This window comes from Podarcis muralis, chromosome 6 (assembly GCF_964188315.1).
Source record: "Podarcis muralis chromosome 6, rPodMur119.hap1.1, whole genome shotgun sequence".
NCBI classification, from domain to species: domain Eukaryota; kingdom Metazoa; phylum Chordata; class Lepidosauria; order Squamata; family Lacertidae; genus Podarcis; species Podarcis muralis.
The window spans coordinates 3,157,318-3,300,609 of NC_135660.1; the positions used below are offsets into that span (position 1 = coordinate 3,157,318).

At 47.6% G+C, this 143,292-nt stretch overlaps 1 protein-coding gene and 3 long non-coding RNA genes across 9 annotated transcripts in view; 1 reads left to right on the forward strand and 3 right to left on the reverse strand.

The window, feature by feature from the left end:
- Positions 1 to 16,731: 16,731 nt before the first annotated feature.
- On the reverse strand, positions 16,732 to 17,805 carry LOC144328111 (uncharacterized). Its single transcript, XR_013393348.1, has 2 exons — positions 17,700 to 17,805; positions 16,732 to 17,301 (listed from the first exon to the last, which is right to left on the reverse strand). It is a non-coding gene; the product is annotated as an uncharacterized LOC144328111 (long non-coding RNA).
- A 1,879-nt stretch (positions 17,806 to 19,684) lies between these two features.
- On the reverse strand, positions 19,685 to 30,701 carry LOC144327918 (uncharacterized). The gene is made up of 2 exons (XR_013393087.1): positions 23,114 to 30,701; positions 19,685 to 20,826 (listed from the first exon to the last, which is right to left on the reverse strand). It is a non-coding gene; the product is annotated as an uncharacterized LOC144327918 (long non-coding RNA).
- Positions 30,702 to 30,785: 84 nt separating this feature from the next.
- BCL6 (BCL6 transcription repressor) lies at positions 30,786 to 61,974 on the forward strand. Of its 6 annotated transcripts, none has more exons than XM_077929609.1 (11): positions 30,869 to 30,883; positions 46,788 to 46,900; positions 48,114 to 48,152; positions 49,667 to 49,839; positions 50,619 to 50,840; positions 51,737 to 52,732; positions 53,763 to 53,944; positions 55,750 to 55,917; positions 57,735 to 57,889; positions 59,206 to 59,343; positions 60,402 to 61,974. In XM_077929609.1, exons 4-11 carry the CDS (start codon positions 49,679 to 49,681, stop codon positions 60,543 to 60,545), a joined length of 2,166 nt encoding a protein of 721 aa, XP_077785735.1. In that variant the 5' UTR covers positions 30,869 to 30,883; positions 46,788 to 46,900; positions 48,114 to 48,152; positions 49,667 to 49,678; the 3' UTR covers positions 60,546 to 61,974. The 6 variants fall into 6 exon arrangements, with proteins under 6 accessions (XP_028587688.2, XP_028587693.2, XP_028587691.2 ...); XM_077929608.1 differs by lacking the exon at positions 30,869 to 30,883 and adding an exon at positions 42,323 to 45,681; XM_028731855.2 differs by lacking the exon at positions 46,788 to 46,900 and having other exon boundaries at positions 30,786 to 30,883.
- Positions 61,975 to 138,737: 76,763 nt separating this feature from the next.
- LOC144327919 (uncharacterized) overlaps positions 138,738 to 143,292 on the reverse strand; it is a 4,944-nt gene continuing 389 nt past the window's right edge. Inside the window, exons 1-2 of the long non-coding RNA XR_013393088.1 lie at positions 143,064 to 143,292; positions 138,738 to 142,495 (exon numbers count right to left, since the gene is read on the reverse strand). The exon at positions 143,064 to 143,292 is cut by the window's right edge and continues 389 nt beyond it. This is a non-coding gene — a long non-coding RNA (uncharacterized LOC144327919). The remainder of the gene's footprint in view (positions 142,496 to 143,063) is intronic.

Sequence of the window (143,292 nt, forward strand, 5' to 3'; positions counted from 1 at the left end):
ACTACTATCTCCCTTCCTTTTGCATGCTTGGCCATCTGTTCCAGGAAGGCATCATCTATGTCCTCCGTTTGGCTTGGGGATCTATAGTAAACTCCCACAATGAGGTCACTGTTATTCTTCTCTCCCTTAATTTTGACCCAAATGCTCTCACTTTGGCTTTGAGGTTCTAAATCTTGGATCTCTTCACAGGTATACACATCCCTGACATATAACGCCACTCCTCCTCCTTTCTTGTCTGGTCTGTTTCTTTGAAATAGATTGTATCCCTCCATTATTACATTCCAATCGTGGGATTTATCCCACCAGGTTTCAGTGATTCCTATTATGTCATATTTAGTTTGCTGTACCAGGAGCTCGAGCTCATCTTGTTTATTTCCCATGCTTTGCGCATTAGTGTACAGACATTGAAGTCCATTAATCATTCCCCCGTGTCTCTTATTTAAGGATTTTCTCCTCCCACCACTAGGTCTGCATGCTCTTTGCTCCATTCGGTCTGTGACATTTGGATGATCATCTTCATCAATTGATAGACTCCTACCTTCAGGAGCACTGTCTCCTGAAGAGTCGGACACGACTAAATGACTAAACAACAACAAGCACTTAACTTCCCTTGATCTGGACACTAGACTTCTGTTGCAGCAGCCTGGAATTGCATTAGCCTTTTTTGCAGCTGCATCACACGGTGGACTCATGTGAGACCCATAGCGCCTCTTGACATGTCATAGCGATTCCTACCTTTAAACTGCTGGGAGTTCCTGAGTCTGTCTAAGCTCCAGGGAAACTGTAAGTGCTCCTATTAATAAGTGAATCAACATAGATTGCAAAAGACATGGAGACAATTCCTTGAGTGACTGCAGGGTTCCTGTTAGCACGTTGCCAAAGGCATCACTGTTGTTGATTCCAAGATTTTGCATATTAGCAGTAAGGATCCAATGGCTGTAAAAGAAACATCTCTCCCTCTCTCTCTGCCATTACCTTGTCCACAGCAGATCCACCGTATTCTAAATCAAATATTTGCAATCAAATACATTAAAAACAGATGCATTAATAATGTCACTGCCTTCTGCAACAGCTACCCGTTTCCCTTCTGGCACCAAACTGCGGTGCAAACAATTAATAGCAGCCCAATAAAAAGCTTATCTATCGCTTCTGTGAGAGCCGGCTGATGAGCTATCTGTTTTGATCCTAGAAAGCAAACTGTCGCCTTTATCTCATCCAAGGGTGAAGTGTGTCAGTCCAATCCAGGGAATCTCTATAGCCTTTCATTGCTGTTGGGGTTTGAGTGCTGAGTGAGTGCAGCTGAAATGAATGGCAGAGCTGCATCGCCACAAGGTCCCACCCCCACAAGATCATAAGAAGAGTGTGCGGGACCAGGTCAGTGGGTTTTATAAAGCCCAGAATCCTGGCCTCACAGTGGCCAACCAGATACCCCTGTGGGAAACCAGCAAGCAGGATTCGAACACAAGATCAGCTCTCCCCTTCTGTGGTTTCCAGCAACTGGTAAAAAGGTAAAGAGACCCCTGACCATTAAGTCCAGTCGCAGACAACTCTGGGGTTGCAGTGCTCATCTCGCTTTACTGGCCGAGGGAGCCAGTGTTTGTCCGCAGGCAGTTTTTCCGGGTCATGTGGCCAGCATGACGAAGCCGCTTCTGGTGAACCAGAGCAGTGCACAGAAACACCGTTTACCTTCCCGCCGGAGCGGTATCTATTTATCTACAGTGGTACCTCGGGTTACATACACTTCAGGTTACAAACGCTTCAGGTTACAGACTCCACTAACCCAGAAATATTGTGTCAGGTTAAGAACTTTGCTTCAGGATGAGAACAGAAATTGTGCTCCGGCGGCAAGGCGGCAGCGGGAGGCCCCATTAGCTAAAGTGGTGCTTCAGGTTAAGAATAGTTTCAGGTTAAGAACGGACCACCAGAATGAATTAAGTACCTAACCCAAGGTACCACTGTACTTGCATTTTGATGTGCTTTCGAACTGCTAGGTTGGCAGGAGCAGGGACCGAGCAACGGGAGCTCACCCCGTCGTGGGGATTCGAACCGCCGTCCTTCTGATGAGCAAGTCCTAGTCTCTGGTTTAGACCGCAGCGCCACCCACGCCCCTTCAGCAACTGGTATTCAGAAGCATTTCTGCCTTCAACTGTGGAGGTGGAACAGAGCCCTTATGGCTAGGAGCCATCAGTAGCCCTCTCCTTCTCCATGAATAATTTTATTTATTTATTTATTTATTTATTTATTTATACATACATACATACCCCACCCATCTGGCTGGGTTTCTCCAGCCACTCTGGGCAGCTTCCAACGGAATATTAAAATACAATAACCTATAAAACATTAAAAGCTTCCCTAAACAGGGCTGCCTTCAGCAGAATTTGTCCAGTCCTCTTTTGAATCAGTCTAGCTTGGTGGCCATCGTTGCCTCCTGTGTCAGGGAGTTCCACAGTTGAACTCTGCGCCGTGTGAAGAAGCGCTTTCTTTGATCTGCCCTGAATTTCTTTCTTTCTTTTCATCTGTCCTAAGTGCTGGCCTTGGCTGACGGGAGTTGTAGCGCAGAAGATCTTGAAGGCACCCAGTTGGCAAAGGCTGCCGTAGCCACTTTCCAGTTCCCATAGGTGCCTTGAAGAGAGGAAATGTCTGTTGAACCGGTTTAGGCCTGTATCATGAGATATGCCCTCGGTGTGCTATAATCTTCAAAGCAGATCTAATTCTCTCTTTTCCCACTCTCTTCAGTGCCAGGAAACCCATCTGGGAGCAATGTGGCACACATGCACAGAACATGACTTGATACCCCAAGCGCATGTGGTGATTTGACAAACCTGTTTGTGCCTCAGAGCCCCACAGCCCTTTGGATCGGGGCCCGTGTCTATATCCACTGCTCCATCTGACTGAGATAAGAGTCGCAGAGCAGCTCCCGTTGAGAAAACAGTGCTAAAATAATTGAATTATGGCAACAGCACAACAGTAGCTTATCTTCCAGGAGAAAGAAGTGGGTGGATTTTAGGCCCCATCTGCACCTTACCTTAAAAGCACTTTTGCTTGGCGGGGCCCCGGGCCCTGCAGTTCCCCTCAGAAACAAACACACAGGCACGAGTATGTTGGGTTAATGGGATAAATTAGGCCACAACTTTATTGGTTACAGATGTGAGAGGTTTGGCTTAGGTGTTTAGGTGAAGCCAGACTATATCCTGACTCTCCTGTCCGTCTGCAAGAAGTCTCTCGAGGGTCAATCACTGATAAGGGGAGCCCTATGATATACAGTGGACCCTCTGGATATGAATTAAATTCGTTCCAAGGGTCCGTGCGCACCCAAAAATCCGTATCCAGAGGCGCCGCTTCTGCACGCACACGCGATGCAATAAAGCGCTTTTGCGCATACGCGAGCAGCAAAACCTGGAAAAGTGCTTCTGGGTTTACCGCTTTTGCGCCCAAAGTTGACATTACTCGAGAGTAACATAACCCGAGGGTCTAGGTAAAGGTAAAGGGACCCCTGACCATTAGGTCCAGTCGTGGCCAACTCTGGCGTTGCGGCGCTCATCTCGCTTTATTGGCCGAGGGAGCTGGCATACAGCTTCCAGGTCATGTGGCCAGCATGACTAAGCCGCTTCTGGCGAACCAGAGCAGCGCACGCAAACGGCGTTTACCTTCCCGCCAGAGTGGTACCTATTTATCTACTTGCACTTTGACGTGCTTTTGAACTGCTAGGTTGGCAGGAGCAGGGACCGAGCAACGGGAGCTCACCCCGTCGTGGGGATTCGAGCCACCGACCTTCCGATCGGCAAGTCCTAGGCTCTGTGGTTTAACCCACAGCGCCACCCGTGCCAACCGAGGGTCTACTGTACATCAAATCGGAGCACCCCCAGGGTCCCCAATGGGGTCGTGCCATGGCCCAAGCCCACGCCCAGACTTCAGACAGGAACCACGCCCCTGGATCCCTTTAACAGGACGCCCTTAATGAGGAGGGGCAGGCGGAGGCAACAATCTCCCCTCCCATCAACAAGGCTTACCCAATGCCTAACCTTACAAAGTTTTGATGATTGCTACAAGGTGGGTGAAAACCAAATGGCTGGTGCCAGTTTGCCAAGTGGGAAAATTCCTACCTGGCCCCCACAACCAGGTGACTGGTGTTAGTCTGTAGTAAGCAAGTAAGCAAGTAAATTTTTATTTATACCCGCCCTCCCCAGCCAAGACTGGACTCAGGGTGGCTAACATCAAATATCAAATACAGTGGAACCTTGGGTTGCGAACATGATCCGTGCAGGAGGCACGTTCACAACCCACAGCGTCGTGATTCGGCGCTACTGCGCATGTGCAAAGCGTGATTTTAGTGCTTCTCCGCATGTGCGAGCCCCGAAACCCGGACGTAACCCGTTCTGGTACTTCCGGGTTTGGAGCGGTGCGCAACCCAAAAACGCGTAACCTGAAGGATCTGTAACCCGAGGTACCACTGTACATTAAAACACAATTAAGCAATTGGTTAAAATACAGCTTTAAAAATTAGGGGGGAAATTTGCAAGGCCAAAGTCAAGCAGTGCATGAAATGGGGGGGGGGCTGGGAGATCCGGCAAGTGGAAGCTGCCTCCCAGCCACGCTGCGGTTTAAATAGCAAGGGGCCACGCTCCCTGGCTAACCCGATTGGCCCCGGGTGGGGTGGGGGGCGTGACGCCACCGGGAGCATTCCTCCGGCCACTCCCGAGTCACTGTGAGGTCCCGGATGTCCGCTGGCAATGCTGCGCCCCCGGGGAAGGGGAGCAGTCTTATACCACTGCACTCGCAGCCATGGCTTCCCTCTAATAATCCTGGAAACTGCCGTTTGATAAAGGACACTGCTAAGATTTGTTTAGGAGACCCCTGTTTGCCTCACCCAGAAACCATCGAGAGCCCTCTCCAGGAATCTGTCTAATCCTCTTTTAAAGACATCTAAGGTGGCCGCGCGGGTGGTGCTGTGGGTTAAACCACTGAGCCTAGGCCTTGCCGATCAGAAGGTAGGCGGTTCGAATCTCCGCGACGGGGTGAGCTCCCGTTGCTCGGTCCCTGCTCCTGCCAACCTAGTAGTTTGAAAGCACCTCAAAGTGCAAGTAGATAAATAGGTACCGCTCCGGCGGGAAGGTAAACGGCATTTCCGTGCGCTGCTCTGGTTCGCCAGAAGCGGCTTAGTCATGCTGGCCACATGACTCGGAACCTGTATGCTGGCTCCTTTGGCCAGTAAAGTGAGATGAACACCGCAACCCCAGAGTCGGCCACGACTGGACCTAATGGTCAGGGGTCCCTTTACCTTTTAAGGTGGCAGCCATCACTGTCTCCTGAGGCAGGGAGTTCCATAGGTTAACTCTGCGCTGTGTGAAAACGGACTTTACTTTGTCCATCCAGACTCTCCTGTCAGTGGGGGGGTCCCTAGAAAGGGCGGGCCTGTCCGTTTATGGAATATTAACCACAGAACTGCAGAAATGGTGACCATGGCCATCTGCCGTGGATTCCTGAGCTGAGATTCCTGTATTATAGGAGATTGGACTAGATGACTCTTGGGGTTCCCTTCCAATTCTAGGATTGCCTTTAGAGTTTTCAGAAATGATTTACCTGTTTTGAGAGTTTGTTATCTTTTGCATTTTTTCCTGTTCTGTCTTCTTGTGGACCTCTTCGGTCGTTTCTTGCTGTGCTTTATAAATATGCAAAATAATAAATAAATACTTTTAGAACGATGAGGGCGGGAGGAACGCTTAATTTTGCATTTCAAACCTTTGCAAGCGACAAGCTGACGCGTTCCTGGAAAGGCATGTTTGTATGCGCACCTTGCGTGTGGGTGGGGTCGCGCATATGACTGCATATCAATATATTCAAAATCAGTAGGGCACACTTGGGCACAGCTCTGCCTGCCTTTCCTCCCAATGCCGACAGGAGACCTATTTTCGTCCTGCCGCCTGCTTACTCAGCGTAAAAAGCAAAATAAAGACTTTGCTCAGCAAGGAGTTAAAAATTGATTTGGAGGAAGGTGGGTCAGTGAGGGAGATTAATTGCCCTTGATTGGCTTAACACCTCCTAATTGGCAGGCCTGTTGCTTCCTCATTAAGTCAGATTGTGCACGGGATACACAGCAGAGAATAGCAATGACTACTTAGTGGTGTGATAAGGCATGCTAATCTGTATTTGTGCGCTTGCTGAGTGATATTTAAGAGAAAAGAGCTGCATGGAGCTGTTAGCTGTGAGGTGCAGACAGAAGGACAGGCAAAGGAATAGAAAGACAGATGGATTCAGAGAGCCCTGTTTGTCTACAGCAGGCATGTCCAGAGTCCGTTTCAGGGGCCTAGTCCGGTTTAATCTGGTCCCCTTGGCAGTATATGTCCTGGGGTAAAACTCTAAAAAAAGCTCAACAACTTTGAACTCCCTCCCGCATCCTCACTTCATCAAATCTGGCCCTCTTTGGGGGAAAAATTGGGCACTGTGCCTGGGATTTTACTGCTGGGATGTCCTGCAAATCCATTTATCCCCTTTCCTTTGCCAGCACCTAATAAGTGACAAGCTGGTGGCGCTGTGGTCTAAACCACAGAGCCTAGGGCTTGCCAATCAGAAGGTTGGCAGTTCGAATCCCCGCGACAGGGTGAGCTCCCGTTGCTCAGTCCCTGCTCCTGCCAACCTAGCAGTTCGAAAGCACGTCAAAGTGCAAGTAGATAAATAGGTACACGCCGGCTCCCTCGGCCAGTAAAGCGAGATGAGCACCGCAACCCCAGAGTCGGCCATGAATGGACCTAATGGTCAGGGGTCCCTATAACTTTAATAAATGACAAATTGTGCAACGCAGCATACTTTTTGCAAGCGTGGTATTCAAAATCATGCCAGTACGCAAGGCTAACTACTTGCAACCCCACCCCCACCCCATTGCTCATTTCCATTTTCAAAAACAGATGTCTTGTAGAAAAGAAATGGAAAAGCACAAAAGTTGAAACCGCTAAATTTATTTTAAATTGCAAAAACAAGTGATGCAATGATATTTGATTGTTTTTTCTTAAATGCAAAAGGAAATGTTTTAGCACACAGGTCATTTTGAATAATCTTGTGGATTGCGATTTTGTAATGCAAGTTTCTCAAAAGTGTCAATTCGAAATCCTTTTCCTTTGCAAATTTTATCACCAGTTCCTTCGGGTCAAGTGCCGGGTGTGTTCAATTGATATAGTTACAGACCCACTGCAGTCGTTAAGAGCCGTCAACAGGCTCATCACAGCTATCTGCCAATCACCCATTCCCACCACCCTTCTGAGTAATACCCCTCCCCACCTTCTCACTATATAGAAGGATCTGGCAACTTCTGTTTCAGTGTATCTGAAGAAGTGTGCATGCACACGAAAGCTCATACCAAGAACTAACTTAGTTGGTCTTTAAGGTGCTACTGGAAGGAATTTTTTTGTTTCAATTGATATAGTTGAACTGGTCTCTTTGGAAACTGGTCTCTTTGGAAACTTGTGCACATGTAAATTTTTATTAGTTTGAGCTGTGAGAAACCACATCCATCACTTGCCACTGACCCTGGAAACAGTGGTGCCAACTCTATGGGGCCCGTGGCCTTAGCACTCACAAAGGTTTGATGGGTAAAGGATTGGTTTTCTGTAGAAATGCTGCACAAGACTGGAAAGGCCATTGCAGATGTGTGTGAGAGAATAGGCAGACATGGGTGAGGCAGGCGACTCCTGAAGCTGGGAAGTGACCATATAATCTGCACAGGTAGCGTCGCATAATGGTTAGAGCAGGGGTCAGCAAACTTTTTCCGCCGTGGGCCGGTCTACTGTCCCTCAGACCTTGGGGGGCGGACTATATTTGGGGGGGGATGAATGAATTCCTATGCCCCACAAATACCCCAGAGATGCAGTTTAAATAAAAGGACAATTCTACTCATGTAAAAACACGCTGATTCCCAGACCGTCCGTGGGCTGGATTGAGAAGGCGATTGGGCCGCATCCGGCCTCCGGGCCTTAGGTTGCCCACCCCTGGTCTTGCCCCTTTCACTCTTTTTGCCACTCCTAATAATAATAATAATAATAATAGTAATAATAATAATAATAAATTTATTATTTATACCCCGCCCATCTGGCTGGGTTTTTCCAGCCACTCTGGACAGCTTCCAACACAATATTAAAATACAATAACCTATTAAACATTTAAAACTTCCCTAAACAGAGCTCCCTTCAGATGTCTTCTAAAAATCTGGTAGTTGTTTTTCTCTTTGACATCTGGTGGGAGGGTGTTCCACAGGGTGGGTGCCACTACTGAGAAGGCCCTCTGCCTGGTCCCTTGTAACTTGGCTTCTCGCAGGGAGGGAACCGCCAGAAGGCCCTCGGCGCTGGACCTCAGTGTCTGGGCAGAACAATGGGGGTGGAGATGCTCCTTCAGGTATACTGGACCGAGCTCATTGGGTCAAGCTTGTTTTCTCCCATCCTGGAAGCAGGGGTGTTCCGAGGTGGGAGCAGGGGGGCGGTTCCGCCCCGGGTGCCATTCCAAAGGGGGGGGAACACAAAATGCCAACCCCCAATCGGCGGCATTCCTGGGGCATGCCACGCTCCCGTGGGACGAGCGCCACCCCAGGTACCGGAGCAGTTTGCTTCGCCTCTGTCTGGAAGGTAGGACTCAAACCAATGGATTCAAGTTGCAGGAAAGGAGATTCTGACTAAACTTCACAAAGAACTTTCTGATGGTAAGAGCTTTTTGACAGAGGAAGGGTCTCCCTCGGGAGGTTGTGGACTCTCCTTCTTTGGAGGTTTTTAAGCAGAGGTTGACAGCAGCCACGAAATTAAAAGATGCCTGCTTCTTGGGAGAAGGGCAATGACAGGCCTAGACAGCATCTTGAGAAGTAGAGACGTCACCTTGACAACAAAGGTCCGTATAGTTAAAGCCATGGTTTTCCCAGTAGTGATGTATGGAATTGAGAGCTGGACCATAAAGAAGGCTGATCGCCGAAGAATTGATGCTTTTGAATTCTGGTGCTGGAGAAGACTCTTGAGAGTCCCATGGACTGCAAGAAGATCCAACCTCTCCATTCTGAAGGAAATCAGCCCTGAGTGCTCACTGGAAGGACAGATCGTGAAGCTGAGGCTCCAGTACTTTGGCCACCTCATGAGAAGAGAAGACTCCCTGGAGAAGACACTGATGCTGGGAAAGATGGAGGGCACAAGGAGAAGGGGACGACAGAGGACGAGATGGTTGGATAGTGTTTTTGAGGTTACCAGCATGAGTTTGACCAAACTGCGGGAGGTAGTGGAGGACAGAGGTGCCTGGCGTGCTCTGGTCCATGGGGTCACAAAGAGTCGGACACGACTAAACGACTAAACAACAACAACAACAAAGCAGAGTTCGGAGGGCCACCTGTCTTGGATGCTTGAGCTGATATTCCTGCATTGCAGGGGGTTGGACTACATGACCCTTGGATAAGTTCAAATAATAATAATAATAATAATAATAATAATAATAATAATATTTCTACCCCGCCCATCTGGCTGAGTCTCCCCAGCCACTCTGGGCGGCTCCCAATCGAGTGTTAAAAACAATACAGCATCAAATATTAAAAACTTCCCTAAACAGGGCTGCCTTCAGATGTCTTTTAAAAATAAGAGAGCTGCTTATTTCCTTCACTTCTGAAGGGAGGGCGTTCCACAGGGCGGGTGCCACTACCAAGAAGGCCCTCTGTCTGGTTCCCTGTAACCTCACTTCTCACAATGAGGGAACTGCCAGAAGGCCCTCGGCACTGGACCTCAGTGTCCAGGCTGAATGATGGGGGTGGAGACATTCCTTCAGGTATACAGGACCGAGGCCGTTTAGGGCTTTAAAGGTCAGCACCAACACTCTGAATTGTGCTCGGAAACGTACTGGGAGCCAATGTAGGTCTTTCAAGACCGGTGTTATGTGGTCCCGGCAGCCACTCCCAGTCACCAGTCTAGCTGCCGCATTCTGGGTTAGTTGTAGTTTCCGGGTCACCTTCAAAGGTAGCCCCACGTAGAGCGCATTGCAGTAGTCCAAGCGGGAAATAACCAGAGCATGCACCACTCTGGCGAGATATTCTACGATCGATGACCTTGGGCCATTCACTGACTCTCATCCGAACCTACTTCACAGCATTCTTGTAGGGATGAAATGAGGAGGAGAAGAAGAAACCTGCATGGCACCGTGAGCTCCTCAGAAAAAAAAATGGTGGGACTGAAATGCAAACAAACAAATGGTGCCCCCAGATTTCCAACAGCAATCACACTCAGTTCCCTCGGCATAACTTCTGTGAGCGTTGAAAACAAATTTCACGTGACTTCAGAAACCGTGGTGGGTGGTGGATCCGAACCTGCTTGTGTTTTGAATACTTTCCACATTTCAGTTGTTGCCTTCTTCTTTTTTTAAAGGCTTTGGATACTATGTAAATATGACATTAAATTAAACCCAAACACCCTGATCATATGCCTGACTGTTCCCTTCTGCCTTTCCTTTTCTTTTTCCACGTCTGATTTCTTGCCGAAATGGAAATTTCATTTTAATAGTTTGCCATTCGCTTGTTTGCCATCCAAAGCGGCAATGTTTTTCTTTGCCGCTCCGTGCAATTTTTTTTTTTTTACTTTTTTATTGATGCTATTTCATGATGCCTTGTGGCTTTTATTGTGGTTTATTGCTCCGTGCACCCGAGGCTGGTGGTGGTGGGAATTGCAGTTGTCTCAGGGAAGGAGTCTGCGGAAGACCTCTGTCCGTCCGCAATCGCCCACCACCCATCCTTGGAGGCCCCCCTTTTAAAAAACCCTCTTATCTGCCCTTCGACTTTGAGCACACTTTGTCCAGAGGGAGAGCAGGGGCACCTTGACAGAGCAGCTCACCCTGTCTAAAGGTTCTTGCCTGGGATAAACAAGGGAACTTTGCAGGAATGGAAAACTACAACGTCTCTCTACTCCCCAAAGCACGTTGCAGGCCTGGCTCAGAGCGGAGTGTGGAGCAGCCTGCCTTGTGCAGGCAGGTGTGTGTGTGTGTGTGTCTTCGTACGGAGGGCGTGTTGCACGAAAACAAGGCAGGCCAGTCTGGTTTGACTGCTCCCCTCCCTTGGGCTGGGAGGAAAAGATCCAGACATGCAACCAAAACACTCCACAGTCAAACAAATAGGAATGGCTAATGAGCAAAAGTCATGCCAGACCCTTTCTTTCGTTTTGACAAGGAGGAGAAATCGTCTCTTTCTCTCCCTGCACCACCCCAATGCTGCGCATTCTTCCTGCTGCTTTCTTTTCTTGCAACCGTGCAATGGCGACTCAAAAGCTCTCAGGCGGGCCGAAGAAGCAGCCTCTGGTTTCTGAGGAGTCGCAGCGAGACCTTGACTTGTGGCGAGGAAAAGCAGAACTTCTCCCTGGCACAGCCAGAACATCTGCGGCTCGCTGGGCAGAGAGTGTTAGACATCTACACACACACACACACACACACACACACACACACACACACCCCAGCTCCCTTCCTCTCCCCTCCTTTAACTTATTAAACTAAATAACGCGAGCTGGCATTTCAAAGAGTCAAATAAAATTCATGAGGACCGGCTGCCAGCTTCTCCGGGGGACGCTTCGGGGAGCAGATGTTGAGATTTCCAAACTTTGCCCCTCTGCACATCCTCTCCCCCCTCTGCTTCCAAATGTGCCCAGGAGACAGTCTGCGAGATTTATAAGCACCAGTTTCATTGGCCTGCTTTTTTTGTTCCTCGGAGAGGGTGTGTCGCAGAAAGTCACACCATTTGGATCGGATTAATTAATCTGGAACAGCTCCTCTTTTGCCCCCATTTCTGTGGTCGCAGCAGCCTTGTGGTTTCGAAAACATCCCAATCCGAGGGAGAAAATAAGAAGAGCCCGCTAGATCACGGAACGGCGTGGTTGGGATGCCAAGGGTCATCTAGTCCAACCCCCCCTGCAATGCAGGAATGGCAGCCAAAGAATCCCTGGCCGATGGCCATCGAACCTCGGTTTTAAAACAGGGAAGGAGACTCCACCACCTCCCAAGGGAGTCTGTTCCTTGGATCAGGCCCATGGCCCATCTACTCCGGCATCCTGGTCTCACAGTGGCTGACCACATACCTGTGGGAAACCTGCAAGCAGGATTTGAACACACGAGTAATTCTCCCCTCCTGTGGTTTCATAAAATCATAGAATTGTAGACTTGGAAGGGAGCCAAGGCGTGCAATGCAGGAATCTCAGTATGACTGATAGTATTATTATCCACCCCAATCGTTCAGCCCAGACACTGAGGTCCAGCACCGAGGGCCTTCTGGCGGTTCCCTCCCTGCGAGAAGTGAGGGTACAGGGAACTAGGAAGAGGGCCTTCTTGGTGGTGGCACCCGCTCTGTGGAATCTGTTTCATAACCCAACCAAAATTAAATGGCCAGAGAGCTGCACGTTCTCTCGAGTCAGTGGCTCGCTCATTCCAGTGGGATTATTGCATTTAAGAACTCTATCTAGGCCACAACACCTGGGCGTTGATGGGGAAAGGTCTGTGCCCACAACTAAGACACCACAAATATGCTTCATGGTCACCAGAAGGGCAGAAATGCCCAGAAGGGGGTGGATTGGGGTGCAACTCGCATGGAGCGCATGAGAACCATGTCAATATAATGGAGACATTATGGCTATGAAGTAGAGTTGGCTTTGAAAGAAAGAAACTATGCCGCACATGAGTAAACTGTGGAGCTCTTTCCCACAAGAGGCAATTATGGCCGCCATCCTAGATGGCTTTATGAGAGGATTAGACAGATTCATGGAGGAGGAGAGGGCAATTCAAAGTGTTGGTGTTGACCTTGAACGCCCTAAATAGTCTCAGCCCAGTATACCTGAAGGAGCGTCTCCTCCCCCATCGTTCAGTCCGGACACTGAGGTCCAGCGCCAAGGGTCTTCTGGCGGTTCCCTCCCTACGAGAAGCCAGGCTACAGGGAACCAGGCACAGGGCCTTCTCGGTGGTGGTGCCCTCCCTGTGGAACGCCCTCCCCTCAGATGTCCAGGAAATAAACAGCTACCTGACTTTTAGAAGACATCTGAAGGCATCCCTGTTTAGGGAAGTTTTTAATGCTTGATGTTTTATCATGTTTTTAATATTCTGTTGGGAGCCACCCAGAGTGGCTGGGGGAACCCAGCCAGGTGGGCGGGGTATAAATAATAAATTGTTGTTGTTGTTTTGTTGTTGTTGTTGTTGTTATCTGCATTGATGTAGATAACATACAATTGAGAGGAGGGGTCTACTTTACATATGGCTTAAAATGGAGGGGTATGCTTTAGCTGAAAATTGCAGGGGACTGGACTAGATGACTCTTGGGGTCCCTATGATTCTAGGATCTGTGAGAAAGCATACCCTCCAATTTTTCTCCAGTTAAAATAGGGGCATCCTATTCCATCATGATAACAATTTTATTATTTATACCCCGCCCATCTGACTGGTTTGCCCCAGCCACTCTGGGCAGCTTCCAACTTATACAGAGAAACATAATAAAACATTAAACATTAAAAAAAACACCACCCCTTCCCTGTACAGGGCTGCCTTCAGGTGTCTTCTCAAGATTGCTTAGTTCCTTGTCTCCTTAGCTCAGGGGTCCCCTAACTCCATATACTCCAAAATTTCTCCGGTGAAAATAGGGACGTCCGAAGGAAATGTGGGACATTCCAGGGTCAAATTGGAAACCAGGACGGCTTCTGCAAATCCGGGACTGTCCCTGGAAAACAGGGACACTTGGAGGGTGTGAGAAAGAGCCCTAAATCCAGGGCTGTCAACCAGTTACAAGATTTGTCAGCTGGCTGATCATTTGCCAGTGAAGTGATGGATCAATTAATTAATCTGTTAAATCAAAATGAACGTGCAGGTTAGCCAAATTCCATGCAGGTTACCTTGCAATACGAAGCAGTAAATGGATGCTTCACGCTCTGTTTACGTCCTTGATCAAGTAAGAAACCAGAATCAAAAGAAGCTCAATGGGCTAAATTAAAAAAATTAAATAAACTGTTGTGGGTGATTTTACTTGGGTGCATTGATGATTGTTCTTCCTTCGCTGACTTTTCTTCACCGGAAAGCCACAGTTTGGTTTACAGCATAGAAACATAATTACAAATGTAAAATAGATAACGCAATATTCATAAAATGTAATTTAAAAAGTTACTTGGATAAAACTAATAATCATGTCACAGAAATATTGATTTCTATCTCTATCAAAAGTTCTAAGTGGTTTACAAAAAATACATATAAAACTTGCATTAAGTTTACTGATAAAAGCTAGATGTTAAAAACGAGTTAGGCTTAATTTTTAGGGGGGGGGATCTGCAGTTTTAAAATATACATTACAAAATAAAATTTATAATATAAAATTATATATTAAATTCTAGGTCAAACTTACATATTAGGTAGAAATAATGAAAAGGTTTTGGTCGGCTCCAAAACCAGTACTGCCTCCGATATTTTTTATTTTGCCTTCAAGCTTATGAGCAGCTTTAAGAGCCTGTATAAAACTTTAAAGGCTGCAGAGATATTCTGTAAAAATATACATAAATAACTCTGTTCTCAGCCCTGCCATTTAAAATGACCCTCTCCTCTTGTTGATCTTCTAGAGTTTTAGCTGATTAGATACTGATCAAACTGATTGAGGCTTGCAAGCTTAGCTAATGTTTATTATTATTATTATTATTAAATAATAAAAAGCATGCTAGATCAGACCAACAGCCCATTAAATGCAGTATCTTGTCTTCTGCAAAGTCCAGAAGCCGTGCATAAAACCAGCAGCCAGCTCTCTCCCTTGTGATCACCAGTAACTGGAATTCAGAGGCACAGGGGTCTTACTCAAAGTAGACCCACCGAAATGAACAGAGGTGACTAACTGAGGTCCATTAATTCCTAGGCAGAAGAGAACACAGTCGAATACAGCCCATAATACCCCAAATGGTGGAGGTGGTACACAGCCCCCATGCCTTCCTCATCCACGAATTTGTCTAATGACCTAATCTGCTTTTAATAGCACAATTAAGTGGGACGTTTACCTCCTCGAGGTCTCTGGGAATTATTAAATGGCAAGACCTAAGGGAGTGGCTGGCACCCCAGTCGCCACAGCAAGAACGGTGGTTGTAAAAACCGGAGATATCGTCGCACAGTGAACATTAAATTCAGGGCCTGAAATAGTGCTAAATTGAGCCTTTTGACAAGTTTTCCTAATGAACCCAGGACCCACGATTTTCTCCCTACCATGGTGTCATCTGCGGTATGTAATCGATATTGTTGCAATTAGTTGAGTACGTGGAATTAATAACATGCAAATAAATAAGCAGAAGGAGAAATCACTGCTCCAGACACTGAACTGTATCAGACGATGTTTCTAATACCAGTTACTGGAAATAAAAGTGTGCTCGGATCGTGCCGGATTTACGTATAAGCTAAACAAGCTATAGCTCAGGGCCCCACTCTCTTGGGGGCCCCCCAAAAAATTAAAGGGGAAAAAACCTGGATGCACATTTCCAAAATATAAGATAAAAATAAAATAAAATAAAAGCTACATACAGCAACCGTGTTTTGTGTTGTGTAGGCTCCTATGATGTACATCATGGGCCCTGACTGCTAGCCTGCTCCCTCAAATATCCCTGATTTGCTCATTTCTATATACAGCGGTACCTTGGTTCTCAAACATAATCTGTTCCGGAAGTCCGTTCCAAAACCAAAGCGTTCCGAAACCAAGGCGCGCTTTCCCATAGAAGGTAATGCAAATCGGGTTAATCCGTTCCAGACTTGTAAAAACAACCCCTAAAACAGCAATCGAACATGCATTTTGCTATCTAACGGGACCACGGATCCATAAAATGAAAGCAGTGATCAGTGTACTATACTATAAAATAATAATAATAATAATAATAATAATAATAATAATAATAATAATAATTTATTTATTTATTTATACCCCGCCCATCTGGTTGGGCTTCCCCAGCCACTCTGGGCGACTTCCAACAGAATATTAAAATACAGTAATGCATCAAACATTAAAAGCTTCCCTAAACAGATGTCTTCTAATAAATAAATAATAAATAAAACAGTATTGTAGATGATAAAAATGAAAATGATTTTTTTTTCTTGCCTGCATTGATGGTAGTCAATGTTTGGATGGGGGGCATTTATCCATATCAAGGGCCCCATTACCTTCAGTAGCTTAGGGCCTCCTCAAACCTAAATCTGGCCCTGCTTCAGGCAGCAGAAGCTATCAAGGTGGCACACCCACGGGTGCCCTGTCTGATCGCCACCTCCGCCAGCGTTGGAGAAGCACCACTGCCAGTGGCACTGATTCGGGGGACGATCACGGCCCATTTGGAGCAAGATCTGCTTGGCCACTGTGAGGACACGGTGCATGTTTAGATGGGCAGTGGACCCGATCCGGAAATGATCTTTTCCTGTGCTGAGCCGAGGCTGGCGTAAGTCCCCCCCCCCAAAGGGGGCATGAAAGGGGCAGGACTAGAGATGGCAACAGAAGTCGGATCCTAAGCCCATTCAGGAGAGTCACGGAGCAGAGCACGATTTAAAAGTTTTTATTTTCTGTCTGCCAGGCTTAGTAGCCCCATCGGTGACTGGGGTTTGGATCCGGTGTAAATTTACGCCGGCTTAATTTACGGCACTTTGCTCTGTGCCCCTTTCTTGTGCATAGGGATTGCTCGCTTACAATCAGTGGGCTTACTCTGAGTAGGGCTGACACTGCATACAGCCTGAAATCACAAATAAATATGCCACCGAGTATTAAAAGTTAAATTCCAGTTTATAGCATCAGTAAGATTAGGACAGAGCTACTATCTAAATCCTGTATTTATTTAAAAAATGAATATTACTTATTTTTACTTTTCATTTAATACAATACATACATTTTTTTTTTTATTCTGAACCCTCAAAGAGGTAAAAAGAATTACGATGGAATTTGATATGCATTTAGGCCCTCAAAACTATTACGATAGCTGTCCGGCAATCGGTTTAGGGGATTTTCATTGCCGAGGTGAAAAACCGGGTTCAAGAAGATGTCCCGGGAGATTGCTGCCTGCAGTTTATGTGGTTAGGCAGAACGGTGACTGTTGAGATAAATGTGCCTCGAGAGATGCTCTCTATTTAGGAAAGCCCAGATTTTGCATTCAGGTCCATGCTCTTAAAATCTCAGTCGTTAACATCTGGCAAAACACTCTCTGCAGCCGAGGAAATACTTAGCCCTACCGCCTTGCAGAGAACTCCCCCCGACCCGAAAGGACCCTATAGCAAATACAAAGTCACTGCTGTCTTGTTTTTATTGATAATTGTATTCAGCTAAGATGCCTCCATCATCTGCAACAGAAGAAGGGAGCTGAAATATCACCATGGTTTGCTTAGGGAAATATCAAATATAATTGAAGCATTCTGTTTTAGTGGTATGGGTCAAGTTTAAGAATGCAGTGATTGGAAATGGGAATCTGTCGTATCCTGAATCAAATCCATCGATCCATCTTAGTCCAGAACTGTCTGCTTTGAGTGACAGTGTTTCTCCAGCGGGACTTTCCCAAATTTGCAACCTGATTTTTGTATGTGTCTGTTGTCTGTGTGCGGACGTGTGCATTGCTATTATAAACCTTGCAGACTTGGGACACATAAATGCTATCTATAAATAATAACCAGACATATCACAGCCATCCATAGTCTTCTTTTAAGCCAGCACCTCTAAAGGGTCTCCAAAGTTGTGGACTTACTCGAGAGTAAGGCTCTTTAAGCTCAGCGTCACTTCCCTCACCCCACAAAATCAGAAAAGAACCAGGAAGCACATTTTCTCTTTAGTTAACTATTTGCCTCTGGAATGAAAATAGTAAAAATTGTCTAGTAGCACCTTATAGACCAAATAAGTTTGTTCTGGGTATAAGCTTTAATGTGCATGCACACTTCTTCAGATACACTGAAACAGTGTATATAGTGTATATAGTGGGAGGGTGGGGTTTTAGGAGCTGGGTGATTGACTCAGTGGGTATGGTCAACCTGTTGATGACTGTTAACGACTGCAATTAGTCCTACAGGAAAAAGCAAGGAATAGTATGCAGATGATTAGCATATGTAATGAGTCAGGAATCCCATATCTCTATTCAGACCAGATCTCTCCATAGTTTTCCATAGTTAGTGATAAGTTGTAATTCAGCAACTTCTCTTTCAAGTCTGTTTCTGAAATTCTTTTGTAATAAGACAGCTGCTTTAAGATCTTATACTGAATGTCCTGGGAGACTGAAGTGTTCTCCTACTGGTTTCTCTGTCATGATTCCTGATGTCAGATTTATGTCCATTAATCCTTTGGCGTAGGGTTTGGCCTGTTTGTCCAATATAGAGCCGAAGGGCACTGCTGGCTTTTGATGGCATACGCAATGTTAGAAGGCGAGCAATTATTTGCCTCTGTTGCGAGAGGCAGTGTGGTGTAGTGGTTGGATTTGTCGGACTAAGGGCTGGGAGAGACCAGGGTTCAAATCCCCACTCAGCCATGAAGCTCGCTGGGTGTCACCGTGGGCGCCAGTCTCCACCTTGCAGCCTGTCCTATCTTGTCAGTCTGTTGTGGGGATTAAATGAGAAGGGGAACAAGGCACGTATTTCCACCTTGAGCTCCTTGGGGGGGGGGGGGAAAGAGGCTATAAATGCAATAAATACATGAAATAATAAATGAATAAGTCTCTGAGAATCATGAAACGGCAAGGAAATTCCTTCCTGTGCACAACTGGCCTCTGTGCCAGTTATTGCAGGAAAGAAAGAAAGAAAGAAAGAAAGAAAGAAAGAAAGAAAGAAAGAAAGAAAGAAAAGAAGGAAGTAAATAAATCAAATTGGAAATGTATGTCACCACACACTGGATAAGAAAATTTGGGATGGGATGAGTCAAGGGTGTATTTCAAAAGAGGACTTGCTTAATCGGTTATCAATTGATTACGCATTTTAGGAGGGGAGGGGAAAATCCCTGCTGGCTCCAATAATTTGAATGTGAAGATACCCTTAATGATCAGAGAGGTAATGGGATTTGGTTCTCCGGCTCAATTGATACATAGTGATTAACTGTGGCACAGAATTCAAAGCGGTACGATCAAAGTTTTATTCAGCTATAATATATGGTACTTACATCATTATCTGTCTCGAAATAATGTCCAGCAAAATAGGACATTGTGCGGGGGAGAAGCATTATGGGATCAGAGTTGTGCAAGAACTTCACGAAGGAATTTCCCTTAGAGAAAAACCATTGTGGGATGCTTTGCAAATTTGCATTTCGCACCCCATGAATTGGATAAAATATACAGAGAGCGCTTTAATAAACCCTGGTGGTACAACTGTTTGTTTGCAGTTTTTCTACACATCTGTAAAACGGACCACAATCTTATTGAGTTTAGAAATTAGCATGTTTATTCCAAAGTCCCACTGAGTTCGATAGGACTTACTCTCAGATCGGTGTGAGTAGGATTGCAGTTGAAAGGAAAATAAAATTAACGAGACTGTGCGTTTTCTCGTCAGATCTATTGGCTGGGTTATTTAGATTTATTAGGCAGAGCACAACTCCTTTACTGATTCCCCAAGCTTCAGGCAGCGACCAAGATAATCGTTGCAAAGAATTGGTGTTGCAGTACATCTCCATCTGTCAAAGTGTGGCACGTCACGCAAATGTCAAAACTTAGCAGAAATAATTTAACTCAGAGAAAGAGGACAAGAGAAGATACAGTTTTGTCAATATATCTCATGTTTATTCATTGAGCTCTGGAAAACTAACCATGGTATTTTGATATTTCCAACACATTTCTGTTATAATTTCTAAATGCTGCGTTTTCCACTTTAATATTCCGGATTTATTTTCTTTTATTGATTTATGAACAAAGGGCAAACATAACAAAAAAGAAGAAGAAAAACAAAAAATCAGACATTTAAACCACAAAGCGTCACAGTCTGAAAGGGCACAAAGGTACAGGGAAGCTCCAAAGAAATAATAATATATTAACTCGTGCAAAGATTCCCTTCGCAAATAATAAAGATTTATAAAATAAAAGCATTCTCCACTGGTGTGAGTCCCATCATTATTGAGAATAAAGGTTCTATCTCGTCTTAAATGAGCCAGACCTTTGCATATGCTGGTAGTACATCAGTATTTGTATATGGAATAAAACCATGCCATCAAGTTCTTTAGATACTTTCAGTTTCTGAGATATCTTTTCCAGGAGGGCAATTTGCCAAACCTTTGAATACCAGCGGTCCAAATGGTTAAGCTGAAATGTATTCCTACATTTGGCAAAACAACCAGAGAGGGGAAAATGAAAGAGGGGGAAATGAGGCAGTGATGGAATATTCACCCTGGTGATATACCGTATTTTTCCGTGTATAAGACTATGTGGTTTTTTTTACTCTAAAATAATGCTCAAAATCTGGGCTCGTCTTATACACGGATAGTATCTCCCCCCCCCCCCACACACATTTTCTTAAACCGTATCCCCCAAAATAGGGGGCGTCTTATACATGGGGGCGTCTTATAGACGGGAAAATACGGCACTTAAAGCACAGAGCATTCTGGCCTCTAATAGCAGAAATTTATTTATATAAATCTGCCTACATCCTCCCAGATCATAATACTCCACGTGGAACTTCACTCAGGCTTGATCATTACGAAAGTTCACTTGGAGAGATCTGTGCTTTTCCTTCATAGGAATAACCGAAGGGTCATCCTGGGTCAGGCCATTTGCCCACCGAATCCAGCATCTTCTGCCCAAGCAGATTCTCCGCCAGCAGGGTGGGGCGCCTCAGAATGCCCCCTCCCCAATATTTGTGCTTGAGCGTTTGGCTTTCGGAGGTATACTGCCTCTGCAAATGGAAGTCCTTTTTTTATTAAAAAAAAAGCCGTCACGCCTAATAAACAAAAGCTTTTAAGGGATTGTCGCCACGAAGCAGCCACAATTAGCTACCACACCTCTGAGGTAGCAAAGGGTTTTCTGGTCTAAAAAGCCTAACTTCCAGGAATTCTCAAACCACGCCTCTCGTTGCAGAAAGGCGTTTGTGACACCTGCATGTTCTTAGGGGAAGAAAACGATGGGGTCTGTTCAGTGCCGGATTTATGTAGAAGCTAAACAAGCTCTAGTTTATGGCCCCACTCTCTTGGGACCCCCCAAAAAATTTAAACGAAGAAAAAAAAACCCTGGATGTACATTTCCAAAATATAAAAGACGAATAAAATAAAACCTACATACAGCAACAGTGTTTTGTGTTGTGTGGGCTCCTGTGAGGTCCATAAATTACCATATAGCATTCATCCAACACAAAAAACAGTGGCAATTTGTTGTTGACAAAGGACAGCTGGACATAGAAAGGGCCCCATTACCTTCAGTAGCTTAGGGCCTCATCAAACCTAAATCTGGCCCCGGGTCTGCTCATAGGAAGGGTTCTGTTTGGAGATGCAAAGTTCTACATGTATTAAGTCCTAAATTCAGCACCCAGGTTGTCCCCTGCAGTGATCCTAAGGTCTGTCCCCTGCCCAAGGGCTATAGGATCTGTGATGGGGAACATTTGAATCCCTCCAAGAAGCTCTGAAGGGGTACAGATCTTCTCCATACCAGCTTTAGACACTCAGCACCAGGTTAAGCAATGATGGATGTATCTAAATCAGCCAGTCCACTCGTTTAAATGATCTAAAACACTGGTTACCAAATTGGGTGGTACCACTCATGGGGGGGGGGAGTTACCTAGGTGATGTTAAGAGGCAAGGGGGGGGCGGTCCCGGAGGTATAAATGACTATCAGAAAAGTTGGATCATCAATTTTGTTGAATTAAACAAATTAGTTTTAATTGGATTTTGGATAACCGTGCAATTAATTGTTGCTGTTTTTGAATTGTATTGCTTAGTGAGTTGTGCAAACTGCTGTTCTTAATAATGCCTTTTATAGCGTTGGGTAAGGGGCACAGGGAGATGAGCTTATGGGAACAAGGGGCCTGGAAAAGTTTGGGCTGCATCATACGAAGGAACACATTATGACGCTTTTGCAAAAGTTCAGCTTTAGGGCATCACCCAGCTCAAAACACTTCTGCCGTCACTGGTATTATAGACTAGTAATGCTGTTTTGGAGATCAATTGGAGGCTTGCTCTCAGCTAATTATTTAAGTGCATCTGTAGTCCGGGCAAGGAGCAGAAAAGCAAACCCTAGCAGCTTGGTTACATGCATTGCTGATGCTATAAAACCAGAAGACACATAATATTAAAAAAATTAAAATCATACGACCATGTGATGTTTATGTACATTAAGCAAGCAAGCAGGCAGTTAAAAACTGAACATCAGGGAGATAAGATCTTGGGACACCTCGTGCAGTCTGCTGTGAATTATACCGACGCTTGGGAACAAACAAATAAGAAAGGTAGTAGCAAGAGAAAATTATATGTCAGACCTGGAAATAGCACAGGGGCTGTACAGAAAGCCGCCACCCAGCCCCAAACTTTTTAAAAAGAAGAAGAGGAGGAGGAGGAAAAAGAAGAAGGCTAGATCGATTGCAAAATAAGGCTGAAGTGCTCACTAACTGGTCAAATAGCAGGCAACAGGGCCCTCTCTAATGTGCAAACAATCCACATTTTGGCTAGGATGCTCAAGAGGCAGCCAGTACAAATCTGGCAGTGCAATAGTTACGTTGTTTTGACATATCGAGGGATGAAGGGGGATAACAAGGGTGGATGCCCTTGTTTGCATTTTGTGGGCTCATGAGAAGAAGTAAAAGAGGAAACGTTCAATTTTTTTAAAAAAAGACACCATTCAAATGTAGCCCATAATATTCACCAGTGCAAGGGCAAAGGCAGATGGGTTTTATATCCACCAGATAATATGCATGGAATATGCCCACTCTGTTCTTAATCTGGGTTAATCAGTCAGGAATGACTATCGGTTTCACATATGCACGCACATTCCTTATTATATATCTTTGGATAATAATCACCAGTGCTTTTCTTCTAGAAAAAATGGTACTGGTACTTGCCATGAAGTCATTACAGTAAGTGCCACATTTTTAACCAGTGCTTTTCTTCTGGATATAATGGTGCCAGTACTGCATACCTTTGAGTATCCGCAGAAATAATAATAATAATAGTAATAGTAATAATACATGATTTGAGGACTCATGAGGCTACCTCATTGCAGTTGCTAAACATGTCTTCTTGCCATAATCCAGGTGGGAGATTTCTGGGGAACCCCTTGTACATTGCCTTGGCTTCTAAAAGTGGGATATAAATCAAAGTTTTAAAATTAAAAAAAAATGCATGGATTAAAATTCCAGAGATAATTTCCCATCAATATTTTTTTGTGGTCTGAAAGAGATGAAAATCTACTTTCCCTCTGTGCATCACATAAATCACTTTGAGGGTCTATAAACCACAGTGGAGATGTGCTACAGGGCAACTTATCAAGCTCATTTATGAGCCTGTGTTCCCTGAATAGGTTAACGCTTCCCCTCCCAAAAATTGTTGCAATTGAAGATGTAATTGGGTTATTAAAATACGCATTCTTCTCTCATTTTCGTGGGGGGGAAAGAGTGAGGAACGTAGATGGAGGTTAATTTTGAAAATAGGTAGGAGAAAAGGAAGAAGAATCATATTACAAGTTCCATTATGTCCTGCCATGGAAGGTAGGGTTGATTGCAGGTAATGACAGCTGTCATGTTACCCCGTGGGCCTTGCTGTCAGGCCTCCACCTCAGAAAGGGAAAGGTGCACAACCGTCACAACCAAGGACAGGACAGCAGTTGGCATAAACATGCAACCGGTTTCATTTCCCGTGAGCTGTCCTGCTCCATTTGGAAGGGCTTCGCTTTCTTTTGGAACTGGACTCGTTCTGCTCCCTAGAACTGCACATTATTCTATTGTTGCATCCTGCCCTTAAACCATGTGGTGAAGGGCCAGTAAGAAAACCGAGGAATAAATTTGGCAGCTTTCCTTCAGGGTCTCGGAGATCACCTTATCTAAGGCCAGTTCCTCTTGGACTGTGAGATCACTGAACAGCCTTCGTCGGGTCTGGGACGGCTGTAGAGCCAGAACGAGTTGGCTGTTTCCGAAAGTGCAGCCCAAACAAAACGGCTGCTAACTCTTCCCTGAATGCTCGAATATTTGCCAAGCAATATTCACCAGATATTTCTTAACTTGCATCGAAACCAGCCTCGTGATTATTTGATCCCAAACCTTTTGATGACTGCCAGTCGACACTGTTTGATAGCTGACAAGCAATGCTGTTTGCTAGGAGAGCATGGCCCAGCATTTAGCACTTGACAGCTGACAGCTTACGGGATTTCACATTTCGTGCCTGCCAGTGCAATCGGCAAGACACCCACAAGGCTAGGGTTTCAAATTTTGAAAAGCTTCACATTCAGATTTCTAATGCCGGAGATTCCAATTTGGGACTTGATTGAAGTTTGGAGGTTTGCAAACACTTCTTTTGAGTTCTAGACAGTTGCATGGTTTCTCTTGTTTGCCCCTCCAGTGTCCCTGCTCTCAGTTTTTGGGGGCACTGTGACATGCAAAATGGACTGCATCAGTTATTCACCCGGAAATCATCAAGCTAAAGTTCTGCTCCCTCTGAACTATACAATTTGGGTGAGAGGAAACAAGAGAATGTACAGTGGTACCTCGGGTGAAGAACTTAATTCGTTCTGGAGGTCCGTACTTAACCTGAAACTGTTCTTAACCTGAGGTACCACTTTAGCTCATGGGGCCTCTCACTGCCGCCGCACGATTTCTGTTCTCATCCTGAAGCAAAGTTCTTAACCCGAGGTACTATTTCTGAGTTAGCGGAGTCTGTAACCTGAAGCGTATGTAAGCTGAAGCATCTGTAACCTGAAGTACCACTGTATCAAAACAGAAATTATTTGCAGTTGCAAAAGCATAACAGAATTGTTCCGTAAGAATCAATCGTGACTTTAAAATGTGGATTTCATAATCTGTGCTTCAGTCCCCTTAGGAAAAGATCCCGTGACAGGGCCCTCGTTACAAAATATCTGTGCCTTTTTGGTGATTTAGGCACCATCCTTCAGAGGATACTTCATTTGCTTAATTCCTCCAATCGAAAAAAACAAGTTTAGTGACAGGATGTCAGCTTATTTAAAGGGATGAATTTGAGTGTAAATCTGCTCCGAGAAGCAGCACTCTGGCTAAGCTCCTCCAAGGCACGTTGAAATCATTGGGATTTACTTCCAAGTAAACATGCTCACGTCTCAACTGCATCATCGAACGCTCCTGAGTTTAAGTCATTTGCTGGATCAGTAAAGCTTTGGGGAGGAGGGTTATTTTGAGGGTGCTTGCTGGGGTCCTGCAATGTGCATTTTAACCTGACTGCTCATCGAACGGTCGCTTAAGAGCACGACAATTAAATGGCTAAAATGTTTTGTGCCGCACGCCATCCCTGCACAGAGCTTTTCCAGGAAGGGAAACGGCAGGCTAACTTCTCCGAATGCGAGGCCAGGGAGTGGGCAGGCAGGAATGAGCCATTTGGCTGGGGAGCCAAGGCTCAAATATGCCCTTTTTAATTTCCATCCGATCAGAAATAGCAGCTCCAACCCAAATGCAAAGCAGATGCCCACTTGTTGATGTTGTTGTTGTTGTGGGTTTTTTCCTCCACGCAGGGCCAACCCATCCCCACTGGCCACAGTGGATGTCTTACACCCCATTCTCTCCTGATTGCTCTCAGATGAAACAAAAGCCCCTCCATTCACTTATATGGGAAAATCAGTGACTTATCCGGCAGGGTCCTGGAGTGAAAGCTAAATTCCCTCCTCAGCTGCATGAAGGAAAATTGATGGAGAGGGCAAGATCCACAGTGAGAGCTGGATGAAAATATATACATGAACCAGCTGGAGACAGAACTAAGATTTAAAAATATAAGGGACCTTATTGATTATATTTCAGGAGGGGTGGGTGGGCAAAATGGTCAGTTTCAATTTCCTTCAGTTTCTCATTTTTTGCCAATGTTAAATTCAGTTCACATTTCCATATCAGTTTTTATTAAAAAAAAAAAACCACTTTTCAAAGTTTTCATAAATATCTCCTAATATACACAATTGTGCATGAAGGTCTGCCTAATAAACATATATTTTTGCAAAAACATTTCCCTCCTATACATCCTACAGCATCACATAAGACTGGCAGTTCTGCTGTTAGCTTCTGTGAGACAAGGACTGGAAATCTAAAGGGCAAATGCCAAAATTAATTAATTAATTAATTAACTTTCTATACTGCCCTTCATCTGAAGATCACAGGGTAATTTACAATATAATGTAAAAGAGATTTGCTATAACAATGCATGAGGTATAGCTCTCTCGAAACATCGAAACATCTCTTGAAACATCTAACCACTGCTGAGTAATTCAAGGGGAGACTGAACTCAGCTTGTTTGATAAAGAATAATATCCCTTCTTAAAGTTTATTAATGGTGGAGGTGAGTTTAGAGAGCCTCCAGTGATTCAGTCATCTTCATGGCAGTTTTATTTGAAAATATTAGTGACTTAGTTTGGGCTTTCAGGTGTATAGCAGACTTAATATTGTATGTAATTCTGTTGCATTGCATCGTGCCAGAGTCGTCCATGATTTTTCTCTTTTGCTACTATTGAAAAGAATGTTGTGATTTCTTTAAGAAAGAAAATGCCAGTAATGTATGCCTTTAATGCATACTTTGCCCCAGGATTCCGTACACATTACTCGACTGTAGAACTGCCTTGCAAAATTCAGAAAAGTGCAAATTTTGAAGGATACTTCCACTTTTCGGTTTGCTTATTATTCAGAGAAAGTGTGAATTAGGTCGGTTTGCCTTTAAATGCAAAACCGAACTGAATTTCTCCCTCATCTCCAGTATGTATGATGGGTGGTCGAATTCCATAGCCACCTATCGATCAAGGCTATACCTTTTTACCCCTTATACACTTTCCTTTGCATTTATATTGTGCCTTTCCCTGGCTCTCAATGTTGTTCATCTCGGGAAGACAATTCCCCCTCGCAGTCAACTGTGTGAGGGCATTCAGTCCCGCGAGTCCCATATTAAAAACGGCAGGTTCCGCTTTCAAAGTGGGGAATGGGGTGTAACAGAGATGGGGACCCTCCCAGATACTTAGAATCATAGAACCGTACAGTTGGGAGGGACCCTAAGAGTCATCTAGTCCAGCCCCAATGCAATGCAGGGATCTCAGCTAAAGCATCCCTGACAGATCCTTATGGAGACGACACCTTGCAGGGATATTTGCAAACACTGGGACTTCAAATCAAGTGATGGAAAAATGGCAAAATCAGATATTCCTCCCCATTCTTTTTCTCTTTTGCACAGAGGGGCTATTGCAAAGGAACAAGACCAAATCTTCCCACCCAAATCCTTTTCTCGGGGCCTCTCTACCGAGGCTTTAAAAACATGGAAGCAGGTGCAATGTGTGTGTTTGTGTGCACTTGCTAAAAGACGCTCGCTTTGCAGGGCTGATGGGCTGGGGGGGGGCAGGGGAGGAAGCTGGTCCCTTGAAAATAGCGCTTGAAACCCAGCTGGGAATTTGCAAAGGCGATTCATGGCTTCTTCCTCCTGCTCTGCAGTGCCCCCTCTGTCTGCTTTAGGAACACTACCCTCTGACCTCTGAAGGGGAATGGCTCTGAAGAATAATACATTTCTTCCCCACTTAAAATCAGCCTATAGGGAGGAAATATTAGGCTGCGGGCAGACGATGGCACACAGGGAGGAGGGCAAATAGGAGGAGCACTCAAAGCCTTGAGGTCCATTTTACTTGGGGCCGCAGGCAGACATCCAAGTAAATAATTTCAGCCAGTTTGGTCCATTATTTACAACACACATATGCATTTATATGCTTTTTGGCTCTGTATTGGCTGACATCCTGTCATCTAGTGGGTGGGAGCGTGGTTCGCAATAATGAATTTGAAACGAGTTTTCATACTCCAAGGAAACACAATAGGAATTTTGTCTCCCCCTTCAAAGTGCGATTGTGCTAAAGCATTAAGGTGGTCAATGTCAAACCGTTCGAACAGCCCATTTACTGCCTCAAACTCGAGAGATTTAAATTTCAGGAAAATATAGATTTTTATTTTCAGGAAAATAATGACTTGTAACTATAGTTGTTATCTATCTGCACACAAGCAAACAAATGCAAGGACAAATCGTCCCTCTGATTTATGGCTCTATTTGCAGACATCCACCAAAACATTGTGCCCTTTGCTCTGCAATCTACAAAATGAGATAAATCCATGTTCCTGAATTGCAGTTTTTCTTAAACTGCATTTAAAGTCTGGATTCTCTGCAAGACATTAATCGCTGGAAGGTGCATAACCCCAAAATCATGCATATTTCTTCCTTTCTCAAAGATCTGAGAGGATCTATGCAATATTTATACTGAGAATTAAACACACACACTGAAGTCACAGCTGAGTGTTTCAAACAATTTGCATGTCATTTAATCAGTTTCCCTAAGCAATTTGATTAGCCAGTGTGACTGTGCTGTGATTCAAACTTGGGAGAGATTGTTATAAACAAATTCCCATTCATAGTTTATCGAGCTTCCTTGATTCTCTTCCCCTCCCTCTTCTGTCAAAAGGGGGGGGGGGGAGAGTTTAAGAGAGAAAGAGTCACTGAGCTATTTATAGATCCTCCCACAATCTCATAACAATTAGAGGTTTATTATCATTAAATAAACAAATAATTGAGAACTCAGCTTGATAGGACGGCATGCTGGCTAGGCCCTGATACAGTGAAAGTCGGAAAGACATCTGCATCGTCATAAGTTCCAAAACAAGAACAACAACACCTTAGATCCTCAAAGTTTTGGCAAACCGTCTTCCCCCTCCATGCCCCCTTCCCAGGCCATGCAGAGATACATATATATATTTACAATCTATTTAACTTGATGAAGCCCAACAGGCCACACATGTTTCCAGGTCTAAAGTCTCCTTCAACAGTTAAAAAGAAGGGAGGCCTTTTCACACAAACACACATGCAGTTCTGAAATGCTACAAAGCGAACAAATAAACCCCCCAGATTCCTAGCAGTAATATTCAATCTACAACTTTAAAATAAAGGCTTTGCAGAGACTCTGGAGCACGCAGAACGATCCGCATTAAACTGCTCTCATTTCTAATCAAGGACAAGCTTTCGAGGCAGAAAACTGTTTTGACAGCCAGGGACTCCCAAACCCTGGTTTCATTTTACATTTGCTCCAGATGGAACACCCCCCCCCCAAACACACACAACTCCCCTTCAAAGCCAGAGATCTGCTATGACCCAGCCTGCAGGGCACAAGGGGTTCTGGATCTACCCTCCCCTGTCACCCAGCTGCCCACCCCACAGCTGCAAGCCAGGCGTGGGTACTGAAAGGCCCGCTTGCGGTTCCACCATAAGCAAAGTGAGCTGCTTCTGCAACTTTCCCTCTTGCCTTTCCCACTGCAAGAGAAGAAAGGAGCTGATCCATTTGGGAGCCCCCGAAGACCCACAATCTGAACAGGGGAAAGGGGGGAAAGTGAAGCGTCCCAGAACCGAACCACCACGTCAGAATCCTTCAGAAAGATAAGCCGAGTGAGTCCTATCCAGCAAATTGAGTTTGATGAAGAGTCCTCGATTTATAGGAGAGCCACGGGAGGCGGAGGGGGAACCCCACAGAACTGAAAAACTTCTAGAAAAAGTAGCTAGAACGGAAAAACAAAAACAAGAATCCACAAACAAACCACGACCTTGTTTCTCCAGCAGCGAATCCTCCCCCTTCTCTGAAATCACAAGAGGCCAGAGGAGATGTTTTCCAAAAAAGCAAAAAGCAAGTCCCAGATCTCGCTTGAAAGGAACGTTCCACAAACGCACTGTCGATAAATAAATTAAAAAAGAAGACAAGGTATTTGCACGCACGCAAACACACTCAAAATTCCCCAGTAAAGCAAAGAAGAAAAACAAAACAAAAAACAAAAGTGTCTTATTTCTGAACGGGCTTCTTCTTCTCCTCCTTCTTCCTCGCTCTCAGCCCGAAAAACTGCAGGTCTGGGTCCCCCCCCCCCTCTTCCTTTTTCGGTTTTTTAAAAATACGAACCTTACTCCAATTCTTCACCCCCACCAGCGCCTGCGGCGCAACGAGGATTTCTCTTTGCCCTCGTCCTGCTCTCGTTTCCTTTTCTCCCTTTTCCTACTGAATATTGCTGGCGGCGGCGGGGGGGAGGGGGGGGGGAGAAAAAGCAAAAAGTCAAAGCAACCCACCCCCATCAAAAGCTGCATATTATTATCACCATGTTTTGGGTCTCTCTCCCTCTCTCTTTCTCTCTCTGCTTAGGACCTGAAAAGCAAATGCAAAAGCCTTTGGAACGAGGAGGGGGGGTTGTTAAAGCTTTTTTTTTTTTCCTCCCCCTTAAAGAGATGCTGGGATGGGGGGGGGTGGGAACCGAAGCTGCGAAATGGAATTCGCCCCGGATCCCCGGATTTCTCTTATGTCACCGCCAAGCAAATTAGTTCTCAGAATTCCAGCGGGGGGAGGCGGGCGGGAGGGAGGAGGGGGGAGGAAAGCGAATAGAACTCTGCAACATTGTATTGAGGCCGATCCCTGACGTCACGGTAGGCAAGGTCCCCACGTGACTGCCAGAGAGGAGCCTACCATTGGCGACGGGGGGGCCCGGGCCCCGCACCTCCCTCCTGGCCCCTTCCCGCAAGCTTTTTCCCGGGGGTCCCCTTGGAGACCCTTTCCATTAGTCTCTCTACAAACTCGGGGGTGTTCTCGAGTGGGTTCCGGGCCCCCTTTGGCCCCTCCTGGCAGAAAGCCCTTCCCCGGGATCCTCCCCGGGCTGCCTGCGATGGTAGCGCCTGCCGCTCAAATTCCGAGAATTGAGCTGTGTTGATTCTTAGAACTGGGGTTCTTAGAAGTGGTGATGCAAGGAGTTTCTAGGAAAGCGCGGAGACCAGGTGATTCGCTCTCGCTCGCTGCTTTGCATTGCTGCCGCTGTCCGGGCTGCTGCTGCCGCTGCTGCTGCCTGCGCCGTCCCTCTTCGGATGAGGATGATTAATAATAACCAGAATAATAACCATAATAATATTTAGAGCAATAACAATAGCAACGCAGCCAAGATGCTGGCGGCGGCGGTGCCAGGGCTCCGTTGCGCGCTGCGCCTCTTTCATTTCCATCCATCCCATTGCCACCTTTTTTGTTGCCTGGAAATCGGGGGCTTTCTTGAGCAAGGAGGGGGAGGTGGCTGGGGGGGGGGGAAGGCTCTGGTCCCGTTCGGCGCCGGTGCTTTTGCAAAGGGGGGTCTGTTTCTCGCGTTGTATGTGTGTGTCCCCCTCTCTCTCCTCCCTGGCGCGGCAGGTGGAAGGCAGGCGGGCGGGCGGGCGCGCAGGGCTCCCCCTGCTCTCCAATCGCCCAGAGCCACCAGGAGGGGGGGAAAGCCATGCTTGGCTCTTAAGCCTTGTCAGTCTCCCCGGCGGGGTTTGCTGCCTGCCTGCCTCGCTCTCCTGAGCTGGTCAATTTCTGCTTGCAGGGAGCAGAGAGGGTGGCTGTTTTGACGCTTGTCAGTTTCATTTTGGAAAGGCGAGGAGGCGCGGGGCGTTTTGCCGAGGACCGTGGCTGTTGTGTTGGGATCGCGTGTTTCCTGGGCTGTTTTTTTGGAAGGGCTGCCCGTGGAAGGAAGCTGGCGGGGAGGGAGGGAGAGCGCGAGAGAGCTCTGGGGGAAGCTGGTGGTGGTTCTGATCGGGCGAGCCGAGCAGGGCACCTCTTTTCCCCGAGTCCTTTCCATGCACGGAGGAGCCGGCGGCCGCCTTTGCTCGTGTTTGTCCCATCGTGACCGGGTCTTAATATTTTTTGGCCCTGGAGGCATTTTTCAAATTTCCCCCACCCTCTTCTTTTTATTTTCCTTTTCAATCACTTTGCAAAACTGGGTCCCCCGAAACGTGTTTTGTTTTTTCCTTCTCCCCCCTCTCTTCTCTTTCCTTTCGGGCGCTCGATAACGCCAGCTCGCCTCGCTCGCCTGGCGCCGCTCCACCGACCAGGGCCTCGCGTGCGCGCGGGCGAAGCGCACAAGGGCAGCCGGGGAAGGGAAAGAAGCGGAGGAGGAGGAGGAGGGGACGGTTGTTTGTTTGTTCCACCGGGCGACCCAAATATAAATAAACAAGCACAAGTAAACATGCAGCCGGCTGGCGCTCCGAAACCCACCAAAGCGTGTATATATAGGATTGCGCGCCGGGGTGAAGGGGTTTCCCCAATGGGCTTACTCCCGAGGAAACATGCAGAGGATAGAAAACGCGCATCCCCAAAATTCCCTTTTTGTCTTTTCTCGGGGGCAGACAAAAAGACTGACTTATGTCCGGGCAACTCGCCCTCCAAAGAGATCGGCCGGGTCCCGACGCTTTGGGCACCTGCCGCGGCGCGTCTCCCGGGATCGGGGCCGGAGAGGGAGGGGGGCGCCTCTCTGGCCTCGCGCTCTGTGTGTATTTCTGCGGCGGCCGGGGCTGCGTGCCTGCCACTCGCCTCCCAATGGCCGGGCCGGCCTCCTCCTCTCTCCTTCCTCCTCCTCCTTCTCGGCCGGCTGTCATCCGGCGCGGCCCGGGTAGCCGCCGCCGGAGCGCCGCGCGCGAAGCCGGAGAGCGCCGGGGCTCTTCCAAAGGCGGGCGCGCGCGCGCGGAGGAGCGCGGGAGGCGGAGGTCCCTGGCCCGGCGCGCAAGATGCGCGCACGAGCCCAACGTAGGACGGTGCTTCCCTCCCGTAACAGCCCCAGAAAAAAAAGGGAAAAAACCCTGTCTGGTTCCGCCGGCAGCTTCTGCCGCAAACCCAGAGAGGCAGGCATTTCCCAACATCTCTACCCCCGCACCGCAATTTCACATGTGCATGTACAGTATATATATATAAATAATATATATATTTTAAAATGGAGTTGCAGGGAAAAAATATTTGCCACGATGCGTTTCGTTTCTCTCTTTAAAAATATGGGGAGCGATGAATATATGGGGGACTCGTGTCTTTGAAAAATATTAGGAAAGGCGAAATCCTTCATCTTGGATACTTTGGCGATGCCGGGGGACTTTATCACGCAGCAGAATTCTCCAGGGTGGGTTATATTTGGGTAAGGCGGGGTGAAGAGAAAAAGTTAGGGGGCAGACCCTCTTGTTTATTTATATCCGCGCCCCTGCCTCCGCGGGGCGCCGGCTTGTTGTGTTTTTCCTGAGCGAAAAATAGGCAGGTCCCGGCCCCGAGGAGACTCCATCTGCGCTCGATATCGGCTGGCGCGCGTCGGGTCCTGCTGGCGCGCGAATGTTTCCAGGCTCCCCGGCGTGTGTGTGCGTGGGGACGGTGGCAGGGGGGGGGGGAGAGAAAGGCAGCCAGCTGAGCCTGGGAACAGAAGCTGTGCCATGAAAACAGAGTCTGCCTGGTGGAGGTGGCTGTTGGATTAATATTAATCCCTGTTTTCTCTTCTTTTCGCCCCCCCCCCTCCATCGCCAGATAGCAAATGTGGCGACTTTATTTTCAAGAAACAATTAAAAAATGAGCCTCTCTGAAGGATGTAGGAAAGTCTGGTTTCCGAAACACGAGACCAATTTTTAGAAGAAGAAGGGGAAAAAAACCAGTGCATTTGAAAGATGCATGTAATATACTGTAATAGATATGGGGAACACTAGAATTTAATCTATAGATGTTATTGCTGGACGTTAGGATTGGTGATGGGAAGATCAGGCAAACCTGGAGTGCGGGTTTAATTTGGTGGTTTTTTTGGGGGGGGGGTCTTTTTGCTCTCTTACCCCGGAATAACAGACCCCTTCCCCAATTCCATGCTAGCCAAAGTTTGCCACTCCGCTCTCCTAGACATTAAGCCTTGAAATAGGTGGGGGGAGATGGAAGTGGGGCAGTTACCGCGCAGTTACGCCTCGCTGGTTGCTCCAGGCTTCCCCTAGCTCTCCAGAACGGCCCAGACGGTCCCTTTCAAAAACAAACAAACCCAGACGCTTGAAGAAGCGTTCCTGGAAGGGAACACAGGAATTAATAGCGGGGAAGGAGACGCATTTATTAACACTTACCCGTCTGTAAACTGATCTCCTTAATCCCCGCAGAGAAAGAGGCAAAATTTAGGGTCTGGGTTTGGACACGGTGGGGAGCCCTCTCCAAAGCCCTCAAGACCAGGGCAACTAACTGCCCCCTCTGCTGAGCCAAAGACCCACGAGTCAGGGGTGCCTGTTTGTTTTGGTACCCCCCTCCCCAAATTAAAATGCTTTGGAGGGCGAGAGCGGGGCCGTGGAGAAGGCGGCGAAGTCTTGTTTGTTTGCTTAAGGAACGGCCAAGGCGAAAGGAGATCGAGCGCAGCCAACTCCGAGAGTTCAATCCTCGCTCTCTCCCCCTCCGGCACTTTTTGTAAATTTCTTAAAGCGCTTCCTTAGAATAAAGGGGTCTATATTTACGGGGGGGGGAGCTGGAGGGGGGGGGAATCATGTTCTCTTGGAGACAAAGTTATCCAGGTGTAAGGGGAAGTTGTTAGAAACCCAACCTCTTTATTAAAAAAATAATAATAATCGAGGATTTCCCCGTCCTTCGCATGACAGTGTGTGTGTCCGGAGTGGGGGGGTGGGAAAACTTTGTTGTGAGTTGGAATGGGGGGGAGAGACTTCTGATTTAAATCGGTATCTTTGTGTGCGGGGCAAGATTGACCTCTGGTGGTTAAATGTGGAATAGCGGAGCAGGATCCCTTTCCCCTCCCCCCCACCTACCCCCTGTTTGGCAAATCTGTGGGGTGTGCGTACCATATTGCAAAATAACCATGGTTGTGGGTGCTGTGAAATGTAGAGAACGCTGTTGGGGTTTGCCCTTGTGCTGCGGGTGAGGAGGTGCTGCCTCTTATATAAAACAGCATTTGCCCAACTTTCACAACGCTTTGCAAAAGGCCTAGGGTTTGTTTGCGGAGTTTTCTTTCGTCTCTGTCCACCAGCAAACCCGCCCTGTGACCCTCAGATGAAGGGGCTGTATCGAAATTTAATAAATTGAAACATGAGTTTAAAATAACCCCCAGGCCCATTTTGCAGATGGGGAAACTGAGGCTTCAAAACCACGGGCAGAGCAGGGAGTCTGAATATGAGCGTCTGTATGTCAGGTACTAGAGACACAGAAGGGGAGAGGGTTGCTCTTGTGCTCAGATCCGGCTTTTGGTTTCCCCAGAAACGCATCTGGTTGGCCGCTGTGAGAACAGGATACTGGATTCGATGGGTCTTAGGCCTGATCCAGACTGGTTCTTCTTAAGATCTTATGTGTGATTCTGCCCCACGTTTAGACTGTGTATATGAGCAATAGAAAGGAGTTTCGCAGGGTCTAAAATAGGAATGGGGAACCTGTGGCCGTCTCTAGATGGACGCCGGCCTCTCCTCATGGTCATTGGCCATCCTCAGGCTGACTGACAGGCAGGTTTTTGGAGTCTAGCATCATCTGAAAAATTGCAGGTTCCTCACTCCTGGGTCTTAAAATCAAACCAGGAAGCTCCAGGGTTTGACACTCTAGAGTTTGGCAGTGGGAGAAGCCTCTTTACCATCTAGCACAAGGCTTGTGTTTTTCCACTTCCATCAAATTAAAATACAAAGAGAAGCTTGATCGGAGGTTTGTTTGTTTTTTTAAAAAAATTGTTTTAATTATTGTTTGCGACGCCGCAGGGAGAGCTTTAAAGGAGGAATACAAAGTACAGTCTGCCTTCAACCCTTAGAGGGGGGTGTGTGTGTCCAAGCTTGCTTCAGAGTAAATTGAGGCAATCTGTTTGAAAAGAGAGAGAAACTGCATCAAAAACTGACATTTATTCAGCTGAATACTGAATAAACTACTCTCAAGTAGAAGTTCTTCTCATATAGGTAGGGGAGAAAGTGCAGAACTTCACCAGGGAAAGGGTCCATCAACTCTTTGGTTCCAAATCGGATACCAATAACAAACTTAGTTGGTCTCTAAGGTGCTACTGGAAGGGATTTTTAAATTTTGTTTCATCTCAGGGAAGTTTGTCAGACAACCTATAAAAGGAAAAACATCTTTATCGCCTGAGTGTTGGGTCTTCTGATGACTCTTGGCTGTGCAAAGATCACCTGGTTAGGTTAAAATCAGCCTTCATCATCCTGGTGCCCTTTTCCGGATAGGCTTCTGGAAGAACGGTAGCTTTATTTACACCAGTGGGTTCCCGGCTCAAAGCATGGCCCCTTAACCTAGGTGAAGCCCACCTGGTGCCTTCCAGGTACTGGACAACAACTCCCATCAGCCCCTGTGGGAGGTTGATGGGAGTTGTAGTCCAATCTATGGAGGGCGCAAGGTCGGCAAAGGAACATGCTTGTCGTGTCCTGCTCCGAGGGTAGGGCTCAAACCGATGGATGCAGATTGCAAGAAAGCGAGATTCCGACTAAACATTTTGAGAGTAGGAACTGTTTGAGAGTGAAAAGATGGCTGGTGGTTTCTCCATCATTGGAGGTTTTTTAAGCAGAGCTTGGATGGCCACCTGTCAGGGATCCCGCGTGGCGGTAGACTAGATTACCTTGGAGGGTAATCCAATTTGACAATTCTGTGATACCAGAAGTGATTTGGGGGCAGCAGCAAGAGAACTCCTTGTTGGAGTATGTCTCCCCATATATGTCAACACCCACTGTTTTGCCTTGCACAACTTCTCATTTCAGTGGGGTTTGCGCAACACAGTGGATGGAGCCTCAAGTTTCAGCGTCCCAAACTAAAGGATGCCAAGAGCTGTAGTTTATTTTTAAGAAAACCTTTTGAGTTCTGGTGTGAAGAGGTGAGTGGGGGTGTTAATTGGTGGAGGCTGTGGGGTCAGTTTTGAAACTTGAATTTGGAGACCAGTGCTGGTAACTGGAAAGTCAGCAGGGCACACCAGAGTTGACTTTTTAAAAAAACAAGCCAAAATACCAGTCAATCAGAAAAAAAACCTGATCCTAGGATTTCAGCCATTTCAGTTTCAGGAAACGCGTGCTTAGCTCTCCCATTGAAATAAATGGACTTTCTGTGTGCTTGATAGGCTGGATTAATGGGTTTTTGTGTTGCTCATGTTGCACTGAAGTCTCAGTGTGCAGAGGAACCCTTGGAAAATTGTACAATGATTTCCACCTCCCTCCAAATATGTACTCGTAAGTACTGAGCCAATTCAGAACTGGGCCCGTCAAGGTTGGCTCTGCGTTGTCCTTGGCCAAGCCAGCACGCTCCAGGTGTTTTATCTGAAACATCTGGAGGGCACCGGCTTGGCAAAGGCTAGCTCTGCACTGGAAGAAATCCCATTAGCAACGTCTGAGCTGGTTGGAGTGAAATGCAACACTGGTTTTTGCACGGTGGTCCGCGTGCGAGAAGCTTGTTTACTCTTCCTCCTTCGTCTCCCACGAACTTTCACTTTGTTTTTTGGGTCAGTATCACTTGTGGTTACTGGGGAGGCAAGGGAGCGGGGGGGGGGTGAAGAAAGAGAGGGCTTTGGGGAAGTGGTTACGGCCACGGAGTCCTGTTTTCACTCTCGCTCTCGCTCTCCCAGTTGCAGGTTATATAAAAACTCTCTGTTTGCAAGTCCACTTCCACCACTTCTAATCTGTTCTCTAACTCATTGTGGGCATAAAACATTTACGTATTATTATTACTACTACTACTACTACTACTATTGTTATTATTATTATTATTAAAACCTCTTGCATGTTATGGTTACTGGTTTATTTTCTGCGCTCTTGATTCATTCATCAAACGATTCTCACGAAACTTAGCCACCCAACACAAAGCTTGATTTTATTTACCCATTTCAGTAAATTTATACACTGCTTGATTGCAAAGAAAACCGCAAAGCGGTTTTCGTTAAAAGACAAAGCAATAAAATGACCGCAGTGTAAAATTAACAACAGTGAAAATTTTAAGATAGACAACTTCCGATTTGCTCGGGGGTCTTTATAACTTTGTGTGATAGCCCCAATGTGGATCCAAGGTCCCCACCCCATCAAAATATTCCCGGTGGCAATGCTACTACCATTTTCCCTTTCTGGGGGAGGGACAGGTGAAATATCAGGAGGGTCTGCTATGCGTCTGTAAGTCTGTAAGTCAAGTGCCCCAAATAAAGCAGAGGCGTTAAGAAATTATCCCCTTCTGAATATGTCTGCGGTTGACTTCCAGACCTTAGTAAATTTGTTACCAGATCCACTGTAATTGAGGGGAAATCTAATCAATTTCATTGGGTCTCCTCTAAGCATAACTTAAGTCTGGATCCAACCCTTTGTTGAGCCCCCAGGGATGGGGAATGTGGCACCCTTTAGGTGCCGATTGCCAAACTTCTGTTGTCTACGCTCCTGTAACCTCTAGGTTAGATTATGGCAACGTGTTATATTTGGGGCTGCTTCTGAAGATGGTCTGGCAGTCATTTACACCTCTAGTGCCCCCTTGCCTCTTAGCCTCCCCCCAGATCCCTGCCCCCAGTGTCCATTGATTATAGAATAAAATGAGAGCCACCGTTGTGTAGTGGTTAAGAGCGGTGGACTTGTAGTCTGGTGAGCTGGGTTCGATTCCTCGCTCTTCCACATGCAGCTGCTGGGTGACCTTGGGCCAGTCACACTTCTCTCTGAACTCTCTCAGCCTCACTCACCTCACAGAGTGTTTTTTGTTGGGGAAGAAGGGAAAGGAGAATGTTAACCGCTTTGAGACTCCTTAGGGTATTGATAAAGCAGGATATCAAATCCAAACTCCTCCACCTCCTCCTCCTCCTCCTCTTCTTCTTCTATAATTAACTAGCCTGCCTGATCTGTAAGGAAGTCCCCATGGACTCTAACCCTTAGTTCATCCTCTTTTGCTGCATCTCTGCTGAGGTTTCCCTTCCGCAGCTGGCAGCTGCGACGTAGTGATCATACTTTCCCCAGGACCAGCTGGCACCCAGGATTTGAACCCAGATCCATAGCTGATCCTGTTTGCCAGAACATTTGAGTTTGAGCTTCCATCCCTGGTTGAAATCCAACTGGGAGGATCGCTGATCCCTGCGAACTGGCAGAGGAGGAGGGTGTTTGTGAAATCACGGAATCCAACAGTTATTACCACCAGAAAGTTCTTCCTGAAGTTGAGTTGCAATCTCCTTTCCTGTCATTGGAATCCATTGCTTTGGGTCCTGCTTGTAAGATGGCTCTCATTTCCCCTCTCCTTCTCTCGGATAAACAAAGCCAACTCCCTCAACCTTTCCTCATCAGGCTTGGTTTCCAGACCTGTTATCAGATCTTTTACCGTATATGTGTGTGTATAGGGGGAGACCAATTTTCTTGCATACGGGAATTGGTCTTTGGGAAAGCAGCAACAACTCAAACATTTCGCGCACGAGAAGAGAGTGTGTCTGTGCGTGAGTCAGGCAGCCTGTGTGATAAGGGGGGGACGGACATAGGGTGCCCTGAGCAGGAAGAAAGGAGGGAGTGTTGGCAAGTTCTGGGCATGTCGGGGTGAGCAGTGGTTACATATTCTCATGACCACTGCTCCTTGTGCATTTTTCTGATCTGTGGGTTGTGCTGAAGAAGATTCCAGCGAAACAGCCAGATTATCCGGGATCACTGTCCTACGTTGTTATTCACTTACTACTTCGGCACCATGAACTCCTAAAAAAAGTTTTACCGTTTAGCCCACAGAATAGCATCTATTACTTTGTTTCAGCCATAGAGTTATTATACTTCTACGGACTTTCAAAGATTGACAGACGTGTGTTCATTTGATTACAAATATATTAGAGAATTTACAAGTGTACACGCTTTGCTTTTGTTGTACTAAATCATGTATATTATGCAATAAGAATTGCAGTGCTACCTAGTATACTGGTCTTCGTGCTGCTTGTATTGTTTGATGTGTTCAGTTTGCAACACGGGGGTTTGTTGTTCTGTAGGGGTGAGCACCTTGGCCTATGAGAATGGGCTTGAGTCAGAAATCCTTGCAGGGAGATCTACTGCTAGATTCAAGTATACCTTACGTCGCCTGCACCTTTGAGGGAAGAAGCACCACAGCTCAGTAGCAGAGCATGCACTTTGCAAACCGAATGTCCCAGATTCGAATCCTCAGCATCTCTGGGTAGGTCTGGGAAAATTCTCCGCCTGAAACCACGGAGAGCCGCTGCAAGTCAGAGCCGACATACTGAGCTCAATGGGCCAGTGGGTTCCTATGTTCCTGTGCTCAGATCGCTTTGACTGACAATTCTGGAAATTCAACCTGGGATCTTCTTGCATGCAACCTTCTCGTAATGGTTATGCATGGCCAGCATGCATTTGTAACTGGCTATATTAGTGTTTGTGCTCATGGTCAGCTGGTTTGTGGGTCTGCTGAGTTGAAAAGCAGAGCGTGGATTTAGTAAAACGTGCCCCACCGCTGAGCAGGGTTGTGATGTTTTTAGAACGAAGCTCCTCCTTCACCCAGTGCAGTTAAACTGTGGAACTCACTGCCACAGGGGGCAGTGATTGCCGCCAGAGACGGCACCCTTTTAACACTAAGCCTAGGACTTGTAGACATCTAATGAAGCTGAACGTTGGAAGATTCTGGATGGGTGGATGAAATGACTTATTCATTAAGCACATAGTTAACCTATGGAACTCCCTCCCACAAGAGTGGCTTTAAAAGAGGACTGGACAAATTCATGGAGGGTGGCTACTAGCCACAATGGCCATGCTCTGCCCTCCACAGTTGGAGGCAGCAAATGATTCTGAACGCCAGCTGCTGGAAGCCACAAGAGGGGTGTTGTGTTCGAATCCTGCTTGCGGGTTTCCTACAGGTATTTGGGTGGCTACTGCGAGAACAAGGTGGTAGATGAGATCAGGCCGCTGGCCTAATCCAGCAGCCTCTCCTCACGTGCCTAACACTTTGAAGAGTGGAGGAAGGAGGACATCGTACAAAGTTGCAGGCCTCCTTACCTGAGTCATCGCAGGAAAGGGCTTCCCACCTCCCTAGTCTTCTCCTTTCAGCAATTCTGAGTGGAGACCGCGTGCGTGCGTGTGTGTGGCTTTTTGTTTTCCTGGTTACAGGCTAACAAACCTTCCCCCTTTCTCTGCCATTGTGTTTCCTAGAAGCATTTGCGTCTGCTCTGGCAGGAAACTGGATCACGCAGGAGCTTGGAACAAAATGCTCAGTGTGGTAACCTCTTAGGCACACAATACGGGAGGGGAGGAAGCTGGCAGAATCAAAGTCTCTTTGATCTGCACTGACTAAGGAGTTTCGATGCTCAGAGCCGTGGTTGGCCTCCATTCTCGTCGCCCCCACCTCCATTGTCTGTCTAATCTCAGGTCGCTTGTCTTAGACAGCAGACAGGGATTGCTGACTTGGGAAGTGAGAGAAGGAAGGCCTCTCAGGTCGCTCCACCAGGAGGGGGGAAACCCAGCAACCATCTTTGCTCATTGCGAGAAAAGCTGTGGCGAGGATCAGTGACTTCCAAATTTCCCCTCTTCCGAGAACTCTTTCTGCATCAATCTGCTTGCTGCAGAACTCCAGTTTGGGGTCCAATTGCCTTGCATAGAGTGCAGGAGCACCAGGAACAGTGCCAGTGTTCGAAATTAGCAAGGCGCCAGGCGCGTTTTGCTACCGGTGCAGGTCCCATTCAGATGTCTTTTAAAGATAAGATAGCTGCTTATTTCCTTCACATTTGAAGGGTGGGCGTTCCACAGGGCGGGCGCCACCACCAAGAAGGCCCTCTGCCTGCTTCCCTGTAACCTCACTTCTCGCAATGAGGGAACAGCCAGAAGGCCCTCAGCGCTGGACCTCAGTGTCCGGGCAGAACGATGGGGGTGGAGATGCTACTTCAGGTCTACTGGGCTAAGGCCGTTTAGGGCTTTAAAGGTCAGCACCAACACTTTGAATTGTGTTCGGAAACGTACTGGGAGCCAATGCAGATCTCTCAGGACCGGTGCTATGTGGTTCTGGCGGCCACTCCCAGTCACCAGTCTAGGGGATTCCAAAGGTCATTTGGTCCAACCCCTGGGCAAACGGACATTCTGTGTTGGCAACCGCAATCTAGATTCAAGGTGCCATTCGGCACGTAGGTTATATACCTGAGTTTCTAACGTTGGAACAGCCATAGCTCAATGACGGAACAGCAGGCAGAAGGTCTCCTTCCGTCCCTAAGATATCTGCTTTGAAACCCTGGGGAGAAGGTGCTGCCAGTCAGTGTGGGAAATGCTGAGCTAGCCAGACCAGCACTATGGCTCTGTCTAAAGCAGTTTCCTATCTTCCTGCGTTTGCCAGAGCTTTAGGAGTTCAGCATCGCCTTGGGCGAGCCGAGAGCAGAGACAGGACAGCAACTGCTACTCCTATGGCCACGTTGTGCAGAGGGCTATAAGCTGTCATTCCGGGAGGCTTGTTTGCCATTGCAGATCTGCTTCCCGGGATTGGGGGGGGGGGGGGTGAGCCGCACAACAGTGGCTGGGTTCCTTCTGAGGGATACCTGGTTCCCTTCAGATTCGCTTTGACGTTTGCATTTCGCTTTTCCAGCAACAAATGTTGGGCAAAAAGGGAGCGCAGAACGATCGCAGTAGCATTAAGGAACAACAACACATTGCAAGCCGAACAGCATATAGACAAAGCAAACGGTGACAGCAAATCCATCAAAACAATTAACAAAATTCAAAAAATGTTATATTGAAAGCTTCCAGGCATTGGTGGTGCTGAAGCATAAGAAATATACTTTAAAAATAAAAACCACCTTTTTTGGCAAGGGCGTGCCTTGCAACTGAAATGAAACAGTACGGAATGCAGTTAAAAATTCCTTCCCTGCAAGGCCTTGAACCCAGTGACCCTTTGGGTCTCTTCCAATTCTATGATTCCGTGAAAAAGAACCCAAATGCAGTAGAGGTGATGCTGCCTTCAAGAAGGGGGACAATGAAGGGTGTTTGGGGATGATGGAATTGCTTTCCAGATACTGTCCAAAGGCAGAGTTGGAAGAGACACCAGGCGTCATCTAGTCTAACCCTTCTGCAATGCAGGAACCACAGCCAGAGAATCCATGACAGATGGCCATCCACCCTCTGCTTGAAAACCTCCAAGGAAGGAGAGTCCACAGCCTTCAGAGGAATTCCGTTCCAATGTCACAGAAAGCTCTTCCCAATCTTTAGTTGGAATCTCCGGACTTGTAACTTGAATGCGTTGGTTTGGCTCCTGCTCTACCTTCCATATCTATGGGACTGTATCTACGGGACCGTCTCTCCTGGTCTGCCCTACAGAGGACCATGAATAACCATAGTTTAGAGGTCCTGGACCCTAAGGAAGTCAGACTATCCTCTACCAGGGCCTTTTCAGTGATGGCTCCGACCTGGTGGAATGCTCTGTCCCATGAGACCAGGGCCCTGCAGGATTTAACCTCCTTCCGTCGGGCCTGTAAGACAGAGCTATTCCGCCTGGCTTTCAATCTGAACTTAGCCTGATCTTTTATTCCCCTTCCTTCCCTCCCCCTCCCCTTTTATGAAGATCACCCGCTCTGAGACCCCACAGCTAATTCTCCCCTGGCCTCCTCGCTGGCCCAAGTAGGACCAATTCAGCCAGCTAGCCCTGGGGATTATCTAATGCTTATTTCCCCTAAACTGATTTTTGAATTTTATTGTTATTCATGTTTTTATACTGTCTTTTATGCTGCTTTTATAATTAAGTGTTTTAAATTTGTTGTTAGCCGCCCTGAGCCCGGTTTTTGAACCGGGAAGGGCGGGGTATAAATAAAATTTTTTTATTATTATGTGGCAGCCCTTCAGATATTTGAAGGCGGCTATCTTTTCTCCTCTTAGTCTCAACTCCCTCATCCCCAACTCCCTCAACCGTTCCTCATCAGGCTTGGTTTCCAGACCCTTGATCATCTTGGTCACCCTACATTCCAGCTTGTCAACATCCTTCTTAAATTGTGGACTCAGTCCTACGATTTCCCTATAGGAGTCTATATTTCTCTTGTGCATGGTGAGAAATTGCATGAGCGTTTTTTTATCCTCTTTCCCCGAAGCATTGGGAGATCCCGATGTCTTATCTTTTCTTGGGCCAGCTTCTGTTGGTGTAAGGATTTGCAGCTTAGGGAAGGCCGGGACATTGTGTGGAGCAGGAAGGCAGGCGATTGGATAATTGGATCCGGTAGCTTTCCATTCTGTGTGTAGCCATTCTGTTGTGCCAGCTGTATAAGTGGGTAGCTGGTAAATGATTGCAAGGCTGGCTTGTGATCTAAATTCCTTCAATAAAAGGAACTGCAAGATGGGACTTGGGTGTATTCCTCATGCAAGGCTGCCCTCTTGTGGAGAGAAAGGTGGTTACAATTTTAGTGTGAATCTTTCTGACGAGGGCAAACGCGATGATGATTAATTTTAGCGTAGCGGTTTTTGTTTTAAAGCGGAGAATGGCAGCTGAGTTGGAGATGCACGGAAAGGGCTCTCTCTGCATCTGAAAGTGAGATCTGGTATGGAGAGTTGATGGTCAACATGCTTTCTCTTCTTCCTTTTGGTATAGGAACCAGGCCGGTCAGAAATAGCAAAATATAGTTCCAATCCCTAACTAGTGAATCCCAGCTTCCCTTGATGGCTTTTAACGAGAAGCTCTGACAAACATCCGAATGGGTATATAACTGGGAGTCTGTGACCTGCCCCAGCTTTTGGTGCAGCTGATTTAAGCAAGGGGGGGAAAGGCGAAAGATCTGCAAATCAGAACAGAAGGCTTATTGAGGCCAGTAGCCTTTTGTCCCGCAGCTGCCAACCAGATGATGACGATCATTTAATTCATATATCGTTTCATGCCCAAATAGGCTTCTGAGTGGTTTACAAAGTGTAGCCGCCAATTACACAAACATTATATCACCTGTAATTAAAACGCACTATAAAACAATCTCAGTAAAACAACCCAACTATTAAAAGTGGAAACTCTGGTCGAGAGATCAAGAAAACCCAAGACGCCTCTGGGTTGTCCACAAACAGGTGGTGATGAGGGCATATGGATGGGCGGCTGGAGCAATGTTGTGCACATTTTAGCAAAGCAGGAGTAGGCTATGAGCAGGAAAGGGGGGTGGTTCCCTTTAGAAGCTGAAGGAGGAATGAGGAGTTCGGAAAGGGTGCTAGCATGTTCATGGGGTACCGTTCACAAGGCATCACTTCTGCCAACTTTGCAGGAGTTGCTAAACTTTGCAGGCCCCCAGCAAGATTTTATTGTTTAGTCTTCCGCAAACCGTGTCCAAAATACCTTATCAGCTCCTATGCAATATTTTTTTGCAATTGTGGCAAATCTTTTTGCAACATGATTGATGTTTTCGCTAGACTAGACTCGTTATTTGTTTTAAAAATTCCTAATAAAAACATTGATTTTTAAAAATATCAAAAGTTTTCCCCCTTGAGCGCAGGAATCTGGAGGCAGAGCAATTGGCCCTCTTGGTTTTGTTGCTGTCCATTTATTTATTTCATGGAATTTATACAATGCTTGATGGGTTTAAAAATCATTTTAAAAAATATCCTCAGAGCAGTTTATGGAAAAGCTAAAACGGGAAAATCAAGAAAAAATTACCATTATATCTCGAAAACAGTTACAAAAAGTTAAAATACTGAAACAGGTTAAAACTCGCATCAAGTTTCTAGGCATCAGGATAGGCTTGTCTAAACAATATCAATACACTGATATCTATAGGCAGTGAGTTCCAAAGTATAGGCACTGTCGCACTCAAACATTGAGTTCTTACACACGCAGAACAGATGTGATTTGGCACCTGGGCTGCCCGTTCTACTGATTGAAGAGATCAAGTGGGCACATCTGGGATGAAGCAATCTCACAGGTAAACTGCTCCCAAGAGTAACACCTTGGATTTGGTCTGGTAGCTAATGAGCCCAGATGTTAGGCGCTGGCACGCCTGTTCTAGCTGCCGGTAGCTCCCTGCGTCTTGTGTCATCACAACCGCCACAGCCGCAACGCGCCCCTGGCACTCCCTCTTCAAGCTTGATGGCTTGAGACGAGCTGTGTCAAGAGAGGCTCTCCCCTGAGCCTTCAAAATCTGAAGCGGCAATTATGCAAGATTCCAGGCGGCTTTGTGGAGGGGCTGCTCTCCCTTTCATGTCTCCGAAATGGAATCGTAATGGCACACATTTTTTTTTACGCTGGCAATTAGATGCTGCATTGCAATTCAGCGCCACACGTCCCACACTGTTTTTCCTTTGTGGGTGTGGGAGTGTTTTTATGGGCCAGATCACAAGAGCCACATAACAGAGGATTTATTTTTTTTACAGTGTGGTTTTTATTGAGATTTCAAAATGCAACGCTGGGAAGACAGGGGATCTGTCCCCGGCTCGATTTAAAAGAAAGAACTGTGGCATTAAAAAATAATAATGTGTGGGATGCTTTTGGTACCACCTCCATTCCCATCCCTGAAGATCAGAGAGTTGTAGGGACCCTCAAGGGTCATCTAGTCCAACCCCCTGCAATGCAGGGATATCAGCTGGATGCAATTTACATGACAGATGGCCATCCAACCTCTGCTTAACAGTCTCCAAGGAAGGAGAGTCCACCACCTTCCAAATTAGTCCGCAGAAAACAGTCTTGCTCCATCTCCCATGTGACAGCCCTTGAGATATTTGAAGATGACTATTGATGGGAAGCTATTGTTGGCACCACAGGAATTGTCCTATGGTTTCCCACAGGGTCCCACATTTTATCCCCTTTGCTGTCTTGACATCTGGGAGTTGTCATCAGGAGGTCTGGAGTGAAGTGTCATCAATATATGGTTCCCACTCGGCTCCATCTCTCTGTCCCATCTGAATCGGGAGAGGCTTTCGAGGTGCAAACTGCATCTGTTGCAGCGAAACTATATTTAAACTAATCTTCACCAACTGTAATCTTTGCATTCCATTGCCATTCAACTCCCACCTTTCGATATTCTCCTTTTAGATACCGGCCACCTAAGATTTCGCACCGGGTATCTGACGACATAGGCTCGAGTCCATGGGAGCTTTATGCCATGATAAATTTGTGGTGCCACAAGATTCTTCTGTGCTTTTTGTGTAAGAGCCCAACACCTCTATTAATTTTTTTAAAAAAAACAACAACCACACATCTGTTGTGTGGCTTGTGACGTTTGGAAAAGGGTCATGGGAGGGAGTTTTGCAGGTGTGTTGGGTTTTGTTGCTGCTCTGACAAACCCCACCCTGATTCTGTGGTTCAAGTGCCATTGTCAGACCTTTGGGGCAGAGTAGGTGAAAGAAAACTACTGGTCATGCACTGAGCATCTTCAGTGGAGTTATAACTTTCACACTGTACTATATTAAAAAAAGCATTGACCACTTGGGTCCCTGTCATGTTAATACCTGGCTAGCACTGTAGTTTTATTTAGTTTTTAATATTTTGTTAGGAGCCACCCAGAGTGGCCAGGGACAACCGAGTAGATGGGCAGCATATAATTGTTGTTGTTGTTGTTGACCGCAATTCCAGACTGCTGAATGTTGCCAGACAAAGGGAACATGTCACTCCCTTGTTAAAATGACTTCACTCCCTACTGATCTGTTTCTGGGCACAATTCAAAGTGTCCCAGCTACCTGAAAGATCACATCTCCCATTATGAACCTGCCCAGATGCTGAGATCCCTGGATGAGCATCTTCTCTCGGTCTCGCTGACTTCCCTTAGTCTCATCAACATCCGAAGCACAGCTGGTGGTGACCTAGGCAGAGCCTTTTCTGTGGCTGCTCCCATATTGTGGCACTGGCTGTGCTTTGGGTCCCTTCCAACTCTATGATTACAAGGAAGGAGATTCCTTGGGGTCCCTCCAACTCTATGATCCTACGAATTCACTCCCAAGAGAGGTCAGCCTGCCTCCCTCTTTGTTATCCTCCTGGTTTCAGAAAGGCCTTTGGAGACGAAGGTGCAGACATTGCTGACCGCTGGGCTGCTGTCGGGGCAAACTGTAGTTTTAATTGCTGGTTCTCCATGTGTCCTGGTGTATTTTAATTATTGTTTTTAACCAGTTTGCATTCATTACTTTGCATTTTATAACGTTGTTTTTAAATGTCCGGAGCTGCCTTGAATCCCAGCTTAGGAGAAAGGCGGAATTTAAATACAATGAATGATAATTATACGAATGCTTGCGGTTTTCCTGTTGGGGAATCCGGTTGACCACTGTAAGAACAGAATGCTGGACTAAATGGGTCACTGGCTCAATCATGCAGGCTCTGCTTATATATATATATACTTACAAGGTTCTTTGTGTTTTGTCTGCGCAGGTCTGAAAGAAACCCTTCGACTGTGAATTGAAGCTGGAGGTACGGCTCCGTAATTGCATGCCTCTTTCTTTCAAGTGTGTCGAATGGAATATTGCAGCTGTCTCAGCTGGAAGCATTTTTCAGGAGGGCGTCTGGCTTGATTTAAGGAAATAAAAACAGAAGTGGCGTTCTCCCTCCTGTGCTGATGGGAACCGAGTGGGTGGGTTTGGTGGTGGCTGCCCTCCTGCAGTCGGGTGTCGAAGTCTTCCTTCCACCTGCCCCTCTTCGGGAGGGAATTACTTTGCGGTCTCTACTTCTTGGTGTTTTGGTTTTTCTTAAATTTCTTGGCCATGTTTGTGACCCCCCCGGGGCCTCAGAGCAGCTTTTGCAGAGTCAAAACCAGAAACGGCAAGTCAGACCCTCCATGATACACTTTGAAATACCGTATTTTTCGCTCTATAAGATGCACCAAACCACAAGACGCACCTAGTTTTTGGAGGAGGAAAACAAGAAAAAAAATATTCTGAATCTCAGAAGCCAGAACAGCAAGAGGGATCGCTGCACAGTGAAAGCAGCAATCCCTCTTGCTGTTCTGGCTTCTGGGATAGTTGCGCAGCCTGCATTCGCTCCATAAGACGCACACACATTTCCCCTTACTTTTTAGTAGGGAAAAAGTGAGTCTTATAGAGCAAAAAATACGGTACTTTGTGGTCTCTACTTCTTGGTGTTTTGGTTTACCTTAAATGCTTGGCCATGTTTGTGACCCCCCTGGGGCCTCAGAGCAGCTTTCACACAGTCAAAACCAGAAACGGCAAGTAAGACCCAGCATGGTACACTTTGAAAGAATTTTAAAAGATAGTTTCAAAGTGCAATTAAAAGGCAATGGGGACAATCGCCAGCATTCAGCCCTCCGCCCCTAAAATTCAAAACGAGCCTTTGAAGAAATTTCTGGGGCAGATGAAATAAGCTGACAATCCTCCTTAGGCAGAAAAAATCCACTCTAAGGAATTTTCACCAGTGAAAACGTTCAGCTCCCAGCCACTGCCGGCCTGGCATAGCATCTTTCCAGTTTGGGATGGCCTTCTCTAGATCAGGCCAGTCCCAACCAGCTAAAGCTTCACTTTCCAGTTGCTTTTGAGAGCTTACAAGCAGGGCATGGAGGTGGGTTGCAGTTCCACCAGTTCACTTGCGATCTATGTTAGAGGTACACTCTCTCTAGCTATGGAGGCTCTACTTTAAGGTCCCATGCACTGCTGGTAATATCTAGCAGGCCTGTTTCTCTATGGGCTGCTGCTCCTTCACAACAGCTTTGAAGTAGGAGTCAAACAGGCCTAACCCTGTGTTTGGAGTGTATGGGGCTGATTGGAGTTGTAGTCCGAAACATCTCGAGGGCCCCAGGTTGAGGAAGTCTTGACTAGAGCCTCAGGTGTGTGCTCTATAGATGAGCTCACCCTGCTGAAATGAAGAGCCCTCCTGACCCCATAGATCTCCGCCCAGGACCACCTGCAGCCAGGACCTCTTTGCAATGCTCCTAATAATTTCCGCCTTTGCTCCCTTCTTCTGCACGCCGACAGGACAGACCCAAGATGGCTTCACCGGCAGACAGTTGCATCCAGTTCACCCGACACGCGAGCGACGTCCTCCTCAATCTCAACCGCCTCAGGAGCAGGGATATCCTGACGGACGTGGTGATCATCGTCAACCGGGAACAGTTCCGAGCCCACAAAACAGTCCTGATGGCCTGCAGGTGAGGGGAACGACCCCAGGACTCGCCAACATCCCCCGAAGCTGCGTGCTGGGAGATTCAGGGCTGATAAAAGGAAGTCCCTTCTTCACACAGCGTATAGTTAACTGTGGAACTCACTGCCACAGGACGGCCACCGACTGGGACGGCTGGAGGCTAATTGATGGAGCAGAGGGCTATCAGTGGCTTCTTGGCTATGCTCTGCAGTTCTTCTGAGTAAGAGCCATGTACCGTATTTTTCGCCCTATAGGACACACTTTTTCCCCTCCAAAAATGAAGGGGAAATCTGGGTGCGTCCTATGGGGCGAATGCAGGCTTTCACTGAAGCTTGGAGAGCGAGAGGGGGAGCTGAAGCAGAGCGCCCCGCGCGCCGGACAGACATCCGCAGCGTGGGGAGCCCTGCAGGAGTTCCCCGCAGGGCTCCCCACGCTGTGGATAGCAGCCTGCTGCCCGGCGGGCGGGGCGCCCTGAAGCAGATCGCCCCTCGCACCGGGCAGACATCGGCCAGCCCCACAAGCTCGGGGGACAGCAGGGAGGCGCAGCGCCGCCATCCCGCTGTTCCTCGACCTGGTTCGGTTTCCCCGACCTGCTTTTGGGGGGGAAATAAAGGGGGGGGGGAATTCCTTTATTTCCCCCCCAAAAAACTAGGTGCGTCCTATGGGACGGAGCGTCCTATGGGAAGAAAAATACGGAACCTTGAGCTCCTTGGAAGATAGGTGAGCTGTAAAATGAATAAATAAACACTTCTCCACTTCTGTGTTTTCTTCTTCTCTTCCTCCCAGTGGCCTTTTCTACAGCATTTTCACCGATCAGCTGAAGTGCAATTTGAACGTCATCAACTTGGACCCAGAGATCAACCCCGAAGGCTTTGGCATCCTCCTTGAGTTCATGTACACCTCCCGTCTCAACCTGCGGGAGAGCAACATCATGGCAGTCATGACCACGGCTCTCTACCTGCAGATGGAACACGTGGTGGATACGTGCCGGAGGCTGGTCAACACCAGGTGAGTTGGCCCGGGTTAAGCTCAGTGAGGTCAGTCCATGGCTATGCATTTTTCGAGAACGTTGTGTGCTCTTAGGGTAGCTCCTTCTACTTCTAGGTCCAGCAGAACTTGACCAGTCTGCACTGTTAGGGGTCTGCTGTGTTAGCTCTACCACCACCAGCCCTGGTTTCGCCCCAGGAAACACTAGAAATCGTGGACATCCAAGGAAGAACGTTGGAAGAACGAAAGTTCTTCTTTTCTCTGTCTATGGAACTTCATTTCTCTCTCTATGGAGCCATTGATCTAGATATCTTTAAAAGAGGAGGAGACAAATTCCTGGAGGAAGAGAGGTCTGTTGCTGGAAACCACAGGAGGTGGAGAGTGCTGTTGTTGTGCTCTGATCCTGCTCATGGCTTTCCCTTTAAGGTATCTGGTTGGCCACCATGAGAACAGGATGCTGAACTAGATGGGCCCCCATTGGCCTGATCCAGAAGGCTCATCTTATCCTCTTATGTTGGTTGGTTGGCATCCATCCGTCTCAGGAGACAATGGAAGAAGAGCGCACCGTCGGGGGGTGAAGTCAAACTAGCGCATGGATAGCTCAGTTGGTTAGAGCGTGGTGCTAATGCCAAGGTTGCAGGTCCAATCCTCATATGGGACAGCTGCCTTGCAGGGGGTTGGACGAGGTGATCCTCGGGGTCCCTTCCAAGTCTACAATTCTATGAAACTGTTGGAGAGTCACAGCGCCTGCTGTGGCTGTAGATACAGGAGAAACACGCTTGGTTGCAGCTGGGGCAGAGGACAGTATCTTCTGTCTGTGTTCTTATGTAGGAAGAAGGAATTGCCTGTTGTGACCACGATCTATCAATTATTCCAACATTTCCCTCTCTCTTTCTCTCCCTTCCCACCACGTCCAGTGACACAGAGATGATGTCTGCCGTGAAGACTCAGCGGGAAGACTTTCTGGGCGGTCGCCTGGCCAGCCACCCGGACATGATGGCTTACAGGAGCAGCAGGGAAGTCTCTGAAAGCGGGCTGCCTCTCCGAAACGGGTCCATCTGCGACGGAAGAGCCTTCGTCCCCGGCTTGTACAGCGGCCTTTCGGGCTCCCCCATCTCCTACACTGGATACAGCCCCATGCCGGTCGGCGGGTACCTCTTCTCAGACGATGAGCTGCGGGAAGCAAGGATGCCCCTGTCGGACATTTCCAGGGCCAACCCTTTCCCGAGGGAGCGGGCGCTGCCGTGCGGCGCATCCCGGACGGGCGCTGCCGGTTATGCCCGGAGCGTCACCGAGGTATCGCCCGGCATGTGCCAGGCCGCCATCTACTCCCCAAAGAAAGCTGCTGCCGAAGAGGTCAAAAGTGATGTGCACTACAGCGGCGCTCCTGCCCCCAAGCCTGCCGCCCCCTTGGTAGCCCGCAACAGTGCCTACCTCCCCTGCGACAAGGCAGGGAAAGAGGAGGAAAGGTCCCCAGCCGAAGACGACATCAGCCAGCGCTTCGAGGCAAGCAACGCCCCCATGAACCGCAAAGTCCTGGTCAGCCCCCAGAGCCCGCAGAAGTCAGACTGCCAGCCCAACTCGCCCACCGAGTCCAGCAGCAGCAAGAACGCCTGCATCGGGCAAGGGCCCGGCGGGCCGCCCTCGGCCAAAAGCCCCACCGACCCCAAGGCTTGCAACTGGAAGAAGTACAAGTTCATCGTGCTCAACTCGCTCAACCAGAGCGCCAAGGCGGACGGCCCTGAGCAGGGCGAGGCCGGGACCCTCTCCCCCCACACCTATGCCCCCTCCCTGACCTGCCAGCAGTCGATGGAGCCCGAGAGCTTGGATGTTCAGTCCCCCACCAAGATGAGCGTCAACGGGGAGGACTCGACGATCCCTCAGGCCAGTAGGCTGAACAACATCGTCAACAGGTAAAAGCTCCCGGTTGGTTGGGGCTCCTTACGGGCTCACCAAAGGCCCACTGAGTGTGGCAGGAGGTGGCAAAGAGGTGGAGAGCTTCCATTTTCTTTCTCCACCCCATCACTGAAGCCCTCAGCTTCGGGCAGAGCAAAGAGGGATGAGAGGCAGGCCTGCCTTTTCCAATAATAATAATAATAATAATAATAATAATAATAATATTTTATTTATTTATACCCCACCCTTCCCAGTTCAGAAAACCGGGCTCAGGGTGGCTAACAACAAATTTAAAACACTTAATTGATGCAACAAAAAACAGCATAAAATACAGTATGAAACGTGAATAACAATAAATTCAAAAAATTTAGAGAGAGAATCCATTCAATAAACATTAGATGATCACCAGGGCTAGCTGGCTAAATTAGTCCTATTTGGGCCTTTGAGGCGATCAGGGGAGAATTAGCTGTGGGATCCCGTTTCCCCCCCCAAATAAGAATCAGAAGAGCCTGTTGGATCAGGCCAATGGCCCAGTCTGCTCAGTATCCTGTTCTCACGAAGCCTGCTAGCAGGATCCGAGTGCGAGAGCCCTCTCCCCTCCTGACGCTTCCAGCAACATTGCTGCCTCCAGCTGTGTGGGGCGCAGCATGGTCATGGTGGCTAGAAGCCATTGATAGTCCCCCTACTCTAGCCCTCTTTTAAAGCTGTCTGGCTTGGTGGCCGTCACTGGCTCCTTGTGGGAGGGAGTTCCACGGTTTAACTCTACGGCGCGTGGAGAAGGACTTTGTTTTATTTACTCTGAACCTTCCAACACTTTGGATGTCCACGAGTTCTGGTGTCATGAGAGAAGGAGGAGAGATGAAACAGGGCTTGCCATGAAACAGGGGTCGGGTGGCCATCTGCCAAAGGGGTTCTTCAGCTGGGATTCCTTGCACTGCCGCGGTTTGGACTGGATGACCCTCGGGGGGGGGGGGAGCCCTTCCAGGTCTGCAGTTCTGTGATTCCGTCTACGTTGCTTACACTCCTTCCCCCACCCGCTCTGCCTAGGTCGCTAGATGGGTCTCCTCGCGGCAGCGACGACCAGTCGCCTTTGTACCTGCACTCTTCCAAGTGCAGCTCCTGCGGTTCGCAATCCCCCCAGCATTCTGAGCTGTGCCTTCAGACCCCCGGCTCACACTTCGGAGAAGAGATGGGAGAAACGCAATCGGAATACTCCGACTCCAGTTGTGGTAAGCCCAGACCAATCCATTTCGTGGTTATTTCGGCAATGGAGTTCCGTAGCTCGGCACAGGGACACTTGCTTGGCTCGCAGAAGGCCCCGGCGGGTACAATCCCAGGTTGGCGCTGCCAGGCAGGGCTGGGAGTGCCCTCTGTCTGAAACCCTGGAGAGCATTGTGGGCGATAGTGGATTCCCTATTTTCCCTGCGTGTTCGCATTTCCCCTGCTTGCTCACTCTACGGGCACACAGTATATAGGTACCCAGAAGTCAATCTCTGGCCTTATAAGATACAACACATAGCAAGCAGGAAACCCCTCTTCTGCCAATGAAATCCGTTCAGACAATGATTTGGTGGCTTTCCCAATTCAAAGGTTGGTTTTTTTAAAAAGCTCTCTTAAAAAAGCAAACCAGAGTCAAATGGTTTGTTTCCTGAATCGGATCATTCCTGTGCCGCACATCCCTTTCAGAGTCTCATCCTCGCAATCCAAATATTGCATCCCTTAATTCGGAAATTCAGAACGTCCCGAATTCAGGTTCCGAAAACCTAAAGCCAAAGTGATCCAAGGCTCTGAAATTCTCCAAAATTGGACTGAACAACAACCACCCAAAATGTATTTTTCCAGCAACATCTGGTTCAGAATCTGTATTTGTGGGGGTGGGGGTGGGCAAAGCTGTTTCACATCCTTTCGGATCACATAGTGCTGTACAAACCTCTTTTGTGGAGGCCAGACGTGTCTTTTGTAGGATAAGGCCTGGATTTGGGGGGGGGGGAGTGTCAAGCCATGCACCCAACATTGTGCGCCACCCTGCTGGCATGTAGCACTGAGGTCCTCTGCTCCACCTGCACGCCTGGAGTTTTGCACGGTGCTCCTTCCCCCCTCCCCACCAGCTGAGCTGGATCAGCTCTGGTACCAGTGCCAACAGGGCTTTATATTAATGGCAGGGTCTCCTGGCTGCCAGGAGAAGCCGGCACCTGCATTCGCCGTGCAATTTCACCTCCGCCCTAGAGCAAGCAGCAGCTCTTTATCTTACCCAATGCATCTGTATCTCACCTTTTCCTCCTCCGAGTGAAGTGAAGGACATGAGGCAGGAGTTGATAATGCAGGTGAGCTGCGCACAGGTGAGCTGCAAGCAAGCTGCTGGCCAGCTCTGTGGAGGCTCCTTTTATTGACACAATATGCAAACCCAGGCAGATACATTTTGGGCTGCGACCTTTGCACATCTTCCAGTCCCGAGATCGTGGGGTGGTACAAAGCTATTCTGGCACCTGTTTCCACCGCGTCATTTTCCCCTTGCACAGTGTGTGGCGAAGGAGACAAAGGTCTCAGAGGCAAAGGTCACAGACAGGACACCGCAGGCTACTAAGTCCGCAAAAAGTTAGACAGAGGGCAAGATGTTCAGACAGCTGTGGCTTTATCTGTGAGGGGGAGTGTGCTCCGCACCCAGCGATCATTCCTACAGAGGAGTTCGAGGTGGAGCCCATGGCTCCCGCCTCCCCCCCTTTAAACCCCACAACGACAACCCTGTGAGGTAGGCGAGGCTCAGAGAAGGCAGTGACTGGCCCCAAAAGTCAAACCCAGAGAGTTCATGGGGATTCCAACCCAAGTCCGGCACAAGCACTAGGCCACGTTGTCTCTGGCGGACGAGGATTTCCAGCGAGGATGGTTTGAGGGTCCCACTGGATCTTCCCGTCCCCCAAGCAGCAATATCTGCACAAGCTAGCCCCCCCGCTGTGTGTGTTTGTGTGTGCTTAGCTGTTGCGCTTAGCTTCCTCTGACTCCCGGCCGCCTCTTCCTCCTTCGGTTCCCCCGACAGAGAACGGAACCTTTTTCTGCAACGAGTGCCACTGCCGCTTTTCGGAAGAGGCGTCGCTGAAGAGACACTCCCTCCAAATGCACAGCGACAAGCCCTACAAGTGTGACCGTTGCCAGGCCTCCTTCCGCTACAAAGGGAACCTTGCCAGCCATAAAACTGTGCACACAGGTACGGCACTTCCGGGCCGCCACAGGGGCAGGGGAGAGGTCTGTCGGGATGGTGGACAGTCAGGCCGAGGGAGCCGCACAGCCTGGGGCCGTGGAACCGCAGGATTGCCGGGTTGGAAGGGGCCTCAAGCGGTCATCTAGTCTGACCCCCTGCAATGCAGGGATCCCGGACAGACGGCCCTCTGAGCTCTGTTTAAAAGTCTCCGGCGAAGGAGGGTCCACCACCTTCCAAGGTCATAGGATCACAGAATCATAGAGCTGGAAAGGATCTCCTGCACCGCGGTAATCTAAAGAACCCCTGACAGTTGCCCACCCAAGCTCTGTTTGAAAACCTCCAATGAATCATTGAAGGGGTCCCCAAGGGACATCTAGTCCAACCCCCTGCAACGCAGGAATCTCAGCTATAGCATCCCTGGCAGATGGCCGCCCAATTTCTAAAGCACCTCCAAGATACAAGAGTCCACCAGCTCCTCAAGGAGTCCGTTCCACCTTCCATTCTCTCCCCCCCCCCCCCCGTATGTCTGGCTGAAATGAAACCAAACCCCAAAAACCTTCAGTGAGGACCAAAAGTGGGAGAACCGGTGCAGGAATGGGAACCTCCAGATTAATGGCACGCCACAATTCCCCCCTTCCCTGACCATTGTCTGAGGACGGTGGGAATTTGTGTCCCTGCACAGTGTTGAGGTGCACTTTCTCGAGGGACAAAGCTGTTTCTGTTTGTAAAGCACTTTGTGATCTGCGGCAGCGGAAGGATCTGAGACAGGCCGTATCATTGAGTTAAGGCAGCGAGCTTTGAGCCGGGGAGTCAGCAGTTCAAATGACCTCACCTTGACCATGGACTCTCTGGCGGACCTTTGCAACCTCCGTTTCCCATCTGTAAAATGGGGACAAGCCCTTATCCGGATCTGGGGAATTCATGAGGGGTGCTCACATGTAACATTTTAACGAGTATGCAATCTGGGTACACAGAGAGCTGAGCTGTGTCCTTGTAGAGTTATTCACATGTAACGTGGAAAAAAGTGTACGCAGTGTAGGTATCTGTGTACACTGTAGGTTTGGTTGCACTGGATGCAGGTACATTGTTGTTGTTGTTGTTGTTGTTGTTGTTATTGTTATTTATACCACACCCATCTGGCTGGGTTTCCCCCCGCCACTCTGGGCAGCTTCCAACAAAATATTAAAACACAATAGTCTGTTAAACATTAAAAGCTTCCTTAAACAGGGCTTCCTTCAGATGTCTTCTAAAAGTCTGGTAGTTGTTGTTCTCTTTGACATCTGGTGGGAGGGCGTTCCACGGTGGTGGTGCCTGCCCTGTGGAATGCCCTCCCGTCAGATGTCAAGGAAATAAACAGCTATCTGACTTTTAGAAGACATCTGAATGCATCCCTGTTTAGGGAAGTTTTTAATGTTTGATGTTTTATTGTGCTTTTCATATTCTGTTGGGTGCTGCCCAGAGTGGCTGGGGAAACCCAGCCAGGTGGGCGGGGTATAAATAATAAATCATTATATTATTAAGGTCCCAGGTTAAACCCCCCCATGGCATCTCCAGGCAGGGCTAGGAGATGCTGCCAGCCCGTGTTGACAATACTGAACTGCAGGGGCCAATGGTGTGGCTCAGTATAAGGCAACTTCCTATGGCTTTCCTATCCGTCTGGGTCCTTGGCGCTGAGAGCTTTGAAGGCGAGGGGGCACCCTAATCGCCCAGGCCCCATTCCTTACCCAAAGGTGCGCCCTCCCTTCTAGGCGGGCCACATGCACTTTCATAGAAGCACCTTCTCTCTTTTTCTTTCTTTTGCTTCATACCGCGACACTAAACAGGCTCCGTTCTGTTTGTCGAGACAGGCGAGAAGCCGTATCGCTGCAGCATCTGCGGGGCCCAGTTCAACCGGCCGGCCAACCTGAAGACCCACACGCGGATCCACTCGGGAGAGAAGCCCTACAAGTGCGAGACCTGTGGGGCGAGGTTTGTCCAGGTGGGTAGTTGGTAGGCAGAGAATTTGGCCATATTAGCAGAACTTGAGTGATACTGTAAGCACAACAAATACCGTTTGTGGAGTAGACAGGAACAATATTAAAGAATATAAAACTTTGCAGAAAAAACAACGACAGTATAAACAGTACAATGAGAATGATTGGAAGACTCGTTTTGTCAGGTCTTTTTTATTTAAGTGTTTATTTAAGTATTACAGTGGTACCTCTAGATACGAACAGGATCCGTTCCAGAGCCCCGTTCACATCTAGAAGCAAACGTAACTAGCGACAGCATGTCTGCGCAAGCGCGCATCACTTTTCACCACTTCTGCGCATGCGCGTGACATCATTTTGAGCGTCTGCACATGCGCAAGCGGCGAAACCCGGAAGTAACGTACTGCATTACTTCCGGGTTGCCGCGGAGCGCAACTTGAACGCGCTCAACTCGAAGCATATTTAACCCGAGGTATGACTGTAATTAGGAAGATTAAGGTTTTTTTATGCACATAAATCTGCTTTTCTTATTTCTTTTTTCCCTGTATTTTCTTCTTTTCTTTTTTCTTAATTGTTTTTTCTTTAATTTTCTTTTTGTAGTATGAGATTGTAAATTCTTTGTATATGTGTGTAATTTAAATTAATAAAGATTATTTAAAAAGAGAGAGAGAGAATTTGGCCCTTCTGGAACCCCTCTGCCAGCACCAAAGGGGGTCTTTCTTTTGTGTGTGTTTTGTTTTGTTTCAAATTTTGTAATATAATCTTTATTGCATTTTAAAAATTTACCAAAAAAAGAGAATAAATTCATCCTTACACCCACGTATACTAAAAAGAAAAGAAAATACATAAAAGAAAATTGTAAAAGGAAAAAGATATTTGTCAAATACACAAAATTATTTAAGGAGTACAAACTATAATTTGAATATTCTATACAAAAATTTCTAGAAAGAAGTTACCTTCATATTTCTTCTTTCCACCCCCCACCCCCATACAGTTACATTCTTTCTGTTCCCAGAAACTGGTTTGAGTCCCTTATATGTTTATTGACTTCCCTCTAACTCTTTGCGGCTTCAACTCTTCTCTTACATTTAAGTAATCTCTGTTCAGTTATAAAAAGAAAATTCCCTTATTCCTGTGAAGTTAATCTAGGCACACAACCAAGAATCGTTATTGGAACCATATTTTGTCAGGTAGTTTTTAAAGCAATCCCGTTCTTTTTTTTAACCTTGTCGCCTTAGTGGTTTCTTATTAATCCTGTTTCTTTTGACGCCCCAAATGAACTCGTGGGAACCGCCCCTCTTGACACCTGTATTCCTTTTGCCAGGTAGCACACCTGAGAGCTCACGTGCTGATACACACCGGCGAGAAGCCCTACCCGTGCGAAATCTGTGGGACCCGATTCCGGCACCTGCAGACCCTCAAGAGTCACCTGCGAATCCACACTGGGGAAAAGCCCTACCATGTAAGTCTGAATGCCCCGTGGCTGGAGATTCCTGCATTGCAAGGGGTTGGACTAGATTTCCCACGGGGTCCCTTCCAACTCTACACTTCTAGGATCTTGGAAGCCAGGCTTCGCCAAGCTGGCTGCTCTCCCCCAGCAGCTAGCAGTGGTCAAAAACCTGGATGACTTTAAAAGTCATGGTTTTATTAATTCTCAGGCCACAGGCCATTCGCGTATAAGATGAATTGGTACAGCGCAGAAACTCGCAATATAAAATGCTGTATAAAATCACGTTGCTACTTAGAAGTATGCATCTTAAAAATACTGCGTAAATCACATGTAACGTAGATAAAACTTACATATCGAAAGCACTAAATTTAATACAGAGAAAATGCATTGCTTATTGAAAGGTAAAGGGACTCCTGACCGTTAGGTCCAGTCATGGCCGACTCTGGGGTTGCGACGCTCATCTCGCTTTATTGGCCGAGGGAGCCGGCGTACAGCTTCCGGGTCATGTGGCCAGCATGACAAAGCCGCTTCTGGCGAACCAGAGCAGCGCACGGAAACGCCGTTTACCTTCCCGCTGGAGGTTACCTATTTATCTGCTTGCACTATGTGCTTTCGAACTGCTAGGTTGGCAGGAGCTGGGACCGAACAACGGGAGCTCACCCCGTCACGGGGATTTGAACCACCGACCTTCTGATCAGCAAGTCCTAGGCTCTGTGGTTTAACCCACAGCACCATAGCTTGGCTTAGTTAGTTAGTTAGTCTAGGCACAACCAAACTTTCATATTTGAGCCCTGCTTGTATAAATATTCATTTAAGCATTCCCATTGTTTCTGAATTACAATTTTTGGTTTATGCCTTATTAAATCCGTCAGTTTTGCTAACTCCAGGTACTTACATAGTTGACTTAACCCTTCCCCTTTTGTTGGGATATAATTTCCTTTCCAAAGACTGGCTATCAACAGCTGCTGCTGTTGCATACAGAAAGACAAGACAAGGCAATTTATCCCTGTTGTTATAGAGCCCTGACTTGATGCCTTTTCCCTTTTTCTCCTCCCCCCCCCCACCTCCAGTGTGAAAAGTGCAACCTGCACTTCCGCCACAAAAGCCAGCTGCGCCTCCACTTGCGCCAGAAGCACGGCGCCATCACCAACACCAAGGTGCAGTACCGCGTCTCGACAGTGGAAGGCGCCGCTGAGCTCTCGAAGGCTTGCTGAAGGAAGGACCTGTTTCTCGGGAGAAGAGGGTCTGGCTTAGGAGGAGGAGGAAGGGCAGTGGGGGCGATGTCCAAAGGAAACTTGTAACACTTTAGGGGGGGGGGACGGGACAAAAACTTTATTATTCTTTATTGTCACACAATGGAGTGCCTCTCGAAGCCCGGAGTGCAGTTGCAAAGGAGGAAGAGCGAAATAGTATAATGACACGGGTTTTACATTTCCTTTTTGTTTTTTCCTGCTTCCCAGTTATGTGAATTTTCAAAAAAGTATATATATATCTATATATCTCTCTATATATATCTATATATATATAGTCAGAGCGACATTTTGTGTATGTGTGTGTGTGTGTGTGCGTGTGTGTTTACGTGCAAGAGAGTTTGGGTTTTGGAGCTGGGGGGGAAGAACCCCTTTCTTTTAAAAGTCTGTGCTGCAAAAGGCCTGACCCTTTCGCAGCCGGGAGACGAGGAATGTAGATCGTTTCATGGGAACAAATTGTTATTTCTTTTTTCTTTTTCCTTTTTTTTTGCAAATGAAATTGTGTGTTTTTTAACGAAAGAGCGGGGCGGCGGCGGGCGGGGAGATTGTATATGCTATCAGAGTGGAGAGGGCTTTAACTTTTTAACCAAAGGTGATGGAATCTATGGCAGAGTTGTAAATATATGAATATATATATATATAAATAAATATATAAAAAATATAAACCTTTAAAAAAGAGATATTAAATGCATATATATATATATATATATATATATATACACACACACACACACAGACACACACAGACACATATATACATATATATATATGCATTAAAGTCTCCTGCTAGGCCTCTGCAGGCAGATGGCTGATTCGGGAGTCTTTATTGTGACAAAGCACTTAACAAGATATTTTAAAAGTATTGCATCTGTATTAGTGAGAAAATATTTTGTCTAAGAGCATTGAGTGTGTATTTGTATTTTTTGCAAGTGAAGGTTTACAATTTACAAAAAAAAAGAGTGTGTATTAAACCAACAAAGCTGCAGAAGGAATTTAAAATAATTTAAAAAACGTAATTTTGTGTTCTGTTTCTTTCTTTCCTTTCCCCCAGTCTGTATATATGTACAATGTTCGTTTGGGGTTTTATTTTTATTTCTCTCTCTTTTTCTTTTTTGGCGTTTTCTCACAGTGCCTTTCTTTTCGACTAAATTAGAGCCCAGTTTTGAGGTACGGTGTCGCTATAAAGGGGGTCGTTGCAGACTCTTGATGGAGAATGTCAGGTGTTGTTGTTTTTTTAAAAAAGATAATAATAATTTGGTCTCATTTTATACACTTGTGTTACAATCAGTCAATCTCGGGTGACAGGGTTTGGGGGTGTGTCAAACTGCATTAATGCGTTCTGTAAAATATAGCTGTACAAATTCAAAAATAAAACGGCAGAAAGCAACCATGAGCAAGGCTGTGTGGTATGTTTCTTTTCCTTCCTACCTGCCCCAGCAGCTGTTTCTTGAGAAGGCATCCCTTTGTGCCAGTTCAAGGTCCAATGCAGCGTTCCTCAACCTGGTGCCCTCCTGGTGCCCAGAATTCAAACTCTCACCCATTCCCAGCCAGCAAGATACAAATACAAGATGGGGGACACTTGGCTTGAGAGCAGTACATGTGAAAAGGATCTAGGAGTCTTGGTTGACCACAAACTTGACATGAGCCAACAGTGTGACGTGGCCAATGCAATTCTGGGCTGCATCAATAGGAGTATAGCATCTAGATCAAGGGAAGTAATAGAGCCACTGTATTCTGCTCTGGTCAGACCTCACCTGGAGTACTGTGTCCAGTTCTGGGCACCACAGTTCAAGAAGGACACTGACAAACTGGAACGTGTCCAGAGGAGGGCAACCAAAATGGTCAAAGGCCTGGAAACGATGCCTTATGAGGAACGGCTAAGGGAGCTGGGCATGTTTAGCCTGGAGAAGAGGAGGTTAAGGGGTGATATGATAGCCATGTTCAAATATATAAAAGGATGTCATATAGAGGAGGGAGAAAGGTTGCTTTCTGCTGCTCCAGAGAAGCGGACACGGAGCAATGGATCCAAACTACAAGAAAGAAGATTCCACCTAAACATTAGGAAGAACTTCCTGACAGTAAGAGCTGTTCGACAGTGGAATTTGCTGCCAAGGAGTGTAGTGGAGTCTCCTTCTTTGGAGGTCTTTAAGCAGAGGCTTGACAACCATATGTCAGGAGTGCTCTGATGGTGTTTCCTGCTTGGCAGGGGGTTGGACTCGATGGCCCTTGTGGTCTATTCCAACTCTATGATTCTATGATTCTAAGACCATTCTCCTTCGGCCTCTCATGTTGCCTGGAGCTGATGGGAAGTGGAAGATGCAGGGACAAGTCTTGGAAGTGATTCCTCCTAACCCATCGGTAGGCAAGCTAAGGTCCAGGGGCCAGATCTGGTCCTATCGCCTTCTCAATCCGGCCCGCAGACGGTTCGGGAATCAGCGTGTTTTTACATGAGTAGAATGTGTCCTTTTATTTAAAATGCATCTCTGGGTTATTTGTGAGGCATAGGAATTTGTTCATCCCCCCCCCCCAAATAAATATAGTCTGGGCCCCCCACAAGGTCTGAGGGACAGTGGACCAGCACCCTGCTGAAAAGGTTTGCTGACCCTGTCCTAACCTGATCGAGTGGGTTCTGGGGTATCCACACATATCAGTCAAATGCTATCTCACAGATGACAAAAGTTGTAACTTCAAGATGACAGAGTGACCCTGCTTCCCTTCCCCTCTGAACACCAAGGCATAGTCAGCTGAACTATACAGAAATAAAAACCAGTCCACGTGTATTAATTTGTGAAATCCTCTCTTCACAAGCAACTTCTCACCCCCTGGTAACCACCACAAAGTTAACCACTTCCAGAGGGGCTGGAGCTCTGTTCATCTCTTGCAGGAAACGCAAAAAGGAATCTTGTGGCATCCTAAAGACTAACAAATTTATTATAGGTTAAGCCAATGGTTCCTAAACTTTTTCGCCCTCCCCCCTACAAGTTCCATATATTCCTCCCCAGTGGCTACTACCTGTAGAAAGCATTATTCAGAATAGTGGTTTGCACAAACCACTAAGGAAGTTAAGGACTCAATAAAATTTGAAGCAGTTGCAACTTCATTGAAAACCGGTCCCTTCACCTGCCCCAACTGCAACAAAATATGTCTCTCCTGTATTGGTCTCTACAGCCACAGGTTTGACTTCACCCCTCAAGGCACATTTTCCACTGTCTCCTGAGACAGACAGATGCCAACAAGTACAGTCGTACCTCAGAAGTCGAACAGAATCCGTTCCGGAAGTCCATTTGACACCCAAAACGTTCAGAAAACAAGGCACAGCTTCCGATTGGTTTCTGATTGTGCAGGGGCACCGGAAATAATAGCAGAAGCCACACTGGATGTTCGGCTTCCAAAAAACGTTCGAAAACCAGAACACTCACTTCCGGTTTTCGATAGTTTGGGAGCTGGAACATTTGACTCCCAAGGGATTTGGGAGCCGAGGTACAACTGTAAAACTATTTAGTTTAATGAATTCAACGGAATTAATGAACTTGATCCAGTGATTGCAGTTTTCCTTTTTTAAAAAAAATAATATTTATTACTTTTACAACAATTTAAACACTTACAAAAAAACAAAGAAAAAACAATACATTACAATACAAAGACACTACATAACACTAAAAACATTAAACTAACAAGACAAGACAAAATCAATTTAAAAACACATCCCCCCAAAAAAAGAAAAAGAAATTTCAGTATCTTATCTTTCTTTCACATATTTCCACGACCTCCTCACACCTCCCTTTTTGTATTCCACATCTATTAATTATTTCAGCAATTCCTTTCCATCTTCCCCTGTTTTCTATCCTATAATTATCTTAACACATTTTAACCTTATTTTTCCTTTAATACTCTATTAATCTATTTGTACTTAATTCCTTATAACCTTTCTACTAAAGCCATATCACTTCATTCCAACGTTCTTCTAACATTCATTAATTTTACAATATTTCTGTAAATAGTCTTTAAACTTTTTCCAGTCTTCTTCCACCGACTCCTCTCCCTGGTCTCGGATTCTGCCAGTCATTTCCGCCAGTTCCATATAGTCCATCAACTTCATCTGCCATTCTTCCCTGGTGGGTAAATCTTGTGTCTTCCAATACTTCGCGATGAGTATTCTTGCTGCTGTTGTTGCATACATAAAAAAAGTTCTATCCTTCTTTAGCACCAATTGGCCGACCATGCCCAGGAGAAAGGCCTCTGGTTTCTTCAGGGAGGTATATTTAAATACCTTTTTCATTACATTATAAATCATCTCCCAGAATGTCTTAATCCTTGGGCATGTCCACCAAAGGTGAAAGAATGTACCTTCACAGTGATTGCAGTTTTCCAAAGTCTGATAGCCATTTATACCTTTATCTTCCAATAGCTGTGGCCACTTGGTTCTTACTACAGTGGTACCTTGGGTTACATACGCTTCAGGTTACATACGCTTCAGGTTACAGACTCCGCTAACCCAGAAATAGTGCTTCAGATTAAGAATTTTGCTTCAGGATGAGAACAGAAATCGTGCTCTGGTGGCATGGTGGCAGTGGGAGGCCGCATTAGCTAAAGTGGTACTTCAGGTTAAGAACAGTTTCAGGTTAAGAACGGACCTCCGGAACGAATTAAGTACTTAACCCGAGGTACCACTGTACCTCCCCTAGGTAACCTTCACTATCCCTTTTGTGAACCACCAGTTTAAGATTTGGGGACAACACCATGAACAGGGCTGATGAAGTGAAAACTTATAGTCTGTGAAAACTTACACCGTAAACTTTTTTTAATATAATAATTTTTATTAATTTTCCACATTTTTAACTTTCTCACAATATTCATTTTTCATCTCCACTTAATAGGTTCTTCTGAACCTTTGAACTCCCCTCCACCCCCTCCATGGCTTCTTTCTTTATCCCCTAATTAACTGCATCTTTTACGTTTTCCAAATTGTTATATAAATCATCAGTAAAATACAGTAGACTTTCACATTACAAGTATCTTCTCATTCCCACCAGTGTCTTAAATTTTTTACAGTGATCTTTTAAATAAAGTACGCATTTGTTCCAGGCCTTTTCAAACGCTTGATCTTCCTGGTTTCGGATCTTTCCCATCAGTTTCGCCATCTCCACATAGTCCATCAGTTGCGCTTGCCGCTCCTCTTTCGATATACCAAGAAAAAAGCACACCAAGAACTCAGGCCAGACAGGGCCCTGTTTCGATGTATTCACCTTCATCAGCTGGAAGTATCAAATATTACATGAAAATGCATTTAAATTCTAAATTATCATAAATTATAAAACAGTCATATAAAACAGTATTATATAACATTTGGTTCCTTACCTAATTTCTAAAGGGTCGTGTAAGTTTGAAGAATTCGTATAGCTATATCCTCTTATTTTCTATGTTTCTCAGAGATAACAACTGAAAATAATCAATAATAATAATTACATGTGTTTTGTAAACTAAGAAAATCTTTAACAAAAATACATTAAAAAGAAAAAGATTGGCGAGACGTTGTTTCCGAAGCCTCAGAATCGTACGTCACACTGAAAACTATGCAGATTTACATTAGGCAGCAAAACGTGAGTTTTTTCTGGGTCGAAGGGAAGCTTATAGTTTGACGATAATTATTCCCAATTTATTTTCTGAGTGGCAAGGGGCATTTCAGCTGCAGCATCCACCAAAGCAAAGTGGCCCAGTTATTTGTCTACCCTCCGACAGTCAGATCCCTTCATGCACAGCAACCATGGTGGAGAATATACTGAAAAACATCCAGTGTGGTAGAGTGGGAAGAGCATCAGACTAAGACCAGGAAGACCTGGGTTTAAATCTCCACTCGCAGATTCATAGAATCATAGAATGGTAGAGTTGGACGCTTGCCAGATGACCTTTAGCCCCCGCCCCCCCCTCTCAGCCCACCTCACAGGGTTGTTGTGATGACAACATGTGTGTGGAAAAGAACCATGTACTGTATACCCCTAGAGCTCCTCTGAGGATGGATGGAGTGGTATCATTTTGGACTCACAGCTGTCCATGGAGGCACAGGTCAAATCTGTGTCCAGGGCAGCTGTTTACCAGCTCCATCTGGTATGCACAATGAGACCCTCCCTGCCCGTTGTCTGTCTCGCCCGAGTGGTGCATGCTCTGGTTATCTCCTGCTTGGACTACTGCAATGCGCTCTACGTGGGGCTACCTTTGAAAGTGACCCAGAAACTACAACTAATCCAGAATGCAGCAGCTAGACTGGTGACTGGGAGAGGCCTCAGAGACCACATAACACCGGTCTTGGAAGATCTACATTGGCTCCCAGTACGTTTCCGAGCACAATTCAAAGTGCTGGTGCTGACCTTGAAAGCCCTAAACGGCCTCGGTCCAGTATACCTGAAGGAGCGTCTCCACCCCCATCGTTCTGCCCGGATGCTGAGGTCCAGCGCCGAGGGCCTTCTGGCGGTTCCCTCACTGTGAGAAGCCAAGTTACAGGGAACCAGACAGAGGGCCTTCTTGGTGGTGGCGCCCTCCCTGTGGAACACCCTCCCACCAGATGTCAAAGAGAACAACAACTACCAGACTTTCAGAAGACATCTGAAGGCAGCCCTGTTTAGGGAAGCTTTTAATGTTTGATGTATTATAGTATTTTAATATTTTTTTGGAAGCCGCCCAGAGTGGCTGGGGAAGCCCAGTCAGATGGGCGGGGTATAAATAATAAATTGTTGTTGTTGTTGTTGTTGTTGTTGTTGTTATTTAATAATTTCGATAAAATGGCCACACTGCTTTTTGAGAGCCCTTCTCCACAAAAGCAGCTTGCGGCAATATTTCAAGTCTCAGCAGTATTGCAAAATAAAAATGTCCAAAGTCCGTTTCAGGGGCCTAATCCAGCTGGCCCTCATGCATGTTCACTTCATCAAATCTGGCCCTCTTTGAAAAAAGTTTGGGCACCCCTGGGCCAATCAAATGCCGCTGGCAGCAAGAATGACAATTTCCACTACAACCACACGGTGGCAGATTGAGGCAAGATTTAAGTATCATGTGAACAGTAAATATGTTTTGGGGGGTAACTTTACTTCCATGGGGATAGAGTCAACTAACTAGACCCACTGAAATTAATGAACATTACCATGCATTTCAATGATTCTACTCGGAGTCTTCTTCTTTCTTCTTTGGCGATCACTCGTAGCCGAGTAAGATGGTCTTCCATGAACACGGTTTTAACAGTGAGTTCGCAAGTGACTGTGGAGGCCAATTCTGGATCCACACGTCCTTCCACAGTGGGGACATTGGTTTCTGGGCAAGAGTTGATTACGGTGTGGATTTGCTAAGTGTGCCTTCCTCTTAGCACGTTTCTCCCTTGCCTCCTGAGTTCGAGCATAATGCTGGTGGTCAACAAAAGAGGTTTAAAGACCATCTCAAGGCAGATCTTTAAAAATGTAGTATAAACACCGACAGTTGGGAAACATTGGCCTGCAAGCGCTCCAGTTGGAGAACAGCCTTTACCAAAGATGTCATGGGCTTTGAAGACACTCGAACTCAGGACACAAGGGAGAAATGTACCAAGAGGAAAGCACACTTGGCAAATCCACACCGTGATCAACTCCTGTCTGGAAACCAATGTCCCCACTGTGGAAGGATGTGTGGGTCCAGAATTGGCATCCACAGTCACTTACGGAGTCATTGTTAAAACCGTGTTCATGGAAGACTACTCGGCTACGAGGGATCGCCAAAGAAGAAGAAGAAGATACATTTTACACAGCGCTTTTACATCACATTCCAACAGGTCGCAAAGATTGAATTCTTGCAACTGCAGAGCAAGTATTATGTGGTGCCCGTGACAATGCCAGTTCTGCAACAGTAGCGGCAAATCCATATAGGAGACAATTATGGTGCCAAAGCAGGCTGTTAAAGTCACTCTAACGTTCAACTCAAAAAAATAAGTATATATAAAAGAGGTTGAATGCCTGCTATAGAGCCTGATACCCAGTGGAGGGCAGAGGAGTACCTGATTTCTCCAACATCAAAGAAGAGCTGCTTAGCTCAAAGAATCTTCAGCTGTTCTTAATAGTTCTGCGCTGCACCGAATATTCAGTAGGACATCAGACACCCAAGCACCCCAGATTTGGAACGGCACTTATTTTGCTCTCAAAGTTGGTCCAGGTGATTTGGCCAGGATATGAAGTGCAGACAAGTGATGGGCAGAACAATCTAGCGATATGAAACAGAAGGGCAGGGAAGATTACCCAGAAACATAAACTCGAAATAAATAAACAAAAACCAAAAGTTTAGGAAGGGTTGTCATCTTTACAGTGGCAAGTTTGCTGAGAGGGGAGAAATTAAGGGGCTCCCGAGAATTTAACTAAGAATTGATAAGTATAATTGCTGGAGTAAAAAAGGTAAAGGTTAAGGTTAAGTCCAGTCAAAGGCAACTATGGGGTTGCGGTGCTCATCTTGCTTTCAGGCCAAGGGAGCCGGCGTTTGTCCACAGACAGCTTTCCAGGTCATGTGGCCAGCAGGACTAAACCGCTTCTAGCAGAATGGAACACAGTGGTGGAAACCAGAGCGCACAGAAACACTGTTTACCTTCCCACCGCAGCAGTACCTATTTATCTACTCGCACTGGTGTGCTTTTGAACTGCTAGCTTGGCAGGAGCTGGGACAGAGCAACGGGAGCTCACCCCGTAGTGCGGATTCGAACCACCAACCTTCCAATCGGCAAGCCCAAGAGGCTCAGTGGTTTAGACCACAGCGCCACCCGCGTCCCCTAATTGCTGGAGTATTGCTCAGCTGAAATGATTTGTGCAAATTTCTGGGAATCCGTAGCCCTCGACAGAGAACAGAGTCAGGGCATATCTGAAGGGCCTGGCGTGCTCTGGTGCATGGGGTCACAAAGAGTCGGACATGACTGAACGACTAAACAACAACAGCAGCCTGGAGAAGAAAAGAGAGATGGATGATATGAGAGCCATCTTCAAATATCCAAAGGGTTGCCACTTGGATGAGGGAGCAGATTTGGTTACTTCTCATCCGGAGGGTAGGACCTGGACCAATGGCTTCAAGTTACAAGAAAGGATATTCTGACTCAACATCAGGAAGAGATTTCTGATGGTAAGAGCTGTTTAACGGTGGAACGGACTCACTCAGGAGGCCTTTGGTTCTCCTTAATTGGAGATTTGAAAGCAGAGATTGGGTGGCCATCTGTCATGGATGCTTTGGTTGAGATTCCTTCATCACAAGGGGGTTGGACTGTAGGGGTCTTGGGATCCCTCCCAACTCTACTACAGTGGTACCTCAGGTTAAGTACTTAATTCGTTCCGGAGGCCTGTACTTAACCTGAAACTGTTCTTAACCTGAAGCGCCACTTTAGCTAATGGGGCCTCCTGCTGCTGCTGTGCTGCCGGAGCATGATTTCTGTTCTCATCCTGAAGCAAAGTTCCTAACCTGAAACACTATTTCTGGGTTAGCGGAGTGTGTAAGCTGAAGCGTATGGAACCTGAAGCATATGTAACCTTAAGAGCCTATGCCCAATTAGTACCAGTAATAAACTGGTAGAGTGAACACACACTCATCTAATGAGTCCTTTCCAGACATTTTCAGAACAGCAGCCAGGAACGTAAGACACAAATTTAGGGGAAATGTGCTGTAACCCATGTGATAAAGCACGTGGTGATTTTAATTTGGAGGAAGCACGGGATTGAACATTTGCTACAGAAATCGAGGTGTCGTGAAGTTTTCACAGCTTCAGACAAACAGCAATTAGATATTTCCATCCCTTGCACAATTTTTGAGCTTCAGACCAGAGATCAAAGGGGAGAGCCATGTGTGTTCTCCCACTTTGGGTGATCATTAATCCACTCCGCTTCCCCATCCATGTCAACAGGGAGGAAAACATTGCATTTTGAAAACACTAATGAGCCTGGGTAACGTCTTCCTAACAATGAAGTAAAATCCTTAAAAAATGCTAAATTAAAAGAAAGAAAACGACGCCTATCACCTCCCTCGCTTGCTTTGTGTTTATTATGCGCAACACTGAAACCTCATATCGAGGAGACCACCCTCATCCTTAACTTGTGACCAACAGAGTCTGGACTCCAGACACAACTTCAACCGTTCACTTTCCTCCAGGAGGGCCAGAGGCTGGGCGTCACCTTGTCCCCAGGTGTGTGTGTGTGTTGGAACATAATAAAATGGAAATAAAAATTGAAATAAAAAAATAAAGGAATAAAGGAAAGAATAAATATCTATCATCTATCTATCTATCTATCTATCTATCTATCTATATCTATCTATTATCTATCTATCATCTATCTATCTATCATCTATCTATCTATCTATCATCTATCTATCTATCTATCTATCTATCTATCTATCTATCTATCATCTATCTATCTATCATCTATCATCTATCTCTATCTATCTATCATCTATCTATCTATCTATCATCTATCTATCTATCTATCTATCTATCTATCTATCTATCTATCTATCATCTATCTATCATCTATCTATATCATCTATCTGCAAACAACTAAATTCCATACAGTATTTGCTTGTCTAGTATATAGACACACGGGTGGCGCTGTGGTCTAAACCACTGAGCCTCTTGGGCTTGATGATCAGAAGGTCGCCACTTCGAATCCCCACAACTCAGTGAGCTCCTGTTGCTCTGTCCCAGTTCCTGCCATCCTAGCAGTTTGAAAGCATGCCAGTGCAAGTAGATAAATAGGTACCGCTGTGGCGGGAAGGTAAACAGCGTTTCTGTGTTCTCTGGTTTACATCACGGTGTCCCGTTGCACCAGAAGTGTTTTAGTCCTGCTGTCCACATAACCTGCAAAGCTGTCTGTGGACAAACGCCGGCTCCATTGGCCTGAAAGCGAGATGAGCACTGCAACCCCACAGTCACCTTTAACCGTCCAGGGGTCCTTTAGCTTTACCTCAAATAACATTTATATTTGAAACAAAATAAACAAAATTCCTTCCAGTAGCACCTCAGAGACCAACTAAGTTTGTTGTTGGTATGAGCTTTCAGATACACTGTGTATCTCATACCAATAACAAACTTAGTTGGTCTCTAACGTGCTACTGGAAGGATTTTTTAATTTTGTTTCGACTATGGCAGACCAACCTGACTACCTACTTGTAAATATAAATGCAATTATTATCCAAATACATATACAGCTATTTATAACCTACTATTTTTTAAAAAAATAAATGCATTCCAAATATCATTATACTTCTCCATACAAAGTCTACACCGATAAGCAATCTGTTCATAAGTTGCGAGTGTGGTCATATCTTCAATCCATTGACTGAAGGGGGCCATAGTTTTATCTTTCCAGTTCACCAATAGCAGTCATTTGGCCATAGTAGGGGCATGGAGAACCCATTTACTTTGTCCAGTTGTCAAATTCCATATATTAGGTACCTAACTCAAAATAATATTTTCCTCTGAAAATTTTAACTTTTCCCGCACAGTCATGTTTATACAATCCAACACTTTCTCCCAAAACTTAGTTGGTAGAGGACATTGTAAAAACATGTCTTTCAAAGAAGCATTATCCTTATTAAATCTCCAACAATGTGCTTTTTAGACTGTCCTTTTCTATATAGACTACAGTAAATTATAAACATTATTTTCTGCTGTATAAGGTAATTTAATATCCATTGACACCTTCACTGCAGAAGCTAAAATGCTTTCCCACTGCCTAGGTGATATAGGAACCCTACAACTCCGTGTTCCACTCATTTCTAGAATCTGTGTATCGAATTGATTCGTTGATAGCAAATACCTATAAATCACAAACGGTTGTGGGAATGTGGAGAACTAAATTGAAGGTTGGGACAATAGAAAACTGCTAGAAGCTGACATTGCCAGATTCACTCATCCCTCAAGACTATGGTTACCAGATGTCCCTGTTTCCCAGGGACAGTCCCCGGATTTACAAATCTGTACCTGGACAAAATCCGTCCCTGGAATATCCCCAGATTTCATTTAATGTCCCGGGATTTATATTTTAAGTGTTGTAGATTTATTAGTAGGGAATGAATGTTGCGTGATTGGTTCAAAGGCACAAGACTCATCATATGGGGACTTCCGGCGAGGCAAAATGGCGGGTGCCATGGCAACGAGCAGCTCCTGAAGCCAGCCAGAGCCAACTGTGCTACCAGGCTGGCTGTGGGCTGCTGAGACTGCCGCTGCTACCGCCACTGCCAAGGGGGAACCGGGGACGCCCGGTGTGTCAACTGGGGGAACCACTGACACACACACCCCGTGACCCAAATTGAGCTGGGAGCAAGAGTGCCCGGCCACCTAGCTGACTTCCCAGTGGCCTTCTGGGGCCAGAAAAACCCCTGAGCAGACGCAGGGAGAAGGAGGAGAGGAGAAGGAGAAGGAAGAGAGAGAGAGAGGAAGGAGAAAAAAGAGGGGAGCCCCGACCTTGCCGTGCCACCGCTGCCACCACTGAGGAGGAGAGGTAGGAGAGCACTGGGAGGACAAGGACACATGGCCAAGCCCAGGCCTGACCCAAGCCTACTCCATGGCAGCTAGCTCTCCAAGAGAGCAGGCCAGGGCCCAGAGGAAAGCTGACCGACAGAGGAGACCACAGAAAAGAAGACATTACTTCTTTTAAACAAAAAACCTTTTTAAAAATAACTTTTTTTTCTCTTTAAAAAAAAAAAAGTGTCCCCGGATTCTTTGAAAAAAATCTGGTAACCTTCCTCAAGACAGAGCCCTGTATTCCCAAATAGACAGTACGTGTTTGAGTCCACCCCACAAAATAGTGGCAGTCTGGAGTCATCCCTTTGTGTGAGCTTTACCTCTCCTTACCTTTGTGAATTTATTTGGGACATTTACACCAAAACTTAGGTGTCCACTTAAAATGGGAGACATGTGTACGTCTAACAAAAACTTCAGTGCACAAAGTGTTTCCCAGGTTTCTTAGCGCAGCGTGAATTTTTGCGTCTGGGAACCTCTACGAAGGTTCCTTTCTCATTTTCCTCCCAGTCTTCAGTAATTGAATTTACGCAACATCCAGGATCGTGCCCCGCTTTCTGTTTGCCTCAATGAATATTGATGCCGCATTTATCCTTAGTTAATATTCATTATGAAGAAGAAATCACATCTATTCACATTTAATTACATCCTCCTCGGTAAACAAATCAAGACCCATTAGAAAGAGTTCTTAGCCCACCCAAACAATCCACACTTGAAGAAAGCTGACACTAAATTTTACATCCCACAAACAGGACTCAGAAAAAAAAAGAAAGGAAGCAGGATTATTTTGTTCCACTGAAACAAGGATTAATTATAAAATTAATGGTAGCACAGAAGTTTGGAGCGGCCGGGGGTTGGAAATTGAGCCTGGAGTATTGTGCGTGGGCACCACAGTTCAAGAAGGATATTGATAAACTGGAACAAGGCAAGCTCACCCATGAGGCAAGTTGAGGAGACCGTCTTGGGTAACAGGATCCATGGGTGCAGAAGATCCTGGTGTAGATCCTTAACCCACCCCCTTTGCTTGTGATGGAGATCTTCACTCACCCCTTCTTCCCTGGTGGGGATGCCATTTTGTGGTTTCGCCAGCGCAGAGGTGGAACCTGTGCAGAGGAGGGTGACCAAGGTGACCAAGGGTCTGGAAACCAAGCCTGGTGAGGAACAGTCAAAGGAGCTGGGTATGTTTATAGCCAGGAGGGTGAGGGCTCTCTTCTAGTACCTGAAGGGCTGCCACGTGGAAGATGGAGGAAGCTTGTTTTCTGCTGCTCCGGAGGGTAGGACCCAAACCAATGGATCCAAATGACAAGAAATGAGATTCTGACTAAATATTAAGAAAAACTTTCTGATGGTAAGAGCTGTTTGACAGTGGAATGGATCACCTCAGAAAGTGGCAGACTGTGCTGGGCCTGGGGGTAACCCGTGAAACACGGTCCAGGAATGGTCCAGAATCCGAAAGTTCCACAAGGAGTCAGTCCGACAGGGCCAAGGCCAGACACAAGGCAGGAAACCAGGCAAGGACAGGTGCAGGATCTCAGGCAGGATCTGGCATACAGCAATGTTGCTCCAGAACTTGGGGCAAGGTCCGACAGCCTTTTATCATTGTCGGGGTAGTGGCTGGTCCTGATCCCCTGGTCACTCACCTCCCTGTCTCACCCGAAGGCGAACACTCCTCCTGCGAGTACTCAGGTCTCTCCTTCTCTCAGACCTGAGTCTCTGCAGCTCAGGAAATGTTAATGAGTTACTAGACCCAGGGGCCACCTCAGCCTCTCCTGACCCAGTGGAGCAGCTGTAAGTGATGGCCCAGCTGGAGGCAATGAGGTAATCCCTGTATCTGGAGCCAGGGCAGGCTCAGGCCCCTGACTCGGCCCAGCTGGTGCTTGTTGCAGGGGAACCTGTGCAGACTGAGACCCTTCAGGATCAGGCCCCAGACTTGGTTCAGATGATGCCTGAGGCAAAGGATCTGGTGCGGACTGATACTCCTCTGGTTCCGAGTCTGAGCCCGAGTCCCAGGCCATCACACCAACTCTCCTTCCTTGGAGCTATTTCAACAGCTGTTGGGTGGTCCTCTGCCAGGGATTCCTTAGCTGTGATTCCTGTATGGTGGGGCTTGGACCAGATAACCCTTTGTGTCCCTTCCAGCTCTAGAATTCTATGATCCTATGAGTACAGAGCGCCCTCAACCCAGGCCCAAATTGGTCCAAAGTTGCTGCCAGATTTAGAAGGGCTCCTCACTCTTTTGAATCCTCCATACCTCCAGAAACACTCTCCCTTCCTTTTTCAACCCAAATTTATCCAGCAGCAGTACTCACAGTGCTTCCATTAGACTTCCCCGAGCTCCACATTGCTCTCTGGCTCATTGATATGACGCTGCCTTGCTCCTTATCTTCTTGGGCAAAGCTTTGGCACTAAATATGCTCCTGGGGACCAGGGCTATGCTTCACCTTTTGACTCTTGCTTCCTGATGAGGCCTAGAGATTGTTAAGTATAATTGTTTGATTGACACAGAACTGAAGAATGCTAACATTGGCGATTTTCCATAGCAGCAAACTTAAAGCCCTCTGAGCTTCCACTAGTTGATAATGAACTGTGATGTCCTCTGCTCTTAATCTGAGTGTTTAACTTTAGATCATGTGATGAATGTATTCCACTGCAAATTCACCAGCTTAGAGGGGTGTGTGTGGCTGTTTTATTTGTTCCCAGGTTCTGTGGGAGAAGGATGTGAACATGAATCTCTCACAGGAGCTCACGGCCTTGGACTGCAATGTAAGCTAATGGAGCCTGTGTGTGAGAGAGCTATGTTTGTCATCTCTGATTATAAGTTATTTTATTTGTCAGAAGATGAATTTATGTCTTGGACAGGCATATTTCTTAAGGAATCATTTGGATATATCTTTGATTGTTTTGTTTCTGTTTTGAAGAAGTTCTGGTAGTGAAGCTTCAAAGAATGCTTATGGGTCTGGACAATGTTTTATTCCAAAAACAGTCAGTTTTTGTGCATCCAACTGCTTCATGCTGTGCAATATTAATATCTGCAATAGAGACATGTTAACCGTGTTTGTTGGCACACAAGAGCCCCCCCCCCCAATCTTTAGGGAAGCTTTTAATGTTTGACGGACTAATATTTTGTTGGACGCCACCCAGAGTGGCTGGGGAAACCCAGCCAGATGTGCAGGGTATAAATAATAAATTATTATTATTATTATTATTAGTAGTAGTAGTAGTAGTAGTAGTAGGCATCATCTCAATGAAGTTCTCTGCAGTTCAGGGGTTTGACTAAATGACCCTCGGGGTACCTTTCCAACTCTACAGTTCTAAGTTTTGACTCTCCTTTGTGTCCAGATGTTTCCAAAACATTCAGTTTTCATGTCCTGAAATAAAGGCCGTCAGGTTTCCTCTATCAGTGGGTCTCAAACTGATTTTCCGAATCTGCTTCTCCTCTTCCTTCTCCCTGCCTCCCCTGCCCTTCATCTTCTCTTTCTTTTCTTAACTTTGACGAATTATCTGACCTGCATCAATTCATTATTCCCCTCTGCTGGACTTAATGCCCACACACATGTGAGGGAAGCCATAAAAGATTAAACTGACGTGGGCAGGGGAGGCCCAGACCTCAATGAAAAATTAACAGCCCTCTTGTCAGGAAAAGATATTGGCACATTCATAACGGATGAAGACTCCTCGGTGGGGAAGTGAATACATGTTGCTTCCTTCATCTGGCGGTTAACCTTTTCACACCCAGCCAGACAAGCAGCCCCTTCCTCTCCAGTCTGCCTTGCCAGCGCCCAAGAAGAAGAAGAAGAAGAAGAGTTTGGATTTGATATCCCGCTTTATCACTACCCGAGGGAGTCTCAAAGCGGCTAACATTCTCCTTTCCCTTCCTCCCCCACAACAAACACTCTGTGAGGTGAGTGGGGCTGAGAGACTTCAGAGAAGTGTGACTGGCCCAAGGTCACCCAGCAGCTGCATGTGGAGGAGCGGGGAAGCGAACCTGGTTCCCCAGATTACGAGTCCACTGCTCTTAACCACTACACCACACTGGTGGCACAAGGTGAGGGCACCCTCCTTTTCCTGGCTGTCCAATAGAGTAAAAGCACAGAATCTCCATCACCGCCCCCCCCGAGATAAGGAAGCTGACCAGTGCCCAGCTTCCCAACAGAATCTCTACTGCTGAACTGGGATTGGGGGTGATGGGGGTGGAATAGGGTTCAGTTTGCATCTGTGAACCGCCCTGAGACCTCTGGGTATTTTGTTGTTGTTGTTTAGTTGTTTAGTCGTGTCCGCCTCTTCGTGACCCCCTGGACCAGAGCACGCCAGGCACTCCTGTCTTCCACTGCCTCCCACAGTTTGGTCAAACTCATGCTGGTAGCTTCGAGAACACTGTCCCACCATATCGTCCTCTGTCGCCCCCTTCTCCTTGTGCCCTCCATCTTTCCCAACATCAGGGTCTTTTCCAGGGAGTCTTCTCTTCTCATGAGGTGGCCAAAGTCTTGGAGCCTCAGCTTCAGGATCTGTCCTCCCAGTGAGCACTCAGGGCTGATTTCCTTCAGAATGGAGAGGTTTGATCTTCTTGCAGTTCATGGGACTCTCAAGAGTCTCCTCCAGCACCATAATTCATAACAACAACAACAACAACAACAACAATAATTTAAAGGCAACTCTACCTGACTCACAATTTTCTGAGACAATACTTGAACAAAATCACAGCTATCCTTCAAAATCCACACTCCTTCGAATTTTGCAATGTGGTTCTCCAGCCAAGTCATGTGTACAAAAAATGCGTGCAGCTGGGGACAATGTACAGAAGAATGTATGCATTAATGAAAGCAACATAAAAATGCAGTATAAATTGGTCTGCAAAAATGTGTCTCCTGGGGGAAGGAAATAATATTGTAGTCCACGTGAAAATTCACCAGCAACTTGGTGCTATTACTGTTGTTGTTGTGATTTTTAAATTATTTGTCTATATCTATCCTCTATCTATCATCTATCATCTATTTATCTATCATCTACATAGCTGTCAACGTTTCCCCCTTTTTAAGGGAAATTCCTTTATTCCGAATAGGATTCCTCGCAAGAAAAGGGAAAAGTTGACAGCTATGATCATCTATCTATCTGTCTGTCTTGTCTATCTATCATCTATCTATATCTATCATCTATCTATCTATCTATCATCTATCTATCTATCTATCTATCTATCTATCTATCTATCTATCTATCTATCATCTATCTATCTATCTATCTATCTATCTATCTATCTATCATCTATCATCTATCTATCTATCTATCTATCTATCTATCTATCTGATGCAGAAGCATGGAGGGTTTAAGATTGAAAAAATGAGAAACTGGGGGAACCCAAAAATTTCAGATTTTCCCATCCCTACTTTGAGAGCCATGAGATTTCCCCAAGGCTTTGCGAAGCTCAGAGAGCACAATCTAGATTGCAGTTTCTCAGTTGCCTATTTTGTGTGACATCTGAACAGTATCACACAACTAAGGGGGAGTGAGCTGTGCTATGAAGAGCCCCCACATCGCAGCTTCCCTGCTCTCAACGTTCAGAATGTCTGATTTTGCAGAGACTAAAGTATTTCATTTAAACACACACACAATTGATGCGTCTCTTTGAAATCCCTATTTTTAAAAAATAAAAATAGGGTTGTGCATCCTTGCAATCTTCTCATCTCCTAGTAAAGATGGCAATATTTTTGCTGCATATATTTTTTTTAACAAAAGAGCAGTGATTTCACTTTTCACATCTTAAAGAACTCTTGCCACCCGCTGTTCTAACCGAATGCATACCTAAGACATTCTGTCTCTTTGTCATGATCTGAAAATACATACAACTGAGGGCTCAACCACACTTCCTCTTGTCTCACTGCTTTCCCCCGGGAAAAACTGCTCTTTAGTGCTCAATTGGAGTAAACAGCAATTTGGGTTTCCCCCTGACTCCCATTTGTTCTGATCTATCACTAAAGAGAGGGTTTGTGATTATGAGCCATGAGGTAGGGAGTGTGTGTGTGTACAAATTCAACAGGGCTTCTTTTATTTTTTGGGTTGTTATTTTGTTAATGCTGTTAATATTCTTTCACAGGTTATGAATGCTACGGGTCCAAGGGCCAAGATGGTAGTTTCTGCATGTGCTGTAGAGAGAAGTTAGGGGCAGATGGAGCTCATCCTAACCTGGGAAGGTAGCCCATCTAGAAGAAGGAAAACTCTGATTCAAAACCTCCACTGCCTTATGGGATATCATTGGGAGAAGAAAAAGACTCAGGAGTAAATGCTACACAAATCTGGAGTGGAGTCCCTAGGGCAGTTGGAAGGCGCTTTGTACGCCTCCTTCCAACAACTGCTGCAGCCCAGCTGGTGCCAAACATCTTGGATCACATCAGAGAGACTGAGAAGGAGGTCTTGTTGTCTGGGCAGACCAGGACCTCCAGACACACTGCCCAGGCCTGTATCCTAAGAACATCACTTTAGTGCTGCTAATGCAGTGGTTTGACTCCCCGCCCCCGCCGCCAACTGCCAGGAGACGTACTCCATTGTCTCCTGAGATAGATGGATGCCAACAATTTATTGTTTATAACCTACTTTGTGATTCCTTGAACAAAAAGCATAGAAATGAACAAAAGCATAGAAATATCATCAATCCACAGCAGAGCAAGGGAAAAGCTGCTTGAAGTTGTGCGTAGAAAGCATGGGTCAAGCAAAGAACCTCTCCGACCCATGCTTTCTAAACATGGCACAGGCAGAAGTGCAGGTGATCCCTGAGTCAACATGAGGTCTCTCACTATTACAACACTTCTGTCAGGAGTCCAGTCCCTGGCTTCATAACACAGTGAGCATTGTTAATTAAAAAGTTTGCTTTATTGTCAAAAACAGATAGCTCCAGATGGCTCTCACACAGCCTCCTTCATCATCCATTAAGATGACCCTTCTGAAGACTTCTTCCGGTTACAGAAGATATTGAACTTTCTCACTTTGTGCCTCTTGCTTTGTTTCCGGTCTAAGAGCCCTCCCCTTAGCCTAATCTTAGGAGAGATTGGCTCAGCTCCAATCTCTTCCCATTCTGACAAACTGCTTCCTTCTCCGTTCGCGCCAGTTTGCACTTCTCGAGAGCTTTGGCTGGGTTCTGGCCCACTCTCAGCCATTCCCTTATCAACCGGCATTCCAAGGGGCGGGGGAGTTGGCGCTAGCCGATGCTCATCCTGCCTGGCAGTTGACCCTCTCTGTTCCTGGCTGCTTTCTTCAGCTGGTTGCAAACCTTCACTGGGAGCTGGCTCATTCATGACAACTTCCTTCTCTGCTTGCATTCCTGATTGCCTTCCTTAAGGTCGCATAGTCCAACATACTTCCCTGATCTTTGGTTGACAAGCCTTTGCTTAAATACCTCCATTGAAGGAAAGCCCATCTCCTCCTCCTCCTCCTCTGGAGGCAGTCTGATCCATCATTGAACATCTGTTACTGGTAGGAAGTTGTTCTTGATGCTTAGCCAAAATCAGCTTCCTTGCAATATCCCCCAGACACCCTCTGGAGCAACAGGAGAAGCCTGATCCATCTTGAGAACTGTAGAAGACCCTGGCTGCTGGTTCAGACAAAAGGAGGCCCACCTAGTCCAGCATCCACTTCTCACAGGGGCCAACCACATGACTGTGAAAAGCGTGCAAGCAGGACCTGAGCACAAGCGTACTCTCTCCTCCTGTTCTTTCCAGGAACTGGTACTCAGCTGTCTTACTGGTTTCCAGGAGCATTGCTTCCTCTACCCATGGAAGCAGGGCAAAATAGCCATCATGGCTAGTAGTCATTGATAGGCTTCTCCTCCATGAATTTGTCTGCTAATAAAGCATCTGTGCTGGTCCCAGGGGGTTACCGTGCGGCATGATCCGAGTCCAGTCCAAGGTTGAGGGTGCAGTATGGAGGCTGTCCGTCAAAGCTGAAGCGGGGTCCAAGGCAGGGAGTCGGGTGAGGTCAGGAACTCTGGCAGAAGAGCGGGACAGGGTGCCAGCAGGAACAGGTTACCAACAATGTTGCTCCCGCAACCTGGGACTGGGCTGGCTGGCTTTTATCTGCCCCGAGGCATAGGGCAGCCCCGGTCCACAGGTGACTCGCCTCTCCTGGCCTGGAGGCGAGCACTCCTGCGAAAACTTAGTTCCCTCCGCCTCTCTGCCCTGAGCCTCTGCAGCTCGGGAGAGGCTGGAGGGTTACTGGACCCAGAGGCAACCTCAGCTTCCCCTGATGGGGCTGAGAGTGGATCACCTGCAGGCAATGGGTCCTTGATCACCTCCGGAGCCAGAGCAGAATCAGCTGGTGTCTGCTCCTGAGGGCCCTGCACAGGTGAGGGCCCTTCAGGTTCAAGCCCCAGCCCCAGCTCAGCTGGTCCTGGAGGCAGGGACTCCTGTGCAGGCTGGGATTCCTCAGGTTCAGCCTCTGAATCCGATTCCAGGCCACCACAGCATCCATCAGAGTGAAATGCCTGACAGTTCTTCAGACATATCAAGGTCACCATCATGTCTCCACTGAATCTTCTTTCCCCCATGTTCCTTTCTCCATCTAAAGAGCTTTGGTCAGGGAAGCGCTAGGATGTCCCCAGTACTAAATTAATTTTCAGGCCCGATCTATCCACTCTGCAGTGACTCAGCAGAGGAACTGTCCTCTTGAGTTTTCTGGCTTATTACCCTTTGCCCTCTTTGACATACTGAGCAATGCCGTCCCCAAACCAACCTCCCCTCCCCTTTCTCTAGGGGATCAGAACATCCTGCTGATTCTCCTTCTCACATCTCAAGCCTGCAGAGATTGCAGCAGTGCAAGGATCAAAATTAACGTCATGCATTTTGTTACTAAGAGAACTTTTCTTGGGATGGAAGGTGAAGGAAACTGAGGGTTGGAAGATTTGGGATGGATTAAAAAGAAAGTCCTCCTTCCTGCCCCACACAGGTGAAACGATAGAACTTGCTCCTGGAGGAGGTAGTGGTGACCACCAACTTGGATGGCTTTAAAAGAGGATTAGACAAATTTGTGGAGGAGTAGAGGGCCGTCAATGGCAGTGGGAGGCAGCAATGCTTCTGAAAACCAGTTGCTGGAAGCTACAGGAAGGGAGAGAGCTCTGGTGCCAGAATTCTGCTTGCTGGTTTCCCACAAGCATCTAGTTGACCATTGTGAGAACAGGATGCTGGACTAGACAGGCCATTGGCCTGATCCTGCAGCAGGCTCTTCTTATGGAGAAACTGATGGCTACGCAGCTGTTCAAAATGCTCTGGCCAAAATGCACCGAACTATCTGCAGGTGTTGGTGGGGTGTGAAATTACTCCTTTGGTCACAAGCGTTATCCTGTTTTGTCTATACAAAAACTTTGAGAGCCAGTGTGGTGTAGTGGTTAAGAGCGGTGGACTCGTAATCTGGTGAACTGGGTTCGCTTCCCCGCTCCTCCACATGCAGCTGCTGGGTGACCTTGGGCCAGTCACACTTCTTTGAAGTCTCTCAGCCCCACTCACCTCACAGAGTGTTAGTTATGGGGGAGGAAGGGAAAGGAGATTGTGAGCCACTTTGAGACTCCTTTGGGTAGTGATAAAGCAGGATATCAAATCAAAAAACAAACAAAAACAAAAAAACTTTAAGTGTGAAATGCAAAGTGTAAAACCAGGATCAGTTAAACGTCAGGCTTACTCAGTGGCGTAGCAAGGTCAGGTGGTACCTGGTATGGAAAATTTCTTGTCATCCCGCCCCCCCCCCCCCCGAAATTTTATTTATTTATTTAGCCTGCAAAAAGGGTTTGACTTTATTTCTTTTTCTTTTTGCAGAGCCAAAGCGGGAAGCCTGCACGCGCCAAAGCCACAGTGTCTCTCACTAACGTTGAGTGCCACGCAACATTTTGTCACCCCCCCTCAGAGGTGTCACCCGGGCTGCACCGCACCCGCCGCACCCGCCTTGCAACACCTCTGGGCTTACTTCCCATGGAGGGCCATTCATAGAATCATAGAACCGCAGAGCTGGAAGGGATCCTGAGGGTCATCAAGTCCAACCCCCTGCAACGCAGGATGGGGCCACCACAAAAAAGGCACCTAGCTCTTGCCAAACCTGGGGAACCTTAATGCTGGGCAACTGGGCAGGGCCTCTGGGGCTGATCTGGACCTTGGCAGGTCCATCCATGTGCAAGCAGTCCTTCAAATAACCTGTTCCAAAATTGCTCAAAGCACTAGGAGAATCACACAGTGCCTCTAGTGCAGAATTGGTGTTAAAAGTTCTGGTTCCTGAGCAACTGGATAACTTCATTTTGTACCAGCTGAAGCTCCCCAAACTTTCTTTAAAAGCAGTCCCATGTTGGATATGCAGATAAGCACCCATTCTCTTTCTGGCTTAGAAAGAGAAAGAGAGAGAGAAACCGCCTACACAATTTGAATCTCATTTGAATGCCAACTACTGCAGCTGCCTCTGATCTATACTTTCTTTTTATTTTTTGGAAAGCTCAAATGCACAGATAAACAAATTAAAATAAATTAATTGGAAAGAATCCAACTAAAAAGAATGTTTCTTTTATATATATATATATATATGGGAATGGGGAAGTGAGGTTTTTTCATCACCCGCTTAGTGGATTGCACTAAGCAGGTGAGCCTTGCAGAGCTGGTGTTGTTGGTATCTGTCTGTCTCAAGAGACGATGGAGTAAGCTTTCACAGGAGGAGACAGAGCTCTTGGGCTCAAATCCTGCTTGCAGGTTTCCTGCAGGCTTCTGGTTGGCCACTGTGAGAACAGGATGCTGGACTAGATTGCTATATACAAATGCTAAATGATGATACCCAGTTCTACCTCTCTTTTAAAGCAGAACCAGTGAAGGCGGTGAAGGTCCTGTGCGAGTGCCTGGAGGCAGTTGGAGGATGGATGGCGGCTAACGGATTGAGGTTGAATCCTGACAAGACAGAAGTACTGTTCTTGGGGGGCAGGGGGCGGGCAGGTGTGGAGGACTCCCTGGTCCTGAATGGGGTAACTGTGCCCCTGAAGGACCAGGTGCGCAGTCTGGGAGTCATTCTGGACTCACAGCTGTCCATGGAGGCGCAGTTCAATTCTGTGTCCAGGGCAGCTGTCTACCAGCTCCATCTGGTACACAGGATGAGACCCTCCCTGCCCACAGACTGTCTTGCCAGAGTGGTGCATGCTTTAGTTATCTCCCGCTTGGACTACTGCAATGCGCTCTATGTGGGGCTACCTTTGAAGGTGACCCGGAAACTACAACTAACCCAGAATGTGGCAGCTAGACTGGTGACTGGGAGTGGCCGCCGGGACCACATAACACCGGTTCTGAGAGATCTGCATTGGCTCCCAGTATGTTTCTGAGCACAATTCAAAGTGTTGGTGTTGACCTTTAAAGCCCTAAACGGCCTCTGCCCAGTATACCTCAAGGAGCGTCTCCACCCCCATCGTTCAGCCCGGACACTGAGGTCTAGCGCTGAGGGCCTTCTGGCGGTTCCCTCACTGTGAGAAGCTAAGCTACAGGGAACCAGGCAGAGGGCCTTCTCGGTAGTGGCACCTGCCCTGTGGAACGCCCTCCCATCAGATGTCAAAGAGATAAATAACTACCTGACATTTAGTAGACATCTGAAGGCAGCCCTGTTCAGGGAAGTTTTTAATGTGTGACATTTTAATGTACTTTTAATCTTTGTTAGGAGCTGCCCAGAGTGGCTGGGGAAACCTAGCCAGATGGGCGAGGTACAAATAATAAATACTATTACTATTAAATCAGGGAGCAGGCCTTGGAGGACATACGGGACGCAAGGTCCCTAGTGCCTGTCTGTAGCCTTCCATCATCAACCATGGATGGTCTTGTAAGGTGAACTCACTCAGTCAACATTAAGTGATGTTGACAGGTGTGATGGTGCATTCTTAAACACAGCATGTCCAAACCACCCTGTGTTTCTATGCCACCCAAAAGTTGGAGTCTCATTAATTTGAACAAACGGGCGTCTGAATCGCTCTGTTGATCTCAGGGTATTTGGAGGCAGATCATTATTTCGACACTGCATGGATCATTTAACTGAACTACAATTGCCGCCGCGTTAGAATTAATCATCTGCGCCTGCAAGAAATTGGTGGCGTTGACGGGAGTTGAGAGTACCTGACTCAAATCTTTGGGGCTCCTCTGTTTGCTTATTATGTTGTTCAATTGGCTGTGAAGGCTTTCTGAATCTGGCTAACCTATTTCCACCCCCGTTCATCACTTAGTGAAAGTTGTGTCAAGCCAATGGGGAGCCACCTCCATGTCTAACACAGTTAGGCTCCTTTGAGCTGAAGAACCAGAGAAAAGCAACACAAGATTGCCTTATCCCCAGGAGTCACCAACCCCTGGAGAACTCATGCAAGTTCTCAGTAGACATCTCCTTAAAAATCCACACCACACATGACACTAACCTCGTTCACACCATAAGCCCAGAGTGGTTTCAACATCAATCCCCATTTAAAGCAGCGTCGTAACACTTCAAATGTGTTGTGTGAGTGTGGCCTAGGAATTGGTTTATTTCACAGCCACCATCTGCTACAATGCCCCTAGATCTCATTCCGGGCAACTCTTCGAGGACAAAGGCAACCTATGTACTGGTCTGTACAGCATCTGCTTTGCATGCAGAAGGTCCCAGGTTGCCCCACATTGGGCAAAAGACTTCTGCATTGCAGTGGGTTGGACTAGATGACCCTTGAGATCCCTTCCAACTCTACAGTTCTATTAATCAGTCCCTAACAGCACCTGCACTTAGGGCCAAGAATGTCCCTTTTCTGGAACCCTGGAGAGCCACTGCCAATCAAAGTAGACAGTACTGAGCTAAACAGACCAACTGTCTGATTCAACACAAGGCTGATCCATATATACCTAAGCCCTAAACGGCCTCGGTCCAGTAGACCTGAAGGAGCGTCTCCACCCCCATCGTTCAGCCCGGACACTGAGATCCAGTGCCGAGGGCCCTCTGGCAGTTCCCTCCTTGTGAAACGTTACAGGGAACCAGGCACAGGGCCTTCTCGGTAGTGGCGCCCTCCCTGTGGAACGCCATCCCATCAGATGTCAAGGAGATCAACAACTACCTGACTTTTAGATGACATCTGAAGGCAGCCCTGTTTAGGGAAGTGTTTAATGTTTGCTGTTTTGCTGTGTTTTTATTATGTTGGACGCTGCCCAGCAACTGGGGCAACCCAGTCAGAGGGGCGGGGCAGAATTATTATTATTATTATTATTATTATTATTATTATTATTATTATTATTAATACCACCTACCTGCCTGCCTACCTACCACAGGTGCTTCACGCCAGGCTTTCCACCTGAGCCCCCGAGAGCAGGAATGGGTGAGCAGCATGGCACTTGATGGATCATTAGTTTGTCCCTGGCAGTCAGTTTTGCTGCTCTCACATGATCAACCCGGCTGACAGCCCCGGCAGGGAGAGCAAGACGTAAATTGGCCGCGGATGCTGACTCTTTCCAGTCGATGAAGCCCTCTCAGGGCTTCCGGGGGGAGGGGGGAGATATCTCCCTGATCTGCCACCAACGCTGCACTTAACTCAGTGAATAATCACGGCCATCCTCCGAGGAGCTGTCAATCAATCCCGGACTAGCTCTCACCATCAAGATGCTGTCTGAAAACCGACATGTGTGCCCCTTTCTCACCCGCCTCCTCTTCCCCAAACGCGTCATTCTGGGTTTCTCACTCCCCCCCCCCTCACCCCGGAATATCAACTGATGAAGAATCAGAGTTGGAAGGTTCTTCAGAGATAATTTAATCCAGCCCCCTGGCAAGAGAAGAAATCCATCACAACTACGTTGCTGATCTGTGGCTGTCTAACCTCTGCTTGCAAACATCTAATGTAGAACACCCAGCCACATTTTGCTTGTAAAACAGCTGGTACTATCAAGAAGTTCTTCCTAAAGCGTCCCTCTTAAATCCTTTTTTCTTGCCACCTGAGCACTTTGGTTTGGGTGTTGCATACAACAGGGGGGCGGGCAGGAATCTTCTCTATCTGTGTGCTCAGGATTTGAAGATGATGATGATGATGGTGATAATTTTATTTATATCCCGCCCTCCCCAGCCAAAGCCGGTCTCAGAGCGGCTAACAACAATAAAAGTAACACAGCATTCTAAAATCAATTCATTTTAAAACCAGTAAAATAAGAACATAGGAAGAGCCTACTGGATCAGGCCGGGGTCTGTTCAGTCCAGCATCCTGTTCTCCCAGTGGCTTAACAGAAGCAGGATTTGAGAAGAGCAGTCCTTTCCTGTAATGGTTCTGGGGGTTTCTCGTGCGTAAGCCGGTGCCCACACCTGGCTGGGTTGCCTGAGTGAACCTTTCCTGTCCTGACAGCCACTCACCTGTGGCTGTCTCAATCGCTGGCAGAATCCGTCAGTGGGCGTTTCTTAAACTTCTTCCAACATAGAAGTTCTTTCACACCCAGTCTCCTCCTACTCTCCCTGCGCGGAAGCCTTCTGCACAAGGAGGGCGTAGGCAGCGGAGGACCCTTCCTCCCCCCGCTGGTTCCCGGCAAGGAGTCATGTGACCCCCTCTCAGATTCCCCCATCTGCCCCCCTTCTCCACTGGAGCTGAGCTGATTCCCTTCCCCAGAAGATGGGCTGCCTCTCCCAATCCCGGGACGCTCTCTGGGATCCCTCTGGAGCTCGCTCTCTCCCTCTGGCACTGATGGCAGTTCCCTGACATTTCCCTTCCCATATTTCCCACAAACTGGTATTCAGAAGCACTTCTGTCCCCAACTGTGGCGGCACGGCACAGCCATCATGGCTACTTGCTCGGCTTTTAGTCTTAAGTGTCTTTGTGGTTTTGACTATTTTAAATGATCTGGTATCATTTCCTCCAACATCCCGCTGACGAAAATCAGAATGCGAGACCCCCAGATCCGGTTTGCAAAGGCAATTGCGCACACACGCACACACCAGCCAGGGGCAAAAGCAGCAGAGGGGCTGGACCAGTGAGGAGTCAAAGCACCAGCCATGACTCTCCTTTGAGGATGCACAGCTTCTGCGATGCGATGGTAAGCAGGAGCCAGCAGGCGGCAGAGCGAGGGGACTCCGTTCTCCAGGAGCCAACCTGCTCCCACCTCCAGCTCAGATCCCCACTTCTGGTGCTGTGGGGAATCACACACAGCCCAGCACACAAACATGTATCTTTTGGCCCCCATGTTCTCGCAAGAAACAGCTGGCTTGTGCAAGAGCACGGGGCCATGAAATCGGACGTCCTCAGACCCAATCAGAAGCCAGGGGTGGATTCTGTCATTTTGGGATGTCCTGGTCAAATTGAGGGGTATGTTATATGTAAATTGCCTTGAGTCAATGGTTTTGAAGGCGATTAATATATGGAGAAGGGAGGAAGGAGGAAGGAGGAAGGAGGAAGGAGAAAGGAGGAAGGAGAAAGGAGAAAGGAGAAAGGAGAAAGGAGAAAGGAGAAAGGAGAAAGGAGAAAGGAGAAGAAGAAGAAGAAGAAGAAGAAGAAGAAGAAGAAGAAGAAGAAGAAGAAGAAGAAGAAGAAGAAGAAGAATAGTAGTAGTAGTAGTAGTAGTAGTAGTAGTAGTTTGGATTTGATATCCCGCCTTTCACTCCCTTTTAAGGAGTCTCAAAGTGGCTAACAATCTCCTTTCCCTTCCTCCCCCACAACAAACACTCTGTGAGGTGAGTGGGGCTGAGAGGCTTCAGAGAAGTGTGACTGGCCCAAGGTCAGCCAGGAGCTTCATGTGGAGGAGCGGAGACGCGAACCCGGTTCCCCAGATTACGAGACTACCGCTCTTAACCACTACACCATACAGAAGAAGAAGAAGAAGAAGAAGAAGAAGAAGAAGAAGAAGAAGAAGAAGAAGAAGAAGAAGCCTAGCAATTTGTGTCGAGCTTTCCAGAAACATCTATACCAGTTTGGGGATTCCAATAGCTCATCCAGCTGTGGGTTTGTGGCATCTTTTAGTCTGACACAAGGAAGTCACTGCAGCTGCCGGTAGCTGACTGATGGTGACAGCGAACCCCTTTGAACTTGGACAGCTATCATTTGCCTGCTGTCATCATGATGACGGGTGATTGACAGATGAGCGGTCTCATCCCCCCTACAACTCCCATAGAATAACTGAATTGCAGAGCTGGAAGGAAATTGGCCATGCTTGTTTGGACAAAGTTGTCTCAGATGGGACATAGGTTTGCCACACTCAGGGGCGTAGGAAGGGGGGCAGTGGGGGGGATGGACCGACCCAGGTGCACTCACTGAGGGGGGTGACATTCGGCGCACCACCTGCCCATAACTCCCAAGCCTACCCCAAGCTGTTGGGGGAAGGGGCGGAGCTGGGGGAGACAGTTGGGGGAGGCTTGGGAATCGCGGGCGGTGATGTGCCGAATGTCCGCCATGGGCAGCTCGCTCCGTCCCTGGCTGCAGGGCACGCACGCTGCTCCGGGCACCTGAGCAGCTATCCCGCACCTGGGAGGGCTCCCTCCGCACTGTGCCCTCCCCCCTGGGAGCGCGCCCATCCTGGGCAGCGTGGGCATATGCTCTGCCACTGGCCATACTTCCTCTCTTCCATTCTGCACCTTCAAATGAGTCGCCATGAAGAGACCTCAGCACACAGGGCAAGAGGCTCCCAGTCGCCATCCCAGCTGATCCAAACTGCTTTCACTTAGGCAGCCATCCAGCCAGGATTGCAATTTTGCTTCCAAAACTTGAACTCAAGCTCATTTTTGGTAGCAACGTTACAATGATGCATATGCTCAGAAACTCTTTTCTCAAGGCATGGCCTGGGATGGCCTGGGATTCAGACTCAGAGGCTGAACCTGAGGAATCCCAGCCTGCACAGGAGTCCCCGCCTTCAGGACCGGCTGAGCCGGGGCTGGGGCTTGAACCTGAAGGGTCCTCACCTGTGCCGGATCCTCAGGTGCAGGCACCAGCTGAGTTTGCTCTGGCTCCGGAGGTGATGGAGGACCCATTGCCTGCAGGTGCTCCACTCTCAGCCCCGTCATGGGAAGCTGAGGTTGCCTCTGGGTCCGGTAACCCTCCAGCCTCTCCTGAGCTGCAGAGGCTCAGGGCAGAGAGGCGGAGGGAACTAAGTTCCCGCAGGAGGAGGGCTCGCCTCCAGGCCAGGAGAGGCGAGTCACCAGAGGATCGGGGCCGCCTTATGCCTCGGGGCAGATAAAAGCCAGCCAGCCCCAGTCCCAGGTTGTGGGAGCAACATTGTTGGTAGCCTGTTCGTGCCTGCACCCTGTCCTGCTCTTCTGCCAGAGTTCCTGACCTCACCCGACTCCCTGCCTTGGACCCAGCTTCAGCCTTGACGGACAGCCTCCATACCGCACCCTCGACCTTGGACTGGACTCGGATCATGCCGCACGGTAACCCCTCCGGGACCAGCACATGGCCTTTTCCAGGTGTGAACTATGGTGTTAATCCAAGGCTATCCTTTGGCTTCCTATTTATGATTCTGCTACCACCTTCTTTCTGTTTGGAAAAGTAGACGCTTATGATTTTACATGCTGGCTTTGCCATTTCAGAGCTTGAAGTTTCCAGACCAGAATATTGCCAGGGCCTCCTTTGTATTCTGTTATTTTTCACTTTGCTGATTAAAAAAATGTTTTAATAGTCCCTGCAGGAATAACAGAATTAATGTTTGCCCTGCATTCTGTTTTGTTATGATTAAGAGGTTTCTACAAGCGTACATTGAGAACCAGACTACATAGTCCTCAGCATGAAAAATAATTACTATGTCAGACCATCTAACCCATTTTGAACTCAAGAAGGAGAAGTAATGTCTGCAGTTTAGATTCTCTGCCCAGAAGACGCCACTGTGCATAGCATGGAACAATTTCTCCTCTTCTTAGGCCTTCTTAGGGCTAGCCAGAGGTAAGAACATCTGGTGCATCAGACCAAAGGTCCATCCAGACAGGGTTCCTGTGTCCAGCGCTGGACAGCAAGATGCGTCTGTAAGCAGGAGATGAATAGAATGACTTTCTCACTGCTCCCCAAAGTATTTTTTCCAAGCCTGGTTGGCCCAGAGGCCCTGATTCAGCATTCGCCAGCTGGCGGCCCCCCGGGTGATTTGGTCTGCCACTCACATCAACACCTGGAGGGCACCAGGTTGCCAAAGGTTGGTTTGATGTCTCCACAGAAAGGAGGAGGCCTCCCCTCCCGTATTTGTGCTGCAGGCAGCCGGAAGAGAAAAACACTCTCTTCAGGAGAGAACAAATGTCCTCCTTCAGCTTTGAGCACTTAATACTTGGACACTGAAGGGCTGCTGAGAGTGGACCACTCGAGCCTAGGAGAGGGATATTTTTAAATGCCGGCAACGCACCTCACACACGCATCAGAGAGCCTGCCTCATTTGAACTAGAAGAGACTGAGAGGGTGGGACTCAACCACAAGGGAGGAAACTGCTCTCTAAATTCTGGGACTGGTGTAAACTGGTTCCAATTTGTTAGGAGCTTTAGATATTGCAGAACCCTGCAGTGCAGGAATCTCAACTGAAGTATCCGTGAAAGATGATCATTCAACCTGTTTAAAAACCTCCAAAGGGGAGTCCACCACCTTCTGATGGACACTATTGTCAAATGGCTCTGTCAGAAAGTTCTTCCTGATGTTCAGTAGGAATCTCTTGTCCCGTAACTTGAATCCATTGGTTTTGTGATGGCCTGGGAATCGGATTCAGAGGCTGAACCTGAGGAATCCCAACCTGCACAGGAGTTCCCGCCTCCGGGGCCGGCTGAGCCAGGGCTGCGACTTGAACCTGAAGGGCCCTCACCTGTGCCGGATCCTCAGGAGCAGACACCAGTTGAATCCGCTCTGGCTCCAGAGGTGATGGAGGACCCATTGCCTGCAGGTGCTCCTCTCCCAGCCCTGTCAGGGGAAGGTGAGGTTGCCTCTGGGTCCAGTAACCCTCTAGCCTCTCCGGAGCTGCAGAGGCTCAGGGCAGAGAGGCGGAGGGAACTAAGTTCTCTCAGGAGGAGTGCTCACCTTAAGGCCAGGAGAGGCGGGTCACCTGTGGGCAAGGCCTCAGAGGACATAAAGGCCTGTCAGCCCAGTCCCAGGTTGCAGGAGCAACATCGTTGCAAACCCATTCCTGCCAGCACCCTGACCTGCTCTTCCGGAGTTCCTGACCACGCCCGGCTCCTTGCCTTGGACCCCGCTTCGCCCTTGACGGACAGCCTCCAGACCCTTGACCCAGGACCAGACTCAGACCACGCCGCACGGTAACCCCCCCGGGGCCAGCACAGGTTTGGTTCCTCCCCTCTGGAGCAGCAGAAAACAAGCTGGCTCCATCTTCCATGTAACAGCTCCTCTCATCCAGGCCAAACATACCCGGTTCCCTCAACCATTCCCCATCAGGCTTGGTTTCCAGACTAATGGTAACACATTGAACTTGGCTTAGTAGCAAATCAGCAACCGCGCAGGTCTCTGAGCATGGGTGCCGTATGCTGGCAAGGCCTCACTCGCCTCAGCAACCTTGCTGCAGCGTTCTGCACTTAGCTGCAGTTTCTGCGTCAGGTACAAGGAAAGCCCCACATCGAGCGCATTTGAGGCACACATTATTGGCCTCTAGAAGAGACGGGTTTCAGGAGGCTGAACAAGGTTGAGATTATGAGGCATTTTAGCAGAGGTGCTATCTACGTATTCCATGCAAATAAGAAACTGTTGCTTAAAAAAATTAGTACCGTATGTTCCGGCGTATAAGACGACTTTTTATCCCTGGAAAATCACCTCAAAAGTTGGGGGTTGTCTTATACGCTGGGTATACGCATTGGGAAGGAGGAGAGGGAGCTGGTGAGCAGAGGCGCCCCTTCTGCCGTCGCTCCTCCTCCCTCCCCTCAGAAGGGGATGCGGAAAGTCCTTCGGAGCGCGGCGCTTACCCGCCCGCCCGCAAAATGCCTCGTCTCAGGCTGCTGCTACTGCTGCTGTGACGGCAGAGGCAGCGGAGGGGTGCGCGTTCTGCCCCTGGTGGCGCTCAAGCTCTATAACTCTAAAACTCTAAACTTGAACAGCAAAAGTTGGGGGTCGTCTTATACGCCCAGTCACCTAATATGCCGGAATCTATGGTGTGATAGGAATTTTATGGTCTTAGATATATGGTAATGTTCATAAGTGTACCAACCAAGCACATACGTAGATCAGCACAGGAAGGCCAACCTGGAACCATTTTGATTCCTAAACTGAGCAAATGTTTTCTCTGCAAGGTCAAACTGGAAAAGCCTCCCCATTGTCTTTTCCTTCACAAATCCTCTCTTAAGGGTATGTCTCTGTTTCAATAGGGTGTGAGCCTGTGACCTGGCCCAGGAACTAAGTATTTATCACTACAAAAGACTGGCCAGGCTACCCAGGAAATCCAATCAAGTGACCTGCCAGACAGGAGATAAACAAAAAACAGGAGAAAAACAATATTCAAATTTCTGTTTTAGACAGCCTTTTCTGTGATGTAGGTGTGATGTATCTGAGGGGTGGTCTTAGGTTACACCCCTTCTGTGATGTATGCATGATGTTTCTGGGGGTGGTCTTGGTCTACAGGGTGGCAATTTCAAAAGTCTTTATAAGGCCTTGCATACCATTTTTCTGTGTCCCTCCTCTCTCCTGCGGGTGAGGGGAGCACCATGTTGCAACAGATCAGTAAAGGCCAAGCCTACAGGCTGCTGTTTTGCTCCAAGTAATCCTGGTTGGTGTCTTTGTTTTTGTCCAAGGGAGCCCTTGGATTTTTCTGTTAACAATGGTAATACTGGTTTAGGAAGGATAACTTTTCAGCAGAGAAGCAGCAGGGGAGGGAATGCTTGAACCTTTCGCCACCCACCGTTTTCCAATTTCAACTCCCCCAAACAATTTACCCCCAATGATGGGGAACGTAGCTGTGGGTGGGTAGAGATGGGTTAAGCCTCTCTGGGTCTTGCCACTCTGATGCCCCTGCTCTTCTGAGAAGGGGAGGGGAAAGAGTGTGGCCTGGGTGGAAGAGAGCAGTCGTGGTGGCTTTGGGGGTGCTGGGAGGGGGGGCAGAAACGGATGAAGGAATGGGGCTTCCTCTCCTGAGTGCTGCATTCCCTTCTGAATGATCTTCCAATGGCCACATGTCAGTGGCGGGTGGTTCCAGAGGCAAAAGTGGGTGGCACAACAAATGGAAATGTAACCTTTCTACATCAGGCTATATTCTACACACACTGTCCTCCATCCAAGCAAACAAAAGGCATTGTCAGAGCATGGGGACATTCTTTAGGCAGGGAAAGAGCTTTCAAGGATAGTGCAGAGCAGAGCCAAAGAGGGCATGTTGCTGGGGCCGAGAGTTTTAAGGCCAAATACAGTTGCACCTGTATTAGTGGGACGTGGGTGGCGCTGTGGGTTAAACCACAGAGCCTAGGACTTGCCAATCAGAAGGTCGGCGGTTCAAATCCCTGTGACGGGGTGAGCTCCCGTTGCTCGGTCCCTGCTCCTGCCAACCTAGCAGTTCGAAAGCACGTCAAAGTGCAAGTAGATAAATAGGTCCCACTCTGGCGGGAAGGTAAAAGTCATTTCTGTGCACTGCTCTGGTTCGCCAGAAGCGGCTTAGTCATGCTGGCCACATGACCCGGAAGCTGTACGCCGGCTCCCTCAGCCAATAAAGCGAGATGAGTGCCGCAACCCCAGAGTCGGTCACAACTGGACCTAATGGTCAGGGGTCCCTTTACCTTTACCTTACAGTGGTACCTTGGTTCTCAAACTTAATCCGTTCCGGAAGTCCATTCCAAAACCAAAGCGTTCTAAAACCAAGGCGCACTTTCCCGTGGAAAGTAATGCAAAATGAATTAATTTGTTGCAGACTTTTAAAAACAACCCCTAAAACATCAATTGAACATGAATTTTACTATCTAACAAGACCATTGATCCATAAAATGAAAGCAATTATCAATGTACTGTACTATAAAATGAATAAGACTGTATTGTAGATGATAAAAATGAAAATTAATTTTTTTTCTTACCTGCACTGATGATAGTCGTTGTTTGGATGGGGGGCTTTTATCCATTTCCGCAGTCACACAATCAATTAATCGAAAAAGCCTCAAAAACAAAAACACAAAATAAATAGCAAAAACAAAAGCGCCAAACTTAATCAGTTCTGGAAGTTCATTTGACTTCCAAAATGTTCAAAAACCAAGGTACAGCTTCTGATTGGTGCAGGTGCCCCAGAAACAATAGCCAACAGCCGCATCAGATGTTCAGCTTCTGAAAAACGTTTGATAACCGGAACACTTACTTCCAGGTTTTTGGAGTTTGAGAACCAAAGCGTTTGAGAACCAAGGTCTTTGAGAACCAAGGTACCACTGTATATAGGCCTGGTGTCTGCCACCTTCAGCCCCTGCAGCTGAGGCTCTCCACCCCTGATCCACTGGATTCTAGACACCCCAGTGTCAAGAATCAGCTCTGCTCTGCTGCCAGTGAATCAACTGTATGAGACGGCACAGGAGTAGCTTCCAGCTTGTTTGAATTTCACTGAGTAAAATGAAGGCACAGGATTTCACCAGGTAGGGACCTGGCCTGCTTGTTAATTTTTTTTAATTTCCGAGATCATCACCGTGGACAAGTTGTTTGCACGGTCTTCCGCCTCCCGGCCGAGAGCCAGCAGGGGAGTCTGCCCATAAAGAGAGTTCCCTCTGTCTTTTTCATTACAGCCTCCATGCCTCTCTGACCAACCTGTACTCAATCGTGTCTTCTCCTAATGGGGGGTCTCTCATTCCTAGAAAGAGATACGTAAAGGCACACTCATGCAGCGATGAGAAAAAAGTTAACGCAATCATTAAAGGTAAAGGTACCCCTGCCCGTACGGGCCAGTCTTAACAGACTCTAGGGTTGTGCGCCCATCTCACTCTAGAGGCCGGGGGCCAGCGCTGTCCGGAGACACTTCCGGGTCACGTGGCCAGTGTGACATCGCTGCTCTGGCGAGCCAGAACCGCACACGGAACGCCGTTTACCTTCCCGCCAGTAAGCGGTCCCTATTTATCTACTTGCACCCGGGGGTGCTTTCGAACTGCTAGGTTGGCAGGCGCTGGGACCGAGCAGCGGGAGCGCACCCCGCTGCGGGGATTCGAACCGCCAACCTTTCGATCGGCAAGCCCTAGGTGCTGAGGCTTTTACCCACAGCGCCACCCGCGTCCCAACACAATCAAAGGTTGTTTTCTGCTGCTCCAGAGAAGCGGACACAGAGCAATGGATCCAAACTACAAGAAAGAAGATTCCACCTAAACATTAGGAAGAACTTCCTGACAGTAAGAGCTGTTTGACAGTGGAATTTGCTGCCAAGGAGTGTGGTGGAGTCTCCGTCTTTGGAGGTCTTTAAGCAGAGGCTTGACAACCATATGTCAGGAGTGCTCTGATGGTGTTTCCTGCTTGGCAGGGGGTTGGACTCGATGGCCCTTGTGGTCTCTTCCAATTCTATGATTCTATGATTCTATGATTCTATGATTCTATGATTCTATGATTCTATGATTCTATGATTCTATAAATCTATGATTCTATGAATCTATGATTCTATGATTAGATGCTTCCAAATGACCATGACTTGCATCCTCCAAGGATATGGACTTCTTCGCTTCCTGTTGTCTTTGAAAGGAGGAAATAAGACATAATGGCAGCTGACTGATAGCCAAAGTGAATTCTCCCAACCTGCATATGGGTGTACGTATGTATGTTACAACAGCTGTGAAAGCGGATGAAGGCTGCAGTAGATAGGAATGTCGTGACTACTTCATGCTATCGAAACAGAGCCCTACTGCGAAGTAGCCCTCCCATCGCAAAATCTCAAGGAAAAACTTCTCCTTGGGCGGCTTTTGGCTCCACCAGGGTAAGAATAGTGGCTTTCCTTTCACCCGATTAGCAGACGGTGGGGACTCCCACCTATAAAAAGAAACTTACATTTCCCCAGGCTTTTTACCCAGATATTTAATTAAATGAGCACTGGAAGAACTGAGCTGCGACCTGCACACAGCGAACACTTCCTGCCCAAAGCTCATTTGGAAGTTGCTCCAGCAAGGCAGAAGCTAATTATTTTTTAATCAAGATCTGCTAACCTGTTAACACAAATGGTACTTAATTTGAGCCCACTAATGGGTCAGGATCTCGGGAGACAATCCAGCCAAGTATTCCTCTCTCTGCTCAGCTCCACATTTCTGATGACACCTTGGTTTTAGAACATAAAGACAGGCTCTCTGGCCTCCTAATGGCACTCGGAACTTTGCCTGAAGCCCTGACAAGTCTTGGAGAACTTCTCCACTGCAATTCCCAGCAGTGTGCCCACAGGATATGGTGTTCGATTTAGGGCAGTGGGCTTGCCAGGGGTGCTCTCTGTTGGGAACTGGGGAGAATTTCAATTGGGTTCACATTTTAAACACGAATCTGCCTCGTTTGAACTTTGCAAAAATAGCACGTGGGCCAAAACTCAGCGATCCTTCAGAGTTCGCACTTCCCCAAATTTGGCATTGCAGAACGCCAATCTAAAAAAAACGTGTTTGAAATGCTTAACGTCACATCTACTTTGGTCCTGAGAGGGAAAGCAAATCAAATGAAGAGAATAAGGCTATTCTAGGGAATGGTATTACAGTGGTACCTTGGTTCTCAAATGCCTTGGTACTCAAACAACTGGGAATCCAAACATTGCAAACCCGGAAGTAAGTGTTCCGGTTTGCAAACTTTTTTTGGAAGTAGAACATGCTCCGTTTTGAGTGTTACGCTTCCAATTTGAGTGCCACACTTCCATTTTGAGTCTTATGCTGAGGTCTGTCTGTTTTTGCTATTTATTTTGCGTATTTATTTTGGCAGCTCTTTCTTTTTGTGTGTGACTACGTGGATCCCAATTCAGCTACTGATGGATTGATTGTGTGACTGCAATACATTGTTTATTGCTTTCATTTTATGGATCAGTGGTCTCGTTAGATAGTAAAATTCATGTTCAATTGCTGTTTTAGGGGTTATTTTTAAAGTCCGGAACGGATTAATCCATTTTGCATTACTTTCTATGGGAAAGCGCACCTTGGTTTTGGAACGCTTTGGTTTTGGAACGGACTTCCGGAACGGATTAAGTTTGAGAACCAAGGTACCACTGTATTTATTATTTGGGGGTTTGTTCAACCTGGCATGTACCCAAGACAAGGCAAAGCTGTGGAAAGTCCGAGAGATGCAATTTGCAGATGGCACAGTCTTGACAGAGCACTTGAAGCTCCATGGAGATTCATCAACTGTTTGGCCCAAGACTTCAGGGAGTTCAGCCTCACCAACAGCCATAGGCACCCTCTCTGGGGTACCCTGGGTGCCACGGCACACACAAAATTTCCATTGTGGGTGACCAGCTGTCACAGCGCGAGGGTGCATGCTGTTCGACCTCTGCCCACTGGCACTGCCTGCTACCTTGCCTCTCCTGGCTCTCCAGTGCCTCCGCTGCAACTGGGCCAGGGTTCCACAACAGGGACTCTGTTGGGGCCCGTTGGGGCCATGGACGTGCTTCAGAAGTGTGGCCCAGCTTCTGGGGTGTCTGCAGCCACGGTGGGCCCATAGCTGTCAACTGTCCCTTATTTGGTGGGAAAGTCCCTTATCCCAGCGCCATGTCCCGCTGCTGTCCCTTATTGATGATGTCCCTTAAATTTCCCAGGTTTCAAAGGAAGCAGCTCCTCTCCCTCCCTCCCAGGGAGGAGGAAGGCTCCAACTGTGTTGCTTGGCTGCGTTGCTCACCCAATAAGGAGTCTAAGAACGACTGGGGGGTGGAGCGTGCATGCCTTGTGCCAATCAAATCGTCCGTGCTGCCTGGGGACTCGCCTTTGCTCAGCGCTTCCCAGCGGAGAGGTGATGGTGGTTTTCCTTGCTGCATCCCCTTTGCCGGGTTGCTGTGCTGTGGGAACCACCGCTTGAGGCTTCGTTTGGCTGCTGGCTGGGCTTTCTGCCTTTAGCTTGGAGGGGCTCAGAAGTTGAACATACCTGTGCCGGGAAAATCCCTTATTTTGGCCGCTGATCCTTTATTTTCAAATCTGTAAGTTGACAGCTATGGGTGGGCCTCAGCGGAGGCCTCGTGGCTGGCCTGTGGGGTGTAATCCAGCAACACATGAGCTTAGGCTCCTGTTGGAAAACGTCCTGGGGGTGCCTGTAAGCCCCCAGAACTCTGAGCGTCGTCCAGTAGGCGCAGCTCTGGAAAAGGCATCTCCCTTCTCTTCCTGTGCACTTCTAGCGACATATATGCACACTAAGCTTTTGGCATAACACAGCAAGAAGCGTGAGACATCATAAAGTTAATCTACTACAGTGGTACCTCGGATTACATACGCTTCAGGTTACATACACTTCAGGTTACATATGCTTCAGGTTACATACACTTCAGGTTACATATGCTTCAGGTTACAGACTCTGCTAACCCAGAAATAGGGCTTTAGGTTAAGAACTTTGCTTCAGGATGAGAACAGAAATCGGGCTCCGGCGGTGCGGCAGCAGCAGGAGGCCCCATTAGTGTGCTGGTCCCAGGGGGGATAAGGTACTATTACCGTAGCCCAAGATCAGTCCAGAGTCTCTAGCAGGGTAGACAATCACTAGATGAGACGCGAGGTCCGAGACAGGGAGCCGGGCGGGGTAACATGAACGCTGGTAGGGCAGAAGCAGGAAGCCAGGCGAGGAACAGGAACACTGGTAGGGCAGAAGCAGGAAGCCAGGCGAGGAACAGGAACACTGGTAGGGCAGAAGCAGGAGTCCAGGCGAGGAACAGGAACACTGGTAGGGCAGAAGCAGGAGTCCAGGCGAGGAACAGGAACACCGGATCGTCAGGAACAGGAAGCCGGGCGAGGAACAGGCACACTGGGAGTGCAGATCAAGGACTGGGTAAAGCAGGTACTCCACAACGACGTTGCTCCCGCAACCTGGGACCGGGCTGCCTGACCTTTATCTTCTTCTAAGGCCGGGGGCGGTCCCGGCCCCCAGAAGCCCCGCCTCTCTTGGCCTTAAGGCGAGCACTCCTCCTGGGAGACACCAGTTCCCTTCGCCTCTCTGCCCTAAGCCTCTGCAGATCAGGAGAGGCCGAAGGGTTACTGGGCCCTGGGGGAGGCTCACCTGTAGCCACTGAGTCTTCCAGCACCTCTGTGGCCAGAATGGTTTCACCTGGTGCCTGCTCTTGAGGTTCCTCAGCATCTAGGCCTTGCCCCAGTTCAGCTGGCCCTGGAGGCGGGGACTCCTGTGCCGGCTGGGATTACTCCGGATCGCTCTCAGACTCGGAATCCCAGGCCATCACACCATCCCCCCTCCCAGGCCCCCCCCTCACTTGAGGGTCCGGACCCGGCTTGCTGGGGTACGCCGCATGAAACTCTCGGATGCAGGCAGGCGCGTGGACGTTGACCGCTGGTTCCCAGGAACGGTCCTCTGGCCCATACCCCTTCCAGTCAATGAGATACTGCAGCCTTCCCCTGCGGTATCGGGAGTCCAGAATGCGTTCCACCTCGTACTCAGGCTCTCCCTGCACCAAAACTGGCTGCGGTCGGGGACGGTTCGGGTGGAACTCGTCGGGTGGGGCCACCGGACTCAGAAGGGACCTGTGGAATACCGGGTGAACCTTCAGGTTTGCTGGCAACCGGAGACGGAATGCCACAGGCGAGACCTGGTTCACGATAGGGAACGGGCCGGTGAACCGGGCGACCAGCTTCCGCGAAGGTCGAGAAGGGTGGAGGTGGCGAGTGGAGAGCCATACCAGGTCACCGACATGAAGTTCCGGCCCCACGTGGCGGTGCCGGTCGGCCTGGACCTTGTACGCCTCCTTGGCCTGGCGCAGCTGCTCCATCAACAGCTGTTGCTGGGACTGGAGCTCCTGAAGCCACTCTGTCACCGCAGGGACCGCAGATGCCGGCAGCACATCGGGAAACAACCGTGGATGAAAACCATAACTTTCTTGGAACGGGGTCTGCTGGGTGGACGCATTCACCGCGTTGTTATAAGCGAACTCCGCCAATGCTAGGTGGTCGACCCAGTCGTCCTGCTGGTAGCTGCAGTAACACCGGAGGTACTGTTCCAGCACCGCGTTCGCCCGTTCCGTCTGGCCATCAGTCTGTGGGTGGTAAGCAGATGAGAGACAGACCTCTGTTCCGAGGGCCTGGTGCAAAGCACGCCAAAACCGGGACGTGAACTGAACGCCGCGGTCGGACACTACACGCTCGGGTAGGCCATGCAGGCGGAAGACATGCTGAAGGTACAGCTGCGCGGTTTCCTTAGCTGAGGGTACGGATGGGCAGGGGGCACAATGCACCATCTTCGTGAAGCGGTCGGAGAAAACTAGAAGGCAGGTGCAGCCACGAGACGGGGGTAACTCCACTACAAAGTCCAGAGAAACTGTGTGCCAAGGACGTGGTGGAACCGGCAACGGCTGAAGAAGGCCGGGGGGTCGCCCGGTAGGCCCCTTGGCCTGCCTGCAGACGTCACAACCAGCGACGTAGCGAGCCACGTCAGCCTTCAAACGGGGCCACCAAAACTCACGGCTTACCAGATGGGTGGTCCGATACCGCCCAAAGTGCCCCGCCGCTGGAGCATCATGGGTCATCCGGAGAACCTCAGCCCGCAGCGGCCCTGGTGGGATGTACAGGCGCCCGTGGTGCAGCAGAAGACCCTGATGTGAGACCAGCCCTGGATACTGAGGGCATGATCCTTCGGCCAGTTCCTGGAGTCGTTCCTGGGCCCAAGCGTCGACCCGCTGCTGTTCCCGCACCCGAGCCTGCAGTGGCTCAACCTCCTGGGTGGCCAGGAATGCAGCTGGTGGTAGGATCGTGGTGGGTACTGCTTGCTGGACCGTGTCTGCGTTGTCTTCAGGTTTCCGGGACAGGGCATCCGCCTTCTGGTTTTGGGAGCTAGGGATGTAGCGGATCCGGAACTGGAACCAGGAAAAGAACAACGCCCACCGGATCTGCCTTTGGTTCAGCTTGCGGGTGGTCTGGAGGTATTCCAGGTTCCGGTGGTCGGTTCTCACCTCCACCGGGTGTCGTGCTCCTTCAAGATGGTGGCGCCAAACCTCAAAGGCCACCTTGATGGCCAGTAGTTCCCGCTCCCACACGGTATAGTTACGCTCCGCTGGAAGGAGCTGGCGGGAATAGAAGGCGCAGGGTAAGAGTGGCGCTTCCGGTCCGTGCTGCTGAGACAAGACGGCACCGAGAGCCGTACTGGAGGCGTCAGTCTCTACCACAAAGGGTCGAGAAGGATCCGGATGTTGCAAGATTGGCGCTCTCTGGAAACAGGCCTTCAACCCTTGAAATGCCTCCTCCGCCTCCTTGTCCCAGGAAAACGGCGTCTTGGGGCGCAGTAGCCGGGTCAACGGGGTGGTGCGGTGAGCATAATCCGCAATGAAGGTCCGGTAATAGTTGGCGAACCCCCGGAAACGCTGTAAGTCCTTGCGGTTCCGAGGTGCCGCCCATTCTCGAACCGCTGCCACCTTCCCAGGATCCATCTGCACCCCACCTGGTGAGAGTCGGTGCCCCAGGAAGTCCACTGACCGCTGATGGAACTCGCACTTGCTGAGCTTTGCATACAGACGATGCTCGCGCAAGCACTGCAGCACGGTCCGGACATGGCCCTCGTGGCACGCCGGGTCACGGGAGTAAACCAGAATGTCATCCAAGTACACCACCACGTATTTGTCTAGCAAGTCCTGGAACACATGGTTGATGTACCGTTGGAACACAGCAGGCGCGTTGCACAAACCAAAGGGCATAACCAGGTATTCGAACTGTCCGTACCGGGTCCCGAATGCTGTCTTCCACTCATCCCCGACGCGGATCCGAATCAAATTGTAGGCACCCCGGAGGTCTAGCTTGGTGAACACCTGCGCCCCTTGCACCCGCTCCAGTAACTCCGAAATAAGGGGCAAGGGGTACCGGTCCGGGATGGTAATTTTGTTCAGGGCCCGGTAATCATGGCAAAGGCGGAGCTCCCCACATTTCTTTTTAACAAAGAGCACTGGAGCAGCAGTGGGCGAGGTAGAAGGCCTAATGAACCCACACTCCAGGTTCTTGTGCAAGAAGTCCTGCAAAGCCTCGCGCTCTGGCTCTGTTAACGAGTATAAGCGACTCACCGGTAGAGGCGCTCCGGGCTGGAGGTCTATGCCGCAGTCAAAGGACCGATGCGGCGGCAGCTGGTCTGCCCCCCGTTCCTCGAACACGTCGTGATAGTCCCGGTACTCAGCGGGGAGCGTTGCAGCAGCCTCCTCAGTGGGCGCAGCTGCTAGCATCTCAGTCTCAGCAGGAGAACTGGGGTCTGGGAAGTGTACAGTCCGTTTGACCCAGTCAATCTGCACATTGTGAGCCTCCAGCCAGTCCATCCCAAGCACCAGGGGGAACCGGGACATGGAGGCAATATCCAGAGTTCGCATCTCACGGTGCTGCTGGAGGCACAGGACCAGGGGCTGGGTCTCCTGAGTAACGGCACCCGAACGCAGGGGCCGTCCGTCAATTGCCTCCACCTGTACCGGTTCTGGCTTGTTCCGAAGTGGCACCCGATGCTGGGCAGCAAAAGCAGCGTCCATATAAGAGCGGGTTGCCCCCGAATCCACCAGAGCATGGGTAAGAATCCATGGCCCTCCTGGAGGGTATAGATGTACCGGAACCATAAGGTGTTGTAATTCAATTGGTGCGGCCCCATTCTGTGCTGTTTGGGACCCCAGGTAGCCAGGGCCATCAGCTAATGGGGTTGGCGGTTTCCCTGTGGCTGGCGTTTCTCAGGACAGGACCGTGCATAGTGTCCGCTTCCGCCACAATAGAGACATAGATTCCCCTCCCGACGCCGTGACTTCTCTGCGGGGGAGAGGCGTGGCCGCACTGCCCCAAGCTGCATAGGTTCCTCCAATGACTCAGCTGGGCCTGTGGGGCTGCTGGTAGACACTGGGGCCGAGAACTGGAGGTGCCGGCGGCCCCGAGCCTGACGACGGTCCTCTAGCCGATCGTCTATCTGTAGACTCCGTTGAATAAGGGTGTCTAGCGTGGTGGGGCGTTCCATTGTGGCCAGCTGGTCCAGTATCTCATCTGAAAGCCCTTCGAGATACTGGTCCCGAAGAGCAGAGTCGTTCCAGGTCAAGTCCTGTGCCAGCAGCCGGAATTCTGTGGTATATGCGGCCACCGTGGACTTGCCCTGTGTCAAACGCCGAATCGCCCGGTTGGCTTGACTCCCTTTCTGGGGGTTGCCGAACGCGGCCTCCAAACGATTGCAAAACCCCGTATAGTCTGCCAGCAAGGGGGAGTCTTGCCTGAGTAGCGGCAACGCCCACTTGGCCGCCTGGTCCTTTAACAAACTAATCAAAAAATGCACCTTGGTGCGGTCATCAGGGAAGTTCCGGGCGCGCCCCTGAATATACAGCTTGGCCTGGGCAAGGAACATGGGAAAGCTGGCCGGGGCCCCATCAAATTTCTCAGGCAAGGCCACTGGGTACTTGCCAGAAGCCGGGGCATTGGCCCCAGGAGCCGGTAGGGCGTCCAAACGCTGCTGTAGTGCCGTAACCGCGTTACTGAGCTGCTGCACGGTGTGCCTCAAGGCCTGGTTCTCCTGGGCTATTGCCAACAGTGTAGCCGCTTGGTCGGCCATGGCCTCTGACTCTTCCCGAACGCACCCCAACAAAGAGGGAGTGCGGGTGTGGCGGGAACAAACTGTGCTGGTCCCAGGGGGGATAAGGTACTATTACCGTAGCCCAAGATCAGTCCAGAGTCTCTTGCAGGGTAGACGATCACTAGATGAGACGCGAGGTCCGAGACAGGGAGCCGGGCGGGGTAACAGGAACGCTGGTAGGGCAGAAGCAGGAAGCCAGGCGAGGAACAGGAACACTGGTAGGGCAGAAGCAGGAGTCCAGGCAAGGAACAGGAACACTGGTAGGGCAGAAGCAGGAGTCCAGGTGAGGAACAGGAACACCGGATAGTCAGGAACAGGAAGCCGGGCGAGGAACAGGCACACTGGGAGTGCAGATCAAGGACTGGGTAAAGCAGGTACTCCACAACGACGTTGCTCCCGCAACCTGGGACCGGGCTGCCTGACCTTTATCTTCTTCTAAGGCCGGGGGCGGTCCCGGCCCCCAGAAGCCCCGCCTCTCTTGGCCTTAAGGCGAGCACTCCTCCTGGGAGACACCAGTTCCCTTCGCCTCTCTGCCCTAAGCCTCTGCAGATCAGGAGAGGCCGAAGGGTTACTGGGCCCCGGGGAAGGCTCACCTGTAGCCACTGAGTCTTCCAGCACCTCTGGGGCCAGAATGGTTTCACCTGGTGCCTGCTCTTGAGGTTCCTCAGCATCTAGGCCTTGCCCCAGTTCAGCTGGCCCTGGAGGCGGGGACTCCTGTGCCGGCTGGGATTCCTCCGGATCGCTCTCAGACTCGGAATCCCAGGCCATCACAATTAGCTAAAGTGGTGTTTCAGGTTAAGAACAGTTTCAGGTTAAGAACAGACCTCCGGAACGAATTAAGTACTTAACCCAAGGTACCACTGTATTTATTTACACACTATGTACAGACAAAAGCATAATGGTGGCCGTTCTCTCCAGCTCCAAGAGAACAAACAAGCACAAGTGAAAGTGAAAGTACATTACAAAGTACATACAGTGGAAGAGATAAGACTGTCTTCCGTTTCCCACACTCTTCTCAGACAGGCATGTGATTTACACCAATCACAAATGCAGCATCAGAGGAGTGAAATTTCTAACATCTCCATGTGAGATAAACTCACAGATTGTTATGTAACTACCAAGTAAAGCCTGCCTTTCAGGGATCAAATCGTGAACTGAAATGTGAGTAAACGTCTTGTTACTTTTAAGAGGGATCAAAGGGTACACCAGGAGTGTACCCTGGGCAAACCAGATTGGATTACTTAACTAAAGAGATTCAAATGAGTCTGCAAACTAGCTTCCTCCTACATTGAGGGGAAACTGCTCTGCTACATCACTCACTAGCGTGAGTGAAGGAAGGATAATACTTAATATATTCTTTCCTACTATCCTTCACCTGGAAAAGACCCTGATGTTGGGGAAGATGGAGGGCACAAGGAGAAGGGGATGACAGAGGATGAGATGGTGGGACAGTGTTCTCAAAGCTACCAGCATGAATTTGACCAAACTGCGGGAGGCAATGGAAGACAGAAGTGCCTGGCGCGCTCTGGTCCATGGGGTCATGAAGAGGCGGACACGACTAAACGACTAAACAACAACAACTATCCTTCACATTCGCACATGGCCTTGGGGGCAGGGGTGGGGTGGTGGAGTGTCATCTCCATGGGGCCGTGGGTGCATCTTTGGGAGGATCTATCCTGCCTCCTGTGGGAACGAGTTCTGTCGTCCACCCCCACATTAGCCACATCTGAGGCAGGCTTACAAGACAGCTTGTGACACGTACCTGCCCCTCTTTAAAGCTCTTGCACCTTCTTAGCAAATGTTGCCCAAGTTCCTTCATAAATTAATAATTCCATCTGCTGGGGGGGGGGAATAACTCTATAGCTGGGGCCATAAAAATTAATGAACAGAAGCACATGAAAATCAATTTTATGTTAAACAAAATGCTCCTTCCTTTGCTGAGAGGCAGGGTGGATTCCTCCCCACTTCCTCACTTCTAGACAGCTGGGATAATGTATTCTTACTGAACAGGTAAGTTTTGATTATATTTCTGACACTGAAAAGTTGCTTTTGTCAAATCGGTTTTGCCTGCCCTGCCATGCGAAGCAGTTGCAGTTGCTCACTGAAAAGGACTGAGGGAAGGGAAGGTCTGCAAGGTGCAAGCCCCCCGTCCCTGGACTCTGAACAGGACATCCAGAGTTGGTGAGAAGCCAGTCAAAGCCACAGCACAGCTTGACAACCAACCATAACTGAGACTTCTTTTTTTTAGGGTCCCAGGACGCTGAATCCCTCTGGGAAAATTCACAACTCTGTTCTCCCTCCCTTTCAGATTTCTTCAATGAGAAAATAATAAGAGCTTTCTTGGATCAGACCAATGGTCCACTTTGTCCAGCATCTTGTTCTCGCGGTGACCAATAGGATGCCCCAAAGGGAAGCACAAAAGCATCGAATCATAGAATTGTAGAGCTGGAAGGGACCACGAGGGTCATCTAGTCCAACCCCCGCAAAGCAGGAAACTTTTGCCCAACATGGGGCTTGAACCCACAACCCTGAGATGAAGCAGACCCAGCCAGCAGCCATGTTGGCTGGGACTGATAGGAGTTGTAGACCAAAACATCTGGTGGGCCCCAGATTAGCAAGGGATGGGCTTTTAGATATAGTACAACTCCTTGCAAATAGTTTGGCTGAGATGAAAATAAAGCGTGGTGAGGTTTAAGGATGCCCATGTGCATAAATATTAGCAAGGTTGAATGAACCCAATGAGGTTAAATGGTTAAAATGCGATATATTGTCATGGAATACCTTTTCAGTTTTTCTTTATTTGAAAAATAGCAGAAGGATACAAAGCACCATATAAGGAAGAGATCACGTCGCATCATGGCTGATACAACAAATGATCTCCCCCAAATTTCAAATTTATTTTCTCCTTTTCTTTATTATAATTAACACATTTTTTTCTCCCCTGGCACTTCACACTGCTGGGATTATCATCTTTTCCCTTGAAGTCCTCAAGGATAACACCATCTGGATGGAAGGGAAGAGGTGCTTTATTTTACTTCATTGGTTAAGTGTGAAGTCACTGCAAATCTTAACAAAGCAAAGCAATAGGCATGGGTTATGGTCACCTGAACGTTATAATTACCCCCATTCAATGAACCAGGCTGATTAACGTAATTGAGAGAAATCTCTCTCACTCCAAATTTGGGGAGAAGGAGTTACAGGATCTTTGGGAGCTCCTTATAACAAGTCAATTCAGTATTCTCTACAACCTTCTGCCCACCAGACCTTCCCACTTGACCTGTGTTGTGGTTTGCCTCTCTTTTTTTGTCATTCAAAATAACTTTTATTCAAAATTAAAACAAAACATATTATCCAGAAACATATCATCCTTATTTCCCCCCCATTTTTCCTCCCTCCCCCCACAGAACCCACCCACCCCCACCCTCCGACTTCCCTCAGTTCCAGTCTTTGATTTCTCTAAAAATGCTGTTTTCTGCATGTTACAAAGTTGTATAAATCCTCAAACTATTTAGCTGATTATTATCAATTAAAAAATTGTGAATGTTTATTCAAAACCTGCCAAGGAGTCCAGTTCGCTTTGTTGCGTCTTCAGATACTTTGTAAAGGGTTCCCATTCATCCTTAAAGTCACAGTTATCCTTGTCGCGTAGCTTATATGTCAGTTTTGCCGGTTCTGCATAGTCCATCAATTTTTCTTCCCATGATTCTTTGGTTGGAGTTTCTTCAGTCTTCCATCCTTGTGCTACCAGAACTCTCGCGGCCGTTGTCGCATACATGAAGATGTTTTTCAGCTTTTTTGTGTTGTGGTTTGTCTCAAGCCCTGCCCATGTTTCCATCACCTGATGACTTATGCCATCAGGCACACGCCAGGTAAACCTTGGGGCCATGAGACAACACAGAAGACATTTCCTTTGCAGCCACAGCTTGAACTCAAGACACAGGGAAACTTTCCCTTGCTGCCACAGTGTGAATTCAATCCATGGTTGCAAAAATCAGAAGGTGCTCCAGATTCTTCCATTTCCATTTGACTCCAGGGTCTACTGCTCAAAACAGCCCCATGGATGCCGGAGAAGGTTTGCCATAGTAATGAGCCTTTGGTCCCCTCACAACCCTGGATCACAATGTCTCTGACAATGCCTATAGTCTGTGGGCAGCCATCAACAGATGGGGGGGGGTGCTTCACTCTCCTTTAGAAATAGCACAGCCACCCACCCCCCTGCTAAAATGAGTCTCAGCAAACAGTGGAAGATTGGCAGATGAAGATGATGGGTTTTTCGGAGCTGGCCGACCTGACTGGAAGAGTCCGCGACCAGAAGGAGGAGGAGTATCAGGAAGAATGGATGAAATTTAAAGACTATTTAGCTAAATGTATTAAGATAACTTAATTGGAAAAGCTTGCAAATAATAGGCTTAGGATTTAAATATGTAAGGATAAGATTTAAGATGTTTAAAGTTGAATTAGAAAGAATGAAAGATGTTAAGTGATCAAGTTAATTTTTGAGAAAATCGATTTTGGGAAACTGTTAAAATGATATATAATGAAATTCAACCAAGGGGATTTGAGGAAGTCACTTAATAATGTTACCAAGATGTAAACAGGATGTATGTATGTTTGTTTGTCTGTTTTGAATTTCTGAAAATCAATTTGAAAATTTGAAAAAAATAAAAATAAAATGAGTCTCAGCAAGCAGGGCAGTGAGCAGCAGCCCAACTGGGCCAGGCTGATGAGGGGCTCTTCTGAGCTCCCGGGGCCCTTAGCCAGCACCCAACCTGGCTGACTGCTGGCGCTTGCCCCATTTGGGCCTCCTTCCAACAGAGAAGAGACGTCACCCTCCATCTTTGTTTGGCGCTGAACAAACCTCCCTTGTTGTTTACTTCCTTTGTGCAAGAGTAGAGCTGGCTCTGATCTTCCCTTGAAGTTTTGTGTACCTTGGAAGATGCTTCATCTCGGCTCGCTGTTCTCTCGTCAGCTTGCAGAGGCATATATCCCCATCTCTTCTTTCCGTCTGACTGATTTATTTCATTAACTTACGAAATTGCGGCTGACACTTTCCTCCTACAGTTGATCTACATGATGGGCTCCTCTCTCTCTCTCTCTTTTTCTTTTCTTTTTGGGAGGTGGTGGGGATGGGAGTATGCAAAGAAATTACTTGTCACACAACCCAAAGCTCAATGACTGTAATTTTCTCATCAATGCAAAATGCATTCACTGCTGGCAATTCTGCTCCTGGATTTCTGCCTCCGGGTTCGGAACAAGAAAAGTTTGCTGTCAGCGAGAATGGGTTGCCTTCCCTTGGGGGCAAAGGAAGGTGAGTTCTCTTTGTTTCAATGCAGAGAATTCAGAGCCTTAGCTGGGGTGAAGCCAGCGGGGGCATCTAAGGGGCACCATTTGTGTCTGTTCTCGTTTCAAGCAGGGATGTGGAATCTGTGGCCCTTTCTCCGGGTGTTAGTAGACTCCAACGCTCATCTTCCATGGCCATTGACTGCGCCGATTGGGACCAGTGGGAGTTGGAGTCTCACAACATCTGAAGTAAGAGTCTTCGGTGTCCCCCATTCCTGATGCAAGACATTGTGTTGTGAAACAGTAGGTGGCTAACCCTCCATGAAACCCCTTGTATTGTCAGATTGGGAGGCCTTGCTAAAATGCAAGACCTGGTCCTGAATGGGGTAACTGTGCCCCTGAAATTCCAGGTGTGCAGTCTGGGAGTCATTCTGGACTCACAGCTGTCCATGGAGGCGCAGGTCAACTCTGTGTCCAGGGCAGCTGTTTACCAGCTCCATCTGGTACGCAGGATGAGACCCTCCCTGCCTGCAGACTGTCTCGCCAGAGTGGTGCAAGCTCTAGTTATCTCTCGCTTGGATTACTGCAATGTGCTCTATGTGGGGCTACCTTTGAAGGTGACCCAGAATCTACAACTAATCCAGAATGCGGCAGCTAGACTGGTGACTGGGAATGGCCGCCGAGACCATATAACACCGGTCTTGAAAGACCTACACTGGCTCCCAGTACGTTTCCGAGCTCAGTTCAAAGTGTTGGTGCTGACCTTAAAAGCCCTAAACGGCCTCGGTCCAGTAGATCTGAAGGAGCATCTCCACCCCCATCATTCTGCACGGACACTGAGGTCCAGCTCCGAGGGCCTTCTGGTGGTTCTCTTGCTACGGGAAGCCAAGTTACAGGGAACCAGGCAGAGGGCCTTCTCGGTAGTGGCACCCACCCTGTGGAACGCCCTCCTACCAGATGCCAAAGAGAAAAATAACTACCAAACTTTTAGAAGACATCTGAAGGCAGCCCTCTTTAGGGAAGCTTTTAATGTTTAATAGGTTATTGTATTCTAGTGTTTTGTTGGAAGCCGCCCAGAGTGGCTGGGGAAACCCAGCCAGTTGGGCGGGGTATAAATAATAAATTATTATCATTATGCACCTTGTAAATCACTCAATTGCCTCCTGAGTCCAGATGACACAATCTGCATTGCAAACTTGTACTTGCACAAGAACATAAGAAGACACGACGTGCCTGCTGGATCAGGCCCATCTATCTATTCCAGTATCCTGTTCTCAAGGGCTTTTTTTTCAGCCAGAATGCTCCAGAACTCAGTTCCAGCACCTCTCAGGTAGGTGCCATTGCCATTATAAGAGAACAACAGAGGTGTTCATGGTGAGTTCTGACACCCCTTTTTCTAGAAAAATAACACTGCTGTTCTCACAGCAGCCAACCAGATGACTGTGGGAATCCCACAAACATTAAATTGAGCACAAGAGCAACTCTCCCTTCCTGTGGTTTCTAGCAACTGGGATTCAGAAGCATTATTGCCTCTGATGTGGATGGCACTGTGGTCTAAACCACCGAGCCTCTTGGGCTTGCCAGTCAGAAGGTTGGCGGTTCGAATCCCCACAATGGGGTGAGCTCCTGTTGCTCTGTCCCAGCTCCTGCCAACCTAGCAGTTCAAAAGAACGTCAAAGTGCAAGTAGATAAATAGGTACTGCTGCGGAGGGAAGGTAAACAGCATTTCCGTGCGCTCTGGTTTCTGTCCCATTGCGCCAGAAGCGGTTTAGTCCTGCTGGCCACATGACCTGGAAAGCTGTCTGTGGACAATCACCAGCAAGCTTGGCCTGAAAAGTGAGATGACTGCCACACCTCATAGTCACCTTTGACTGGACTCAACCGTCCAGGGGTCCTTTACCTTTCACCTGCCTCCGACTGTGGAGGCAGAGCATAGCCATCCTGACTAGTAAAAGGTAAAGGTAAAGGACCCCTGACCATTAGGTACAGTCGTGACCGACTCTGGGGTTGCACGCTCATCTCACTCTATAGGCCAAGGGAGCTTCCAGGTCATGTGGCCAGCATGACTAAGCCGCTTCTGGCGAACCAGAGCAGCGCACGGAAATGCTGTTTACCTTCCCGCTGGAGCGGGACCTATTTATCTACTTGCACTTTGACGTGCTTTCGAACTGCTAGGTTGGCAGAAGCAGGGACCGAGCAACGGGAGCTCACCCCGTCGTGGGGATTCGAACCGCTGACCTTTTGATCAGCAAGTCCTAGGCTCTGTGGTTTAACCCACAGTGCCACCTGCATCCCATCCTGACTAGTAGCCATCTACAACTCTCTCCTCCTCCATAAAAATTTTCTAATCCTGTTTTAAAGCCATTTAGATTGGCAGATGCCACGGCCACCTGTCGGAGCAGGTCCCATACTTTAACAGGTGGCTGTGCCTTCCAGTTAGATGAGGCGGCTTTTGGGTGACCTTCCACTTTGATGAATTAACTTCTCCCTTTTGCCCAGAGCATCCAAAACAAAACCAAGGATCTATCTATAGACCGTCTCGCAGACCAATATCCCCATCACAAGAGAGATGACTAAGGGGGGTGTGATAGGACCGGACATCTGTTTCTCCCATGTGGGCCACTTTCTTTTCAAAAGCACCATCTCTGCCTCGCCGACGGAGTTTGTGTGTGCAGAAAGAATAACACAAATGATCATAAAAGGCCTGGCTTTATTTCTGAAGTGGAACGTGACGTCTGATTGGCTCATTCTCCCACAATATCCATTTTGGGTCCACTTTCCTCTTCCCCGACTGATCATCACAAGTCCTATTTTAGACCAAGCAGAAACATTGACTCAGTCTGGCTCTCACTTCCTCGCCTCCCGGGTGGGGTAGTTGAAAGAGCATTGCAGTATTCGGACGCGGTTAATGTCAGGGCCATAGCAAGTTTGCTTCAAATGATGCTTTCAGAATCGACTCTTCAGTGGGAGTAAGAGATCCTGGCCGCACTTGGCCGCACTTGGTGGAGAGGTTGACATGGCAACTTGCTCCAGCTCGTCTCAGGATAGATGAACTATTCAGTTTTGGTTTGTCTTAGTTTCTCATTTTTCCATCTCATGTTTGGTTTTGACATTGCCACAGCATTAAAAAAGTAATAAAAGGTTGTTGTTGTTTTTATTGAAGTTAATCAAGCCTATCAATTCAATAAAAATAACAGAAGTACAAACAAGCAGGTCAGTATATTTGGGAGAGTCTTAATATTAGGTTAGGCCATTAGGAAAACCGAATTTCACTTTGTACTGTGGAGTCCTGTGTGTCTATATTTCTCATATATAAAATAGAACCCCACGAAAGAGCACATGATTATTCAGGGTCCCCCAAGCCTTTGGCGAGATGAATTTATGAGTTAATTTCTCTGCTCATACTAAACTCAACATATTTTTATACCAAAGCATTTGCAGGTCTTTTTCAATGGTGTTTCAAATATATGCGATTTCACTTAAATGCACGGTGCCTTGGAAGGCAACCCAAACATTAACTGTGATTGCCTGTATACTGTCCAGATCAGGAGAAGTAATAGGACCACTCTATTCTGCCTTGGTCCACACCTGGAATATTGTGTCTAGTTCTGGTGCCACCATTTAAGGAGAGTGACCGAGATGATCAAAGGTCTGGAAACCTAGCCTTATGAGGAATGGTTGAGGGAGCTGGATGTTTAGCCTGGAAAAGAGGAGACTGAGAAAAGATATGATAGCTATCTTCAAATATCTCAAGGGCTGTCACATGGAAGATGGAGCCAGCTTGTTTTCTCCTGCTCTGGTGAGCAGGACCTGTACTAATGACTTCAAGTTCCGACAAAGGAGATTCCAACGAAACATCAGGAAGAACTTTTTGATGGTGAGAGCTTTGATAGCAAAATGGACACCCTCGGAAAGTGATGGACTGTCCTTCATTGGAGCTTTCCAAACAGAGGTGGGATGGCCATTTGTCAGGGACGCTTTAGTTTACCTTCCTACATCTCAGGGGGCTGCGCTAGATGACCCTCGGGGTCAGGGTGTGCCCAACGTGAATAAATATTGGGGGGCAGGTAAGCCCCACCCCACATAATCAATCACAAGACATGATACATGCTGTGCTGGGCCCGGGGGTTAACCCGAGCAACGCGGTCCAGGTCCGGTCCCGAATCCAGGGATTCAGCGAGGAGTCAGTCTGACATGCGAACCCGGCATGAGGCAGTTGCGGCGCTAGGGTGGCCACTGAAGTGCTGCCCTTCTATATCCCTCCCCATCCCCGCCTCTTCCTCCTCCCTCAGGCCGCCGCCGCCGCTGCCTCCGGCTTCCCCTGGCAGCGCGGTGGAAGTCTTGCAAGAGAGGGGCTGTCTGCCTGCCCGCCCGCCCGCCCGCCCGCCCGCCTCCACCCATCTCCTTCCCTGAGGGGGAAAAGGGAGAGGCGGAGACGCGGCAGCTTGTGCGCACGCTCTCTCTCGCTCTCTCGAGGTGGAGGACCCCGAGACGCTGCTTCCCCCCTGAGCTGGGAAATTTAAGGGACATCATCTGTCCAGGACAGCAGCGGGAAATGGCGCTGGGATAAGGGAGTTTCCCGCCAAATAAGGGACGGTTGACAGCTATGGACTCGGCCCAGCTGGTGCTTGTTGCAGGGGAACCTGTGCAGAGTGGGACTCTTCAGGATCAGGCCCCAGACTTGGTTCAGATGCCGCCTGAGGCAAAGGATCCGGTGTGGACTGAGACTTCTCTGGCTCCGAGTCAGAGCCTGAGTCCCAGGCCATCACACAAGCACACCATTTGAATGGCAATACCCAGGGCTTTTTTCCCCCAGGGGAAACTCACCATAACTCAGTTCGGGCACCTCTCAGGTGGGTTCCAGAACCTCACAGGTGAGTGCTATTGCCATTCTACATTCATGCTGAGTTCTGGCAACTCTTTTTTCTAGAAAACCAGCACTGGCAATGCCCATCAACTGTGGGTGGGGGTGCCAAAGGGACCTTGGCTCCTATCCTCAGGATCCCTTCCATCTCTACCATTCATGATTCTACGATTCCATGACAGCACCGTGTAAATAATAAATGCTGTCTATAACCTTTAAATGTCATGTTTCGAATTGTTAGGGATGCTCCGTCTTCTACGTCCAACACAGCGAGCTCCGAGCAGCGCCTGATGTTCCTGTGTTGTTAACAACAATTGCTGTAAGCACACTTCTTCCCGGGGAGACTGCGAAAGCGTGTTTGTTTGTCCATGATTTACATCCTGCCCACCTTGTCTGCATTTTAAAATATGCATAATTGGCCTATTTTTCCCTCTCCTCCCACACCCCCTGCTCCATCTCATAAGTAGATTACACGCCAGGAAGACCCAATGCCTTCTTTGAAGGATTTTTACCCTGACACACACACCCCCACCCTCACGCACACACAAAAAGGAGTAGAGATAATATTGAACTAATTTCTGTCAAAGGAAGATACAGTTTTCAGAAACATCCTCACAGCTCAGCGTGAGGAGATAACAACCCCCTTTTTAAAACATAATGATACCTTTCCATACAGGGTGTTGTGTTCCTTCCTTGATTATTTTAATTTCAAAAAGAGCTCGGAATTGTTAAATGCGGGCTAAATGCCAGCATTGAAATATGAAGCAGTCTGGGGGGGCGGGGGCAGTTTACGGATTTGAGGATGAATGAAAGGTTAGTTGAAACAATTGCAATTCCAAATCAGCCTTTTTTCTGCCACCCCACCTCATTTTTTAGCTGTTGGTTTGTTTCTTTTTTTTAACGAACGCAAGCAAAGTTGGGCGACTCTGCTGGGACGGTGTCAGGGCACAGAAAACTTGTGTTCGCTGGAGACAGCGCCCTGTGCCGTAAGAAACTCCTAAAAGGTAAAGGTAAAGGGACCCCTGACAATTAGGTCCAGTCGCGGACGACTCTGGGGTTGCAGCGCTCATCTCGCTTTACTGGCCGAGGGAGCCGGCGTACAGCTTCCAGGTCATGTGGCCAGCATGACTAAGCCGCTTCTGGCAAACCAGAGCAGCGCACAGAAATGCCGTTTACCTTCCTGCCAGAGTGGTACCTATTTATCTACTTGCACTTGGATGTGCTTTCGAACTGCTAGTTTGGCAGGAGCTTGGACCGAGCAACGGGAGATCACCCCGTCACGGGGATTCGAACCACCAACCTTCTGATTGTCAAGTCCTAGGCTCTGTGGTTTAACCAACAGCACTACCCGCATCCCTAAGAGACTCTTAGATCAGCCCAGTTGCCCATCTCTCCTCACGGTAGCCTGTGGAAAATGCACAAGCCGGATCTGAGCCTGTGAGCACCCTCTCCTGCTATGGTTTCCAGCAGCTGATCTTCAGAGTCATTTCCACTTCTCCCCCTTCAAAGAACTGCCCGTTTATTTCTACTCTTCGCTTCCTGCAATGTAGCCAATTCCTGATCCATAAGAGCAACCTTTCTCAACCTTGGGCCCCAAGATGCTTTTGGCCTACAACTCCCATCATCCCTGAGCACTGGTCCTGTGAGCTAGGGATCATGGGAGTTGTAGGCTGAAAACATCTGGGGACCCAAGGTTGAGAACCACTGGATAATGGGGGGGGGGACAAAAAATATTTGTGTCCTGATTTTCACTTTTTGAAATATGGCAACGCTATAATGAAGGGACCCCTAGGTTCATCTAGTCCAACCTCCTGCAATGCAGGAATCTCAACTAAAGCGTCCCTGACAGATGGCCATCCAACCTCTGCTTGAAAACCTCCAAGGAGGGAGAGTCTACCACCTCACGAGGAAGTCCGTTCCACTACTGAATAGCTCTCACCGACTGAAAGTTTTCCTTCATATTTGGTGAGAAGCCAATCAAAGCCACAGCACAGCTTGACGTACTGGGAGCCAATGTAGGTCTTTCAGGACTGGTGTTATATGGTCTCGGTGGCTGCTCCCAGTCACCAGTCTAGCTGCCACATTCTGGATTATTTGTAGTTTCCGGGTCACCTTCAAAGGCAGCCCCATGTAGAGCGTATTGCAGTAGTCCAAGGGGGAGATAACTAGAAGCGTAGAATCACAGAATTGTAGAGCTGGAAGGGACCCCAAGGATCATCTAGTCAAATCCTTGCAGTGCAGGAATCTCAACTAAAGCGCCCCTGACAGATGGCCATCCAACATTTACTTGAAAACCTCCAAGGAAGGAGAGTCCACTTTATGAAGCAGTCCATTCCACTACTGAATAGCTCTCACTGTCCGAGAGTTTCCCCTCATATTTAGTTGCAATTAAACCTCTCCACTTGTTCATTCTAAGCTTCTAAGCTTACTCGGGAGCCTTGGTTGAGGTACTTTGTTGACAGCTGCTCAAAACTCCAAGTCCACAGTGATCTCCCCTCACCATATGCTTGTTGCGAAGTCTGAACCGGGAAGTTGAGGCAGGCTGATTGTGTGGGATGTGAAACACAAGAGCAGTCAAGTACAACATTCCTAGAGTGAACATGTTTACATATGGGGAGGAATGTTTGTCCAGCCAGCTGGTCAACTTCCTGTTTCCTTCTGGGCTGGGACAGACTTCCTCTGCATGTGACTAGAGGTGGCCGTGGCCTCACCTGTGCAGGTAATGGCAAAAGCACAGGGCAGGGCAGCCATCTCTCTCTTTTTGACTACATGCATCAAAGAAGCAACATCTGCTTAGCCAAAGATGCTCTCTTGGCCTCCAGCCAAGAGAGGACAAAGGGACTGTCTCCTGATGAGATAGTTTCCAGGTGTATGTTACTTTTCTAAGCTAAGTCTGCCTTCTGGGATCCGATTGTGAACAGAATGTGAGTGAGTAAACTCTTTTTATACTTTTATAGAAGACTGTGTCATGTCTTATCTTTTATGAGGGAATAAGGGGGAAATACCAGAACAGTTAGCGAGCCTGAGCGAACGCGTCCTTTGCAAGTTTAAAAAGGGGAATGTTACTCTGCTAAAATTATGAACTTGTTAGCACAAGTTGAAAAGGCTATAATCGAACAATATACCCTCTCCTTCATCCCTGAACATTCCCACAGATTGTGGGCGGCTCCCCACAAGTAATCAATTAGTTGGGGGAAGGGGAATTGTTTTCAAAGCAAATGAGTGGAGGCAGGGTGGGGGTGGGGTGGCTGGAAAAGATTAATCCATCTGCCATTTCAGCTTCCATTAATAAATGTATTGCAGTCGCTGGAAGTGATGGAATTAACTGATGGCTTCGTCCTCCTATTACTGCATTAAAAAATGTATTATTTCTGCAATGTGATTGGGGTGGGGCGAGTATATAGATGGTTGACTCTGCTCTAGAATTAATGTTTGTGCATGATTGGGGAGATTGGACGAATGGTTAAGCATGCCCTTTCGTTCAGGCTTTTAAGGGGCAATTTTAAAGTCTTGTTTGTGATGGATATATTGATTAATGGGTTGTGTAAGTTCTCAGTAATCAGTGGGACCAAGCTCAGGCTCGGTAAATTGATTATTTGGTTGTGCGTGGATACAGGGATTGTTTTCTCTTATTAACTGGTTGAAATGAATTAATGGATGAATCATGGGGACAACTGATGCACAGAGATTTTTGTGGGTTAATTGTTCTATAATCAAATAATAATATCAAGCAGCAGCTCTGCGAAGGGAATGTAGCTTGGATGGAGAATGCCTGAGCTGCATGCAGAATGTGCCTGGTTTGATTCTTCACATCAGCTGCAGTTAAAGCAGGAGAAGGGAGCCCTTTTCCAGCTCCAGGGCCGCAGTCCCTCCTGTGCAATCTTCCAGGGGCCACATGCCAGTGATGGGCGGAGCCTGTGGCAAAAGTGGGCGGGGCAGTGGATATCCCTTTTATACTCACATTCCCTCTCTGTCCTTCCTCTAGGCGGGTGCCAAAGAGCGAGCTGGCAGTAAATCACACCGTTCAACTTTAAATGCTTATTAGCGCAAACATGATCTCCACAGACTTGGCAAGTGTCAGGCCTAATGAGCACAGCAGCTCATCCCCAGTAGGTCTTGCCCCGTGGCAATCAGCTGCTGAAATTGAAAGTCCTTGCCCCCTCACAGCCGTTTAAGTCCCTTCCTCTCCAGGGCTTTTCCCCAAGCAATCAGAGACTGTGCCTGCATTAAGTCAACCTATCCTCCTCCCTTTTCATGCCTCTTCAGGTTCTCGGAGACAAGGGGGAAGGGAGCTTATCACAGCAGGAGGGGGGAAGACACCCAGGACTCTTCACTTGTTGTTTAGTTGTTTAGTCGTGTCTGACTCTTCGTGACCCCCTGGACCAGAGCACGCCAGGCACTCCTGTCCTCCACTGCCTCCCGCAGTTTGGTCAAACTCATGCTGGTAGCTTTGAGAACACTGTCCCACCATCTCGTCCTCTGCCGTCCCCTTCTCCTTGTGCCCTCCATCTTTCCCAACATCAGGGTCTTTTCCAGGGAGTCTTCTCTTCTCATGAGGTGACCAAAGTCTTGGAGCCTCAGCTTCAGGATCTGTCCTTCCAGTGAGCACTCAGGGCTGATTTCCTTCAGAATGGATACATTTGATCTTCTTGCAGTCCATGGGACTCTCAAGAGTCTCCTCCAGCACCAGAATTCAAAAGCATCCATTCTTCGGCAATCAGCCTTCTTTATGGTCCAGCTCTCACTTCCATATATCACTACTGGGAAAACCAGAGCTTGAACTATACGGACCTTTGTTGGCAAGGTGATGCCTCTGCTTTTTAAGATGCTGTCTAGATTTGTCATTGCTTTTCTCCCAAGAAGCAGGCGTCTTTTAATTTCCTGGCTGCTGTCACCATCTGCAGTGATCATAGAGCCCAAGAAAGTAAAATCTCTCACTGCCTCTTTTCTTCCCCTTCTATTTGCCAGGAGGTGATGGGACCAGTGGCCATGATCTTCATTTTTTTGATGTTGAGCTTCAGACCATATTTTGCGCTCTCCTCTTTCACCCTCAATAAAAGATTCTTTAATTCCTCCTCACTTTCTGCCATCAAGGTTGTGTCATCTGCATATCTGAGGTTGTTGATATATCTTCCAGCAATCTTAATTCTGGCTTGGGATTCATCCAGCCCAGCCTTTCGCATGATGAATACTGCATATAAGTTAAATAAGCAGGGAGACAATATACAGGACTCTTCACTAGGCAGCCTCATTTCTGCCTCTTGGCGTCCCTCCCCCCACTCTCTTGCCTCAGCTTCCGCCTCCGATTCTGGACTTTTCTCTGCCACAGACTCCCCTCGCTCACTCAGCCCTGTTCAGCCTCTTCAGCTTCTGACACCTCCTCTTCCCAGTCTTCTCTATCAGAGGCGTAGGAAGTTCAGGTGGTAGCCGGTGCAGAACATTTCTTGTCACCCCCCACACGTTGATTTTTAATTTATTTATTTTTTGCCTGCAAAAATGGTTTTACGTTTTTTCATATTTTCTTACAAAGGAATGTGGATGTTGAGCCTCTGATAACGAGTAGACTACTATGGACAGATATTTAAATCCACAGGATGGATTGTGTTTTGGCTGGTGCCAAAAATAAATTTTATTAAATAAATAAACAACAGATATAAATAAAACAACACAAGCCAAAACACAAGCCATCCTTGTAGATTTAAGTATCTATCCACAGTTGCCTACTTGTTATCAGAGGCCCAGAATCCACATTCCTTTGTAAGAAATTTTGAAATAACGTAAAACTGTTTTTGCAGGCAAAAAAAAAAAAAAAAAAAAAACAATGGGGGGGGTTTGACAAGAAATTTTTCTTCCTACCCCTCTGTATGAAGCTGTCCCATATGGGATTCGAACCTGCAGCCTTGGCGTTACCAGCACCATGCTCTAACTAACTGAGCTACCTCATAGCTCATTATTTCTGGGTGGGGCGGGGAACCGCGGATGTGCAGTCTGGCCCTCTGCAGAGCTAGGATGCATTCGATGGACTTGGGGTGTTGAATTTCCCCTTAGACTGGGCTGCACAGACTGCTTCTCCCATTGTGCTCTCTGCCTGCCTGCCTAACAAACACAGAGATGCCTAGCAAGAGAATTAAGAGCCTGATGTGCTGGAGGAGAGCCTGTCTGAAGGATTCCCGATGGTGCTGGCAGCCCTCAGAGTTTTAGTAATGCCTGAAGCGGAGAGCCATAAAAGTGCACCTCAGCGCAACGTGCTGATAAAGTCCTTCTGGCTGGTTCTCCATTCCTCACTGAGTTCTGCAGAAACATTTCTTTATTCCCCAAACATAAGCAGTGCCCAAAGGTGTTTAGGATATGAAAGCTAAGGGGAAGGCTGCAGCTACTGCCTTCCTTACTGTGCGGGAAAAAAACCCCAAACTCTACTTTCTATGTATTTAGGTTTTGAGGCTGGGGTGGTGATGTATTTATATGCTAGGCAAACAGAAGTGCCTCCTGCGCCAACATTCCCCAACCTGGTGCCCTCCAGATTTTTGGGACTACAAATCCCATCATCCCCAGCCAATGGGGAAAGATACCGGTGCCTGTCTGTTATGCCTTGTGCGACAAAAGCATAGGAAGATACCTTATAGTGAGCAAGACTGTGGGTTCCTCTAGCTCAATATTGTCCACTGAGGGATTCTGGGGGATTTCCCTGGTCTCGGATTCGCCAGCTGAGTCCTTGAGCAAATCAGTGTCTCTTCAGCTGAGCCAGGGTTGGAGATTTAATGGTGAAAGTCCTTTAGCTATTTGAAGATGGCTATCTTATCCTCCTGCTCACTGGAAGGACAGATCCTGAAGCTGAGGCTCCAAGACTTTGGCCACCTCCTGAGAAGAGAAGACTCCCTGGAAAAGACCCTGATGTTGGGAAAGATGGAGGGCCCAAGGAGAAGGGGACGGCAGAGGACGAGATGGTGGGACAGTGTTCTCGAAGCTACCAGCATGAGTTTGACCAAACTGTGGGAGGCAATGGAAGACTGCAGTGCCTGGCGTGCTCTGGTCCATGGGGTCATGAAGAGTCGGACACGACTAAATGACTAAACAATAACAACAACATCTTATCTCCTCTTAGTATCAACTCCCTCATCCCCAACTCCCTCAACCATTCCTCATAAGGCTTTGTTTCCAGACCCTTAATCATCTTGGTCGCCCTCCTCTGCACACGTTTTAGCTTGTCAGTATCTTTCTAAAATGGTGATGCCCAGAACTGGACACAGTATTCCAAGTGTGGTCTCACCAAGGCAGAATAGAGTGGCGCTGTGGTCTAAACCACTGAGCCTAGGGCTTGCCGATCGGAAGGTCGGCGGTTCGAATCCCCGTGACGGGGTGAGCTCCCGTTGCTCGGTCCCAGCTCCTGCCACCCTAGCAGTTCGAAGGCACATCAAAGTGCAAGTAGATAAATAGGTACCACTCTGGTGGGAAGATAAATGGTTTTTCTATGCACTGCTCTGGTTTCGCCATAAGCGGCTTAATCATGCTGGCCACTTGACCCAGAAAAACTGCCTGCAGACAAATGTCAGCTCCCTCGGTCAGTAAAGTGAGATGAGCGCCGCAACTCCAGAGTTGTCTGCGACTGGACTTAACTGTCAGGGGTCCTTTACCTTTACATTTTTAATGACTTCCCTTGATCTGGACACTATACTTCTGTAGATGCAGCCTAGAATAGTATTAGCATTTTTGCTGCTGCATCACACTGTGGACTCATGTTAAGCTTGTGGTCTACTAAGACCCCTAGATCCTTTTCACATGTACAGTGGTACCTCGGGTTAAGTACATTAATTCGTTCCGGAGGTCCGTTCTTAACCTGAAACTTTTCTTAACCTAAAGCACCACTGTCAGGGAACTGACATCGGAGCTAGAGGCGGAGGGAAGGCTCTCAAATGATGCCGGAGAAGGGCCCAGCAGGGAGAGAGGCAGCTCAGCAGAGGGGGAAGCAAATCAGCGCAACACCAGGGATAAAGGGGGGCAGATGGGGGAATCGGCGAGAGGGCTCCAGGACTCTTCACTGGACACCAGTGGGGAGTGCACAGGTCCTCCACTACCCACGCCCTCCCTGCGCAGAAGACTTCCACGCAGTGAGAGTAGGAGGAGACTGGGCGTCAAACAACTTTTATGTTGGAAGAGGTTTAAGAAATGCCCACTGACGGATTCTGCTAGCGACTGAGGCAGCCGCGAAGAGAAGGGCTGTCCAGACAGAAAGGTTTAACAAGGCAATTTAGCCTGGCGAGGCAGCAGCTTATGCACGAGCAACCCCATACGCATTACAACCACTTTAGCTAATGGGGCCTCCTGCTGCCGCCACACTGCAGCCGCGTGATTTCTGTTCTCATCCTGAAGCAAAGTTCTTAACCCGAAGTACTATTTCTGGGTTAGCAGAGTCTGTAACCTGAAGCGTATGTAACCTGAGGTACCACTGTACTACTAGTAAGCCAGGTATCCCCCCCTTTTATATTTGTGCTGCTGGTTCTTCCTGCCTAACTGCAGAACCTTCCATTTGTCCCTACTGAAATTCATTTTATTAGCTTGGGACCAGTTCTCCAACCTGTTAAGCTCATTTCGAATTCTGATTTGGTCTTCTGCGGCATTGGGTTCCCCACCCCCACCCCCAAAAAAGTTTGATGTCACCTGTAGATTTGATCAGCATCCCCTCGATTCCTTCATCCAAGTCGTTTATAAAGATGTTGAACAACTACGGGCCCAGGACAGAACTTTGTGGCACCCTTCATGTCCAGATTAGACCGAGCCCACCAATTATTGGTGAATAATGGTAACAAAGGTCTGTGTAGTTAAAGCTATGGTTTTCCCAGTAGCTATGTATGGAAGTGAGAGCTGGGCCACAAAGAAGGCTGATTGCCGAAGAATGGATGCTTTTGAATTCTGGTGCTAGAGGAGACTCTTGAGAGTCCCATGGACTGCAAGAAGATCAAACTGATCCATTCTTAAGGAAATCAGCCCTGAGAGCTCACTGGAAGGACAGATCCTGAAGCTGAGGCTCTAAGACTTTGGCCACCTCATGAGAAGAGAAGACTCCCTGGAAAAGACCCTGCTGTTGGGAAAGATGGAGGGCACAAGGAGAAGGGGACGACAGAGGACAAGATGGTTGGACAATGTTCTCAAAGCTGCTAACATGAGTTTGACCACACTGTGGGAGGCAGTAGAAGATAGGAGTTCCTGGCGTGCTCTGGTCCAGGGGGTCACGAAGAGTCGGACATGACTAAACGACTAAACAGCAACAATAGTAACACTCTGTCACAGCTTCGGCGGAGTAGGGATACCCCCACGTCATGATAAGGCATGCCTAGAGTACTTGCTGTTGTGCAGGCACCACGCAGAAGCATTCCTCTCCCCGACCCACCCACCCCAATCATAAGCCCCTAATAAGGATTTCAATATGGCTAATCTAATAATCGAAAGCAAACATTGTCATTTGTTTCAATCTGAAACAGATAGAAGGGTGAGTCACCCTTAACTAAGACTAATCCTATCTTACTGCTCCTTTTAGGGCCATAAAAACTCATGGCAATTACATCTGAAGGCTGTTTTGCCTTTTCTTGAAGACTATTTAAAAAAAAAATGTGGGGGGAGGACCTGTCATTTCGGTGATGCCTCATTAGACGAATATTAAGACCTTGGAGACAGGGTGGACAAACCCCTAGCCATGGAACAGGAATAGGGTAGCAACTGACGCCTTGCAAAATGATGATGATGATGATGGTGACAAAGGAAGGCACAGGTCTGCATAAAATCCAGATAAGCTAATTGAGAAGGATAGCTACAATTTTAGAAATGACTCTGTAATAATAAAAAATCTGCCCTTATTCCCTTATGGGACACAAGAGCCCTTAAAGAGTCCTTTGTAGGTTCTCCATCAGTTGGAGAAAATAACTGAGGCCAACCAGAGAATATTGAGAAGCAAAGCAGCTAGAAAGCCTGATCTTTATTGATTCTGTTGCAACAGGGTGCTCCCCTTACACACAGGAAAGGAGGATGAACCCAGAACAAAGGTGTGTCTGCCCTTATATAGACATTTTAAATTGCCAACCCTGGAGTCCAAGACCACCCCCAGAAATATCATACATAGATCACAGAAAGGGGTGTAGCTCAAGACCACCCCTCAGACACATCATACCTACATCACAGAAAAGGCGGTCTACAACAGAAATCTGAGTGCATTGTTTATCTCCTGTCTGGCAGGTTACCTGTTAATGCTTACTTGATTGGATACCCTGGGGAACTTGGCCAGTCTTTTGTAATGATAAATACTTAGTTCCTGAGCCAGGTCACAGGCTCACCCTATTCATACACAGACATACCCTTAAGACAGGATTTGTGAAGGAAAAGACAATGGGGAGGCTTTTCCATTTTCTTTCGACCTTGCAGAGAAATGTTTGAGGTCAATTTGGGAGGGACAAAATGGTTTCAGGACTTTCTGTGGGGTTTCAGACATGTGGTTTATATAGCGATGTACGTGCTTGGTTGGTGCATTTATGAACATTATATATATATGTGTGTGTGTGTGTGTGTGTGTGTGTGTGTGTGACCTTAAATTTTTTATTTCAACAACTATGAAATGAAAAGAAATACATTTTACCACGTGGGGTTGGAAGGATCCAACTAGAGGTTACTTTGGGGGGGGGGGTCACTTCAAAGCTGGAGCCTGCCCTGACCCCAATTTTTTATTCCAAGAGATGGCAAATCTAGCAGCTTTAAAGGGCTTTTGTCCTTCACGTTCACAATTCAGTCTGTGCCCAGCCTAGGTCTGGCAGTCTGCATAGGATTGGCACGAGGGCTGTCAAGTCAGGAGCACCCCAGATCCTGAGATTTCAGGGCCCAAACCTGAGACCTAGGGGTGGCACCTTGGCAATGCCACATGGGGGGGGGGGGCGCTGGCGATCCTAACTGTGCACTCCCTCCCACTACTGAGCCATGGATACGGAGGTTAATTGGGAGAGGGGAGGAGGACGCAGAGGAGGACAGACCCCTCTTCCCTGAGAGTATATGGAGGCTCGGGTGTGAAATTTTAATATATATTTGAAAGCAGAAGAGGAATGCCTGTTCAAGTCTTCACAATGAGCCCTACAGATCAGGAACACCTAGCGCATAGGTTCCTCCTCCTCCTCCTCCTCCTCCTCCTCCTCTTCTTCTTCTTCTTCTTCTTCTTCTTCTTCTTCTTCTTTCTTCTTCTTCTGCAATCCCTTGTAGCCGAGTAAGATTGTCTTCCATAAGCACGGTTTTAACAATGAGTCCATAAGTGACTGTGGAGGCCAATTCTGGATCTATACGTCCTTCCACAGTGGGGACATTGGTTTCCGGGTGGGAGTTGACCACGGTGTGGATTTGCCTTCCTCTTAGCACATTTCTCCCTCGCATCCTGAGTTTGAGTGTCTTCAAAGCCCATGACACCTTTGGTCAAGGCTGTTCTCCAACTGCAGCGCTCGCAGGTCAGTGTTTCCCAGTTGTCGGTGTTTATACTACTTTTTTTTTAGATTTGCCTTGAGACAGTCTTTAAACCTCTTTTGTTGACCACCAGCACTACGCTTTCCATTTTATAGTTCGGAAGAGAGTAGCTGCTTTGGAAGACGATCATCAGGCATCCACACAACATGACCAGTCCAACGAAGTTGATGTTGAAGAATCATTGCTTCAACACTGGTGATCTTTGCTTCTTCCAGGATACTAGTTCTCCTATCTTCCCAAGTGATGTGTAAAATTTTTCGGAGACACCGTTGATGGAATCTTTCGAGGAGTTGGAGATGGTGTTTATAAGTGGTCCATGTTTCACAAGCATGCAGTAAGGTTGGTAGTACAATAGCTTTGTAAACAAGCATTTTGGTTTCCCTGCGAATGTCCTGGACCTCAAACACTCGCAGAGCTCAGGCGGTGCTGGATTTCAGCATCAATGTTGGGGGCCGGATCTGGCCCAATCGCCTTCTAAATCCGGTCCGCGGATGGTTCGGGAATCAGCGTGTTTTTACATGAGTAGAATGTGTCCTTTTATTTAAAATGCATCTCTGGGTTATTTGTGGGGCATAGGAATTTGTTCACCCCCCCAAAAAAAATAGTCCAGCCCCCCCCCCCCCCAAGGTCTGAGGGACAGTGGACCGGCCCCCTGCTGAAAAAGTTTGCTGGCTCCTGACCCAGCTGGTCGGCCTCTGGAAATTAGGACGCAAGGCCACTTCTATTGGGGGGGGGGATGTATCCCTGCCTAATTTGGAATCTGGGATATCATCCTCTGCCTTGAAACGCAATGTGTATATGTGTGCATTTGTGTTTTTGTTTTGGAGTCTGAATAAATCCATCCTCGTTGCTGAGCTGAAGTGGGCATTGTTATCTGAGCGGCACACTTGGCAGCGATTAGCGTCCTGCGCCCCCAGGATAGCGCTTCATTGTGACGGCGACGACAACCGCTCGGGTGTTTTGTTTCGTTTTGTCCTCTCCCCTTTTGCCGGCTCTTATCTGCTTGACACGGGGCCTCGGGCCCCACAAGTGCTCGTGGGAGACAAGGCGGGCTACGTGCAAGTCCCTCTCTTCCCCATTCCTTCGGCCTCCTCTCTCTTTCCCCACAGAAGGACGGCCGAGGCACTCCAGTTGTGGGCAGCGGAGAGGGGGGCAGGCGGGAGAAAAGAATGGCCATAAATAACAGTGGAGGAACCGGCAGAGAGCACAGGCAGAGAAGGAGTCAGGACCGGAACTCCTTTTAATTAACAATTGAGGCACAGATAACAGTTCGCATCTAAATGCCAAAATGCTAATGCATCTCGCTTGGCTTCAGACAATATAATTGTCCCTTCCTTGTTTTGTTGCAGATCAGTGACAACCTGTCTCTTCTTGGCCCTCAAGATACAGCCCCCCTCCTCCCCTCCCCTCCGGATAAATAAGAGGAAAGCTTGTCAACTTCTCCCAATAAACAACAAAACCTTTTCAAGCCCCAGTCTCATCGCTGGATCCCTGCCAGTTCCTCACGCCATGCAAGGTCTGCTTGCATTCTCCAACCTGGTGCCCTCCAGCTGTTTGGGGACGGCAGCTGGATTGTCGCAATGGGCTTTACGTGGGCCTTCCCTTGAAGACGACTCGGATACTTGAGTTGGTCCAAAATGCAGCGGCCATTAAGATCTCACATAACCCCCTTTTTTAAAAAGGCTTCATTGGTTGCGATTTCATTTCCGGGCCCAGTTCAAGGTGCTCACATGAGTGTTCACAGCCCTAAATGACTCAGGCCCCAAATACCTGAAAGACTGCCTCCTTCCCTGCAGACCTTCTCAGGTGCTGAGATCAGTAGAGGAGACCCTCAGAAGCCCAGCAGAGGGGTTGGCCTAGGAGAGGACCTTCTCTGTGGTGGCCCCTAAGATGCGTAACTCCCTCTCCACAGAGGTACACCTGGCACTTTCATTGTATAGCTTCCGGCGAATGCTGAAGAAACACATCTTTACCCTGGCTTTTGACACTTGGGGTGTGTATTTTCAGAATTACTGTGATGTACAGTTATTTTAAATTGTTTTTGATATTGGGTTTTCATTGGTGTAACACACCCTGTGACCACCCTGGGTAAAAAAAACCAGGAAAATAATAATAGCAATTTGCATTGGCCCCAGCTGGGTCAGACCCTAGAAGTAGTGAAGGAAGAATGAGCTGGGCATATTCATAAAGGAGCACCCAGAAGGTGAAAGGGCACTCTTGAGACCCGCCACTCAGGTGGTAGTGGCTCACTGGGAGAGGACGCCATTATGACAGCTTCCCTGTGAATGGTTTGCTGTTTCTTACTGGGGACGGGGGGTGGGGAGGTGGTGGGGAGGTCAGCAAGATGCAAACACACCAGCAGGAGCGGCAGATTGGGTCTGCCAGTGTGTTTGCACTGCACTGACCTCCTCACTACCTGACAAGAATGTGAGAATATAAGAAGAGCCTGCTGGTGCTGTGGTCTTAACCACTGAGCCTCTTGGGCTTGCCGATCAGAAGGTCGGCAGTTTGAATCCCCACGATGGGGTGAACTCCCGTTGCTCTGTCCCAGCTCCAGCCAACCTAGCAGTTCGAAGGCACGCCAGTGCAATTAGATAAATAGGTACCACTGCGGCAGAAAACTAAATGGTGTTTCTGTGCACTCTGGTTTCCATCACGGTGTCCCGTTGCTCCAGAAGCGGTTTAGTCCTGCTGGCCACATGACCCGGAAAGCTGTTTGTGGATAAATGCTGGCTCCCTCGGCCTGAAAGTGAGATGAGTGCCACAACCCCATAGTCGCCTTTGACTGGACTTAACCGTCCAGGGGTCCTTTACCTTTTACCATACCCAACCAGCGTGCCATATGGGCTGACCATGTACTGCAGAACGTGCCCCAGGATCTTCCCCAACTTAAACTTGGGCATTTAATTCACCAGTCGAGAAGTCTCCCTTTTCTACCTAGTAAAGCCCTCCAGCCTGGCATAGCTTCCTTCAGCCAGCTAAGATCCTCTTTCCCCTGCGTGTGCTTCATTTAAAATTAAAATGGAAGACAGATGGGGAGAGAGAAATGCTCAACTCCCAGCAATGCTCAGGTTTTCGTTCGCCTTATCAGGACAAAGAGTCCACAGCTGAACAAAAGGACATGAAGAGAAAGAGATTAGAGGCAGGCATTTTCAACAAATATCTTCCTCTGTCACACACGAGGCAACATTCCCCCACACTCCGCAGGTTCCTTTGGACTTTATCAACGGCATCTTTCAAAATGTTGCGAGTTCTGCTGCTCAGCTTGTGCAGAATCCCCAGCAATTTCCCCTCCCCTTTTCTTCTAGAAATCAGCTCAACACATGGAGAAAAGTAGAGGCTGGGAGGCTGCAGTGGACCGCTGACATGGGCCTGGACCATGGGTAGGCAAACTAAGACCTGGGGGCCGGATCTGGTCCAATCACCTTCTAAATACGGCCCACGGACGCTCCGGGAATCAGCGTGTTTTTACATGAGTAGAATGTGTCCTTTCATTTAAAATGCATCTCTGGGTTATTTGTGGGGCATAGGAATTCTTTCTCCCACCCCCCAAAAAATATAGTCCAGCCCCCCACAAGGTCTGAGGGACAGTGGACCGCCCCCTGTTGAAAAAGTTTGCTGACCCCAGTGACCTAGACCTTTCTTAAGTTGTGGACAGTGGCGGAAGAAGCCTCTCAGGCACCTAGGGTGGTGCGCCTGGGGCAGGGCGAACCACCCATAGGGGCAGGGCAATCTTCCCATAGGGGCTAGGGATGGGGGGCGCCCATAGGGACAGGCAGAGGGGGAGCTAGAGGCAGCAGCGCATGTCCCAGGGGGGTGCGCTTGTGATGGGGAGCATCCCAGTGGGGTGAGCCAGCAGCTGGGACTAAGCTCAACTCCCTGAATCTCAGGATCCACAACTAAGAAACACAAGGCAGTGCTCTGCAGATCGGGGGTGGAGGTTGGCAGTGGGGCAGATTCTAGCACCAGGAGGGGCAGATGTACAGCTTAGGTGTAGCCATGGGGATGGAGCGAATGGGGAAAGCTCTTGAGCCACTCTTTGGGCTCCCCATAGGCCAGGGATCCTCAAACTTTCTATCCTATATCGACCCAAGGCCTACTCTTGAGGAGGCTCACAGAGGATATTGTGGTGGGTGCAGAAAAGGAATTTGTTTTTTTTTTTTTTTTTTTTTTTGCATCATACTTTTTTATTGAGATTATACAAAAAGGAAAAAAAAAAACACGGACAAAGAAAAAGGAGAGAAGGTAACAATAAGAATACATATAAATACTCAAAGTCCAACCTAAGTGTATCTTATAATACATTAACATATAGAGTATACTTTGTTTACTTAAATTATTATTTCCCTTCCCTCGACTATACAAAAAAAGAAACTGGTTTACCACATATTTCTAACAAACCATAATATACTACACTCTTTCAGACCTGGGACTCCCCTCCACCCTTTTGGTAAGTATCAAACATGTTCCATACTCCCGTACTTATTTTTCACAAATCAAATTTAGTCGCTAGTAAATTTTTCCTATCCCCACCAGTGCTTTATAGATTTGTTCCTATATAGTTCCAATATTTACTCCAATTTTTCTGAAATTTCTGTTCGTCTTGATCTCGAATTTTAACTGTTAACCTATCCAACTCGGCATAATTTATCATTTTGGCCTGCCAATCACTTAAACTGGGTATATTTTCCACTTTCCAATTTTGCGCCAATATAATTCTTGCTGCGGTGGTGGCGTAAAGAAATATGGTCTTATCTTCTTTTTTAATTTCTTTGCCCATCAGTCCCAACAAAAAGGCTTCAGGTCTTTTGGGAAAGGTGTATTTAAATATTTTTTTAAGCTCATTATAGATAATTTCCCAAAAGCCTTTCACCTTGTTACAACGCCACCACATGTGATAAAGATTACCCTCCACCTCGCCACATTTCCAGCATTTGTTGTTCTGTAGCCTGTACATTTTGGCCAGCTTCACCGGTGTATGGTACCATCTATATAACATCTTCCAAATATTCTCTCTCAATGCCGTACAGGCCGTAAATTTTATGGTACTATTCCACAGTTCCGACCACCTTACAAAATCAATATTATACCCAAAGTCAATGGCCCATTTAATCATTGCCTCCTTGACCTCCTCATCTTTTGTCTGCCACTCCAATAAGATCTCATATATTTTAGACAATGTTTTGTTCTTGCTATCTATAACCTCTACGTTAAATTTTGATTTTTTATCATCAAAGCCTAAACTCTTTTTGTCTTCTTTTAACAAGTCATGCACTTGATGATATTGCAACCAACCCGTGAGTAGGCTTTGTATCTCTTCGTAGGGTCTAAGTTTGGGCCCTTGATCTGTTTTTCTTAGAAGATCTTCATATGTCGCATTGCTCCCTTCCATATTTAGTTTCTTAACCGTTAGAACCTCTATTGGTGAGATCCACCAGGGGGTTTTCCTTTCAAGGAGGTTTTTATTCCTTTCCCACACCTGGTAGATTGGTCCCCTGAAAATATGGTTTAGGAAGCTCCTGTGTACCTTCACCTTCCCATACCACAGGTACGCGTGCCACCCGTACCTATTATCATAGCCTTCCAGATCCAGTATATCTCTGTTCTCTAGTTTTATCCATTCCTTTATCCAAAGTAGGCACGCTGATTCATAATATAAGCTCAAATCTGGAAGGGAAAAGCCCCCTCTTTCTTTTTTATCTATTAGTATTTTCATTTTTATCCGTGGTCTTTTCCCTTGCCAGATGTATTTCGCTAAGGCTCTTTGCCACTCTTTACACTGTTTTATACCTTTAAGTATTGGGATAGTTTGAAACAGGAACAACATTCTGGGTAAAATATTCATTTTTACTACTGCTATCCTTCCTAAAAAGGAGAGTTTCAGTCTTCCCCAGATTTCCATATCTTTCTTTATATTCTTCCAGGTGACCTCATAATTGTCCTTGTACAGATTTAAGTTTTTAGCCGTAATCCAAATTCCTAGATATTTCACTTTCTTAACTGCCGTGATTCCTACCCTTTGTTCTAGATCAATCGTTTCCTCCTTTGTTAAATTTTTAACCAACATTTTGGTTTTATCTTTATTTACCTTGAGCCCTGCAACCGCTCCGAATTCTTCAATTATTTGTAAAGCTTCTTTAGTACTCTTCTGTGGGTCTTCTAGGGTTAGTACAATGTCATCTGCAAAAGCTTTTATTTTGAATTCTCTCTTTCCTACCCTGACCCCTTTAACTTCTGTAGCCTCCCTTAATCTTTCATTAAGTATCTCCAATACTGTTATAAATAATAGAGGAGACAGGGGGCAGCCTTGTCTCGTTCCTTTATATATACTGAAGTAATCTGTTGTAGTGCTATTTATTACCAATTTTGCCTTTTGTTCCTTATATATTGCTTCTATACCTCTCCTAAATTTTTCTCCCATTCCCATTCCTTCCAGGCTTTTGCTTAGGAAGTCCCACGAGATGTTATCAAATGCCTTTTCGGCGTCTACAAATATTAATGCCGCCTGTCTATCTATTTTCATATCCAAGTATTCGATAATATTTATCAAATTCCTCACATTTTCCCTTAATTGCCTCCCTGGAAGGAAGCCTGTTTGGTCTTTATGTATTCTCTTATTTAATACCTTTTTCAATCTTTCTGCCATTACAGCTGCGAATATTTTATAATCGTTATTTAATAATGAAATTGGCCTGTAGTTCTTGACGTCCAAAGTATCAACATCTTTTTTTGGGATTAACGTGATATATGCTTCCTTCCAGGTATTGGGGATCCTTCCTTCTTTTAGTATATTATTCATCACCTCACCTAACACTGGGGATAGTTGGTTGCTTAGTGTTTTATAGTATTTTGCCGGAAGGCCATCCGGCCCCGGCGCTTTCCCACTTTTCATCTTTCTAATAGCTTTCTCTATCTCCTCTTGTGTAATTGCCTGATCCAGTGTCTCTTTTTCTTCATTTAAAATTGGTTTTAAGTGGTATTTTTGCAAGAAGCTGTCTATTTCTTGTTCTGTTTCTTTTCCTTTTTTATATAAATCCTTGTAAAATTTTTGAAATATCCTTTTTATTTCTTTTGGTTCTTCCACAATTCTTTCTCCCTCTCTTATCTTATTGATAGTATTTTGTTTCCTCCTTTCTCTTATTTGCCACGCCAAATACTTGCCTATCTTATTTGCTGACTCAAAGTTTTTCTGGTTCATCATTTTAATTTTCCATTCTATTTCTTGATTAATTATCATGGAAAATTTGGCTTGTAATATCTTTAAATTCTGTTTTGCGGTCTCATCACTAGGGTTGTCAATTAATTTTCTTTCATTTTCCATAATTTGTGTTAGGACCTGTTCTTTCTTTGACTCCTTTTCTTTCCTTAATTGGCTATTTTTCTGAATCAAGAACCCCCTCATCACAGCCTTTCCGGGTGCAGAAAAGGAATTTGGACCATCTCATGATTGACTGCCGTGGTAACCTCAGCCAAAAAGCCATGACTGACATCACAGTGCCTTCTTCTTTCAAGTGTCCAATTACAGTGGTACCTCGGTTTTCGAGCCTCTCAGAAGCTGAACATTTCAGTTTTCGAGCGCCAAAAACCTGGAAGCAATTGCTTCTGTTTCTGAACATGCCTCGGAAGTCAAACAGCTTCTGCTGAGTCCCCCCCCCCTTTCTCCATTGAAATTGCAGACCGTCTTTTGTGCCTTGGTTTTCGATCGTTTCAGAAGTCAAACGGTCTTCTGGAACGGATTGCGTTCGAAAACCGAGGTACCACTGTAGTGGCAATTATATCTACCAGTCAAAAAGGCATTCAACCCCCTTCAGAACAGGATAGAACCCAGAAGATGTAGGCTCTCAAAAATAATTGCACTCATCCCTCCTGACTCCCACCACAAGCAGTCTGGATCCGTTCCCAATAATACTATTTTTTTTAAAAAAAAATCATTACATATAGAAATCCGAATGCTGTACACATGGAAGACATTTTGTGTTTGGCAGAGGAGAGGGAACTGGAAAAGAGGGAGAGACTTAAGCTGCATAAAAGACTTAAGATTAAAGCCTTTGAATAGTTTAGCTAGCAAATACGACATGGTTTTTGTTTGCTTCTTCTTTGCTTTAGTGCTTCCAGCGGGGGGGGGGGGGTGAGGTTTTTTTAATATACCTGAAAGAGATTTGCTCCCCTTTCTTTTCTCTCTTTCTCTCTGTGAGATGAGAGGTCCAGGTGGAATGTTTCATAAGACTAGATGCTTGACATGATTGCCTCTATTATGTGTCCCTTTGTAACGATGGAAGTAGCCGTGGCAAATTTCACAAGAGTTTGAGGAAAAGGGACTCCTCAGAACCTGGCACCCTGCCCGTATGGGCCAGTCTTGACAGACCCTAGGGTTGTGCGCCCATCTCACTCAAGAGGCCGGGGGCCAGCGCTGTCCGCAGACACTTCCGGGTCACGTGGCCAGCGTGACAAGCTGCATCTGGCGAGCCAGCGCAGCACACGGAAACGCCGTTTACCTTCCCGCTAGTAAGCGGTCCCTATTTATCTACTTGCACCCAGAGGTGCTTTCGAACTGCTAGGTTGGCAGGCGCTGGGACCGAGCAACGGGAGCGCACCCCGCTGCGGGGATTCGAACCGCCGACCTTTTGATCGGCAAGCCCTAGGCGCTGAGGCTTTTACCCACAGCGCCACCCGCGTCTACAGACATATGTACTGCTGCATGCCACCCCAATCTTTGAGCACAACAGATTCCGGGACTCCAACGTGGCTTACCCAGGGTTCGTGCTACCTTTTGGAAGTCAGGTACAGAGAAGACTGTGGTGTCTTTATGATATATGGTTTATTTATATGTGTATACAACCTGAGCCTGGGACGTGGGTGGTGCTGTGGATTAAACCACAGAGCCTAGGGCTTGCCAATCAGAAGGTCGGCGGTTTGAATCCCCGCGACGGGGTGAGCTCCCGTTGCTAAGTCCCTGCTCCTGCCAACCTAGCAGTTTGAAAGCACATCAAAGTGCAAGTAGATAAATAGGTACCGCTCCAGTGGGAAGGTGAACGGCGTTTCCGTGCGCTGCTCTGGTTCGCCAGAAGCGGCTTAGTCATGCTGGCCACATGACCTGGAAGCTGTAAGCCAGCTCCCTCGGCCAATAAAGTGAGATGAGCGCCGCAACCCCAGAGTTGGTCATGACTGGACCTAATGTTCAGGGGTCCCTTTACCCTTTACCTTACAACCTGAGCCTATGATGGAGGTGTTCAAGAGGGTCTTGTTTCACCCGTAGGTGCAGACTTGGGATGCAAGCAGATATCAGACATTGTACTATGAGCCTCTCTCAGCTTGCTGCCTTCAACAGCCTGCAACCTTTTCCCATCATGGCCATCTCTAAAATTCTACTTCAGACTCTCCCTTTAGTCTTCTAACTAACCCTGAGTTTAAGGAGGGACACTGCTCTATTTCCGTGTGCTGCTCTGGTTCACCAGAAGCCTTTTAGTCATGCTGGCCACATGAGCCAGAAGCTGTATGCCGGCTCCCTTGGCCTGTAAAGCGAGATGAGCACCGCAACCCAAGAGTCATTCACGACTGGACTTAATTGTCCCTTTACCCTTACCTTTTAATGGCTCATTACCTTCCTTTTGCTCTCCTAATGGCTCATCCCCAGGTGATTTCCTCATCAGGAAACTGGTCTGGCTTATATTTTAACATTTGCTAGATCCAGGGGTTCAGTGTCTGGCACTCAGAAATGCAGGGAGCCTGAAACCGATGACACAGGGATGTATGGCACCCATAAACTCATAACAATGCATAATACACACATACATAATTTTAATTGTATGCTGTCTTTCCACAGTTCAAACCATGCTCAGGGCAGTTTGAGCATGAAAAAAGGCATACCCACAAAAAGTCAGGAAATAAATAAAACTGAAATTCTTGGATGAATAACAGTATATAAATTTAATAAACAATAAAAATACAGTGGTGCCCCGCAAGACGAATGCCTCGCAAGACGGAAAACCCGCTAGACGAAAGGGTTTTCCGTTTTGGAGGTGCTTCGCAAAACAAATTTCCTATGGGCTTGCTTCGCAAGACGAAAATGTCTTGCGAGTTCCTGCAGGGTTCCCCCCCCTTTTCCCCAAGCCACTAAGCCGCTTATCAGCAGATCCGCTAAGCCGCTTATCAGCTGATCCGCTAAGCCGCTTATCAGCAGATCCGCTAAGCCTCTTATCAGCTGATCAGCAGATCCGCTAAGCCGCTTATCAGCAGATCCGCTAAGCCGCTTATCAGCTGATCCGCTAAGCCGTTAAGCCGCTTATCAGCTGATCCGCTAAGCCACTAAGCCGCTTATCAGCTGATCCGCTAAGCCACTAAGCCGCTTATCAGCTGATCCGCTAAGCCACTAAGCCGCTTATCAGCTGATCCGCTAAGCCGCTAAGCCGCTTATCAGCTGATCCGCTAAGCCGCTAAGCCGCTTATCAGCTGATCCGCTAAGCTAAACCGCTAATAGCGCTAAGCCACTAAGCCGCTAATGGGCTTGCTTCGCAAGACGAAAAAACCGCAAGACGAAGAGACTCGCGGAACAGATTCTTTTCGTCTTGCGAGGCACCACTGTAATAAAAATGCAATAAAAATAATAAAAATACAAATTGAAACCAAACGATTGCCACATAAACCACAAGATCTTAAATAAAGAAGTAAACAACAACAGCAGCAATTCCCCCTGCCCAACCATCCCAACCCAAAAGTCTGTTCAGCAGCCTCTGCTCTTGTAGTTGGGGTCAGTCCAAGCTCTGCCCTCCCAGTCTAGGTGGAAAAAAGCCTTCAAGGCACAGAGCAGTTCTTCCAGGTCTCACAGCCAAGATAGCAACTAGAGGCAGAGGGTTGAACAGAAGAAGAGAAGAAGAGTTTGGATTTGATATCCCGCTTTATCACTACCCGAAGGAGTCTCAAAGCGGCTAACATTCTCCTTTCCCTTCCTCCCCCACAACAAACACTCTGTGAGGTGAGTGGGGCTGAGAGACTTCAGAGAAGTGTGACTGGCCCAAGGTCACCCAGCAGCTGCATGTGGAGGGGCAGAGACGCGAACCCGGTTCCCCAGATTACGAGTCTATCGCTCTGAACCACTACACCACACACTGAACAGGGAGCAATTGTGCTGGGAAACTACTATTTCCTTGTAGGATAAGATACCAATTGCCTTGAGCAACCACCACAGCAGCCTGAGGAAAGTGTGACTCGCTTCCTCTCTACTACACTGCAGCGCCCCCACTGCAGATGGCCCAACCAGGTATTGCAGCCATCAGCTCAGTGATGAGCAGACAACCCAGGAAGCCAAGAGGGCTGCAGGTAGTCCAATAAAACTGCCGACTGTGGCCTGGCTGTTCAGTCTGAGCAATACATCTCTTCCCAAAGCAGATTTGCTTGCAGCGTCATGGCAACACTGCCATTGGTTCAGCTGCTCTGTTGTCACAGAAGGAAGCCCTGCAGGTCTGTAGACAGGCAGCTTCAGGGTCAAGAAGAAAGCTTTAGCACTGAAAGTTCATCTCCAGTCTAACACAGTAAATAGTGTGTGCCTTTTTCAAAAGTTTCAGGCCTTGGAGTTTTCCGCTGATAGGTTGGTTCCCATTCTCCTTGCCCAGACATCAAGGGCAGCTTCCAAACTGATGCCCCGTGTGTGAGGATTTGATGCTCAAAAACAAACCCACAAAGCAAACCCCTCCAGGGAACACCAACCCCTCCACCGGCAAGACGCTCAGAGACTTATCAGGGGCGGAAATTACAAAGCCAATTTTTTATCTTTGTTCAACAGTCCCTGAGACCCTGCCGTGCTTCTCATCCAGAGTCGCTTTAATTTCTGATCCATTAAACTCAGAGTGTTTGGAGCGTCATGAAAACCATTCAGTTTATCAGCATCAGGGCCTCAGGAGAGAGGAAGGTGTTTCGCAGCTCAGGTTGACCTCTTCTCTTCCCCCGCGATGGTGATGACAAGAGGAGAATTACATTCTCGCAGCTTCAGCCCGGCTGCCTGGGCCGACAACCGCTCTGATCCGAGATCTGATAAATTAGGAATCCGCAGCCTCAAAGACTTCCAGAAGAAAGAGAGAGAGAGAGTGAGAGGTCCATGATGCACAAGGCTGATAACATTATGCTAATGTTTGAAAAGTACTTGTACCCTGGACTGGATTCAAATAAAAGCCAAGGAAATTCTTCGAGAGTTTTTTCACAAGCGGAAATGTTAAAGACTTCAGGCACTTAGAAAGGCATGGCGGGAGGGAGAGACAATTAGAAATCACAGAGACAGTGGCGTGGTGTGGGGACCAGGGAAGGCATGGCCCAGGCACAAAATTCCAGGGGTGCAACCAGGCGCCCCCATGCAGGTGCCAGCTTCTGCCAGGATCATTATTATTATTGTCAGTGTTTGTAAAAAGCAAAAAAAGGAGGAAAAGGTTCTGACCTCCCTTTGCCTCTTTTTCCTGGTCCTCGGACCCTTGTCGGCACAAAAAGAGTCCACGAGAATATCCTTGCAGAGTTTTATTCTTAAAAGTCTTTGTGCAAAACACGACTGAATAACTATACACACCAGCACCAACCAACCCAAACACCAGCCTCAGCAACAAACTAACATTTCTCACTTATATATACAACTTGGTGCAGACCGCTGAGTCATGCTGACCCAGCTTTATTCGCATTAAAGAAACAGCGGCCATTTTAGCCGTGACACCCCTTCTGTTTCTTTAAATACGAAAAACCCCAACAGAAACAATACATACATACATTATATACATAAACCCAGTTTTGTCATCAGTTCATTATGGCATGATGCTGGCAAAGGCTTGGTGAACAAATCAGCAATATTATCTTGTGATTGACAATACTCCAGTTTGATTACCCCATTCTGTACACAATCTCTAACATTCGCATGATGGATAGCAATATGTTTTGATGCGAATTTCATTATTTCCGAGCCCGCTAATGCAATGCACGATTGGCTATCTTCATACACTTGGATAGGCAAATCTACTTTACAATCTAGATCTTTTAGTATCTGTATAAACCACATGATTTCATTGCATGCTAGCGACAGGCTCCCATATTCTGCCTCACAGGATGAGGTTGCAACAAATCCTTGTTTCTCTGACCTCCACCCAATTATGGAATTGGCAAACATCATAACCATTCCACTTGTAGATTTTCTGGTAGCTACACAGCTTCCCCAGTCTGCATCAACAAATACTTCTAGTTTTTCGTGTTGTGTACTAGATATCTTCAGACATACATTTAATGTCCCCTTTAGATATCTGATAAGCCTTTTCAAAGCACACCAATCAGCAGTACTGGGTTTAGATACACATTGGCTCAGGACATTTGTAGCACATGCAATGTCTGGCCTTGACCACTGGCTTAAATATAACAGTGATCCTATTTTTGAGTGATACAACTCAGGCTGATCAAATTCATCATCACACACTGTCTTTGGGAAATCTGGTGTCATGGGAGTCTGAACTGGCTTGCAGTTTTCCATGCCAAACTGCTCTATCAAACGAAGAATTTTCTCTTTCTGACTCAATAGGAAGCTTCCATCAGCTTCCTGCCTTACTTCTACTCCCAAGTAATTGCTTACAGGCCCCAAGGCTTTAAGCTTAAACCTCTTTTCCAGTTGACTTGTGAGCTTCTGGATCTCATCTGTGGAACTCCCTGCCACAAGCAAATCATCAACAAAGACTAAGAGCATTAGATATTTGTTGCCTGATCCCTTGGTGTACAGGCATGGATCAGCCACACTCCTTTTAAAACCAAGTTTTACAAGGGCTTCATTTAAACACTGGTTCCAACACCTTCCACTTTGTTTGAGACCATAAACAGCCTTTCTCAAACGCCAGACTGCACCATTCTCCTCTTCAAACCCAGGGGGTTGTCTCATTAACACTTCATGGTCTAAATTTGCATGCAGATATGCAGCATCAACATCAAAATGGTGCACTGCTAGTTGTCTTACAGCAGCAATGGAAAGCATTAAGCGAAAAGTTTCACTCTTTACAGTGGGAGAAAACACTTCATCATAACTCTCCCCTTTAATCTGAGTGAACCCTCTGGCTACTAATCTGGCTCGAAAACGTGGTTCCCCAGATGCAAGGGTTTTCCTTTTGTAAACCCACTTGCATGACACCACTCTGCCACCAGGTGGCGGCATTATGACCTCAAACACTTTGTTACGTTTAAAAGAGTCCATTTCTTCTTTCATAGCTTGTTCCCACAAAGCACATTCTCCAGGGGGTAAGTCTAAGACTTCATTATAACTTTGTGGTTCCACACAACTCACATTGCATACTCTCACTCCTCCTAGGGTCAAACGCTGAGGAGGTACACCCTTGTTTGAACGCTGGGAGCGCCTAGGCACTACTACTTCTTCTTCCCCCCTTATCTCTGGCTCTTCTTCCTCTTCCTCTAGAGAAGTATTATCTATTGCCACATCTTTTGGGGAAATCTGTGCCCCCTCCTCATCCTGCTCCTGTGTTGCCAATGGCTGAGAAGAAGCCTCTTCTCTTACTTGCAGGGGCAGTAGGCAATCTGGGTTGGCATGGATCACAGTCCATCTGTCCTGGTCAGCGAAGTCTGCACTTCGTGACAGAACCACTCGTCCTGGGCGTAAATTGAAACGCCACCCTTTGCCATAGGACTGATATCCCACAAACCGCAGTCTCTGCGCTCTAGCACCCCCTTTCTGGCGCTGAGCTTTGGGGATGTTTACATGTGCCCAAGCACCCCAGTTATGGAGCATTGTCCACTCTGGTTCTTTCCCAAACAACACACGATAAGGAATATCTTTTATAGAGCTAGACCAGGTTCTATTAATCAAAAAATTCGCTGTCAGAAAAGCCTCGCCCCACAGCCTATGGTTGTGACCCAATCCTGCATCCACTAGCAGGCAGTCCTTTACTGACTGTATTACAGCCCCACGTCTTTCACACAGACCATTTTCAGCAGGGCTATAAGGGTTAGTCAAACGATGAGTGATCCCCTTACGTCGCAACCATGTCCCAAATTGTTTGTTCAGAAATTCTCCGCCCCTATCTGTTTGCAACTGCACAACAGGGCGAGCGAAGAGCTTTTCAGCTTGGGCAACCCATTCTCTGAATGTGGGGAAACACTCAGATTTCTGCTTTAACAAAAACAACCAACTAAAACGTGATTTATCATCAATTACCAGAAAAGCATATCTGGCGCCCCCTTCAGTCTTCTGTGGAAAAGGGCCTATCACGTCACAATGGACAAGTTCTAAAACCTCTTTAGATACTCTGTCACTTTTAGAAGCCACAGGCTTCCTCTTAGATTTGGCCATTTTACATACATTGCAATCTAGGAAACAGTTACAGCTGTTTACTTTTAGGTTCTTGCACACCTTTTGCATCTCTGAAAGCACACGGAAATTGGCGTGACCCAGTTTTCTGTGCAGTTCATGTACACACCTCTTATGAACTGGCAAATTATCCTGAACCACCTGGGCTGCTTTAACAGGCTTGTCCTGCATTACATATAACCCATTTTCCAACTTTGCATGGCCACATACCTGAGTTCCATTCTTTATCAGACAGCCATCCCGTGTGAAGTTAACACTATACCCTGCATTAATCAAACAGCTTACAGACAGCAAACAATAGTCCAAACTGCTGACAAACAGAGTCTCTGGTAGAGTAGTGTTCAAGCACTGCAGGAAACATGTTCCCTGGCCATCAATCTTGCTTCTACGACCATCAGCAAGATAAATTGAGTCTTTTCCATCAGCTGGCTTCCCCAGGGTCTTAAAGTCCTCCCGACTGTTGCAGATAATCCTGCTGCTCCCAGAGTCCAGCAACCATGTTCCTCGAGATATCTTCCTCTCCTCTCGAGAAAATGCAGAAACAAACTGAGCAGAACGCGTGTTCTTCTTCTCTGAAGAGAACCCCTTCTGCTTACGTTTCTGCGTTGATTGCTGTCTCTGCTCCACGTCGTCTCCTGGAAGTCTTGCCCTGCATTGACGTTGGAGATGCCCGGGTTGGTTGCATCTATAGCACCTCCTCACCGCCATTGCCAAGTCCAAACCTTGGCGTTGCTCCATTGGCAGATTCTGCTGCTGGCCCCCTTTGCTGTAACTCCTCCGCTCTTGGAGTTCAGCCTGTCTATCTGACCTTTTCTCTGCTTCTTCAGTCAATCTTCCAACCACATACTCAAGGGTCAGATCTCGGGGACGCATACTCTCCATGCTGTTAATCACGGGCAACCAGCTTTCAGGCAAACTTGAAAGAATAATGTAGGTTTGGTCAGTCTCATCATAACGCTTACCTCTCTGCTGTAGTTGAAGAAACAGAGATTTCAGCGTTTGAAGATGAGTTGCCAAACTCTCACCTTCTTTCATAACAGTCCTGAACAGCCTTCTGGTCAGAGAAATTATAGTTCCAGCAGTTTCTCTGACATGCATTGCCCTTAATAAATTCCAGCACTCAAACGCTGTGCTGGCATTTGCTACATGCAATAACTGAGAGTTGCTCAAACACAGCATAATTTGGGCACAAGCCCTTTCATCTAGCCATTTTTTCTCAGCAGAGTCAGTCCTCAAAACCTCAGTTTCAACACAGTCCCATAGTCCATCTCTCCTTAACAACTGCTGCATTTTAATTGACCAACTCAGCCAGTTGCTTTCTGAGAGAAGTTCAAAAGGGATGCCTCCCCCAATATTTACAACTTGGGAAGACTGGAAATCTGCCATCTCTGCTGGTGCTTGCAGAGCCCCTTCTGTGGGGCCTCCAACAAACTCTCCAGACTCTCTCTTTAGAGTCCCACTAGATGGTCCTGGCTGGCACTCACCGGCTTCTAGCTGCTGCCTCTGTTGACCCTCAGGTCCCGCCTGGCTCTGCAACTGGTGTAGCCGCTCTGTGAGTCGCCCACTGTGGTCCTCTAGCAGTTCAAACTGTTCCAGTAGCCGACGCTGAGTGCTTTTCTGGTCCTCAGATCCTAGCCGCTCCAGCGTCGCTGCAGACAGTTACAGCTTGCCACCAACTGCTCCAACGCACAGCCACTGGCTCCATACACCACC

What these genes read in the sequence shown, in the direction of transcription:
- BCL6 (XM_028731855.2), top strand. Translation starts at nt 49,679, where the DNA reads ATGGCTTCACCGGCAGACAGTTGCATCCAGTTCACCCGACACGCGAGC. An exon ending in ATACTCCGACTCCAGTTGTG is followed by an intron (nt 53,945 to 55,749) that starts GTAAGCCCAGAC and finishes TTCCCCCGACAG; the next exon opens with AGAACGGAACCTTTTTCTGC. An exon ending in CTGGGGAAAAGCCCTACCAT is followed by an intron (nt 59,344 to 60,401) that starts GTAAGTCTGAAT and finishes CCCCACCTCCAG; the next exon opens with TGTGAAAAGTGCAACCTGCA.